Genomic DNA, 121,869 nt, shown 5'->3' with positions numbered 1-121,869 from the left:
TAATGTTTTGCATTACAATGCATATACTTGGGAAGTTACATTTACATTTACATTTAAGTCATTTAGCAGACGCTCTTATCCAGAGCGACTTACAAATTGGTGCATTCACCTTATGACATCCAGTGGAACAACCACTTTACAATAGTGCATCTAAATATTTTAAGGGGGGGAGGGGGGGTGAGAAGGATTACTTTATCCTATCCTAGGTATTCCTTAAAGAGGTGGGGTTTCAGGTGTCTCCGGAAGGTGGTGATTGACTCCGCTGTCCTGGCGTCGTGAGGGAGTTTGTTCCACCATTGGGGAGCCAGAGCAGCGAACAGTTTTGACTGAGCTGAGCGGGAACTGTACTTCCTCAGTGGTAGGGAGGCGAGCAGGCCAGAGGTGGATGAACGCAGTGCCCTTATTTGGGTGTAGGGCCTGATCAGAGCCTGGAGGTACTGAGGTGCCGTTCCCCTCACAGCTCCGTAGGCAAGCACCATGGTCTTGTAGCGGATGCGAGCTTCAACTGGAAGCCAGTGGAGAGAGCGGAGGAGCGGGGTGACGTGAGAGAACTTGGGAAGGTTGAACACTAGAGTTCCCAGATATGGTAGCCTAATAATAAATAACTGCATAGCAGATCATTTCTGTCTTCGATGACAGCATATTCCTTTGGATATTTTTCCTTGAGAACAGAAAGTGTATGTGTTGCTGTAAAAAGCTATCACAGACTTTTGCAGCCAATGCTAAGCACAAATTATACCAATTAAATGAGTCAGGAATCTGTGTGGTACTCTGCTTTAATAGCCACAAGATGATGCTGTTTTCCTTAGTAAACCACAGAATATGTTCTTCTGCAGACTAGGCCTACCTAAACTAGTTATACTATCTGACTGCTTTATTGTACTATCAACAAACCAAATTGTTCAACATAAGGACATTTTAGGGACATGTGCCAGGGTCTGTGTGTGACCTACCAGGTATCAAACCACGTTCCTTAGACATTATCTGTCATGTTGTATTAGATGCATATTTCACCTGATATTGTAAGTAGATTAAATTGTCTATACTGAAATGCAAAAAGTATATTTTGGTACTTGGGGTCTGCAAGTAGACCTTGGCCCATATGAATAGTGATTGCCCACTCAATTCTTGTTTTTCAATGTAACCTACCTATAGAGCAATGGAATTGCTTTTAAACTGAACAAGGGTGTTAGCTAGATATTTTGTCAGGTTGAAAAAAAGTGTGTACACTTTGTTTTAAACACGGTATCATGAAGAATTCATGATGGTCTCTTTGTAGGCTCAACGTTTGGTCGGTGGAACTACATTCCCCATACTGCGCTACTGCGCAGCGTCGTGTCGTGAGCTGTCACTCTGCCCGGAGAAATTGGTACAGCATCTCTGAGCAGTGGACTGCGTGACAGGGACCATAAAATGCGTTGAAATTGTCTCCCCTATTACTCTTGATTTGCGATGCGTTCCTTATGACTATGATGAAAAAGGATTGTTAAAAGGTGGGCTGTCTTGTAATTCTCGTTGGAGATCCGGACTGTTTTGTCAATGAGAAATGTGGAGTCGCTCTATCCATCGGTGTTAACGCAGAAAAATAGAAGATGAAGAAGCAATTCAATAGAATGCGACAGCTCGCCAACCAAACAGTGGGCAGGTAAGGGCACATTTATTAAGAGACCCATTTAGTTGTGCAATCTTGGACGTACTTCGATGAGGCAGAAAAGGCTGCCTATATATGCTCCATCCGACTTCTCGGTCGAAAATGATTGAATCTTACGTGAAGTTTGCATGTTCATATTGCAGGTGACATCTGTATGCACTACTGCTGGTTTTAGAAGTTTTCTTTATAAGGCCTTAATTGATGTATCAGTGGTCGCGCGGTTGACCATGGTTCGCACGCACAATCGGGGAGTGTGCGAATGTGACACGACGCGAATGCGAGGCATTCTCTGCTTGGGTACTAATTCCAAACTGATGTTGGACACCTGGACATCGCAAAAGCAAATTGTTCAATGCTTTACTGTAATGGGAATAGCATAATGCGTATGCAATTTAAAGGTAAAGTCCAAACAAAATCTCATATAGCCTATTCGCTAATCAAAGGAAGAGTCATTGATGTTGAAACTATGTTGTACTAGAATTCCTGGGTATTAACCACATTTATTCACTACAGTCAAGAGTGCTATCCAACAATAGAAAATACATGTCGAAATTGCATAGAATTTGAAAACACAAGGCTCACTGTAGAATGTAGACACGGGTTGCATGCCATTTGCCTGTTCTGTCTACTATGTCTTGACAGAAGGCCTGCAATATCAGATAGTCTGAACTGGTGTTTTCTCCTAATTTGAATATTTGTGGGGCAAGAATGTGCCCCCTATTCAGTGAAATGAAATCCATTATCTGTGTGTCTCTGTTACTACGGTAACAGCAGAGCCAAGAGCACTAGTGGTTTTTATGTCTCTGGGGTAGTGGTATTAGTGAGGCCAAATTGGGTTGTGACAGACAGGGATACAGTAAGAGAGAATGGGACCCACCCATACCTTATACGGTAACTACACTGCCCAAAAATATAAACACAACATGTAAGGTGTAGGTCCCATGTTTCATGATCTGAAATAAAAGATGCCAGAAATTTTACATGCACACAAAAAGCGTATTTCTCTAATATTTTGTGCACACATTTGTTTACATCCCTGTTAGTGAGCATTTCTCATTTGCCAAGATAATCCATCCACCTGACAAGTGTGGCATATCAAGAAGCTGATTAAACATCATAATCATTACACAGGTGCACCTTGTGCCAGGGCCAGTAAAGGCCACTCTAAAATGTGCAGTTTTGTCACACAACACAATGCCACAGATGTTTCAAGTTTTGAGGGAGCGTGCAATTTGCATGCTGACTGCAGGAATGTCCACCAAAGCTCTTATCAGATAACTGAATGGTCATTTCTACACCATAAGCCGCCTCGATCGTTGTTTTAGAGAATTTGGCAGTACGTCCAACCGGCCTCACAACCGCAAACCATGTGAATAGCGTTGTGTGGGCTAGTGGTTTGCTGATGTCAACGTTGTGAACGGAGCGCCCCCATGTTGGCGGAGGGAATAGGGTATTGGCAGGTATAAGCTACCGTCAATGAACACAATTGCATTTTATCGATGGCAATTTGAATGCACAGAAATACAGAGACGAGATCCTGAGGCCCATTGCCGTGCCATTCATCCGCCGCCATTACCTCATGTTTCAGCATGATAATGCACGGCCCCATGTTGCAAGGATCTGTACACAATTCCTGGAATCTGAAAATGTCCCAGTTCTTTCATGGTCTGCATACTCACCAGAAATGTCACTCATTGAGCATGTTTGGGGTGCTCTGGATTGACGTGTATGACAGCGTGTTCCAGTTCCTGCCAATATCCAGGAACTTCGCACAGCCATTGAAGAGAAGTGTGACAACAATCCACAGGCCAAAATCAACAGCCTGGTCAACTCTATGAGAAGGAGATGTGTCACACTGCATGAGGCAGATGGTGGTAACACCAGATACTGGCTGGTTTTCTGATCCATGCCCCTACCTTCTTTTTTAAGGTATCTGTGCTCAACAGATGTGAAATCCATCCAGTCATGTGAAATCCATAGATTAGGGCCTAATGAACTTATTTCAATTGACGGATTTCATTTTTGAACTGTAACTCAGTAAAATCTTTGAAATTGTTGCATGTTGTGTTTTATATTTTTGTTTAGTATAAAAGTCATGTCAACATTGTGTCTTTGTCGCATTACTGAGGAGCTTTTCTCTGTCACTGATGCATAACCCAATGCACAATCAATGTTGTGTTTGTTTCGACTCGACTCATTATTATTCAGGTAATCAAAATTGGCAAACAGGACCTGCTAGTCAGATTAAACACAAAGACAATGATGTATGCACCACAACCAGATTAACTCGTTTTCGTTCTCAGGTTAATGACTTCTGCATTGTCAGTGTTGACTCTAATACAGCCCTGCGGTGGTAAAAGTATGTTACAACCACTTTGTTTTTCTTGCCTGAGTCTGAGATAATGTTAACGGATGACGCTGGCACACCTACAGGATATTCTATGTCATAACATCCTTATAGCATAGCCTGCTGACTTGCTCTTTAAGGCTTCGCTGAGTCAGTTAGTCAGACACTGATACAGATGCTGATCAATGCAAAAGGTATAACCTCTCAACAGAGTGGACTTGGCAGGCAGAGGGAATAGGAAACTGTGATGGAAGCAGTTTAAGGGAAAATGGATACCTAGTCAGTTGCACAACTGAATGCATTCAACCGAAATGCATCTTCTGTGTGGGGGGCTGGCTTGATCAACATCATCGGCACCCGGGGAGTAGTTGTTGTTGTCATGCCCTTATCTGTTTCACCTGTCTTTGTGCTTGTCTCTACCCCCCTCCAGGTGTCGCCCATCTTCCCCATTATCCCCTGGGTACTTATACCTGTGTTTTCTGTCTGTCTGTGCGAGTTAGTTTTGTTCATTCAAACCTACCAACGGTTTACCTTCCTCCTGTCTGGTGTTCTGGTACCTTTCACCCCCTCGGGATTATTGACCCCTGCCTGCCTTGACCTATCGTTTGCCTGCCCCTACTTAATGAATAAACATTTGTTTCTTCAACACTGCCTGCACTTGGGTCATACCTTAAAACATGATAGTTGTTGGGGGTTAACTGCCTTGCTCAAGGGCAGAACAGCAGACTTTTCCACCTTGCCGGCTATAGGATTTGAACCCACAACGTTTTGGTTACTGGTCCAACGTGCTTAACTGCTAGACTACCTAGTTGTAGTACTGGAACGAAGGAGGAGTCTTAGACCATATTCTCCGATCACTATCATCTGGGCATTTAGAAAGGATGAGTCACTATTAAAAAGCCTTGGGAGGATTCCTTTGTGACCATTGAATGGAATCTGGAGCTACAGTACCAGTCAAAAGTTTGGACACACCTACTCATTCAATTGTTTTTCTTTATTTTGACTATTTTCTACATTGTAGAATAATAGTGAAGACATCAAAATGATTAAATAACACATATGGAATCATGTAGTAACCAACTAATATATTATATTTTAGATCCTTCAAAGTAGCCACCCTTTGCCTTGATGACAGCTTTACACACTCTTGGCATTCTCTCAACCAGCTTCACCTGGAATGCTTTTCCAACAGTCTTGAAGGAGTTCCCACATATGCTGAGCACTTGTTGGCTGCGTTTCCTGGTTGCTGCTTTCCCTTCACTTTACGGTCCAACTCATCCCAAACCATCTCAATTGGGTTGAGGTTGGGTGATTGTGGAGGCCAGGTCATCTGATGCAGCCCTTACACAGCCTGGAGGTGTTGAAAAACAATTGTTAGTGCCACTAAGCACAAACCAGATGGGATGACATATCGCAGCATAATGCTGTGCTAGCCATGCTGGTTAAGTGGCCTTTAATTCTAAATAAATAACAGACAGTGTCACCAGCAAAGCACCATCACACCTCCATGCTTTGCAGTGGGAACTACACATACAGAGATCATTCGTTCATCTACTCTGTGTCTCACAAAGACTCGGCGGTTGGAACCAAAAATCTCAAAGGACAGATTTCCACCGGCCTAATGTCTATTGGTCGTGTTTCTTGGCCCAAGCAAGTTTCTTCTTCTTATTGGTGTCCTTTAGTAGTGGTTTATTTGCAGCAATTCGATCATGAAGGCCTGATTCACACTGTCTCCTCTGAACAGTTGATGTTGAGATGTGTCTGTTACTTGAACTCTGAAGCATTTATTTGGGCTGCAATTTCTGCAGCAGAGGTAACTCTGGGTCTTCCTTTCCTGTGGCGGTCCTCATGAGAGCCAGTTTCATCATAGCTCTTGATGGTTTTTGCGACTGCACTTGAAGAAACTTTCAAAGTTATGGAAATTTACCAGATTGACTGACCTTCATGTCTTAAAGTAATGATGGACTGTCATTTCTCTTTGCTTATTTGAGCTGTTCTTGCCATAATATGGACTTGGCTTTTTTTTAACCAAATAGGGCTATCTTCTGTATACCACCCCTACCTTAACACAACACAACTGATTGGCTCAAATGCACTAAGAAGGAAAGAAATTCCACAAATTAACTTTTAACAAGGCACACCGGTTAATTGAAGTGTTGTGATCTCATTTACTATCTTTGTAAGAGAGTCAAAGCATACATGTACCTCTGCCCTGTGGGTGTAGCCAGGTGTGGTGTGTTAATATCACCACACTCTAGTGACCTCATCAGCATGTCGTCCCATCCAGCTGTGTGTGTGTGTGTGTGTGTGTGTGTGTGTGTGTGTGTGTGTGTGTGTGTGTGTGTGTGTGTGTGTGTGTGTGTGTGTGTGTGTGTGTGTGTGTGTGTGTGTGTGTGTGTGTGTGTGTGTGTGTGTGTGTGTGTGTCCATGCATGCACAAGTGTGCGTGTGTCCCTGTATACTTTGAGAGCTGAAGCTGATGCATGGAGCACTAGCCCACTGAGGCGTAACATCCCGGTACTGAGTTATAACCTGTACCCTAAGAAGCAGAACTGTAGGAGCAATTAGTCACATTTAGAGGGTGGAGGCACCAGCAGGGCTCCTGACTGCTGGGCATCCATGTAAATAGGGATGTCTCTGTGACCTTGGCAGCTGCCTGGCTTACACTGGCTCACTCAATAAGCTATGGGGAAGAAGATGCATTACCGCAAAGGCTTTTTCAATTATATGTTGTACTATTTTAGCGTGGTCCTGTGTAATGGTGTTGTATAAAAATTTGTCTGTGTGAAAATGTGTGACTGTCTGGGCTGTGGTGAGGAAGGCAACAGGCATCCCTAATTAAAGACAACTGCTTTAATTCCTCTGGCTGTTTTTTAAAATCTTCTCATTCACAGTTTTTGTGTTGATTGGACTTTCTGTGAGAGGTCAGGTCTTGATTGGGGGAAACTGTTATGTTAGCGGGAAGTGCCGGGATCTCTTTAGGAAAGGATGTTTTCATCTCAAAAACGTGAAAAAGAGATTTGTGTTTTGGAACTATTGGCCATGCTGCTGGGTCAGCAGCGGAAGTGAAAGAATGTGGGCACTGATAAAAGAGCAAAAGGAAATAGGGGAAACTGTTATGTTATCCCCATTCCCTGTTTTCCAGGAAATAAGGATGTCAGAAAATGGGTTCCTAATCCTCAGCAACAGTGAGAAATTGTCTTTAAAAAAAAAATACTTTATGATTTGTTTCGACTATCAGACCCAAGGGGCATTATTTGCCTTGCATTTCTGGCCTTACCATTACTGACTGACTGTCATTCTGCCCTGTTATTGCTGATGATTGAAGACATTGAAGACATTGGCGTAAATTGCATGTTATTCTCAGGGAAAAAAGCAGGCACGCCACTAATGTCTTCATTATTTTGGGGTATCCATCTTGTGCTTTTACTGTTATCCATTTCAAAACGAAGTTGGAATGATGTATAACCGTGCCTGGAACCATTATTTGATTGATGAACGGGTTTGTTCAATGGCAAACAACAAACTATGCTTGTAACTTAGGGCAACGTGTATGGCTTTTCTTTGGATCTTGGCTGTGAAGGTTTGAGTGCCATACTGGGGATGGTAAACCCTGTTCAAGGCCTTGTGTGAGGATAGGTGACATTACATACCCTGAGGTAGCAGGCAGTGCCAGTGTCCCATAAGACAGGGAAGAGAATGATGGGACATGGCTGCCAAACTTTGCATGTGGAATCCCAAGGATACCTGAAGTCTCATTGAAGACAAATCCAGAGTTTCTTTCTCTAGCTGCTGTATTTACAGTAAGCCAGGAGTCACCAACCCTTTTGATCGCTCGACAAGTCAATCTTGGAAGCATTCAAAGTCGATCGTGAGGAGTTTTCAAAATCATAGAAAAAAACCCATAAACGTCTAAATGTTTAAATGTATTAATTATTATTTATACATTTAATTTCAAATGAAAGGCTCCATGTGTGAGCTCTGTGTGTAGTGATGGGGTGGAGGGGCGGGCAGGGGTTATCTGGCCAATCAAATACCGTTTCTAGGTTTAACCTCTGACAAATTATGTCCCTGAATAGCTCAGGCACTTGTAACGCTCACGAGCTATCAAGCTAACGATACACAATCTAACGAAACGATGGCGGAGGCACAACAGAAAGAGCAAAAAATGTATCATGTCATGAAGAATGGGAACACGATTTTCTGTTCACCGTAGTTAAGGACAAAAGGATTTGCCTGATTTGTCACCAGGCTGTAGCCCTCGCAAAAAGGGGTAACGTGGAGCGGCACCACAAACACCATTCACCCCAAGTAAAATTTAAAAAACTACCCGCTAAAGAGCACACTTCGCTCAAAGAAAGTTGACGAGCTCAAGTCTGTATTGAAAGCACAGCAGTCGCTTTCTACCAAACCGACAGCTCATCCTGCGCACTTAAGGCGAAGGCCTACTTTGGATCAGCACATCGCTGTGAGATGGCCTTTTCATAGATAAAAAGAATCAAGTCAAATAACAGGTCTTGTCTAACTAATAGACATCTTACAGACAGTGTCAGACTTGCTGTGACAAACTATGAGCCAGACTATAGAGCACTTGCTGATAGTGTGCAATCACAGCCATCACATTGAATGTGTGTGTGTGTGGGGAGGTGATCTCATCCACAGCCATCAGAGTGAGTGAGTATTGCCAGTTTGAAATCTGTTTGTAGGCTATATTGTTTACAAAATGATATGATCTGTGTTGTATGTTGTTCAAAAGGGAAAGTGAAACAGTACTGTACATGATTGGCTTAGGCCTGTAATTGACTGATTATTGAGGTAATGAATGGTGGTAGGGCTGTGATTTGTGTGAACATATTTTTGAACAATTGAATGATGTGACTGTTGTCATAATATTTTGAATGCTAGTTGCACTTACTTGAGTATTGTCATTTTGTCATTCACCATATGAATGGTGAATGAGTAATAGACCTGAGGAAATATTGAAACATGTAATATGACTGTTATAAAATGTTGAATGACAGTTGCATTTCTGATTATACTATTTGTGTAATTAAATGAAAACGTTGTGTGTGACTGACAGGTAAAAAAATAAATAATGTCAAAGTGGAACTACGTTGTGGCCTTGTTTTGTCATCATTATTTGCAAGTGGTAGATCTTGGTTTTATGTTTGGACTTGGGATGTGATCTTTGGCTTGAAAAGGTTGGTGACTGCTGCAGTAAGCCTATGTATCTGTGACAATGCTCTGTGCATGTGCTATCTAACCAGTTAATGTCTCACCAGGGGCAACGATTGGGGTTCGTCTCGGAGTTTGAGTGTTTTCTTAGCTTTGTTTCAGCGTTTACTCTATGCTGATACAAGGGCAGGCATGTGGCACTTGTGTGTGTCCGTCAGGGTATAGAATCCATTCAGGGATTCGCTGTCAATCCCGGACTTCTTTAACCACTGCATGGATGTCCCCATGTGGCAAGCACTACTGTGTCTTATGAGAGGCATTGTTTTCTTGACCCTGTCAACCCTCAATACCATTAACCTGGTCTTGGTTTGAAGACCACCGCCACCCAACTGCTGGGTCTTAATGAGAGTGTCTTTCTACATGTTTTCGAGTTAGGACAAATTACTCCATAAGGGGGTGAACATAAATGACGTTCATCTGTTTTTCCTCCTCCCCGACTGCTGGAACGTTAAAAGTTAATGAACCCCATTTGTCAAACATTGTGCGAATACTCGACTTAATTCTGCAGTGCAGTGTATGTATGGTCATTTTCAGGGCTTATGAATTGATAGCCCTTTACTTGGAACGTAATCAATATTCTGTGGTGTCACAGATGCCTAATGCAATGACAAAATGTGTTTGTGCATGCCAAATTCAATCTTTTAGGTATGACAGACTGGGTTTAAACCCAGGTTGTTTGCACACTATTGTGTTAACACTCTGAGCTAAAGCCTAGCCATTAGCAGGGGGTTGTTAATGTGAGTTCTGAGGTCAAACAAGATGCAGTGAGTGGTGTATTGCTACAGAGGGTTCAGTAGTGGACCGGTTAATGGGAGGTGACAGAGGTGACATTACCTTTTATAGTGTGAAGTGTTGCACCTCACCGATGTGTTGAAAGGCACTGTCATCAGCTTCTTCACACACGATGAGTGTGTATGTGTACATCCTCGTTAATCATGGTGATAGGGCAGTAATAGATTCCTACAAGCAATCAGAGACGGGCCCCATCTCTGGGCTCCACTGTAATTATGAGAAAATGAAAGGTGCATGTCACGTTTATATTTTTTTCAGTGTAAATGCGTTTTTGTACAATTTTCTGTGGAAATTGTTGAAAGTTGTCCTTGTGCATAGAGTTTGTTAACTTTGCAATCAATGGTTTTTGTTTGGCATACATTTGAAGATGATAGATGTTTTAAGTCTCAGTGTCATTCTGTTACCATGGAATTGCCTCTCTCTTCATGTTCCTCTCTCTTCCTCATTCTCTCCATGTTTACATATCACTCTGACATCAGTCCTTTTCCCCTGCAGTCGACCCTTTTTGTGGATCCTGATTGCTTCACATAAAACAGGCCACAACCTTTCAGAGCTGTTACATGCATGCCGTGAAAGTGACAGAAATTAAGGAAGAGAAGATAGGGGGATGGTATTGCCTCTCGAGATATGGTTCAGAAATGTGCCTCTCAGAGAGATGGAATGATCTTGTTTTCTGTGCGCTCCCCTGATCATGATCAAACAGGACTTGCAACTTACAAGTGGTCCATAATGAGATCCTGTAGTCAGGGTTAGCGCCATGAGTTGTTCTTGGTCAGGTCACGTGGTCAGGGAAAACTCAGGGCCTTACCGGTAGCTATACTACTGAAATGGCATAGGGCAATTTTAGACGGTAGTTTCAGTAAAAAATAATCTGAGACAGTTCGATTGTAAGAGCTTCTGAGTGTGTTCCTGTGGGACGTCATCAGCCCTGTTCTCTCTGTAAACTGTAGAGGCTCTCGGTCAGAGACGTTGCTGTCTGCAGCTGAGCGTTGCTGCAACCACTGTACTGGGACGCTGGGAGACATGCAGGCGCTGCTAAGGGATATGAGTCGGAGCCCCTTAGGACCATGCAGACGCCACACCCGACCATTCTTTGCTCTTCCCGATGACAGCATCTTCTAAATCAGAGGATGGGAGGTGGACTGGAGGAAGCCAATGGTCTGGAACAGTGTGTTTCTCCTAGCTGTTTGACCTGTGTTTATCAACGACGACAGACAGCAATGATACCCTCAAAATGGCTGCCCTTTATGTCATTTTGGCTCATACTTTGATTAGATGCCATGTTTTTCTCCATGAAAGACCAAAGAAAGATAGAGCTTGTCATAATGATGCAGCAAATCCTTAAAGAGTGATCTATTATAGGAGCTGGAAGAAGGTGGGGGCAGGGAGGGAAAGGAACCAATGATGTGGAGTAAGTCAGAGAGATGGCCAATGGGCATTATAGCATGGTAAATTCTATGACATCCTTCCATCACCAGGGCAACCTGGGTGATTGAGTGAAGCTGAGCCAGGGATTCCTTACTGTGGCAGTGCCAGTGAGTGGCCTCACAACCCTCCACACCTTTCCTGCATGCCCGCTTCTCTCCACTGCCAAACTCTGGGATTTCAACATTACAAAACAGGACTTGACAATTTTACCCGCAGTGTGCCTAGAAAAAGTAAGGATTATAGCTTTAATATCTCAAATATTTTTAATTGTGCCCTAAAATGTATTTGTACGGGCCTACATTTTTCAACGTAGGCGCACACTTGTTCCTTGTAATTAAAAAAAAAGGTCAGCATAGAACTCTGCAAAAACTGATTGAAATCCCAACTTGCATGACTTTATCTCTGGACACACTCTTAAGTAAACATAAAACTTACTCTACACACAACGTCTTTTCATACATGTTGACGAAATACTAATGTTTCAGAGTCAGAGGGTTTTACAGCGCATTCGGAAAGTATTCAGACCCCTTGATTTTTTACACATTTTGTTATGTTACAGCCTTATTCTAAAATGTATTAAATATATTATTTCCTGATCAATCTACACACAGTACCCCATAATGACAAAGCAAAAACAGTTTTTTTAGAAATTTGTGCACATTTATAAAAACAATAAATGGAAATATCACATTTACATAAGTATTCACCCCCTTTACTCAGTACTTTGTTGAAGCAACTTTGGCAGCGATTACAGCCTCAAATCTTCTTGGGTATGACGCTACAAGCTTGGCACACATGTATTTAGTTACTTTCTCCCATTATTCTCTGCAGATCCTCTCAAGCTCTGTCAGGTTGGATGGGGAGCGACACTGCACAGCTATTTTCAGCTCTCTCCAGAGATGTTCGATCAGGTTTAAGTCTGGGCTCTAGCTGGGCCACTTAAGGACATTCAGAGACTTGTCCCGAAGCTACTCCTGTATTGTCTTGGTTTCATCAGACTAGAGAACTCCAAGCGGACTGTGATGTGCCTATTACTGAGGTGTGGCTTCCGTCTGGCCACTCTACCGCAAAGGCCTGATTGGTGCAGTGCTGCAGAGATGGTTGTCCTTCTGGAAGGTTCTCCCATCTCCACAGAGGAACTCTGGAGCTCCGTCAGAGTGACCATCGAATTCACAGATGAATGACCCTTCTCGCCTGATTTCTCAGTTTGGCCGGGCGGCCAGCTCTAGCAAGAGTCTTGGTGGTTCCAAACTTCTTCCATTTAAGAATGATGGAGGCCACGGTCTTCTTGTTGACCTTCAATGCTGCAGAAATGTTATATTATCCTTCCCCATATCTGTGCCTTGACACAATCTTGTCTCGGAGCTCTAGGGACAATTCCTTCGACTTCATGGCTTGGTTTTTGCTCTGACATGCACTGTCAACTGTGGGATCTTGTATAGACAGGTGTGTGCCTTTTCAAATCATGTCCAATCAATTAAGTTTACCACAGGTGGACTCCAATCAAGCACCTAAACTCAATTTTGAGTATGAATACTTAAATAAGCTATTTAAAAAATAACTTTTTTCCCAATGTCATTATGGGTTATTGTGTGTTGATTGATGAGGAAAAACATTTATTGAATCCATTTTAAGGCTGTAACGTAACAAAATGTGGAAAAAAGGCACGGTGTCTGAATACTTTCTGAATGCACTGTAAAACCCTGACAACTGAGGGCTAAATAAAGGGGGAATAATCAGGGTTGTGATGAAGTTCAGGTGTCTAATAATGGGGCGCAGGTATGTGTAATGATGATTGCTAGGTGTGCGTAATGATGGGTTGCCAGGATGTATAGTTAGTAAATCAAATCAAACTTTATTTGTCACATGCGTCGAATACAACAAGTGTAGATCTTACCGTGAAATGCTTACTTACAAGCCCTTAACCAACAGTGCAGTTCAAGAAGAGTTAAGAAAATATTTACCAAATAAACTAAAGTTTAAAAAAATAATAAAAGTAAACACAATAACATAACAATAATGAGGCTGTATACAGGTGGTACGGGTACTGAGTCAGTGTGCGGGTGTACAGGTTAGAGGTCATTTGTACATGTAGGTAGAGGGTGAAGTGACTATGCATAGATAATAAACAGCAAGTAGCAGCAGTGTATAACTCAAATGCGGGGAGGGGGAGCCTTTTTGTACTAGACTTGGTGCTCCTGTACCGCTTGCCGTGCGGTAGCAGAGAAAACAGTCTTTGACTTGGGTGACTGGAGTCTCTGACAATTTTATGGGCTTTCCTCTGACCACGCCTATTACTGTATTGCAGGAAGCTTGGCCCCAGTGATGTACTGGGTTATACGTACTACCCTCTGTAGCGCCTTACGGTCGGATGCCGAGCAGTTGCCATACCAGGCGGTAACGCAACCGATCAGGATGCTGTCGATGGTGCAGCTGTAGACATTTTTGAGGATCTGGGGGCCCATGACAAATCTTTTCAGTCTCCTGAGGGGGAAAAGGTTTGTTGTTAATGTGGGCCTGTTCGGCCCACCTGTAGTCCACGATCAGCTCCTTTGTCTTGCTCACATTGAGGGAGATGTTGTTGTCCTGGCACCACACTGCCATTCCTCTGATCTCCTCCCTATATGCTGTCTCATCTTTGTCGGTGATCAGGCCTACCACTGTTGTTATGTCAGCAAACTTAATGATGGAGTTGTGTTTGGTCACGCAGTCGTTGGTGAACAGGGAGTACTGGAGGTGACTAAGTACACACCCCTGATGGGCCCCAGTGTTGAGGATCAGCGTGGCAGACGTGTTGTTGCCTACCTTTACCACCTGGGGGGCGGCCCATCAGGAAGTCCAAGATCCAGTTGCAGAGGGAGGTGGTTAGTCCCAGGGTCCTTAGCTTAGTGATGAGCTTCGCGGGCACTATGGTGTTGAATGCTGAGCTATAGACCGGCGACATCGAGTGCCAGAGCGGGGGAGCGGGTGTAGACGTGACAGATGTGGTCCCATGACATCATGGGTTAAGTAACAAGCCCAGGGCTCCAGCTGTGAGTTTGGTGTTTGGCAATTCCATGGTAACAGAGGTGCCAGGACAGTAACCTTTTCACTCTGTGCCAAGCTAAAACCTTTGATTGCAAAGTTTAACAAACCATACACCTATATGCAGAAGTCTACTTTTAACAATTGCCTCCATACATTTTTACTGAAACACATTTAAGAATAGCGCAGATGCAAAGTTTGGTAACATATTAGAGGTCGACCGATTAATCGGAATGGCCGGTTAATTAGGGCCGATTTCAAGTCGGAAATCTGTATTTTTGGCCGCCGATTTGCCGATAAATGTTTTATATTTTTTACATATACCTTCATTTAACTAGGCAAGTCAGTTAAGAACACATTCTTATTTTCAATGACGGCCTAGGAACGGTGGGTTAACTGCCTTGTTCAGGGCCAGACCGACAGATTTTCACCTTATCAGCTCGGGGGATCCAATCTTGCAACCTTACAGTTAACTAGTCCAACGCAATAACGACCTGCCTCTGTCTCGTTGCACCCCACAAGGAGACTGCCTGTTACACGAATGCAGTAAGCCACAGTAAGTTGCTAGCTAGCATTAAACTTATCTTATAAAAAACAATTTATCATAAACACTAGTTAACTACACATGGTTGATGATATTACTAGATATTATCTAGCGTGTCCTGCATTGCATATAATCTGACTGAGCATACAAGCATACAAGTATCTAAGTATCTGACTGAGCGGTGGTAGGCAGAAGCAGGCATGTAAACATTAATTCAAACCGCACTTTCGTGCGTTTTGCCAGCAGCTCTTCGTTGTGCGTCAAGCATTGAGCTGTTTATGACTTCAAGCCTATTAACTCCCGAAATGAGGCTGGTGTAACCGAAGTGAAATGGCTAGCTAGTTAGCACGTGCTAATAGCGTTTCAAACGTCACTCGCTCTGAGCCTTCTAGTAGTTGTTCCCCTTGCTCTGCATGGGTAACGCTGCTTCGATGGTGGCTGTTGTCGCTGTGTTGCTGGTTCGAGCCCAGGGAGGAGCGAGGAGAGGGACGGAAGCTATACTGTTACACTGACAATACTAAAGTGCCTATAAGAACATCCAATAGTCAAAGGTTAATGAAATACAAATGGTATAGAGGGAAATAGTCCTATAATACCCTACATTATTCATCTCATATGAATACGCATATACTGCACTCTATATCATCTACTGCATCCTTATGTAATACATGCATCACTAGCCACTTTAACTATGCCACTTTGTTTACATACTCATCTCATATGTATATACTGCACTCAATACCATCTACTGTATCTTGCCTATGCCACTCTGTACCATCACTCATTCATATATCTTTATGTACTTATTCTTTATCCCCTTACACTTGTGTCTATAAGGTAGTAGTTTTGGAATTGTTAGCTAGATTACTTGTTGGTTATTACTGCATTGTCGGAACTAGAAGCACAAGCATTTCGCTACACTCGCATTAACATCTGCTAACCATGTGTATGTGACAAATAAAATTGGATTTGATTTGATATAATAACTACAACCTAAAACTTCTTACCTTGGAATATTGAAGACTCATGGTAAAAGGAACCACCAGCGTGGAAACATTAGCTTTCTTACATAGCACTTTTACTTTCTTCTCCAACACTTTGTTTTTGCATTATTTAAACCAAATTGAACATGTTTCATTATTTACTTGAGGCTAAATTGATTTTATTGATGTACTATATTAAGTTAAAATAAGTGTTCATTCAGTATTGTTGTAATGGTCATTATTACAAATAAATGTAAAAAATCGTCCGATTAATTAGTATCGGCTTTTTTGGTCCTCCAATAATCGGTATCGGCGTTGAAAAAATCATAATCGGTCGACCTCTATAACAGATGACAGTAAAATCTCCCTCAGTTTTTTATGTGACCACGATTTCCCAAAAAATCAGTTAAATATCTACTCCTAATTATGACTCAAAGATGTCTGCAGAAAAAAATGGGGTGTCACCATACAGTCATGGAAGCCAATAGTAAAAACAAGGTTTAACATGGCACTGACTGGTTGGCATTACTCACTCGGTCCCAGGAGTAGTCTATTGGCACAGTGGAAGGCTGCTCCTCCTTACAACATATACACAATCTATTTTGGTTGTTGAACTACAGTAAGTGAAGTGGCTCGACAGTATCAGAATGACGATAACAGAATGACATCATCGGTCCTTGATCTTTACTATGCATAATTATGAATGACATTCTCTTGTATCCTGAACAAGTACAAAAATATCAGTATCCTCCTTTGCATATTTGGATATTATTTTACACACATTCTAAGGAGCTCCACCCCAAACAGACCGGACCAAATCTATACCAATCATAGACATCTATGTTTCACAAGTTTGGACATCACATACAGTAGAGTACAGTACAGCACATTGCAGTACAGAAGAGCACAGTACAGTACAGTAAAGTAAAAAATAGTAAAGTATAGTTCAGTACAGTAAAGTAAAGTAAAGTAGATAAGAGTATAGTTCAGTACAGTAGGGCACAGTAGAGTACAATACAGTAAAGAAACACAGAGTAGAGTATAGTTCAGTAGAGTATAGTATAATATGTTGTACTGTACTCTATTTGCGTGTGCTGTATTAAACTCTACTCGACTTTACGGTAACCTACTCTATTGTGCTCTACAGTACTGTACTCTGCTCTATGGTACTGTACTCTATTGCGACTGTGGTTTTTGATAACTCTTTTTGATTACTCTTTCCACGGTAACATGTATTTACATTGTATATTTATATGTTTCATAAGACACTCGTTTTTTTATTTTAATTTAATTTTTTACAATTTTACCCCATTTTCTCCCCAATTTCGTGGTATCCAATTGTTTTAGTAGCTACTATCTGGTCACATCGCTACAACTCCCGTACGGGCTCGGGAGAGACGAAGGTTGAAAGTTATGCGTCCTCCGATACACAACCCAACCAAGCCGCACTGCTTCTCAACACAGCACGCATCCAACCCGGAAGCCAGCCGCACCAATGTGTTGGAGGAAACACCGTGCACCTGGCAACCTTGGTTAGCGCGCACTGTGCCCGGCCCGCCACAGGAGTCGCTGGTGCGTGATGAGACAAGGATATCCCTACCGGCCAACCCCTCCCTAACCCGGGCGACGCTAGGCCAATTGTGCGTCGCCCCACGGACCTCCCGGTCGCGGCCGGTTACGACAGAGCCTGGGCGCGAACTCAGGGTCTCTGGTGGCACAGCTGAAGACACTCGTTTTAAACACCTTGCTATGAAAGCAGCTTGCAACTTAGTTTCAACGTTTCATCATGCTATGTAAATGCATGTTACCGTGGAAACAGTATCAACTCCCAAGTTGAATGCCCGGTCTTGAGTCGGCTCAGCTGTCCTAGAACATAATATTCTATAACTGGCTAGTGTTGCCTTGTCTCCTCTCTCCTTATGTCCTCTGTTAGATTGCCCAGCAGGCAGAGTTCAATAAGTACAGGCAGATGTGAGATGCAGGAGGATGGCACACTTCTCACACCACTCTGTAGTCTACTGACCGAGTCAAAGCTTCCTCCAGGAAGTAGCTTTGCATCGGTCACTAGCCTACAGAGTAATATAAAAAAAGTGACGATAACAGTGATGCACCAATTGCCGAGCTTATGTAAAATAACAAAGTGCTTCGATCACTTTCAAATGTAACAGTTCCATGTAGAATGAACCAAACTTCACATAACACTGTAGAAGCAGTGTTCTGCTTATATACAGTAACAATGTGCAAATAAGACAGGAGTTCCTTGACCTGTTTTGACGAATACTCCTATATCCGACCCAGATCCTATATCACAGAGGGAGAGAGAGAAAGACTGTCACCATACAGTCATGGAAGCCAATAGTAAATGCACGGTTGAACATAGCTAATCAGAGATCCTGATTCGCAGCTAATTCACAAGGGACACATGCCAGCATGGCACTGACTGGTTGGCATTACTCACTCGGCCCCAGCAGTAATCTATTGGCACAGTGGAAGGAAGGGTGCACCTCCTTACAACATACAAGACTTTTACAGCCTTATTCTAAAATAAAATAAAATTTAAAAGAAGAAATCCTCAGCAATCTACACACACCCCATAATGACTAAGCGAAAACAGGTTTTTAGAAATGTTTGCACGTGTATAAAGATTCAAAACAGAAATACCTTATTTAGAATCGTATTAAGACCATTTGCTATGAGAATCGAAATTGAGCTCAGGTGCATCCTATTTCCATGGATCATCCTTGACATGTTTCTACAACTTGATTGGTTGGACATGATTTGGAAAGGCACACACCTGTCTATTTACATTTACATTACATTTAAGTCATTTAGCAGACGCTCTTATCCAGAGCGACTTACAAATTGGTGCATTCACCTTATGACATCCAGTGGAACAGCCACTTTACAATAGTGCATCTAAATATTTTAAGGGGGGTGAGAAGGATTACTTTATCCTATCCTAGGTATTCCTTAAAGAGGTGGGGTTTCAGGTGTCTCCGGAAGGTGGTGATTGACTCCGCTGTCCTGGCGTCGTGAGGGAGTTTGTTCCACCATTGGGGAGCCAGAGCAGCGAACAGTTTTGACTGGGCTGAGCGGGAACTGTACTTCCTCAGTGGTAGGGAGGCGAGCAGGCCAGAGGTGGATGAACGCAGTGCCCTTATTTGGGTGTAGGGCCTGATCAGAGCCTGGAGGTACTGAGGTGCCGTTCCCCTCACAGCTCCGTAGGCAAGCACCATGGTCTTGTAGCAGATGCGAGCTTCAACTGGAAGCCAGTGGAGAGAGCGGAGGAGCGGGGTGACGTGAGAGAACTTGGGAAGGTTGAACACTAGACGGGCTGCGGCGTTCTGGATGAGTTGTAGGGGTTTAATGGCACAGGCAGGGAGCCCAGCCAACAGCGAGTTGCAGTAATCCAGACGGGAGATGACAAGTGCCTGGATTAGGACCTGCGCCGCTTCCTGTGTGAGGCAGGGTCGTACTCTGCGGATGTTGTAGAGCATGAACCTACAAGAACGGGCCACCGCCTTGATGTTGGTTGAGAACGACAGGGTGTTGTCCAGGATCACGCCAAGGTTCTTAGCGCTCTGGGAGGAGGACACAATGGAGTTGTCAACCGTGATGGCGAGATCATGGAACGGGCAGTCCTTCCCCGGGAGGAAGAGCAGCTCCGTCTTGCCGAAGTTCAGCTTGAGGTGGTGATCCGTCATCCACACTGATATGTCTGCCAGACATGCAGAGATGCGATTCGCCACCTGGTCATCAGAAGGGGGAAAGGAGAAGATTAATTGTGTGTCGTCTGTATAGCAATGATAGGAGAGACCATGTGAGATTATGACAGAGCCAAGTGACGAGAATAGGAGAGGGCCTAGAACAGAGCCCTGGGGGACACCAGTGGTGAGAGCGCGTGGTGAGGAGACAGATTCTCGCCACGCCACCTGATAGGAGCGACCTGTCAGGTAGGACGCAATCCAAGCGTGGGCCGCGCCGGAGATGCCCAACTCGGAGAGGGTGGAGAGGAGGATCTGATGGTTCACAGTATCGAAGGCAGCCGATAGGTCTAGAAGGATGAGAGCAGAGGAGAGAGAGTTAGCTTTAGCGGTGCGGAGCGCCTCCGTGATACAGAGAAGAGCAGTCTCAGTTGAATGACTAGTCTTGAAACCTGACTGATTTGGATCAAGAAGGTCATTCTGAGAGAGATAGCGGGAGAGCTGACCAAGGACGGCACGTTCAAGAGTTTTGGAGAGAAAAGAAAGAAGGGATACTGGTCTGTAGTTGTTGACATCGGAGGGATCGAGTGTAGGTTTTTTCAGAAGGGGTGCAACTCTCGCTCTCTTGAAGACGGAAGGGACGTAGCCAGCGGTCAGGGATAAGTTGATGAGCGAGGTGAGGTAAGGGAGAAGGTCTCCGGAAATGGTCTGGAGAAGAGAGGAGGGGATAGGGTCGAGCGGGCAGGTTGTTGGGCGGCCGGCCGTCACAAGACGCGAGATTTCATCTGGAGAGAGAGGGGAGAAAGAGGTCAGAGCACAGGGTAGGGCAGTGTGAGCAGAACCAGCGGTGTCGTTTGACTTAGCAAACGAGGATCGGATGTCGTCGACCTTCTTTTCAAAATGGTTGACGAAGTCATCTGCAGAGAGGGAGGAGGGGGGGGAGGGGGAGGAGGATTCAGGAGGGAGGAGAAGGTGGCAAAGAGCTTCCTAAGGTTAGAGGCAGATGCTTGGAATTTAGAGTGGTAGAAAGTGGCTTTAGCAGCAGAGACATAGGAGGAAAATGTAGAGAGGAGGGAGTGAAAGGATGCCAGGTCCGCAGGGAGGCGAGTTTTCCTCCATTTCCGCTCGGCTGGCCGGAGCCCTGTTCTGTGAGCTCGCAATGAGTCGTCAAGCCACGGAGCGGGAGGGGGAGGACCGAGCCGGCCTGGAAGATAGGGGACATAGAGAGTCAAAGGATGCAGAAAGGGAGGAGAGGAGGGTTGAGGAGGCAGAATCAGGAGATAGGTTGGAGAAGGTTTGAGCAGAGGGAAGAGATGATAGGATGGAAGAGGAGAGAGTAGCGGGGGAGAGAGAACGAAGGTTGGGACGGCGCGATACCATCCGAGTAGGGGCAGTGTGGGAAGTGTTGGATGAGAGCGAGAGGGAAAAGGATACAAGGTAGTGATCGGAGACTTGGAGGGGATTTGCAATGAGGTTAGTGGAAGAACAGCATCTAGTAAAGATGAGGTCGAGCGTATTGCCTGCCTTGTGAGTAGGGGGGGAAGGTGAGAGGGTGAGGTCAAAAGAGGAGAGGAGTGGAAAGAAGGAGGCAGAGAGGAATGAGTCAAAAGTAGACGTGGGGAGGTTAAAGTCGCCCAGAACTGTGAGAGGTGAGCCGTCCTCAGGAAAGGAGCTTATCAAGGCATCAAGCTCATTGATGAACTCTCCGAGGGGACCTGGAGGGCGATAAATGATAAGGATGTTAAGCTTGAAAGGGCTGGTAACTGTGACAGCATGAAATTCAAAGGAGGCGATAGACAGATGGGTAAGGGGAGAAAGAGAGAATGACCACTTGGGAGAGATGAGGATCCCGATGCCACCACCCCGCTGACCAGAAGCTCTCGGGGTGTGCGAGAACACGTGGGCGGACGAAGAGAGAGCAGTAGGAGTAGCAGTGTTATCTGTGGTGATCCATGTTTCTGTCAGTGCCAAGAAGTCGAGGGACTGGAGGGAGGCATAGGCTGAGATGAACTCTGCCTTGTTGGCTGCAGATCGGCAGTTCCAGAGGCTACCGGAGACCTGGAACTCCACGTGGGTCGTGCGCGCTGGGACCACCAGATTAGGGTGGCAGCGGCCACGCGGTGTGGAGCGTTTGTATGGTCTGTGCAGAGAGGAGAGAACAGGGATAGACAGACACATAGTTGACAGGCTACAGAAGAAGCTACGCTAATGCAAGGAGATTGGAATGACAAGTGGACTACACGTCTCGAATGTTCAGAAAGTTAAGTTTACGTAGCAAGAATCTTATTGACTAAAATGATTTTAAGATATTTAAGGTCCCACAGTTAACAATGCATGTCAGAACAAAAACCAAGCCATGAGGTCGAAGGAATTGTCCATAGAGCTCCGAAACAGGATTGTGTCGAGGCACAGATATGTGGAAGGGTAACAAAACATTTCTGCAGCATTAAAGGTCCACAAGAACACAGTGGCCTTCATCATTCTTAAATGGAAGAAGCTTGGAACCACCAAGACTCTTCCCAGAGCTGGCCACCCGGCCAAGCTGAGCTATCGGAGGAGAAGGGCCTTAGTCAGGGAGGTGACCAATAACCTGACGGTCACTCTGACAGAGCTCTAGAGTTCCTCTGTGGAGATGGGAGAACCTTCCAGAAGGACAACCATCTCTGCAGCACTCCACCAATCGGGTCTTTATGGTAGAGTGGCCAGACGGAAGCCACTCCTCAGTAAAAGGCACATGACAGCCCACTTGGAGTTTGCCAAAAAACACTTAAAGACTCTCAGACCATGAAAAACAAGATTCTCTGGTCTGATGAAACCAAGATTGAACTCTTTGGCATGAATGCCAAGCGTCACATCTGGAGGAAACCTGGCACCATCCCTACGGTAAAGCATGGTGTTTGCAGAATCATGCTGTGGGGATGTTTTTCAGCGGCAGGGACTGGGAGGACTAGTCAGGATTGAGGCAAAGATGAATGGAGCAAAGAACAGAGAGATCCTTGATGAGAACCTGCTCCAGAGCTCTCAGGACCTCAGACTGGGGCGAAGATTCACCTTCCAACTGGACAACGACCCTAAGCACACATCCAAGACATTGCAGGAGTGGCTTCGGGAGAAGTCTCTGAATGTCCTTGAGTGGCCCAGCCAGAGCCCTGACTTAAACCTGACTTAAACCTGATCTAAAATCTTATGACTAAAATAGCTATGCAGCAACGATCCCCATCCAACCTGACAGAGCTTGAGAGGATCTGCAGAGAAGAATGGGAGAAACTCCCTAAATACAGATGTGCCAAGCTTTTAGAATCATACCCAGGAAGACTTGAGGTGATAATCGCTGCCAAAGGTGCTTCAACAAAGTACTGAGTAAATGGTCTGAATGCTTATGTTTTTTTATTTCTCATAAATTAGCAAAAGTAGTGGTTTGTTGAATTCCAGGACAGATAGTATTTTTTACCATCGACCAGATTAAATGTGACCAACCTGATTCAAGTGTCCTCCATTAATCTGAAGCGGGACTGGAGTCTGGCCACTGCCTCAGCCTCCTGTAACAGCTCCTGATATGGGGTTCCCACAACCCTGCTGAACAACAAATCCACCAGATGTTGTACGTAGCCTGTGAATGAAATAAAAGATAATTAAGTGATAATACGCTCGAAGCCGGGGTTTGGAGGATATATTGTCATGGGTGTTGTTAGGCCCGAGACGATGTACCAATATCATCCAAACACCGGTTTCAAGGGCATTATAACTTTCATACAGCAGGTTACCAACATATTAAAATAATGATTATTCATACTAAAATAATGCATCTCCAAGCTGGCTACATCCTATGATTATCTAACAAGCTAGTATCCAATTAATTGCCTGCTCTGTATTGAACCTAAATGCCATAGGTTGCAGTTAGCCTATTGGTAGCTAGCTAGCTAAAGTGCCATATGCACATTTTTCTCTGACATGCTACATCACATTACACGTTAGCTAGATGTCTTTCACTAGGTCCAGTATCATTCCCCTTTCATCAAATTGTATTGGTAACATACACATGGTTAGTAGATGTTATTGAGTGTAGCGAAATGTTTGTGCTTCTAGTTCCGACAGTGCAGCAATATCTAACAAGTAATATCTAACAATTCCACAACAAATACCTAATGGAATATGGAATGGAATAAATATAAATATATGGATGAGCAATGACAGAGTGGCATAGACTAAGATGCAATCGATAGTATAGAATACAGTATATACAAATGAGATGAGTAATGCAAGATATGTAAACATTATTAAAGTGCCATTATTAAAGTGACTAGTGTTCCATTTATTAAAGTGGCCAATCAATGATTTCAAGTCTGTATGTAGGCAGCAACCTCTCTGTGCCAGTGATGGCTGTTTAACTGTCTGATGGCCTTAAGATAGTAGCTGTTTTTCAGTCTCTCGGTCCCAGCTTTGATGCCCCTGTACTGACCTCGCCTTCTGGATGGTAGTGGGATGTACAGGCAGTGGCTCGGGTGGTTGTTGTCCTTGATGATCTTTTTGGCCTTCCTGTGATATTGGGTGCTGTAGGTGTCCTGGCGGGCAGGTAGTTTGCCCTGTGGTCCGTTGTGTAGACCGCACTACCCTCTGGAGAGCCCTGCGGTTGTAGGGCGGTGCAGTTGCCGTACAAGGCGGCGATACAGCCTGACAGGATGCTCTCAATTGTGCATCTGTAAACGTTTGTGAGGGTTTTAGGTGACAAGACAAATTTCTTCAGCTTCCTGAGGTTGAAGAGGCGTTGTTGCGCCTTCAGCATCCTGTCTGTGTGTGTGGACCATTTCAGTTTGTCAGTGATGTGTACGCCAAGGAACTTAACTTTCCACCTCATCAGTGGTATCATAGCTAACCTCGCTAGCATGATCAAATAATGTTGTACGTGTTGGATGTAATCCATTCCTGGTCATATTGTTGAATTGCATTGGAAGTTTTCACCAACTTTATGGATGCCCATTTTCACTCCTATTTGCAGAGCGAAATGTGTGTACGTTGCACCCATATGCAGACTTGGCAACAAATGTCCACATGGCAGCTGGGGGCGTGTTGTCTCTGGTCAATTTGGCATCATTGGCAAACATGGGCATGTAAGTAAACCATATGAGCTCACTAACAAAACTGAGTTTTGGACAAGACTGATTTTATAACCAAAGTTATCCTATTTACACGTTGTAGGCAATTTTGACACTCAAATTCATGTTTCTAACTCATATCAATGTCACTTACCTGTAGGCTGTTTTAAACCAGAGAAGTTGGTTCTGAGGGGCAGTTGACTTTTAAACCTACAGAAGGCAAGTCATTTATGCAAAACTAAATATAAATGTTGATATTATTTGGCAGGGGCCTTTACCTTTTAATACTTTTTCTAGTAGATGTTTTTTAAGACCCCCTTTCCATCTGTGTGACCAGAAATCAAAACCTTTGCTTATTCCAGGATGGAAAGGGGTAGGAAAAGGTATCCATGCCTTCATTTCCACAAAATATAGACTCTTAGCTTGCGTTTGACACCACATTAAAATATGCTCCTATAAACTTCACATATTGGTGCTCATGGGTCCTTTTTCATGGAAATGACCTGTTGTAAAAATAGACGCTAGGCTAATTGTTGCCTGTTGGGATTGGGAGTAAATATGAATCCCACTCTGTGACCACATGCTCTTTCCAGTACGTTGACATCTAACTCAGAGTTGTCACATACGCTATACTGGAGTTTCGACTGCTGCCAAAGCTGTCAGACAAAGTCCAGAAGAAAATACATCACATCATGGTCCTCCTGTCGTCATCACCTCATTCAAATGGGAACATAAACATTTCTAAAGCATTAATGGGATCTCTAGTTCCTAGTAGTGTTTTCACTCTCTTCTGTTATTAGAGTAGTCGAAGGTAACACTTTACATTATGTTCTTAATGTAATGCAGAACCATTGTTATTACTATGGTAATATGACATTGTTACAGAATATAGAAGGAGGGGTCTTTATTCAACTTTGTGTTATAACAAAAACAAATGAAACTCAATACAGTACAATTACAGAGCAATTACACTGATGAGGTTTTACAAGTAATCAACAGTGTCTGCTCCCTCTGTTCTTATCTCATTGCAGTTCAGAAACATCATAAAGCAATGGTGCTTGCATGGTCAAAAAAATCTCCTTCTCCCGTCCTCATCAATCCAGCAGTGTAACAGTGAGGAATAAGGGATGGAATTATAAATTAGACTGATGTCGGAAGAGAGAGGCCCTCCTCATTATATTCACATTAGCTTTATGCTCCTCTCAAATCATTCCCCAAATCATTCCCCACGTTCTAACGGGCAAGATTCTTCTTCTTTCATGCTCCTTTCCCTCCACATATCCATCCTCCAAGGTCGTTTTTTCATTCGCTGTAATGGTGGCCTTTGCCCAACACACTATACCCCCCCCCCGTGGAGTGACATTCACTGAGCCTAATCTTCTCGGAAACAGGGAAATTGTCCAGCGGAGCAGGCTGCCTGGGTAGATAGTCATTGGTTTATTTGTCCTTTTACAGGGCTTTTTATGAAGGCTGAGGCTACGGATCCGGAGGTAACCGCCCCTGACATTGATTCAGCTTTGATTTAACTTTATTAAACGAGGACCATTCTCCAGAGTAGCTAGTTCTCTGGGCAGCCAAATGAGTAGAGCAGAGAATCCCGCAAATGCGCAGAAGTTTCGGACCTCTAGCTGTTGGGAAGAGATGTCCTGGGGAGTCGGATCCGCATCCACTCCGCTTTGGAAAATGGGGACCATTGTGACTGTGACTGATTGTGACCATTGTGACTGTGACTGATTGTGCCTGTGACGGATTGTTTTGAGACTATTGCATACGAGGGGGTTACAGACATTTCTGGGGAGTCACAGATATCTATTGTACAATTGGGTCACCTGTATAAAGGATAAAGTAAGGCCTAGATTGAATCAGTCCGAGCGTTAACCCGCGATAGCCGACACAGTTCTTTGGCTGTGTCGGAGGTGTAACTGCATTAGAGCTGTCAAATCGGTGAGCGGATACTTTTGTGGTCATTGTCACGAAGCCACCCCTGTCCCACTCATGTTTCAGAACGAGAAAGTGTAGGCTAAATAGAAATAATGACACTCAAATTAAAAATCATTCAACTAAATAATGAGGATTTCTATCAGGGGTGGAAGGTGGTTAGAGCGTTGGGCCAGTAACCGAAAGGTTGCTACATCGAATCCCCAAGCTGACAAGGTACAAATCTGTCGTTCTGCCCCTGAACTAGGCAGTTAATCCACTGTTCCAAGGCCTTCGTTGTAAATAAGAATTTGTTCTTAACTGACTTGCCTATTTAAATAAAGGTTCAATTAAAAATCAGCCTAATTGAGGTGCAGGAGCGTGCACATATCTAACTGTATGTCTACGTGCGTCTAGATTTAGTACGTATTGTGTGTGTGTGTATTATAGATTGCTAAATAACCTCTAACACCATTCTTCCTACCTTTGACTGGAGTTTGCTTTATCAACTCCCCCAGGTCACTTGATCCATATGGGATCAGGATGCCAAACCTCCTCTCCTCACCCAGCTGTCAGAGGGTGTGGCCACAGCGACCATGTAACCTACACTACTATACCTGCCTGTTAAACTTTAATGGCAAGTCAAACCTCTGTGGCTCAGGTGTCACCCATGCCAGCCGCTGGGTGAGACAGGGGCCAGGGGTGAGCTGTGGGGTACTGGGTAGGTCTATGGAGGAGAGAGGAGGACTGGAGAAGGCACAGGACTAGCATAGGCCTAGAACTGACACAGCCTCTGAGGACCTGAACTCTAGTGTGACCCAGGTCAGCCATGAATGGTTGTGTAATACAATGAGTGGATGTGCGGCAGAATCCAAATGACTTTACTTAAATATAGCAATTATGCAGAGACAGTAGATTGCTATTACCAAACCATTATATGTCAACCTGTCTCTATTTGGTTGACATTCTATATTCACCTCTGCTGCTTTATCTCTGAGAACCCTGAGGTAGGTCTAAACACTGTCTGGTATTTGCAGTATTTTGGAAGTGGCTTCCTTTAGACCTTTTACTTATGGCTATCTCAGACCAGCATCACTCTTGAGTGTTAAATTGTTGCCAGTCAGTGACCCAGTGTAGAGTGCCTGAAAGGTAAGGGCTACTGAGCTGTTCCCTTGCGGCTGGAATGACTGTCTTGATAGTGGCCTGTAGAGAGAGAGAGAGGGAGAGGGAGAGAGAGAGAGATAGAGAGGCAAAGGAAGTTGGAGGGAGAGCGCGCGAGAGAGAGTAAAGATATCAGTGTGAAAAGTGGCATTCTGGGAAGGGGAGTCCACTACAAAAGGCTGGCTAAGGGGGATGAAGCCTTGGCTCTCTGGTGGGAGTTACACTATCACAACACTTTTATTTATTTTATTTGACCTTTATTTAACTAGGAAAGTCAGTTAAGAACAAATTCGTATTTACAATGATGCCACTAGTGATGGGCAATAGAGGAGAGCGCGATAGAGAGGGATGGGAAATAGAGAGAGAGAGAGAGGGATCGTCTGAGGATGCCTGAAGGGAAACAGCAGTGGGCTGAAAGAAATCCTCCCCTTCATTTCCTGCCTCCCTCTCTGGAGTGTATGTCTCCCCTCAGTGCAGCATTAATTAACCCCTTCAATGAGTCGCTAGGTTTTGCTGTCGTATATCACTTTAATAGGCCCCAGAACACTCGCTCTCATTTCCAGACAGGAATTCCATGGCAACAGTTGATTAATTCACATAGGAGGCCTCAGTAATGATGTAAAAATGTTGCATTCATGCGATATTTCGCATATTTTAACAACATTTACAACAGTATCACCTGGGGGAAATCATCATCCATGAGCATACTTCTGATTTTTTTATCATTTTTAGACAGCAGATGTTATCGTCTTTCCTACCACAACAGATTATGTTCCTTAATGTAGGATATAATTTGAACAACAAAGTGGTTATTGTCTCTGTGTGAAATAGGCTGTTATGGACCTTGGAATATCTCTATTTTATATTCCATAATTTAAATCAATGCAGAATTTGATTTAAATAATGCTGGAATTGCGTTGTGGGGAGCAATGTGCAGGACTGGACTGTGTCTTTCAGGCCTGCGAGTGACTGTGCTAGCTGTGTCTTGCTGTGCAGAGATAGAAAACATTGTTACGAGCTAGCTCTTCCTGAAATGAATCAGAGACTTACCTTCCCGGCAGGGGCTTCACACACCTCGTAAAGAACAGCATCATAGCTAATGCACTAACTGAGCTCAGTTCTGCAACACAAAGTACTTCTTCATAATTAACTAACATAGTTGGACAGCACTGAGCGAGCAGAGCTAAGTGCCCCTTTAAAAAAAAAATGCTAATCGACTCTTTTCTTTTTTATAATAATAATAATAATAATATATGCCATTTAGCAGACGCTTTTATCCAAAGCGACTTACAGTCATGTGTGCATACATTCTACGTATGGGTGGTCCCGGGGATCGAACCCACTACCCTGGTGTTACAAGCGCCATGCTCTACCAACTGAGCTACAGAAGGACCACAATTGTATTGTAATGCTATTAGATTGGACGCGGAGACACTGAAAACTAGGTCACCGACACCCTTTCAGACTCCACTGTCTCAGCTTTTCTTTTCTTTCTCTTCCCTCCACTTTTTAATAACACTGGGTTGAATACTAAAATAACTGCTCTTGTTTTGTCCTGTTTTTATACATCCTCATCAGCATTGTATATTGCCTCACACAGAGTGAACTTCCAATTAGTGTCTTTAAATCAACATGGTGGCTAACTCCACACTAAATCCTGCAGGATGATTAATTGTCCATATTATAGCAACACTTTAGGCCATTTCCTTCAGTCTTATGACCAATACGCCCTCTAGTGGCCTCATGGGTGGAATGTTATTAGTATTTTTCATAAATCTTTGTTTTTAAAACCCATAACCATGTGTGTGAGGTGTGTACATTTGTTTCAAAGTAGATTTGTTTAAGACTACCAAGAAGCACTTTGTGTGACCCTGATTTAGCCGACTGCAGTAAAAGGCTAAAGAACCTAAGGTACGTAATTGTCTGTGACACTGTGTGCACCATGTTAATGACTTTCCTCTGTAAGAAACTGCCACCTCCTGTATTGTATTGGAGGAACAATGCAGTGGGTGACACTGACAGCCAGACAGACAGTTCAGGAGTGGGCGTGGTACACACACACCTACACACCCGTGACAAGTGACGACACCCACATCCTCTTACACTATCACAAGTAAACAGGTGTGCTCTTACAGGTAACCAGAGAGAGCGACATGACTTGGCTAAACCCTCACAGCCACCCTCGGTGTTTGTGAATTGTTGATGTTCCCTGCACCAGCAAGGCGGTGGAACTTATTTTAGCCCATGGACTTCAGTTGCCCTCTTTCTCTCTCTCCAAAAGTTTGTCTGCGAGCATCGCACAGCACCAATCATCCCTGCAACTCAGAGATTAAAGTCTTTGATGAAACATAAAGATGTTGCTCATGAAGTGATATGACATGATATGTCTCTATAATGAGCCAGCGCACAACAGGAGCAATGTTAGCCCAGATTCGGGCTTCTTTCAAGCTCTAAAAGCTTTTTACAAGGAGTGTGGGTCTTTGTTGCCTCCCACTTTGTTGCCTCCCACTTTGTTGCCTCCCACTGCTGAACAGTTTCAGATCAGATAGAGGTAGATGCAGGTTGAAGGGGAGATTTAACTCTTGCACTAACAGAGCTATCTGTTACCGCTCTATGTGATAGACAGGGTCATGGGTTAAAGGATGTCTTTGCACCCTAGGTGAACAAACAGGAACATACCAGCAACAAAGCGTCAAATGAGACATATAGAGCGGCTCGAGTGAATGACGAACCTGGTGTGTGTGTGTGTGTGTGTGTGTGTGTGTGTGTGTGTGTGTGTGTGTGTGTGTGTGTGTGTGTGTGTGTGTGTGTGTGTGTGTGTGTGTGTGTGTGTGTGTGTGTGTGTGTGTGTGTGTGTGTGTGTGTGTGTGTGTGAATAACTAATTGCAGTGATGATCTCTGCCAGCTAAATCCCTGGTTCATTGATCTCTGCATAGCTAGCCGGTTGGAAATTGATACATGCCGTTTCCCCTGTGTCCACACTGGTTTTACAGTGGTGAATATCTTTGTCACAGAGTGATGATTTTAGCATGTACATCTTGGTGGGGCAAACTCCCCCAAAAATGTAGATGCATGCCAGCAAAGCCACTACACAACAACACTAAACAATACATTAATTGCACTATAACGCCGAAAGCGGTGCCCACAAACTGTTATGGCCTACATAAAGCTGTCCCAACAGCAGAGTATTCTTTTCAGCACAATGGAGTGAATCCTTACCACCACTACACCTGGTTATCAGCGGTGCCTGGCAGCGAAACTGTTCATTCAGCCTCATTTACTGCATTTTTTAAAAACGTAGCTGATATGGCTGACATGCTTAAACATAGGAAGGCACATGGGCTACTAACAGCTTACTACACAACATGCAATTAGTATTACTTTCTTAGCTACAGCATACATATCTCCCTGGCATATTACATAATTTATGCAGCAGCATATAATACATTCTTGGACTCACCTTGTTGTAATGTGCTCACTTGAACAGGAAGGTGGCACGGTGGTCCTTCGTGGGCAAATTATGTCATCAGAGAAAGATTTACAATTCCGAGTTGGATGACTGTTCAAAATGTATATTCCCAGTCTGAGCTTGTTTATTCCCGACTTTCCAGTTGCAATGCTTGCAGTTAGCCACTGTCACCGATTCCTTCCAAACCACTCATTGTTGAATTTGCGATTTCCAACTTGTTGTGTAATGTTTATATCCAATGGCCGATGAGCACCGATACATTTTATCTATAATTTATCTTCATTATTTCTCTTCATATGACAAGGATTAAAAAGTATTTGCCAGTAGATTGTCAACATGATTCATGATGAATCATCTGCTAAGATTTTGAAAGTAAGATGTTGTCATGATCCATCCAATCAAAGCTACTGTACATTTAACGTGATTTGACGTCATTGTATCTGTGGCTAATGACATTGAGCCTTCTTGGAAGGGCACTACTAAATGTAACTATATGGCAGGACCCAGAGAGGCCTAAAAAATGTTATGTCTACCCTTACTAAGAACTGGTGACGTAGTTTCCCCATGAGTGGCAGAAGACTGAGCCAATCACAGCGCAACTCCTATTTTCTGATTTGTTTAACACTTTTTGGGTTACTACATGGCTCCATATGTGTTATTTCATTGTTTTGATGTCTTCACTATTATTCTACAATGTAGAAAATAGTAAAAATTAAGAAAAGCCTTGACTGAGTAGGTGAGTCAAAACTTTTGACTATTACTGTATATGACACTGTCATAGATGTCCCAGTGTCTGTCAACAGGTATGCCGTGTGGTGTATATTTCTGCCTCAATATACAGTATTTGTGCAGCCTACATGTGTGCATAATGTGCCAAATCTTGATTTAGTGCATTATTATAAGGTATGTGTTAGAATAAGCCGCCTCAATATTTGTAGCAAAAGGTGATAATATCTCATAGGAACTGATCCGTCATCAGTATTGAGGATACCAGTGTTTGTCAACAGGTATCCTGTGTGGTGTGTCTCAATCTGTTGTAGGTACAATATTTAAGGGTATTTAAGGATAGGCCACTGAAGAAACCTGGGCCCAATTTCCCAAAAATATCTTAAGGCTAAGTTAATTGTTATAACCTTCATAAGAGCATTGTCAAACCTCCAACCTCTTTCCCAAAACCATCATTACTAAAGTTACACTTGAAAAATCTTGTTATTTAACGACAGCCTCAGACCACTCATAGAACAGTTACGTGCATCGTTAGATGCTTTTTTGCCCTACCATGTCACTTTATATACAGAAGATCTCCGCTAAACACAAACTCAAGATGCTTCTGTCTTTCTGTACTACCGATAACTTCATAATGAATCTGACAACAAATACAATGCCTTTGCAATTGTTACAAACAAGCGAAGGATATAAAGATGATTGTATTAAAGATAAATACAGTATAGGCTATATAGACCTACAGTTGAAGTCGGAAGTTTACATACACCTTAGCCGAATACATTTAAACTCCGTTTTTCACAATTCCTGACATAATAATTCCCTGTCTTAGGTCAGTTAGGAACACCACTTTATTTTAAGAATGTGAAATGTCAGAATAATAGTAGAGAGAAGGATTTATATCAGCTTTTATTTCTGTCATCACATTCCCAGTGGGTCAGAAGTTTACATACACTCAATTAGTATTGTTATGCAGGTGAATGAGGACCCAAAAGCGACTTAGCGAAAACAGAGTCTTTATTCCAGTATATGGCAAAAGTAATAATCCTGGAAAAATCAAGAAGAAAACAAAACAGGAAAAAACTTAAATCCACTCGTAGTAACGAGGACAGACTGGAGACTCGACCATTGACTGCAGGTTGCTTCGGGAAGGCACCGACCGTAGCAGACTAAGACACCTGCTCACACGCAGCATCTGAAGGAGACAAGACACGACAGGGCGAGACAAGGACACAGCACAGCGAACATCATACAAGGATCCGACAAGGACAGAAGCGGAAAACAAGGGGAGAAATAGGGACTCTAATCAGAGGGCAAAATAGGGGACAGGTGTGGAAAGACTAAATGAGTGAGTTAGGAGAATGAGGAACAGCTGGGAGCAGGAACGGAACGATAGAGAGAAGAGAGAGAGGGAGGGGGAGAGAGAGGGATAGAAAAAGGGAACGAACCTAATAAGACCAGCAGGGGGAAACGAACAGAAGGGAAAGCACAAGGACAAGACAATATATGACAAAACATGACAAGTATTTGGTAGCATTGCCTTAAAGTTCTTTAACTTGGGTCAATTTTTTGAGTAGCCTTCCACAAGCTTCCCACAATAAGTAGAGTGAATTTTTGGCCCATTCCTCCTGACAGAGTTAATGTAACTGAGTCAGGTTTGTAAGCCTCCTTACTCGCACATACTTTTTCAGTTCTGCCCACACATTTTCTATAGGATTGAGGTCAGGGCTTTATGATGACCACTCCAATTCCTTGACTTTGTTGTCCTTAAGCCATTTTGCCACAGCTTTGGAAGTATGCTTGGGGTCATTGTCCATTTGGAAGACCCATTTGTGACCAAGCTTTAACTTCCTGGCTGATGTCTTCAATATATCCACATCATTTTCCATCGTCATGACGCCATCTATTTTGTGAAGTGCACCAGTCCCTCCTGCAGCAAAGCACCCCCACAACATGATGCTGCCACACCCGTGCTTCACGGTTGTGATGGTGTTCTTCAGCTTGCAAGCCTCCCCCTTTTTCTTCCAAAAATAACGATGGTCATTATGGCTAAACAGTTCTATTTTTGTTTCATCAGACCAGAGGACATTTCTCCAATAAGTACAATCTTTGTCCCCATGTGCAGTTGCAAAACGTAGTCTGTTTTTCTATGGTGGTTTTCGAGCAGTGGCTTCTTCCTTGTGGAGTTATGTCGATATATGACTATGTTTTACTGTGGATATAGATACTTTTGTACCTGTTTCTTCCAGCATCTTCACAAGGTCCTTTGCTGTTGTTCTGGGATTGATTTGCACTTTTCGCACCAAAGTATGTTCATCTCTAGGAGATCGAACGCGTCTCCTTCTTGAGCGGTATGACGGCTGATCCGTGATCCCATGGTGTTTATACTTGCATACTATTGTTTGTACAGATGAACGTGGTACCTTCAGGCGTTTGAAAACCAGACTTGTGGAGGTCTACAATTTTCTTTCTGAGGTCTGAGGCTGATTTCTTTTGATTTTCCCATGATGTCAAGCAAAGAGGCACTGAGTTTGAAGGTAGGCCTTGAAATACATCCACAGGTACATCTCCAATTTACTCAAATTATGTCAATTAGCCTATCAAAAGCTTCTAAAGCCATGACATAATTTTCTGGAATTTTCTGGAATTTTCCAAGCTGCTTAAAGGCACAGTCTACTTAGTGTATTTTACATTCTGACCAATTGGAATAGTGATACAGTGAATTATAAGTGAAATAATCTGTCTGTCAACAATTGTTGGAAAAATTAAATTAAATTAATTGTGTCATGCACAAAGTAGATGTCCTAACCGACTTACCAAAACTAGTTTGCTAACAAGAAATTTGTGGAGTGGTTGAAAATTGAGTTTTAATTACTCCAACCTAAGTGTATGTAAACTGCCGACTTCAACTGTATATATTTCAATTATATTGTACATAATTGACACATCCATATATCCTGAGTTTACACCACCCCGTTCACCACGCTCCTACAGACAAGTGGCCGTGGCTTGCTAAATAAAGCAGCCAGAAAGGCATAGAGTTATTCAGTTAATGTTCAATTGAATGTTAGAATTGGCAAAATTAGTGACCTAAGAAACTTTGAGTGTGGTATGATTGTCGGTACCAATAGTGCAGTTCCAGTATCTGAGAAACGGCTGGCCTCCTGGGCTTTTCACGCACAACAGTGTCATGATGTTGCCCTCTTTGGGTACAGCGAGCTGCTGCCGTAAATTCCAGGAGGAGATTATCTCCTCATGGCCACAGTATAGAGAGTTTTCTTTGAGAGAACAAAGGAATTTCTTCCACCTCACAGAACTTGAGATCCGAACAACGTTTATGTTCTGGAGAAGGTATAAAAGATTGGTGAAGAAACCAGCTACAAACTGATCCGTTTGGTACAATTTTGTGAAACTCATGGGAGACAATACGGCCACATTACCATAACGCTGTTTATACAATAGCCTCAGATATGAGGCTTCCATCTAATTGTTATATAAGATGAATGAGTGAGGATGATACTGTTTGTGAAATTGTGTAATGTTTTGAGTAGATGGCTGAATCTTTTAACCATACCACGTGGTTAAACTCTTAGACTATCAATACCGACAGAATAAAAACAAGTCTTTGATATTAATTACTAGTCTGCAGCTAGGAATTCGGTATCATTGAACGCGAAGACCGACAACCACCGAAACATCTATCCTATAACGACATGAATGAATGTCACTCTGAACTATCCATTTTAACCAGGGCGGCCAGGGCGGACAGACTCTCCAACAGTAACTTTTCAATAGAGATCCTGACGACACACTGAACTTAAATATATACACTGCTCAAAAAAATAAAGGGAACACTTAACCAACACAATGTAACTCCAAGTCAATCACACTTCTGTGAAATCAAACTGTCCACTTAGGAAGCAACACTGATTGACAATAAATTTCACATGCTGTTGTGCAAATGGAATAGACAACAGGTGGAAAGTATAGGCAATTAGCAAGACACCCCCAATAAAGGAGTGGTTCTGCAGGTGGTGACCACAGACCACTTCTCAGTTCCTATGCTTCCTGGCTGATGTTTTGGTCACTTTTGAATGCTGGCTGTTCTTTCACTCTGTGGTAGCATGAGACGAAGTCTTACAACCCACACAAGTGGCTCAGGTAGTGCAGTTCATCCAGGATGGCACATCAATGCGAGCTGTGGCAAGAAGGTTTGCTGTGTATGTCAGCGTAGTGTCCAGAGCATGGAGGCGCTACATCAGGAGACGTGGAGGAGGCCGTAGGAGGGGAACAACCCAGCAGCAGGACCACTACCTCCGCCTTTGTGCAAGGAGGAGCAGGAGGAGCACTGCCAGAGACCTGCAAAATTACCTCCAGCAGGCCACAAATGTGCATGTGTCTGCTCAGACGGTCAGAAACAGACTCCATGAGGGTGGTATGAGGGTCCGACGTCCACAGGTGGGGGTTGTGCTTACAGCACAACACCATGCAGGAAGTTTGGCATTTGCCAGAGAATACCAAGATTGGCAAATTCGTCACTGGCGCCCTGTGCTCTTCACAGATGAAAGCAGGTTCACATTGAGCACATGTGACAGACGTGACAGTCTGGAGACGCCGTGGAGAACGTTCTACTGCCTGCAACATCCTCCAGCATGAACGGTTTGGCGGTGGGTCAGTCATGGTGTGGGGTGGCACTTCTTTGGGGGGCCGCACAGCCCTCCATGTGCTCACCAGAGGTAGCCTGACTACCATTAGGTACCGAGATGAGATCCTCAGACCCCTTGTGAGATCATATGCTGGTGCGGTTGGCCCTTGGTTCCTCCTAATGCAAGACAGTGCTAGACCTCATGTGGCGGGTGTTTATCAGCATTTCATGCAAGAGGAAGGCATTGATGCTATGGACCGCCCATTCCCCAGACCTGAATCCAATTGAGCACATCTGGGACATCATGTCTCGCTCCATCCACCAACGCCACGTTGCACCACAGACTGTCCAGGAGTTGGCGGATGCTTTAGTCCAGGTCTGGGAGGAGATCCCCCAGGAGACCATCCGCCACCTCATCAGGAGCATGCCCAGGCGTTGTAGGGAGGTCATACAGGCACATGGAGGCCACACACACTACTGAGCCTCATTTTGACTTGTTTTAAGGACATTACATCAACGTTGGATCAGCCTGTAGTGTGGTTTTCCACTTTAATTTTGTGTGACTCCAAATCCAGACCTCCATGGGTTGATAAATTTGATTTCCATTGATAATTTTTGTGTGATTTTGTTGTCAGCACATTCAACTATGTAAAGAAAAAAGGATTTAATAAGAATATTTAATTCGTTCAGATCTAGGATGTGTTATTTTAGTGTTCCCTTTATTTTTTTGAGTAGTGTATATTGATTGCAATTGTTCCCGAATGAGTGAGCGTTCATGTGCAAAGGAATAGCATTTCAATTGTTATAATTATCAACTTTGTAGTGTCTCATCTCAGTTGACCCCCACTTCCCTTTTTGTCCACCAAGCCGCAATACCGGTTTATACCGATAGTAGAATACATTTGGTCTGATGCCGAGATTTATGAAATCACTCTAAGAGCCTGGACCCTCTCTTCATATTTCAAGACTGCATTAAGATATTGACTCAGAGACAGACCAAGTCCCGCTCAGGTTATACCTCCCATCCTTTCTGAGCATTGTCATCTTACTGTTGTCTGTACTGGCAGCAGTGGTCATTCATATTCTATTCACCCAGCTCAATGTAACATCGAATGGTTTAGGCTACTCAAATTTTCCCTATACCAATAATTGAGAGAGCGTCTGGTCAGCGGGGTGGTGGCACCGGGGTGGTGGCACCGGGATCCTCATCTCTCCCAAGTGGTCATTCTCTCTTTCTCCCCTTACCCATCTGTCTATCGCCTCCTTTGAATTCCATGCTGTCACAGTTACTAGCCCTTTCAAGCTTAACATCCTTATCATTTATCGCCCTCCAGGTTCCCTCGGAGAGTTCATCAATGAGCTTGATGCCTTGATAAGCTCCTTTCCTGAGGACGGCTCACCTCTCACAGTTCTGGGCGACTTTAACCTCCCCACGTCTACCTTTGACTCTTTCCTCTCTGCCTCCTTCTTTCCACTCCTCTCCTCTTTTGACCTCACCCTCTCACCTTCCCCCCTACTCACAAGGCAGGCAATACGCTCGACCTCATCTTTACTAGATGCTGTTCTTCCACTAACCTCATTGCAACTCCCCTCCAAGTCTCCGACCACTGCCTTGTATCCTTTTCCCTCTCGCTCTCATCCAACACCTCCCACACTGCCCCTACTCGGATGGTATCGCGCCGTCCCAACCTTCGCTCTCTCTCCCCGCTACTCTCTCCTCTTCCATCCTATCATCTCTTCCCTCCGCTCAAACCTTCTCCCACCTATCTCCTGATTCTGCCTCCTCAACCCTCCTCTCCTCCCTCTCTGCATCCCTTGACTCTCTATGTCCCCTATCCTCCAGGCCGGCTCGGTCCTCCCCTCCCGCTCCGTGGCTCGATGACTCATTGCGAGCTCACAGAACAGGGCTCCGGGCAGCCGAGCGGAAATGGAGGAAAACTCGCCTCCCTGCGGACCTGGCATCCTTTCACTCCCTCCTCTCTACATTTTCCTCCTCTGTCTCTGCTGCTAAAGCCACTTTCTACCACGCTAAATTCCAAGCATCTGCCTCTAACCCTAGGAAGCTCTTTGCCACCTTCTCCTCCCTCCTGAATCCTCCGCCCCCTCCCCCCTCCTCCCTCTCTGCAGATGACTTCGTCAACCATTTTGAAAAGAAGGTCGACGACATCCGATCCTCGTTTGCTAAGTCAAACGACACCGCTGGTTCTGCTCACACTGCCCTACCCTGTGCTCTGACCTCTTTCTCCCCTCTCTCTCCAGATGAAATCTTGCGTCTTGTGACGGCCGGCCGCCCAACAACCTGCCCGCTTGACCCTATCCCCTCCTCTCTTCTCCAGACCATTTCCGGAGACCTTCTCCCTTACCTCACCTCGCTCATCAACTCATCCCTGACCGCTGGCTACGTCCCTTCCGTCTTCAAGAGAGCGAGAGTTGCACCCCTTCTGAAAAAACCTACACTCGATCCCTCCGATGTCAACAATTACAGACCAGTATCCCTTCTTTCTTTTCTCTCCAAAACTCTTGAACGTGCCGTCCTTGGCCAGCTCTCCCGCTATCTCTCTCTGAATGACCTTCTTGATCCAAATCAGTCAGGTTTCAAGACTAGTCATTCAACTGAGACTGCTCTCCTCTGTATCACGGAGGCGCTCCGCACTGCTAAAGCTAACTCTCTCTCCTCTGCTCTCATCCTTCTAGATCTATCGGCTGCCTTCGATACTGTGAACCATCAGATCCTCCTCTCCACCCTCTCCGAGTTGGGCATCTCCGGCGCGGCCCACGCTTGGATTGCGTCCTACCTGACAGGTCGCTCCTACCAGGTGGCGTGGCGAGAATCTGTCTCCTCACCACGCGCTCTCACCACTGGTGTCCCCCAGGGCTCTGTTCTTGGCCCTCTCCTATTCTCGCTATACACCAAGTCACTTGGCTCTGTCATAACCTCACATGGTCTCTCTTATCATTGCTATGCAGACGACACACAATTAATCTTCTCCTTTCCCCCTTCTGATGACCAGGTGGCGAATCGCATCTCTGCATGTCTGGCAGACATATTAGTGTGGATGACGGATCACCACCTCAAGCTGAACCTCGGCAAGACGGAGCTGCTCTTCCTCCCGGGGAAGGACTGCCCGTTCCATGATCTCGCCATCACGGTTGACAACTCCATTGTGTCCTCCTCACAGAGCGCCAAGAACCTTGGCGTGATCCTGGACAACACCCTGTCGTTCTCAACCAACATCAAGGCGGTGGCCCGTTCCTGTAGGTTCATGCTCTACAACATCCGCAGAGTACGACCCTGCCTCACACAGGAAGCGGCGCAGGTCCTAATCCAGGCACTTGTCATCTCCCGTCTGGATTACTGCAACTCGCTGTTGGCTGGGCTCCCTGCCTGTGCCATTAAACCCCTTCAACTCATCCAGAACGCCGCAGCCCGTCTGGTGTTCAACCTTCCCAAGTTCTCTCACGTCACCCCGCTCCTCCGTTCTCTCCACTGGCTTCCAGTTGAAGCTCGCATCCGCTACAAGACCATGGTGCTTGCCTACGGAGCTGTGAGGGGAACGGCACCTCAGTACCTCCAGGCTCTGATCAGGCCCTACACCCAAACAAGGGCACTGCGTTCATCCACCTCTGGCCTGCTCGCCTCCCTACCACTGAGGAAGTACAGCTCCCGCTCAGCCCAGTCAAAACTGTTCGCTGCCCTGGCCCCCAATGGTGGAACAAACTCCCTCACGACGCCAGGACAGCGGAGTCAATCACCACCTTCTGGAGACACCTGAAACCCCACCTCTTTAAGGAATACCTAGGATAGGATAAGTAATCCCTCTCACCCCCCCTAAGTTTTAGATGCACTATTGTTAAGTGACTGTCCCACTGGATGTCATAAGGTGAATGCACCAATTTGTAAGTCGCTCTGGATAAGAGCGTCTGCTAAATGACTTAAATGTAAATGTAAATGTAATTGGAGGCTCCTCAGAGGAGGAAGGGGAAGGCCATCCTCTTCAGTGAATTTCATAAAAATAAAAATGGTAAAACATTTAAAAAGTTATCCTTTTTAGATGAAACTATTGTAAATATATTCACGTCACCAAATAATATGGTGTAGCTGGAGGACAGCTAGCTTCCATCCACCTCTGGGTAAATTGACTTCAATACAAAACCTAGGAGGCTCATGGTTCTCACCCGTGCCATAGGCTTTACACAGTAATTATGACAACTTCCGGAGGATGTCTTCCAACCTATCAGAGCTCTTGCAGCATGAACTGACATGTTGCCCACCCAATCAAAGGATCAAATAATGAATCTAGTACTGAAAGCATGAGCTACAGCTAGCTAGCACTACAGTGCATAAAATGTGTTGAGTAGACAATAGTTGAACAGTTTTTAACAAATACATTTCTTCAACAATGAAGGAGAAGCAAATGAGAGACAAAGAGTTTGTCTTTTTTTTCCACATTCAGTTTCACTTAGCTAGCAAAGGCAGCCTTTAGCTTACTCAAACATCCTGCTCAAAGAGAGGGATGCTATAGTAGCTAGCTGGCTATGACTATCCAACACAACACTGGAACTCTTCCAAGTCAAGGTAAGCTTTTGGTTTTACAAATCTATTGCCACCTGGGCCCGCCGTTGTAACTGCTAAACTGCTTACTGACTATACACAATACACTGTAACGTTACTGCATGAATGTAGCGGGTTTGCTAACGCGTTAGTTCTATTGGCTATATTGACTAGGTTATAACGTTACTTTAGCTAATATGGTGATAACGATGTAGGATGTGTGTAGCATTTATGATATCGTTTGGCTTGGAAAGTTTGCCTACCCGGCGCAAAGAGCAGCTGAATTGGCTGCACCTACCACCAACAGTTCGAGACTAATAAAAAAAATAGGAACACAAGCCTTTATCGTTGTTTTTTTACAGAAATGTTTGGCGATCGACTAGAAATTCCTTGGAGGTCGACAAGTTGATCGCGATCAAGCGGTTGGTGACCACTGGTCTAGGGTGACCACTGGTCTAGGTACGGTAGAGGTGATATGATTCTTAACTAGCCTCTCAAAGCATGATGACAGAAGTAAGTGCTGATAGTCATTTGCATTCTTGGGTACAGGAACAATGGTGGACATCTTGAAGCAAGTGGAGACAGCAGACTGGGATAGGGAGAGATTGAATATGTCCGTAAACACTTCAGCCAGCTGGTCTGCGCATGCTCTGAGGATGCGGCTAGGGATGCCGTCTGGGCCGGAAGCCTTACAAGGGATAACACTCTTAAATGTCGGCCACGGAGAAAGAGAGCCCACAGTCCTTAGGAGCGGGCCGTGTCGGTGGCACTGTGTTATTCTCAAAGCGGGCGAAAAAGGTGTTTAGCTTGTCCGGGAGCAAGACGTCGATGTCCGCGACTCTGCCACATATAGTACCAGTACCTCTGTCCAGTGTCTGTGTTCTTATGCCCGTCTTAATATTTAATTTTTATTGGCCAGTCTGAGATATGGGTTTTTCTTTCCAACTCTACCTAGAAGGCCAGCGTCCTGGAGTCGCCTCTTCCCTGTTGACGTTGAGTGTTTTGCGGGTACTATAACTGGTGTTTTGCGGGTACTATTTAATGAAGCTTCCAGTTAAGGACTTGTGAGGTGTCTGTTTCTCAAACTAGACACTCTAATATACTTGTACTTTTGCTCAGTTGTGCACCGGGGCCTCCCACTCCTCTTTCTATTCTGGTTAGAGCCAGTTTGTGCTGTTCTGTGAAGGAGTAGTACACAGCGTTGTACGAGATCTTTAGCCTTCATTTCTCAGAACAAGAGTAGACTGACGAGTTTCAGAAAAAAGTTATTTGTTTCTGGCCATTTTGAGCCTGTAATCGAACCCACAAATGCTGATGCTCCAGATACTCAACTAGTCTAAAGAAGATCAGTTTTATTGATTCTTTAATCAGAACAACAGTTTTCAGCTGTGCTAACATAATTGCAAAAGGGTTTTCTAATGATCAATTAGTCTTTTAAAATGATCAACTTGGATTAGCCAATACAACGTGCCATTGGAACACAGGAGTGATGGTTGCTGATAATGGGCCTCTGTACGCCTATGTAGATACAATAGTCATTTACAACATTAACAATGTATACACTGTATTTCTGATCAATTTAATGTTATTCTAATGGCCTTTCTTTCAAAAACAAGTTCATTTCTAAGTGACTTTTGAATGGTAGTGTATATGTATATTTTGTGTATATTTGTGTGGTATTGTACAGGGCGCATTTGAAAAATAGACCTTGGTCTCAATATGTCTTCCCTAGTAAAATAAAAATATAAACAGTGGGGCAAAAAAGTATTTAGTCAGTCACCAATTGTGCAAGTTCTCCCACTTAAAAAGATGAGAGAGGCCTGTAATTTTCATCATAGGTACACTTCAACTATGACAGACAAAATTAGGAAAAAAAATCCAGAAAATCACATTGTAGGATTTTTTAATGAATTTATTTGCAAATTATGGTGGAAAATAAGTATTTGGTCACCTACAAACAAGCAAGATTTCTGGCTCTCACAGACCTGTAACTTCTTCTTTAAGAGGCTCCTCTGTCCTCCACTCGTTACCTGTATTAATGGCACCTGTTTGAAGTTGTTATCAGTATAAAAGACACCTGTCCACAACCTCAAACAGTCACACTCCAAACTCCACTATGGCCAAGACCAAAGAGCTGTCAAAGTACACCAGAAACAAAATTGTAGACCTGCACCAGGCTGGGAAGACTGAATCTGCAATAGGTAAGCAGCTTGGTTTGAAGAAATCAACTGTAGGAGCAATTATTAGGAAATGGAAGACATAAAAGACCACTGATAATCTCCCTCGTTCTGGGGCTCCACGCAAGAGCACAATTGGTGGCTGACTAAATACTTTTTTGCCCCACTGTATGTATATATATATTGAGGCTTTCACCCAATCCCTCTACTGGCTCGGTGTTTATGTGGCTGAATGATATCCCAAGGTGTAATTGGAAAAGATCAATCGTGGCATGAAGCCATTGTCATTCCTTTGCTGAGCTGGCTGACCTTTCCAGATTGTAAATGGCATATTGTGGCGCTCTGGAAGAGGGAATGACAAGGAACAACATCTATGAAGTCACATATTAATTAAAGGACCCCTATAGGAACTCTAAGAGAGGGTCATTGTAAAAGATGACTCCTACACACACGATTACTTCTGCGTGTTTACTGTTGATGTTTTGGTACATTGGTGACCTTTCCCAAGACAAGATGCAGGAGTATTATTTTTTACAATGGTGGAGGAAGAGTGACACTTGGCTAGTCTATAGTTATCAAGACCCTTCCTCACTCAGTTCCATCACACAAAGCAAGGATATGATGAGAGAACCAGGAATTCACTGTGATCTGATCCGATAAAGACACAGTGTGTCCAAAATGGCACCCTATTCCCTATAAAGTGCACTATGTTTGACAAGAACATTATAGAACCATATATAGGGAATGGGGTGCCATTTCAAACACAACCACAGTAACAATGCACACTGCTTTCCCATGCTATTGTGGAGGCAGAAAGGAATCATGATCAGCAGTGATACAATGAATATTTCAGCGTGATAGGATGGAATGTGGGTCGGAATGAGGTAGAGGCCTTGCAGGCAGCCAGAGCAGTGCAGCAGAGACTGTGTGCCATAAATATCCCTACTGTTTAACTGGTTCTGCTGTGCTTCATTAGAACTGTGTGTCTGCAGGGCTTGTGGTATAACGGGTACAAGTAAACCCAGAGGACCTCCACATTGCCTGGAGGGACCTTCTCTCTCTTCATCTGCAGTCTGTGCAGCAGCAACAAGGAATTCCTCTATGCCTGTATATTCCTCTACTTCAGGCTTTGTGGGTTGCTGACTGATAAAGGAATATGTGTGCAGAGGAAGGGTGCGTGTGTGTGCGTGTGTGCGTGTGCGCGTGTGTGTGTGTGTGTGTGTGTGTGTGTGTGTGTGTGTGTGTGTGTGTGTGTGTGTGTGTGTGTGTGTGTGTGTGTGTGTGTGTGTGTGTGTGTGTGTGTGTGTGTGCGTGTGTGTGTGTGTGTGTGTGAATGTACAGAAAGAGTGTTCTTTGTACATAATGGCACATTTCGCCGCACTTTGTGGTTTGTGTGTGTCAGTCTCCTGCTCTAGTATATGCATGATGAGGCAATGTGCTTTTTTCAGTGTGAGTAATGTAGGTATGTGTTGTATCCATATGTGGGATTATGGGATAACAGCTCTCTGTTTGTGACCCATGTGGGTGGTGTGTTATACCAACACCTGTATCAGGGGAGTAACAGTAATGCTGGTCCCTGCAGACTGTGATATGAGAGAGGGAAAAAAAGCTATGCACAAAATATTATAGATCTGCACACAAGAAGATGTAGCAAAGATATTTGTCACTGGACAGGAGTTGGCTTACACAGACATTTTGGCTTAGCTGAACACACGTATTTTTAAAGTCTCAATACATCCCATTTATGTGTCTTACCTGTGTTAGTGGCCATTGTCTTGGCTGTCATGTACGACGGCAGCTATTATAACTCTCTGCCGGCTGTATTATCACAGAATGTAAGGCTGGATTCCCTTCGTGAGAATGTTGCCTGGTTGTTTCTCTGGAGGGCTTTCACAATGTTGTCCCTTTTTTTAAAGGAATGCATGTAGAAAAGTTCCTTTGGTAACCAGACACACCTATAGTGAAGAGTACAACAAGTTATTGCTACTTTATTGTGACCTTGATGCTGGTTGGTTCTCGTGTCACTTAACATTCACTGTTCGGCTCGGTCACTCACTTCATACAGTATATGCTTGTATACTCTATGTGTGTGGTTTTGTCTATGTTATATGGTATTGTACATCTATCGTCAAAGACCCATAGTACCATAGTAAAGACAGCTGACGTTTTGTCCCAGTGCTTTTTCTATGACTATTTTACAATCGGAGTGCACATTCCTCTGAACCCCCCAGTTCGTCCGGCTGTGTCGTTCCTCCTTGAGGTGTTCCCCCCCACCTCAATGAGGATCCAAGCTGTGTCTGATAGGAAGACCGGAGCCATTCCTGGACTACACACACACACACACACACACACACACACACACACACACACACACACACACACACACACACACACACACACACACACACACACACACACACACACACACACACACACACACACACACACACACACACACACACACACACACACACACACACACACAAACTCTTGCTGAGTCAGGATAGAGAAACTCCCAGGATAGCCAGCTGTACACCATTATCCATCTGATCCCGTATTCTGAACATATTATATACAGCCCTCCTAGAGATCTGTTAAAATGCAGGTTGTGTGTTTTTGTGTGCAGCCTGGCCACATAAAACAGACGTTTGCTATTTTACGTAAATTGTTCTACCTGCATTTAGTATGATTTGTTATGTTACGTTATAAATGGAATAATGGTCTGGTTCCTTAAGACCGACATGAAAGTAGGGTGTTGGTCGGGGGAGATGGGTGGCATATACCACAACCGTCTAGTAATTTAGCGAACCCTTTTCCTAATTATCCTAACCTTTTACTTAAATTCTCTTAACCTTTGTCGTTAGTTCTCTTAACCGGCAATGTAAATTGTCCTAACCTTTGTCATTATGATGCACAAGCAGCCTGGTCTCAGAAAATATACTATACGTCCTCCATGCTGCATGATAAGTTACATCATCCAATTTGTATGATGTTGTCAAATCAAAATGTTAACATTTTGTTACTTTATCACAGAATGTAAGGCTGTATTACTTATTCTGAAATGTGTTAAATAGTTTTTTCAATTGTTTTTGTAGCTACTATCTTGTCTCATCGCTACAACTCCCGTACGGCCTCGGGAGAGACGAGGGTTGAAGGTCATGCGTCCTCCGATACACAACCCAACCAAGCCGCACTGCTTCTTAACACAGTGCGCATCCAACCCGGAAGCCAGCCGCACCAATGTGTCGGAGGAAACACCGTGCACCTGGCAACCTTGGTTAGCGTGCAATTGTGCGTCGCCCCACGGACCTCCCGGTCGCAGCCGGTTACGACAGAGCCTGGGCACGAACCCAGAGTCTCTGATGGCACAGCTGGCGTTGCAGTACAGCACCCTTAACCACTGCGCCACCCGGGAGGCCCAAAAACTGTTTGACATAAGTATTCAGTACTTTACTCAGTACTTTGTTGAAACACCTTTAGCAGTGATTACAGCCTCTAGTCTTTTTTGGTATGACGCTAAAAGCTTGGCACACCTGTATTTGGGGAGTTTCTCTCATTGTTCTCTGTAGGTCCTCAAGCTCTGTCAGTTTGGATGGGGAGTGTCGCTGCACAGCTATTTTCAGGTCTCTCCAGAGATGTTCGATCGGGTTCAAGTCCGGGCTCTGACTGGGCCACTCAAGGACATTCAAAGACTTGTCCCGAAGCCACTCCAGTGTTGTCTTGGCTGTGTGCTAAGGGTCGTTGTCCTGTTGGAAGGTGAACCTTCACCCCAGGCTGAGGTCCTGTCTGAGGTCCTAAGCGCAGGTTTCCTCAAGGATCTCTCTGTACTTTGCTCTGTTCAGCTTTCCCTTGATCCTGACTAGTCTCCCAGTCCCTGCCACCAAAAAACATCCCCACAGCATGATGCTGCTACCACCATGCTTCACCGTAGGGATGGTGCCAGGTTTCCTCCAGACATTCAGGCCAATCTTGGTTTCATCAGACCAGAGAATATTGTTTCTCATGGTCAGAGTCCTTTAGGTGCCTTTTGGCAAACTCCATGTCAAATGCCTTTTACTGAGGAGTTGTTTCCGTCTGGCCACTCTACCATAAAGGCCTGATTGGTGGAGTGCTGGTTGAGAGAATGCCAAGAGTGTGTAGAGCTGTCATCAAGGCAAAAGGTGGCTATTTGAAGAACCTCAAATATAAAATAAGACTAAAAGAATGGAATTAAGAAATATATAAATAGTAGGACGACCAATTTCAGAGTGGCATTTACTAAAATACAGTAGAATAGGATACAGTATATACATGTGTAATGAGTAAAGCAGTATGTAAACATTATTAAAGTGACCAGCGATTCCATGGCTACGTATGTACAGTCGTGGCCAAAAGTTTTGAGAATGACACAAATATTAATTTCCACAAAGTTTGCTGCTTTAGTCTTTAGTTATTTTTGTCAGGTGTTACTATGGAATTCTGAAGTATAATTACAAGCATTTCATGAGTGTCAAAGGCTTTTATTGACAATTACATGAAGTTGCAAAGAGTCAATATTTTCAGTGTTGACCCTTCTTTTTCAAGACCTCTGGAATTTGCCCTGGCATGCTGTCAATTAACTTCTGGGCGGGCAACATCCTGACTGATGGCAGCCCATTCTTGCATAATCAATGCTTGGCGTTTGTCAGAATTTGTGGGTGTTTGTTTATCCACCCTGGCCATGGACCCAAAATATCGATGTTTTGTTCCCCGAGCCACTTAGTTATCACTTTTGCCTTATGGCAAGGTTCTCCATCATGCTGGAAAAGGCATTGTTCGTCACCAAACTGTTCCTGGATGGTTGGAAGAAGTTGCTCTCTGAGGATGTGTTGGTACCATTCTTTATTCCTGGCTGTGTTCTTAGGCAAAATTGTGAGTGAGCCCACTCCCTTGGCTGAGAAGCAACCCCACACATGAATGGTCTCAGGATGCTTTACTGTTGGCATGACACAGGACTGATGGTAGCGCTCACCTTGTCTTCTCCGGACAAGCTTTTTTCCGGATGCCCCAAATAATCGGAAAGGGGATTAATCAGAGAAAATGACTTTACCCCAGTCCTCAGGAGTCCAATCCGTGTACCTTTTGCAGAATATCAGACTGACGGCTCAGGACAGACTAGCAGCTCTGGCAGCTCAGGACAGACTGGCGGCTCTGGCAGCTCAGGACAGGAGGGAGACTCTGGCAGCTCAGGACAGGAGACTCTGGCAGCTCAGAACAGACAGGAGACTCTGGCAGCTCAGGACAGACAGGAGACTCTGGCAGCTCAGGACAGACGGGAGACTCTGGCAGCTCAGGACAGACGGGAGACTCTGGCAGCGCTGGAGAGGATGAAGGCTCTGACAGCACTGGACAGGCGGGAGCACCTGTAGGGAGAAGACGGAGAGACAGCCTGGTGCGGGGGGCTGCCACCGGAGGGCTGGTACGTGGAGGTGGCACCGGATAGACCGGACCGTGAAGGCGCACTGGAGCTCTTGAGCACCGAGCCTGCCCAACCTTACCTGGTTGAATGCTCTCCGTAGCCAGGCCGGTGAGGCAAGGTGGAATAGCCCGCACTGGGCTGTGCTGGCGAACCGGGGACACCATGCGTAAGGCTGGTACCATGTACACCGGCCCGAGGAGACGCACTGGAGACTAGAGCCGGCTTCATGGCACTTGGCTCGATGCCCACTCTAGCCCGGCCAATACGAGGAGCTGGAATGTACCGCACCGGGCTATGCACACGCACCGGAGACACCTTTCTTTAACAAGCCATACAAAGCTGGTTACAATTTCAGTTTTGTCCTCCAGAAAGATAATATTACAGCAAATGTTATGGTTGAACTCAAATATATTGATTATTTAAAAACAATTCTTTATGGAAAAAATGTTAATTTTTTTAATTATATTTATTAATGATATTATGACTAGAAATGGAGGAGTTATGTCACATATGCAATTATCGAAAATATATGGGAATATCTGCTCAATCCAAATTTACAACCAAAAAATATAGGCGGCAGGTGGAAAAGGGATAAGGTAGGGAACTTGTTTGCCTGCCATATATTAAAGACACAAATTGGCTGAAAGGAACAGGCATAGTTTCATCTGAGGACAAAAATGTTGACAGCTGCGCCATACAGGTTGCAAAATAGATGCGAGGAGATTTTCGATGTACCAATTCCATGGCACATGGTTTATGAACTGGTACAAAAAACTACACTTGATTCAACAGTTTTTCAAGTTAAATTATGATATAGAATTCTATATATATATGGGGCATACAACAATCTCAGCTCTGTAGATTTTATTGCGAAGAGACAGAATTAATAGATAATTTATTCTGGTATTGTACCTTTGTAGCTTGTTTCTGGTCACAGGTTCAGGAATGGTTAAAAAAAATCACAACATGCAGTTAAAATTAACCTTACAAATAGCAGTGTTGGGTGATTTGGAAAGCCATAGTCAGTCAATAAATAATATAATAATACTCGTAGGAAAGGTTTTCATCTTTAGTTCACAATCTGTGGATAATATTCAAGCTATTCTGAAGGCTGTATGGATTACAGTGGGATTGTAACATTCCATCAGCTAGTTTCCCAACCACCTCTCTGTGTAGTCTGTTATATATATATATATACATAATATGTTTTTTTTTTGTATTTTATTATGATCCCCATTAGCTGTGGCAAAAGCAGCAGCTACTCTTCCTGGGGTCCACACAAAACATGAAACATAATACAGATTGACATAATACAGAACATCAATAGACAAGAACAGGACAGAACTACATACATTTATTTTAAAGGCACACGTAGCCTACATTTCAATGCATACACACAAACTATCTAGGTCAAATAGGGGAGAGGCGTTGTGCCGCGAGGTGTTGCTTTATCTGTTTTTTGAAACCAGGTTTGCTGTTTATTTGAGCAATATGAGACGGAAAGAAGTTCCATGCAATATGGGCTCTATATAATACTGTATGTTTTCTTGAATTATTTATGGATTTGGGGACTATGAATATACCCCTGTTGGCATGTCTGGTGGGATAAGTGTGTCAGAGCTGTGTTTAAGTTGACGATGCAAACCATTTGGGATTTTCAACACATTAACGTTTCTTATAAAAATAAGAAATTGTCTACCTCTAACCTAATCTCTCGTGGACAACGCACGTAACATAAATAGTGATGTCGACAGACTGGGCATCAGGAATCTCGGAAAGACCCAGGTGCAGACTGTCGCGGTAACAATGTTTATTGTAGCAACAGGGGCAGGCAAAGACAGGTCAAGGCGGGCAGGGGTCGAAGATCCAGGGTAAGATACAGGACGGCAGGCGGACTCAGGGTCAGGGACAGGCAGAGTTCAGTAATCCAGAGGTGGAACAACGGTACAGGACGGCAGGCGGACTCAGGGTCAGGGACAGGCAGAGTTCAGTAATCCAGAGGTGGAACAACGGTACAGGACGGCAGGCGGACTCAGGGTCAGGGACAGGCAGAGTTCAGTAATCCAGAGGTGGAACAACGGTACAGGACGGCAGGCGGACTCAGGGTCAGGAACAGGCAGAGTTCAGTAATCCAGAGGTGGAACAACGGTACAGGACGGCAGGCGGACTCAGGGTCAGGGACAGGCAGAGGTCAAAAACCAGGACGCTCAAAGCGAGGCTGGGAAACGAGAGGAGCTGACAGGAAAACGCTGGTTAGCTTGAACGAAAAAGACGAACTGGCAACAAACAGACAGAGAACACAGGTATAAATAGACAGGGTATAATTGGGAAGAGGTGCGACACCTGGAGGAAGGTGGAGACAAGCACAAGGATAGGTGAAGCAGATCAGGGCGTGACAGTCGGATGTGACAACAAATTAGGAACATTTTTTGTCACTGATCATTTGGACAAATCAGGATTTCGCAGGTGCTTGCATCCTTTGGGACATTTGGCCCATAGACTTGCCCGAAACTGGCTGAGAAGTTTCATTTAGAGTGGTGGAGACTTCGCTAGTCTCGTTAGTGTCTTTTCTTATGGGTGTCCGAGATTACCTGTAGCCTAGTCCCGTTTGTGCTCCCGTTTCTTGTCAACTCCTAATGGACATTGTCACGCCAATTTGGTTTTTAACTAGGTTAAACTAGGTTTGTTTCCCTCTACCTAGCCAACCGTACTCATGGGTCGCACCTCCGTCACTCGGTCGCGTCACAACATTGTTATGAACGTTCTCAAGCCGCTCTCCACGATTCTAATGCGATTCTAATGATGATTTGAAAAAAGTTCCTTGAAAGGCATGAGCTCTGCTTTGGTTTTTTTTGCGCAGGCTCCACACACTTCTTCAGTCTCTCATTCACAATTTCACATGCACTTGATAATGCCTCGAATTTCCCGGTGGCATTCCCTTTGTGTGGCCATAATGCCACCTAAAAAAATCCATACCTTTTACGTTCAGTGGCCGCTGTGCCCTTGGGCTGAATATAATAATTCTAATTATCTTCTCTCGGCTGCTCGCTCAGAAGCACCTCTCACTCACATGACTCTCTCAGATAGCTCAATTCTTATTTGCCAATGCCCGTCACATGATCGGGTCTATCTCACAGGCTACAAGTGAAGACAGACACATCGGGGACACAACTGCGCACATATTGAAATGTTTTATTTGGCATACCCCGACGGTATGTGTGAAATTCGATTTGATTTAAAATGGAACATTGTCATGCACCTGTCTTGAAACATGGGCAGAAGAGAAAAATACACTGCTGCTACTCCCTGTTTGTTTGTTATCTATGCATAGTCACTTCTCCCCCACCTACATGTACAGATTACCTCAACTAGCCTGTACCCCCGCACACTGACTCGGTACCAGTACCCCCTGTATATAGCCTCGTTATTTTTATTGTGTTACTTTTTATTATTACTTTTTATTTTAGTCTACTTGGTAAATCGTTTCTTCTTATTGAACTGCACTGTTGGTTAAGGACTTGTAAGTAAGCATTTCACAGTAAATTCTACACTTGTTGTAATCTGCGCATGTGACAAATAAAGTTTGATTTGATTTTTTCCGTGGTTCATTTTCATAGCAGTCAGGTAGGCTATACTCCTGTTGTAAAGAGAAGCAATGTGCTTAATATTAGGAATGTTGAGAAATAAATATAGTAGACCTAGTCTATAGAAAGCTGAGCACATGGGCTCTCATGAAGTGTTTGATTAGATTTTCCATTACATTTTGCATTGATGTCAGAGTGATTAGTGGGACAATAGTGCTGAGTACTAGGCAGTTTGGTTGGCTACTAATGACCAACAACAGAATCAGAACTTGGAGAAGCCTAATTACTGTGGCTAAATGGTCACGGGGAATTTGACTGCCGTCATGACTCGTGACTGCCGGTGTGGCAGTAATACCGTCAACGTAACAGCCCTAGTCTCCCCTCAATCTTAGCTAGCTAATGTTATGCTGCATCTAAAGTCAATCATGCAATATCACAATGATGACAAAAGGTGTTCGCAACTAATTATTTACCTTATTTAGAAATGTCATTGTATTTCCAATCCACTGTAATGCACTTTTGATGAAATCATCTTCAGCGACAAATGGCAATGCATTGATGCATCTCACGTCAGTCCTAAAACAAAAGTTCATAACATTATTGTGATGAAACGTGCAACCCATAAATAGGCTAGTGTTGGTTAGAATATATTACAAAAGCAATATGTTTTTAAACGTAAGATTGTCATTCACTAGCAGTATGAGTATTCATCCAGGAATGTGAGCTGTGTTGTTTGTTTGAGTAACAGTCTGGGGCCCAGAACTGACTCTCCAGCCTCAGATATTTAGAGAAACAACAAATGTCGGTATATACACTGCTCAAAAAAATAAAGGGAACACTAAAATAACACATCCTAGATCTGAATGAATGAAATATTCTTATTAAATACTTTTTCTTTACATAGTTGAATGTGCTGACAACAAAATCACACAAAAATTATCAATGGAAATCAAATGTATCAACCCATGGAGGTCTGGATTTGGAGTCACACTCAAAATTAAAGTGGAAAACCACACTACAGGCTGATCCAACGTTGATGTAATATCAAAAGTCAAAAGTGTACCTATGTGTACCTATGATGAAAATTACAGGCCTCTCTCATCTTTTTAAGTGGGAGAACTTGCACAATTGGTGGCTGACTAAAATACTTTTTTGCCCCACTGTATCGGCTGAAAGCTTAAATTCTTGTTAATATAACTGTACTGTCCAATTTACAGTATCTATTACTGCGAAAAAAAATGCCATGCTATTGTTTGAGGAGAGCTCCTAACAACAAAACACTTTTTTCACCCCGATAGGTTTGATAAATTCATCTCTGAAGATGAAATGTGTACTTACATTCTGAAATCTCGCTCTGATTTATCATCCAAAGGGTCCCAGAGATAACATGAAGTGTTGTGTTGTTAAATAAAATCCTTTTTCATATCCTAAAAAGATCCATATAGCATGCACGATCAATTTTGTATTTCCACTCGTTCAACTTGCAAAGAAAGAAATCTGTGAAAATGTCAACCTAAACATTGTTTCAACCAGTCAAATCGCATTCCTCAGAGATCCTAGAACGTAACAAGACTTCACTATATCATTAGGGGTGTAGTATATCCTATAGGACACCATATTTGATCAGAGAGCAATGTCTTCATGGCACGCCGATGATGCGGGTGGTCTTCATTTGATCGGCTGTATCTTTGTCAAATAAGCACCAATCAGGGTCAAACAAAGCTAGCTAGGGCTTTATGGGAGTGAACCCTGTGTCTGTCACAAATTGTAGGTGTTAAAGTGGCAAAGAGGAGGGACTTGTCCTGATTGACATATTTCAGATGTGTTATACTCCCACACCTCCCTCTTCCTCCATGTTCTCTCCCAGAGTGTGTAAGGTATCACCATGTATGGGAGTTAGGCTAGGTTAAGAGTTTTTGTGAGAGACAGAGACTGTACTGGTCTTTGTTCAGTGTTGGTCTATAGCTTCTGGATCCTAGCACAATGTGCTAACCACAGAGCACTGGTAGTGTGGGATCTACCCCTGCAGCCATAGCACCCAACTCACTTGAGCTGCAGGTGGGTGAGTGACAGCCAACAGCCTGGCAGGTTATAGAAGCCTGCTGGGGCAGAGCACCATACAAATGCATCACTGTAAACCTGTCAGTAGTATGTCATACAAATCAGAGAACAGATGCCTGCAGCATTGAAGGTCCACAAGAACACAGTGGCCTCCATCATTATTGAATGGAAGAAGTTTGGAACCACCAAGACTCTTCCTAGAGTTGGCCGCCCGGCCAAACCGAGCAATCGGGGGAGAAGGGCCTTGGTCAGGGAGGTGACCAAGAACTTGATGGTCACTCTGACAGAGCTCTAGAGTTCCTCTGTGGAGATGGGAGAACCTTCCAGAAGGACAACCATCTCTGCAGCACTCCACCAATCAGGCCTTTATGGTAGAGTGGCCAGACTTAAGCCACTCCTCAGTAAAAGGACCAAGAACTGTCTGCACATGACAGCCCACTTGATGTTTGCCAGAATCACCTAAAGACTCTCAGGCCATGAGAAACAATCATCTCTGGTCTGATGAAATTAAGATTGAACTCTTTGGCCTGAATGCCAAGCGTAACAACTGGAGGAAACCTGACACCATCCGTACGGTGAAGCATGGTGGTGGTGGCAGCATCATGCTGTGGGGATGTTTTTCAGCAGCAGGGACTGTGAGACTAGTCATGATCGAGGGACAGAGCAAAGTACAGAGGGATCCTTGTTGAAAACATGCTTCAGAGCGCTCATGACCTCCGACTGGGGCTAAGGTTCACCTTCCAACAGGACAATGACCCTAAGCAGACAGCCAAGACAAAGCAGGAATGGCTTCGGGACAAGTCTCTGAATGTCCTTGAGTGGCCCAGCCAGATCCCGGACTTAAACTCAATCAAACATCTCTGGAGAGACCTGAAAATACCTGTGCAGCGACACTTCCCAACCAACCTGACAGAACTTGAGAGGATCTGCAGAGAAGAATGGGAGAAACTTCCCAAATACAGGTGTGCCAAGCTTGTAGCATCATACCCAAGAAGACTCAGGGCTGTAATTACTGCCAAAGGTGCTTCAACAAAGTACTGTGTAAAGGGTGTGAATACTTATGTAAATGTGATATTTCAGTTTTTTATTTATAATAAATTAGCAAAAATGTCTAACAACCTGTTTTTGCTTCATCATGATGGGGTATTGTATGTAGATTGATACATTTTTTATTTTTAATACATTTTAGAATAAGGCTGTAACGTAACAAAATGTGGATAAAGTCAAGGGGTCTGAATACTTTCTGAAGGCATTGTATACTGTGATCAGTGTCCCGACCTTCCAGTGGCCTGCAACATTGTCTCTGTCCCCCTTATCGTTCTCAGGAGCACAACAAACAAGAACCCTCCCTTAGAAACAGCACAAGTTGATACATTTTCCGTCATTTCAATCCTTTCTGCATAATTGTTTGCTCTGACCTATCCAATTTCATTACTATGCACTGAAATATGTCCATGTAGATTTGAAGACGCTTTTGTGCCGCATTCTCAGTCTGCACTGTAGTGAACTCTTGTAACTTGGGATGGGTTTTTAGGGTGTTCATCTCCTCTTACTTTCCTCCTCTTCCTCCCGGCACAGCTATTAGTCATTCTTTCTGCTCAGTCTCTTGTTCAGTATGAGAACTTGGCAGTATCTGAGCCTCCCCATGCTCCTGCTGTGAAGAGTCCAAATAACTGTCCCCACACAGGGTGCCAGAGTTCCTCTCTCTGTCAACAAAACACAACACTGGGGGGAGAGTTGGAGAAACAGGGGATGAGAAAGAAAGAGACAAGAAATGGAGAGAAAAGAGAGGGAGTGTGAGAGAAAGATAGAGTGACGTAGGATAGAGTAGAGCGAGAAACAAAGGGAAAGAGTATAGGTCCATTTGCCAAATGTGTGATTCTCCAGAATAACACCATTGGCTCTGGTTCAGGCCTGATTGGGGAGTGAGAATTGAGTCGTAGCGAATCTGTAAAAACTCTCCAATGAACCATTGGTGTTGTTGGATGCAAAACAGTCCTCTGACCAGACGTTCACTACTCTGGGGAAGCATTCCCTGTTTTTATACTCCTTGTACCATATTGACATATGATAGTTAATAGCAGTCACGTCCTTACACTCTGCTCTCCATCACAACTACACAGTACCACACATACCCACCAATACGCTACTGTGGGCCTCTGCTATGTTTTATCAGTGTTGAAATATTGATGCTACAAGAGCATGAAGCATTAATGTTTCAGCGACACTCATCTTGTAGCAGCATAGCAATGCTACTTCCTGAGACCTCTGTTGCCCGTCTGTCTCATCATGGTTCTGGGCTAACCTTTGAACCATAATTGTGAGTTACTGTAGGTAAACCACTTTCATTGTTTTGAGTAGCTCTCTGTAAAATGGCGACCCCCTTGGAGAGCGAAGTATGCTAGTAGACTTTTCAGATGTTGCTCATCTTTCGGGTTAACACAACTGGCTTTAAGTTTGGCTTGGCTATGAGTGCCGCTTGTGTTTGTCAAGCTTTTTGAAAACTTGAAGTCTCTAGTCTTGTGTGTCCCTTATACTGAGTTTTCTGTTTCCTATGCAGCATGTGTATTTGGCTCTGAGGTTATTCCCAGACCGGACCGTGTGTTGTCCAGTACATTATTGTGATATACAGTTGGAAGTCGGAAGTTTACATACACTTAGGTTGGCGTCATTAAAACTTGTTTTTCAACCACTCCACAAATTTCTTGTTAACAAACTATAGGACATCTGCTTTGTGCAAGATAAGTAATTTTTCCAACAATTTTTTACAGACATGTTATATCTCTTATATTTCACTGTATCACAATTTCAATGGGTCAGAAGTTTACACACACTAAGTTGTCTGTGTCACAACCTGACCTTAGTTCCTTTTTTATGTCTCTATTTTGGTTTGGTCGGGGCGTGAGTTGGGGTGGGCATTCTATGTTGTGTTTCTATGTTTTCTGTTCTATGTGTTTGGCCTGGTATGGTTCCCAATCAGAGGCAGCTGTCTATCGTTGTCTCTGATTGAGAACCGTACTTAGGTAGCCTTTTCCCACCTGGTGTTTGTGGGTAGTTTGTGTTTTCACCTTTCAGGACTGTTTCGATTTTCATTTCTTACATTCACTTTGTTATTTTGAATTTTCGTGTTCTGTTATAATAAATAATCATGGACACTTACCACGCTGCTTTTTGGTCCGATCCTTCCTACTCCTCATCCGATGAAGACGAAGATCGTTACAGCCTGTGCCTTTACACAGCTTGGAAAATTCCATGAAATGATCTCGTGGCTTTAGAAGCTTCTGATAGGCTAATTGACATCATTTAAGTCAATTGGAGGTTTACCTGTGGATGTATTTCAAGGCCTACCTTCAAACTCGGTGCCTCTATGCTTGACATCATGGGAAAATCAAAAGAAATCAGCCAAGACAATAGAAAAATAATTGTAGACCTCCACAAGTCATAACCTGAATGGCCACTCAGCAAGGAAGAAGCCAATGCTCCAAAACCTCCAATAAAAAGCGAGACTTCGGTTTGCAACTGCACATGGGGACAAATGTCCTCTGGTCTGATGAAACAAAAATAGAACTGTTTGGCCATAATGACTATCGTTATGTTTGGAGGAAAAAGGGTGAGGCTTGCAATCCGAAGAACACCATCCCAACCCTGAAGCATGGGAGTGGCAGCATCATGTTGTGGGGGCTTTGCTGCAGGAGGGACTGGTGCATTTCACAAAATAGATGGTATCATGAGGAAAAATTTATGTGGATATATTGAAGCAACATCTCAAGATATCAGTCAGGACGTTATAAAGCTTGGTCGCAAATGGGTCTTCCAAATGGACAATGACCCCAAGCATACTTCCAAAGTTCTGGCTAAATGGCTTAAGGACAACAAAGTCAAGGTATTGGAGTGGCTATCTCAAAGACCTGACCTCAATCCCATAGAAAATTTGTGGGCAGAACTGAAAAAGCGTGTGCGAGCAAGGAGGCCTACAAACCTGACTCAGTTACATCAGCTCTGTCAGGAGGAATGGGCCAAAATTCACCCAATTTATTGTGGGAAGCTTGTGGAAGGCTACCTGAAACGTTTGACCCAAGTCAAACAATTTTAAGGCAATGCTACCAAATACTAATTGAGTATATGTAAACTTCTGACCACTGGGAATGTGGTCATTCTCTCTACTATTATTCTGACATTTCACATTCTTCAAATGAAGTGGTGATCCTAACTGACCTAAAACAGGGAATTTTTACAAGGATTAAATGTCAGGAATTGTGAAACTGAGACTAAATGTATTTGGCTAAGGTGTATCTAAACTTCCGACTTCAACTGTAGTTGTTGGAATGAAGGTTTTGTTTGCAAAGCTTATCCCACAAATTTGAGGACAGCAAGTGACTTTTTCCAGCCAAGCGACCCATGCTATTATCAAAGGATTTTCAGTGACTCAGACTACTTTAGAAGACATCTGCTAGTGACAGCCTGCAGTTTATGTATCTGATTATTTATCCAGTCGTGTGTTTGTTGAAATAGAAAGTACAGCCAGGCCCAAAGGACATCTACTGAGATTAACACTAACACACGCTGCAGCATACACACACAGACTTACATATACTTAGATTTCAGCATACAAAGACAGATATTACAAGTATTAAGACTCAATTAAGATTGTTTTATTCCTCCCACTCACACACATTGCAGCACATGACCTTGAAGTTAGTGAAGAGATGTATTTTGTATTTTATTGTGGATACTGATTAGCTTCCTGGGGTCCAATCACGATTACGCAGTTACATACAATAAAACAGTACATAACAAAACATATTATTACACTACCATAAAATATCTACAATACAAAATTAATAAAGCCAAATAACAATTTTAAAATGTATGTGTATGTAGACTGCGTGTGTTAGCATGCTCGTGCGCATATGCGTGTCTGTGTGCCTGTGTGTGTGTGCCCCTTCACAGTCCATGCTGTTCCATAACGTGTCATTTTATTTGTTTTTTAAAATCTGATTTTACTGCTTGAATGAGTTACATGATGTGGAATAGAGTTCCATGTAGTCATGGCTCTATGTAGTACTGTGCTTTTCCCGTAGTCTGTTCTGGACTCTTGGACTGTGAAGAGACCTCTGGTGGCATGTCTTGTGGGGTATGGTATGCATGAGTGTCTGAGCTGTGCGCTAGTCGCTTAAACAGACAGCTCAGGGATTTCAACATGTCAATACCTCTCACAAAGACAAGCAGTGACGCAGTCAATCTCTCCTCTACTTTGAGCCATGCATATTATTAATATTGGCTCTCCGTGTATATTTAAGGGCCAGCTGTACTGCTCTGTTTTGGGCCAATTTTATTTTGTCTGTACTTTTTAGGGGAGGGGGGGATTTCTAGCTGCACTATATTTTCCCACTGTGCTATAAAAGATCAGAATATTTATATTCTCAAATTCTTTACAGATTGTAAATAGAGACCGACCAGCTCGATTCGGTCATGTCACGCCCATATTATTCTCTGTTTGGTTAGTCAGGGTGTGACTCAGGTGGGAAATTCTATGTTTTTCTGTTTCTTTGTTTTTGGCCGAGTGTGGTTCCCAATCAGAGGCAGCTGTCTATCGTTGTCTCAGCCCTTTGTCCCACCATTAGGTTGTGGGATCTTGTTTTCTGTTTAGTTACTGTTGCCTGACAGAACTGAGCGTTTTCGATTTTGTTATTTTGTTTGAGTGTTTTTTGAATTATGAACACTTTCCACGCTGCGCTTTGTTCTACTCTTTCTACCACCAACGAGAGCCGTTACAGGTCTTATGTATCAAAAATTGAAATTGTACTTTTTATATTAGATAAAAGTAGTGCTGGGCGATATGGCCAAAATATCATATCACGGTTGTAACGGTTTTCTGTAGGCAAAAGAGAGTCGGACCAAAATGCGGCGTGGCTGTTGCTATTCATGTTTAATGAGACAAAGTAAACACGAATCAAATACAAAAACAATAAATGTAATACGAAAACCGAAACAGCCTAACACTGGTGCTAAGTAACACACGACAGAAAAAGGACATAAGGACAATCACCCACAAAACCCAACACCAAACAGGCTACCTAAATATGGTTCCCAATCAGAGACAATGACTAACACCTGCCTCTGAGAACCATATCAGGCCAAACATAGAACTAGACAAACTAGACATGTAACATAGAATGCCCACTCAGCTCACACCCTGACCAACCAAAACATAGAAACATACAAAGCAAACTATGGTCAGGGTGTGACGGAACCCCCACCCCCAAGGTGCGGACTCCGGCCGCAAAACCTGAACCTAATGTGGAGGGTCTGGGTGGGCATCTGTCTGCGGTGGTGGCTCTGGTGTTGGACGTGGTCCCCACTTCACCATAGTTTTAGTCCCCCACCTTGTCCTCTTCCGTGGCCTCCGAACCACGGCGACCCTACTTAATGACCCCACTGGACTGAGGGGCAGCTGCTCGGGACAGAGGGGCAGCTGCTCGGGACAGAGGGGCAGCTGCTCGGGGCAGAGGGGGTCTGGCGCCTCTGGGAAGAGGGGGTCTGGCGACTCTGGGCAGAGGGGGTCTGGCGCCTCTGGGCAGAGGGGGTCTGGCGCCTCTGGGCAGAGGGGGTCTGGCGCCTCTGGGCAGAAGGGCTCTGGCGCCTCTGGGCAGAAGGGCTCTGGCGCCTCTGGGCAGAAGGGCTCTGGCGCCTCTGGGCAGAAGGGCTCTGGCGCCTCTGGGCAGAAGGGCTCTGGCGCCTCTGGGCTGAAGGGCTCTGGCGCCTCTGGGCAGAAGGGCTCTGGCGCCTCTGGGCAGAGGGGCTCTGGCGCCTCTGGGCAGAAGGGCTCTGGCGCCTCTGGGCAGAAGGGCTCTGGCGCCTCTGGGCAGAAGGGCTCTGGCGCCTCTGGGCAGAAGGGCTCTGGCGCCTCTGGGCTGAAGGGCTCTGGCGCCTCTGGGCTGAAGGGCTCTGGGCTGAAGGGCTGAAGGGCTCCGGCAGCTCTGGGCAGAGGGGCTCCGGCAGCTCTGGGCAGGCGGCAGACTCCGGCAGCGCTGGAGGGGAGGAAGGCTCCGGCAGCGCTGGACAGGCGGGAGCACCTGTACGGATGAGCCGGAGAGACAGCCTGGTGCGGGGGGCTGCCACCGGAGGGCTGGTGCGTGGAGGTGGTGACGTATAGACCGGACCGTGCAGGCGCATTGGAGCTCTTGAGCACCGAGCCTGCCCAACCTTACCCGGTTGAATGGTCCCGGTCGCCCTGCCAGTGCGGCGAGGTGGAATAGCCCGCACTGGGTTATGCAGGCGAACCGGGGACACCATGCGCAAGGCTGGTGCCATGTAAGCCGGCCCAAGGAGACGCACTGGAGACCAGATGCGTAGAGCCAGCTTCATGGCACTTGGCTCGATGCCCACTCTAGTCCGGCCGATACGCGGAGCTGGAATGTATAGCACGGGGCTATGCACCCGCACTGGGGACACCGTGCGCTTAACAGCATAACACGGTGCCTGCCCGGTCTCTCTAGCCCCCCGGTAACCACAGGAAGTTGACGCAGGTCTCCTACCTGGCTTCGCCATACTTCCTGTGAGTCCCCCCCCCCCCAAGACATTTTTGGGGCTGACTCTCGGGCTTCCATCCACGCCGCCGTGCTGCCTCCACATACCAGCGCCTCTCCGCCTTCGTCGCCTCCAGCTCTTCTTTGGGGCGGCGATATTCTCCAGGCTGTGCCCAGGGTCCTTTTCCTTCCAATTCCTCCTCCCATGTCCAGAAGTCTCTCTCGCGCTGCTCCTGCTGCTGCCTGTTACCACGCCGCTTGGTCCTGTTGTGGTGGGTGATTCTGTAACGGTTTTCTGTAGGCAAAAGAGAGTCGGACCAAAATGCGGCGTGGCTGTTGCGATCCATGTTTAATGAGACAAAGTAAACACGAATCAAATACAAAAACAAACGTAATATGAAAACAGCCTAACACTGTTGCTAAGTAACACACGACAGAAAAAGGACATAATGACAATCACCCACAAAACCCAACACCAAACAGGCTACCTAAATATGGTTCCCAATCAGAGACATTGACTAACACTTGCCTCTGATTGAGACCCATATCAGGCCAAACATAGAAATAGACAAATTATAATGTAACATAGAATGCCCACTCAGCTCACACTCTGACCAACCAAAACATAGAAACATACAAAGCAAACTATGGTCAGGGTGTGACAACGGTATTTAAATTTAAAAAATCACGGTATGACGGTATTTGACAGTATTTTATGTTTTTAAATTATAACATTTCTAAATTTGCTTTAGAAATAGTGCATGACTTCAGGGTGGCAACACATACATTCTAAATGATTTCAATGGGCCTTTTTCCATTCGGATTGTTTTATTCTATTCAATTCAACTTCAACCCCAAAATATTTTTTTGCATTTTCTTAAATTTCTGCATTTCCTGCACTCATTTGAGATAATGTCCACACTGCCATGCAGGGCTGCACGATATGGGCAAACAATCTTAACCTTATTTTGAACCAAATGTTCCAATAGCGATTAGACTTATGATTTAGAGCAAAACACTTGGGGGAAATGTTGGAATCATGGAAATAGAATGATTATTCTACAGTTATAGTATGATAGTGGGCACTTCGAATAGTGTTGTTTCACATGAAAACAAATGTAAATTCCAGGGAGGAGTTATTGTGATAGGGTAGGAACCAAAGTGTTGATAATTGTTTCCTAGGAGACCCTATAATCTTTGGCTACATTGTCTGTTTTCTCTTAGCTACATCATGTACATCATGCTTCTTGTATTCCTCTTTGATTTAAGGTTAGGTATTGTTGCACAAACAACATGCTGATTTAGGCCTACCCCATCACTGGAATTATGGTCAATGCAGCACATGCATTGATCATAACAGGCTGTATAACTATGTTTGCTCTGACTCTGTACATTTATTAGCGATTAGCATTATCGGCTAACAAGATTTAGGCCCAACTTGCTCAGAAAAGACAAACTAGCTGTTTGCGGATGTAAGCAACACAAACTAATAGTGTAATTATAGAACACTACTGGATTTATATGAAGAAGCAAAGTGAAAACAGCATTGTTATCATCAACATTGTTGCATGTGCTGCATTGACCATGCAGACTGAACACACACACACACAACCACAAGCTCATATGTTCAACGTTTGTTCCATCCCCGAGCCCAACTCAGGAGAAGACTTGATATGTGAATGCGTATACGGTTTGGCTGTTTAAGAAGGAATGCGAAATTGAGCAGAAATGGGAAGATTTGATTGACCAATATCTAGTACGAGCTGAGTGACCTCAGATACCCCCCTCACCCACACAGGTTGGCCCCCCATTAAGGCCAATCTTCCGAAGCACCTCTGTGAAGTCAGACCATTTAATAATTCTGTGACTCCCTCCCCATGGGTTACTGCAGCCAGTGTTGCCAGCACTGTTGCGCCCTGAGTAGGGGTACTCCACCTGTATTCCCACCGGCTAGGTACGAGGTCGTCAAGGTTCTCATTAGCAGCTTTGAGAAAATCCTTGTATATTATGCTTACCCATCCGGGGGCTATGGCTTTTGGACCTAGCCTGCCAGGCAGGCTCAAACTCTTGAGGGGGCGGTGCTGCTTTAGTGGGTCTCTAACCACGTTCACCTTTCTGTCATGGCTGTGTAGGCTACTTGCCTATAACGGATAAGGACTTCTCCTTTCTGGGTGGGTCGCTCAGGTCGGTGTCTAGGATATAGGGTTTGTTCTGTTCCATCATGATAGGACAAAAATAAACAAACTTTTCATTTTAAAATGTATATCTTTATCCGTCTTTGTGCTACTTGACCATATGACTGGGCAGTAGTCCAGGTGTGACAAAACTAGGGTCTGTAGCACTTGTTTTGTTGATAGCGATCTCAAGAAAGCAGAGGGGCACTTTATTATGGACAGACCTTTCCCGATCTTAGCTACCGTTGCATAAATATGTTTTGACCATGACAGTTTACAATCCAGGGTTACACCAAGCAGTTTAGTCTCCTCAACTTGCTCAATTTCCATATTATTCAATACAATATTTAGTTGAGGTTTAGGGTTTAGTGAATGATTTCTCCCAAGTACAATGCTTTTAGTTTGTGAAATATTTAGAACTATCTTATTTCTTGCCACCCATTCTGAAACTGACTGCAGCTCTTTGTTAAGTGTTGCAGTGATTTCACTTGCTGTGGTAGCTGACGTGTACAGTGTTGAGTCATCAGCATACATAGACACACAGGCTTTACTCAGTGCCAGGTCATTAGTAAAGATTGAAAAAGTAAGGGGCCTGGACAGCTGCCCTTGGGAATGCTTATGTTGGAGAGGCTTCCATTAAAGAAAACCCTCTGTGTTCTGTCAGACAGGTAACTCTCGATCCACTATATAGCAGGGGATGTAAAGCCATAACACATACGTTTTTCCAGCAATAATGTCAAAAGCTGCACTGAAGTCAAAACAGCTCCCACAATGTTATTATCAATTTCTCTCAGCCGATCATCAGTCATTTGTGTAAGTGCCATAAATGTTGAATGCAATTCCCTATAAGCGTGCTGTAAGTCTGTTGTTAATTTGTTTACTGTGAAATAGCATTTTATCTGGTCAAAGTTTACTAAGGGTTGGTAACAGGTGGATTGGTTGGCTGTTTGAGCCAGCAAAGGTTGTTTTTCTTTTCATGGGGAGTGGAATGACTTTTGCTTCCCTTCACGCCTGAGGGCGCATGCTTTCCTGTTGGCCTATATTTAAGAGATGGCAAATAGGAGTGGCAATATAGTCCGATATCTTCCTCAGTAATTTTCCACCCAAGTTGTCAGACCCAGGTGTGTGTTCTGTATGTGTGTGTGTGTGTTTGTGTGACAGATCTCAGCTCAGTAGGTGTTGACAAATGAATGCTTGGCCTCCATCTAGTGCTACCACCACCGTGTTCCCCCAACAGAGAGACCACTCTTGTTAACTTTAAAACTGCATTCATCATCAGATGACATCTACACATTACAGTTTTATCCACCCCGACCGTTGTGGAACATTCTGCTACCATGGCAACCCATCCCGCACACCCCATCTCCATTGCTGCAGAGTGAAGCATGCTGGGTAATCTAAATTCACCTGGAAGAACTCTCTTGGGGTAAGCTTCAGTCCTTGAACCAATGGCCCTCCTTCTCAATAGACCGTACTTTATTTTAAGAAGCAGAGTTACAAGGGGAAACACAAATCTACTAGCGTGAATAACAGTTTAGCTAACATTTCACTCCTTTACTCCGAGTGGAATGTTGGCTAAACAGCCTGGTACACGGCTACAAATCTACAGCGTGATGACATTTACAGTTACGTTTGCCAGTGTGGGGTATGAACAAATGTATGACTATCTGTCTCTTATATCAGTCTTTAGGCCTAGCAGAGTCACTGATTTTGTCATTGCCTGCTGCTTGTTCAAGCCACAGGGAGCACACATGACATGATTACTGCTTTATTGAGTGTTGTGTGCCTGTGGCCGGCAGGTGGGGGAAATCCAGTGTGTAAATGAATGGTGTTATGAAGAGCCATTTTATTTGGCCCAATGTGACTCTTCTCAAACAGGGCTTTTATTGGTTGAGTCATTTTCATGATGTCATGAAGCAAAAGGGCGGTGGCTTGTGATATCAGACCATGCAGTTCGTTCATGAATCCAGAGAAAGAAAGTTGTTTTTGGAGCCTGCTAATACTATCCTCCCATTTTGATTTTCATTTTGATAGGAAAATCACTCCATAAACTGTTGTAAACTGTCTCTCAATTTGTTATTGTGATGTGGCAGCCTGAGTTGCTCTTGGAATTGTGCTGTTATGTCAAATTGTGTAACTCTTCAGCTTTCGACCAACCAGGTTGTTAATGTAAAAGTGTCTGTTACCAGTGACTTAAAGTTGAAGTCAGAAGTTTACATGCACTTAACTCGTTTTTCAACCACTCCGCAAATGTCTTGTTAACAAACTATAGTTTTGACAAGTTGGTTAGAACATCTACTTTGTGCATGACACAAGTCATTTTTCCAACAATTGGTTACAGACAGATTATTTCACTTATAATTCACTGTATCACAATTCCAGTGGGTCAGAAGTTTACATACACTAAGTTGACTGTGCCTTTAAACAGCTTGGAAAATTCCAGGAAAGGATGTCATGGCTTTAGAAGCTTCTGATAGGCTAATTTAGATCATTTGAGTAAATTGGAGGGGTACCTGTGGATGTATTTCAAGGCCTACCTCCAAACTCCGTGCCTCTTTGCTTGACATCATGGGAAAATCTAAAGAAATCATCGTAGACCTCTGAAAAAAATTCATCCTTGGGAGCAATTTCCAAACGCCTGAAGGTACTACGTTCATCTGTACAAACAATAGCACGCAAGTATAAACACCATGGGACCACACAGCCATCCTACCGCTCAGGAAGGAGACTCGTTCTGTCTCCTAGAGATGAATGTACTTTGGTGCGAAAAGTGCAAATCAAACCCAGAACAACAGCAAAGGACCGTGTGAAGATTCTGGAGAAAACAGGTACAAAAGTATCTATATCCTCAGTAAAACGAGTCCCATATTTACATAACCTGAAAGGCCCTTCAGCAAGGAAGAAGCCACTGCTCCAAAACCGCCAGAGAAAAAGGCAGACTACGGTTTGCAACTGCATATGGGGACAAAGATCGTGCTTTTTGGAGAAATGTCCTCTGGTCTGATGAAACAAAAATAGAACTGTTTGGCCATAATGACCATCGTTATGTTTGGAGGAAAAAGGGCGAGGCTTGCAAGCCGAAGAACACCATCCCAACGGTGAAGCACACAAGTGGCAGCATTATGTTGTTGGGGTGCTTTGCTGCAGGAGGGACTGGTGCACTTCACAAAATAGATGGCATCACCAGGATGGAAAATTGTAGATCTGTTGAAGCAACATCTCAAAACATCAGTTAAGTTAAAGCTTGGTCGCAAATGGGTCTTCCAAATGGACAATGACCCCAAGCATACTTCCAAAGTTGTGGCAAAATGGCTTAAGGACAACAAAGTCAAGGTATTGGAGTGGTCATCACAAAGCCCTGAGCTCAATCCTATAGAAAATGTGAGAGTAAGAGCAAAGAGGCCTTACAAACCTGGCTCAGTTACACCAACCTTGTCAGGAGGAATGGGCCAAAATTCACCCAATTTATTGTTGAAAGCTTGTGGAAGGCTACCTGAAACGTTTGACCCAAGTTAAACAATTTAAAGGCAATGCTACCAAATACTAATTGAGTGTATGTAAACTTCTGACCCACTGGGAATGTGATGAAAGAAATAAAGCTGAAATAAATCATTCTCTCTACTATTATTCTGACATTTCACATTCTTCAAATGAAGTGGTGATCCTAACTGACCTAAGACAGGGCATTGTTACTGGGATTAAATGTCAGGAATTGTGAAAAACTGAGTTTACATCTATTTGACTAAGGTGTATGTAAACTTCCGACTTCAACTGCAGCTGGCTAAATAAAGGTTAAATCAATGTGTTTCTCAGTGGGCTCTGTCACACTCCTTACCCTGTTCTGTCCATTAGGCATTCGGTTAGAGGAGTGCCTGTGAGCGTACCACAGAGGCTAACCAGGGACCAGAGAGGAAATGGAATTATGGGAGCCCTGGCTGGGCTGACTTGGCCTTGGGCCTTATCCGGTACCTACTGTACCCACTGTATCCTACACACACACACACACACACACACACACACACACACACACACACACACACACACACACACACACACACACACACACACACACACACACACACACACACACACACACACACACACACACACACACACACACACACACACTCACGCACACATACCCCTCTTGAGGTAAGCAGTACCTTAAATCCCGCCATAGTGCTTATCTGCTTTAAAAAAAAATTGCAATAAAGAATCAGGATTGATCACACACACACCATACTGCTGTAGGGGTCCCGGCGCTTAACAACGTCAGTAACGGATTTATCTCCCATTCATAGCTGACCTGTCCCTATTTAATGCTGAGGAAAGCCATTAACTAGTGATTTGATGTGATCCTGACAGCACACTAGCAAGCTTCAGTTAATTCATTAAGAGCTGCTACTTAGCTTTTAGCATCCTCCCATAGGCATGCACTGCACAAAGGGCTAACTAACATCACCATCCACCATCAGTAGCCTTTAGCTACTGTAGCCAATGATAGGACATCCCTTGGTCCTTGAGGCTGATTGAGATGAAGTACTTGGCAGATTAATGAATATTTGATGAGGGTAGTCATCTTCTGTGTGTGAAGTGTTTAAAGGGCCATTTAAGGTGGCTGGTCCACCGCCTGAACGAGAGATGGAGGAGCAGGGACCCATGTAGGGTTGAATGGCGGGAACCCAGTTACCAAGACTTCCCGGGATTTGCCGCCCAAAACCACTCCCTTTTGCCGGGATAAATAACTGAGAGAAACTGGTTAATTACAATCAATTATTTATATGAACAGCATGGCGTGAAATGGAACTGTTAAATTATATGCAATGTCTAAATCTGGCTTCTCTATGGCCTCTGCATGATGAATTGACGCTCAGGGTGGTGACAGACAGCCCATCTCAGTATGGAGTGCATATCACAATGCATGTAGACCTATCATCTCATAATGATAATTTGTTTTTCTTTGACAGGTAGGCCTACATTTGCTGTAGAATATCCTATGCTACTGTAGCCTAATATAAAGACTTAATGTGTTTCTAATGTACCCATCTCCATCTGGCTTTCAGGGGTCACCTTGTTTTTAACTGTAAAGATAATTTAATATTTTATTGCAGCTGCAGAGTTTTAAAACAGCTTATCTGTAACGCACTGGGCGTAGTGGGTGCGGAGTCAGAAGGTACAGAATAGCGCTTTATTACGCACAGGAAAAATAGTACTCGCCAAGATACTGGGCGCACATACACAAATGCCCAAAACCAAGACCTAACCAGTCCGGAGGGAAAACCCAAAAAACAACACGCACTACCACAAAATAACACAGTGGGAAAGAAATAAGCCTGCACAAAGAGCAGGCGGGCCTACCGGCTTAAATAACCCAACTAAAACCTAAACCAGAAACAGGTGTTACTAATCAGACATAAACAACAGAAAAGGGACAAGGGATCGGTGGCAACTAGTAGGCCGGTGACGACGACCACCGAGCACCACCCGAACAGGAAGAGGAGCCACCTTCGTTAGGAGTCGTGACACTATCACTCTAATATTATTACTTTAAATCTGTGCACGCATGAGCAGTCTCTCGCAGTCTTTCTCTCTCTCCATCAACTCCATTCAAATTGCATCCAAAATAGATCATCCTGTTCTAGATTGATATGCCCTATATGGTCGCCTCGCTTCGAGTCTTTGGCAAACTATGAAGTATTTTGTTTTTTTTATGTATTATTTCTTACGTTGTTACCCCAGGAAATCTTAAGTCTTATTACATACAGCCGGGACAAATTATTGGATATAACATTACAACCAGGAATATGATTTTCCCGAAGTGGATCCTCTGTTTGGACCACCACTCAGGACAATGGATCTAATCCCAGAAGCCGACCCAATACAACGGTGCCGCAGAAAGGGCAGACGGAGCGGCCTCCTGGTCAGGCTCCGTAGACGTGCACATCGCCCACCGCTCCAGAGTATACTACTCGCCAATATCCAGTCTCTTGACCACAAGGTAGACGAAATTCGAGCAAGGGTCGCCTTCCATAGAGACATCAGAGATTGTAACATCTGTCTCACGGAAACACGGCTCTCTCGGGTTATGTTGTCGGAATCGGTTCAGCCACCTTTCCTTCTCCATGCATCGCGCCGACAGAAATAAACACCTCTCTGGGAAGAGGAAGGGTGGGGATGTATGCTTCATGATTAATGACTCGTGTTGTAAACATAACAAGATGCAGGAACTCAAGTCCTTCTGCTCACCCAACCTAGAATTCCTTACAATCAAATGCCGACAATATTACCTTCCAAGAGAATTCTTATCAGTTATCTTTACAGCTGTGTACATTCCCCCTCAAGCAGACGCCCTCAAGGAACTTCAATGGATGTACCAGTGACTAGAACCATTCAACCAATGCTGGTCTGATCAATCGGAATCCACGCTTCAAGATTGTTTTGATCACGTGAACTGGGATATGTTCTGATCAGCCTCCGAGAACAACACCGATCTATACACTGACTCGGTGATGGAGTTTATAAGGAAGTGCATTGGAGATGTATCCTCTGACTATTAACACCTACCCTAACCAGAAACCGTGGATGGATGGCGGCATTTGTGCAAAACTGAAAGCGCGAACCACCGCATTTAACCATGGACAGAGGTCTGGGAATATGGCTGAATATAATCAGTGTAGTTATTCCCTCCGCAAGGCAATCAAACAAGCGAAATGCCGGTACAGGGACAAAGTGGAGTCGCAACGGCTCAAACACGAGACATATGTAGCAGGGTCTACAGGAAATCATGGACTACAATACAAAACCAGCCACGTCATGGACACCGACGTCATAATACAGTGCACCCCCCCCCTCCCTTCTCCATGGCCGACATGAGTAGAACATTTAAACGTGTTAACCCTGTCTGGGCTGCAGGCCCAGACGGCATCCCTATCCGCATCCTCAGAGCAGAGCACCCAGGCTAGTGTGTTTACGGACATATTCAATCGCTCCCTATCCCAGTCTGCTGTCCTCACATGCTTCAAGATGGCCACCATTGTTCCTGTACCCAAGAATGCAAAGATAACTGAACTAAATGACTAACGGGGCATAGCACTCACTTCTGTCATCATCAAGTGCTTTGAGAGACTAGTCAAGGATCATATCACCTCCACCTTACCGGCCACCTTAGACCCACTCCAGTTAGACCCACTCCAACTCAATCATCAAGTTTGTAGATGACACGACAGTAGTGGGATATTACTGGACTGTCGGAACTAGAAGCACAAGCATTTTGCTGCACTTACATTAACATCTGCTACCCATTTGTATGTGACCAATACAATTGGATTTGATTTATCTGTTTTACAATAGTTATATTTTGCTTGTTTTTACTCATATCCTTCCGCTACCCTCAACCCCTCCCATCTGTTTCTAAAGACCATTCTATTTGCCATATATTTTTAACTGTGCTGTTTCAGAAAAGTTATATAAAATATATATATTTTTTAAATCAATTAGTATATTTGAGTTTAACACAATATATATTGTATTATTTGTTCTGTATTTTCTGCTGGATTACACCGAAATTGCAACCAAATTTCTATAGCTTGTTTTAAAAATAGCGATATTTCATTTTTAAATAACGGAAAGTGAGAGGTTGTAATCTGAATAGAGTGGAAAATGCCAGTTTTGAACATTCTATAACAGTTCTCAGACCCATAAACATTCAATCTTCGTGATGAGAAGGGAATGCGTTATTCAAGGATGTCATTAGAGTGATTGAGATATAGTCAACGAAACGCATTTAATTTAACTGTTGAAACCAAGGAAGGAATGAATCAACAATAGAGAGAGAAAGAGGAGGTGGGCTAATAACATTAGTGGAAATATTATGAAAGGTATATATGCATCCGCCTACTAATTATACAAATAGGCCCTATTATATTTCTATATTAAAATCAAATTCGCTATCCTTACTTGTAATTTTGTAGGCCGCATGTGCTGCACCAGAATCACATGTTCTCTTCTGCTTTATCATGGTTTGAACGATGTGTGTAATTCCAGTCCATATAATACTGTAATGACCTGACTAGATCATAAATGAACAATTGTCCAGACAGAGGCTTGAGTTTGCGAATTGACGGTTTATTAAACCAACTTTACACAGGCTACTGTTTGGGCCGTAGCACACGCCAAATAGATGACAGATAACCCACAAGCCAATCGTGACCTTCTCTTGTGAAGCCCAGACGTAAGAGAGAGAGAACAAAGGCTGAACCTGGTCTTAACTTCCAATGCTGCACCCCCCTGCCCAACCCCCCTCCACGCCACTCCGCCAACAACCAGGATGCCCGGCATCAGAACATTCCAGGCATTCCCGTGATTGGCAGATAGCAGGTTGATTGACATGTCGGACTCCGCGAACACCGGGTACTGGTCAGTACAACACAACCACCTCCTAGCCTAACACATAACACACAGCTGTCTGTGCGGGTCGCTACACAGCCCACCCACCACAAAGTCCCTCGTCCCCGAGGGAACAAACAAAGTCTCTGAAGCGACCCGGAGGTCTCCTTTGCCTGCGTGGCCGTGATGGTCGCAGAGTGCCCCTCTGGGAACCAGGGGATGAAGGCAGGGATATGGGGGACAAGGAAGCGGGAACGGGTAATACAGTCCGTGGCTCTGGGGAACCACGCGGTGACACAGGGGGGGAGACCGGGGGAGTGGGCTGTCTGGAGCCTTGTCTGCGGCACCTGAGGGTGGTTGCCTGGAGAATGTCATTGCCAGAGAGGGGAATTTTGGGGGTTCCTGGGGTTTGGGGAGAAGAGGCCCCTCTGTATGGGGCTAACCTGTCCCGGTGCAGTGCCACCTTTCTCCCCCTGGGAGGAAGCTGCACCCGGTACACAACCTTCCCTACCCTCTCCAGGACACTGCAGGGTCCCACCCAGTGACTGTCCAACTTGGGGCATCTGCCTTTTTTCCTTAGGGGGCTGTAGACCCAGACCGGCTCCCCAGCCACAAAGTGCCTTCCCCGGGTGTGCACGTCATAGTTCCTTTTCTGCCTCACACCTGCATTCACCAGCTGCTCTCTGGCGAAGGTGTGGGCTGTCTCCAGGCGGTCCTGGAGTCTCCGGGCATACTCCAACCCCGGAGGAACATGAGGGCTATCCAGGGGCCGACCAAACGCCATCTCCGCAGGGGTGCGGATCTCTCTCCCCAGCATGAGGAGGGCAGGCGTGCAGGAGGTGGAGTCTTGGACAGTGGAGCGGCATGCCATGAGGACCATAGGCAGGTGCTTGTCCCAGTCACGCTGGTGTTTGGAAGAGACGATGGCCAGCTGCTGTCCAAGCGTTTTGTTGAAGCGCTCCACAAGGCCATCACTTTGAGGATGGAGAGGAGTAGTGCGGGTCTTGTGCATACCCAGCCTCTCACACATGGTGGCGAACACACGGGACTCAAAGTTTCTGCCTTGGTCGCTGTGGATGGACTCTGCAGCTCCAAACCTGCTGAACATCCCCGCTGTCAGGGCGTCGACGATGGTCTCTGCCTCCTGGTCAGGCAGAGCATAGGCCTTGGGCCATTTTGTGAAATAGTCCATGGCCGTGAGCACCCAGCGGTTTCCACTGTCTGTGGTGGGGAACGGCCCAACTACATCCACTCCCACCCTCTCCATGGGAGCCCCCACTGGGAACTGTTGGAGCTGAGCATGAGAGCGGCCTGGGGGGCCCTTTCTCGCTGTGCAGTTGTCACAGCGGCGACAAAAGTCCTCCACATCCCTCTTGTGCTGCCCCCAGTAGAAGCCCTGACGGAGAAGGCGCAGTGTTTTTGTGACCCCAAAGTGTCCAGTCCCCACCCCCATGAGTACTCTGGAGCACAGCCTCCCGCAATGCTTTTGGGACCACCACCTGCCACCTCTCCTCTCCCGTAGCTGACTCCTTCCATGCCCGCTGTAGCACGCCCTCAGCCAGCCGCAGTCTCTCAAACTTCGACCACAACCCTTTGGTCGCGAGTGAGAGCGCTGTCACCTCTTCCCATGGTGGCCTCACCTGCGCCTCTACCCACTGTAGCACTGGCTGTAGGTCTGTGTCCCGTCCCTGCTGCTGCCGCCATTCAGCCACGTCGACAGTCTGCAGCTCACAGCAGACAGGCCCGCTCGCCCGACACACTGTGGCACAGACACACTCCTCTGCCCGCAGCTCTCTCTCCCGTCCCTCTCTCCGTTCACAGTGGTGGCAGCCGTCTGCAGTACAGGGCCGAGGGGACATGGCGTCGGCGTTGGAGTGGCGTGCCCCTGCCCTGTGCACCACCGTGAAGTCATACGGCTGAAGCTCCTCCAACCAGCGTGCCACCTGCCCCTCTGGCTCTATGAAAGACATGAGCCACTGGAGAGCAGAGTGATCAGTCCTTACAGTAAAGGGCAGACCACCCAGGTAGTACTTGAAGTGTTTGACGGAAGCCACAACAGCCAAGAGCTCCCGCCGGGTGACACAGTAGCGGTGCTCATGTTTGTCAAATGTTTTGCTGAAGTACGCCACCACTCTCTCCCCCTCTGGCCCCACCTGGGCCAGCACCCCACCCATGCCCACATTGCTCGCGTCTGTGTCCAGGATAAAGGGCAAGGTGAGGTCAGGGGGGGGCGAGCACGGGGGCCTCGATCAGTGCACGTTTGAGGGTGTTGAACGCCTCCTCACACTCCACTGTCTAAGTGAAAGTCTTGTCCTTCGGCAGCAGGCGATTCAGTGGAGCAGCAACGCTTGAGAAGCCCCTTTCAAACCTCCTGTAGTACGAGGCCAGGCCCAGGAAGCTCTTCAGCTGACGCTGGTCGGTGGGGGTGGGCCAGTCTCTGACAGCCCCTACCTTGGTGCTGATCCCTGATCCCCTCCTTCCCCACTCGGTGGCCCAAGAAGGACACCTCTCTCCTCATGAAGTGGCACTTCTCGGGGTGGAGCTTCAGACCTGCGGAAGCCACCCTCTCCAGCACACGCCGTAGCGCCCCCAGGGCTGACTGGAAGGAGCTGCCATGGGCCAGGATGTCATCGAGGTATACCAGACACTGCTGTCGGGGGATGCCATCCAGCACCCTGTCCATCAAACGCTCAAAAGTAGCTGGAGCGTTGCACAGGCCAAAGCACAGGACCTTGAACTGCCAGTGTCCTCTGTTAGTGGAGAACGCAGTTTTGTCTCTGGCCTCTGGGGAGAGGGGCACCTGCCAGTAGCCACTGCGGAGGTCTAGTGAGGAGAACCAGGAGGACCCCCTAACCAGGTCCAGCGACTCATCGATACGTGGTATGGGGTATGAGTCCTTCCTGGTTACCTCATTCAGCCGCCTGTAGTCCGCACAGAACCTCAGCTTGCCCCCCTTCTTCGGAACCATGACGACTGGCGCCGCCCAGGGGCTGTCTGAGGGCTCAATGAAGTCTGCCCGCTGCATCTCCAACACAGCCTTGTCTGCCGCCTCCTGGCGTGCCAGCGGGATACGGCGGGGACGCATCTTGATGGGTCGAGCATCACCTGTGTCGATCTCATGCTGCACCAGATGAGTCTGACCCACCTCTTCCTCACTCAACGCAAAGCTGTCTCTGAATTCAAACAGCAACTGCCACAACTGTTCCTGCTGCTCGGGGTCAAGACCAACACAGTTCCTCCCCCATATCTCCCTCACTGCAGACAGTGTCCTCTCCTCTCCCATCTGGGGTAGCTGGGCTGGGGGGGGGTGCGGCCCGGGCTCACAGAGGGCTGTGTCATGGAGGTAGCTGGGGGAATGTAACACACCGCCGTAGGTGACAGGGGGACTGGGGAAAAGTCACACACAGCTGTGGGGGAGGGGGGCGCAGCCATGAGTCTCTGCTGCTTTAACTGTTGGAGTAAAGGATTTGTTGGGTTGAGTGAATGTGACATTAGGGGGGGCCATGGTGACTTCCGTCCCTCCCTGGAAGCTCAGTGTGCCCCTATTTAGGTCTAACTGGCAGCCTGTGCTCCTAAGAAAGTCCAACCCCAGGATACAAGGGTCCTGCACAGCCGCCACCCACACAGGATGACGCACAGTCCCGCCCCCTACTGTCAGAGTCATTATTCCCTTCCCTTTCATGGGTGCCAGCTCACCTGTGACTGTGCGGAGCTGCACAGTTGTAGGCTCACACTGAGTCCAACCTGGCACAATATCTGGCCTCACCAGGGTTACTGTGGACCCAGTGTCCACCAGGGCGGAGCAGGGCACCCCCTCCACAGTGACAGGGACATGACAAAAGTCCCCAACACAGGTCCGGCCCACCACAACAACAGGCTCCATCCGCTTGCCCTCGTCTGCTTCTGGGGGAAGTGGAGCCTTGCTTCCCCGTCTGTGCCGGTGGGCTCCTCCTGAAGATGATGGTGGTTGGGATAGAAAGCCAGGGTTCCGCACTACCCGGTCTATGCGGACCCCGAGCCGTTTCCCCGAGCTCTGGGGGACATGGGGCAATCTCGGCGCAGATGGCCTGGCTGGCCACAACCCCAGCAGACCCTGGGACCAGGGCGTGTGTTTCGTGCCGCCTGTAGCGACACAGCACGAATGAGGTTTGTCATTTCGGCCACCCAAGCAGGCTTTTCCGGCTCCGGGCTGCTCTGCCCCCCAGCTCGCACAGAGGGTGTGTCTCCCTGCACCCCCACCAAAGCCCCAGCTGAAGCCCCAGCCCACACCAGCTCCCTCTCCAAAGCCATCTCCAAGGCTGTCTGCAATGACTCAGGATGAGCCAGCTGGGTCTGTATGCGCAGCTCCGTAGGAGAGAGCGCCTGTATGAACTGGTCCCGTGCTAGCTCGCTCTGCACGGAGGGGGGCATGTGAGCATATGCCCGCCGAGAGAGGCTCTCAATGTCATTAGCTAGCACCCGTAGAGGCTCTCCAGGCTGTCGGACCCCGCGAACACCGGGTACTGGTCAGTACAACAACCACCTCCAACCACCTCCTAGCCTAACACATAACACACAGCTGTCTGTGCGGGTCGCTACAATACAGTATAATTCAGTACAGTACAGCAATACAGTTAACATTCAAAAGGATTAACCTACTGGAGCTGGTTTAATTTATTCACCCTAGAGAACATATAGCTAGCTACATCCCCGTTTTTGGTGGCCTGTCCCCGGCTGGATCTGTCCCTGGAAATGTCCCCATTTTTAACTGTGAGTTAAAAACAGACTGCAAAGTGAAATAATATTATACGTGGCAAGACCGGGCAGCAGAGCCTACCGGTTGATGTCTCAATCGTATCTTGCTTGTTTTGTCCAGCAGAGGGGGCTGTTCGCTATATCAGCTTCATTCACTCTTCTTCTTCTAACTACTTTGCTCGCGCTAGTTTTAAAGATAACTGCTGTGGAAAACTTGTCCAGAAGCTAGCAAGTGGCAAGTGAATCCACAACATCACCACAAACAAACAAACTTACACTTGTTTGAGATACTAGCTAATGATGTTATAATGTCACAATTTATTATATAGATAGATAGATTTTTTTCTTTTGGAAATGTTTTATTGACACAATTCCTTTAAAAACAGCTCATACATTTTTTACATCATTTACACACATAAAAACGGCAACAAAGCATAAAACACAGCATTTGACAGTTACATTTAAATTTGTTAAAGTACATGTTGTTAAAATCAATGAAAACAACCATAAATAAAAGTACTTTCTTTGTAAAAACATCAAATCTGTAAAAGCCATTTAAAATGTGTGCTGATGATCTAACAAAGGTAAAACATTTTTAAGGCATGAAAAACATGTTAAAAAGTCACTTTGTTAAAAGGCTGTCTTCAATCACTTGTACAGGAGCGGGGTGAGTCCTTATCAAACTCGCCTCATCCTGCTCTCCCGAATAGACCATCGTCCCGTCCTTCGGGGCCCAGAGGAGATCCCTCCCCTAGGCGCATCGCCCTAGGCGCCGCAGCGCTGTCAGGCCGTGGCCGCCGGGACCTAGGGTGTTGTGGGGGACCCTTCGCCTGGGGTCGAGGCCCCCTTCCGTTCGTACCACCCCAGGGCTTCCGTGGCTACCATGGCCACTGCCTGGGGGGTGGTCTCTACGCTTTTGCTACCAGCAGGTTACGGGAGGACCACAGTGCTTCCTTCAGGCACGTGAGGGTGGGCCAGAGCTTGGTGAAGGCCTTCGGTGGAATGGGCCTTCGGCCCACCCCGTACAGCACGAGCTGAGGTGTTAGGTCCTCCCCTGCTGGTAGACACGATGTAATCAGGGGGCCTGCTTCCTTCCACAGGTCCCTGGCGGCTCTGCACTCCCAGAGCATGTGCCTCACCGACTCATCTTGGCCGCAGCCCGGTCGGGGGCACGCGGATGTCCTCGCCATGCCCCGTGAGTGCATAACGGCCCTGACCGGGAGGATCTCGTGGGCGACCATCCAGGACAGATCCCGATGCCGATTCAGGAGTGCAGGATGGGCCACGTTGCGCCAGACCGTTGTGGGCTCGCCTATAGCGAGCCCGCGCACTGGACACACTGGTTCCCGTTCCTGCACAAGAGACAGAAGAGAGCGGTGTTTAGTTAAAACCGTGACTGCTTCCTTTTCCAGTTTGAAATGTCTTAAAAATTTCTGGAGCTGGACGTAGTGGGTGGGGAGCAGGAAAGAGACTGGGGCTCGCAGGTCGACTGGGATCAGCCTCAGAGTCCTGAGGTAAGATCCCAGCCAGAACCGTGCGAGGGCCTGTGTCTTGTTATTGACCGGGGAGGTGGCCAGAGTCAGATGTAACGCTGTGTAGCGGCTGCCCAGGAACAAGTAGAGGTCAGGCAAACCTTTCCCCCCCTTGGACCTGGGCCTCTTGACCACCTCCCTCCTCAGCCTCTCCCACTTGCCTCCCCACAGAAAGTAGAACAGCATCCGCTCCAGGGCTAAAATACTCCTTCGGGGGGGGGGATAAAAACAGAACTGATTAATAAAAGCACAGGTAAAATCACAGCTTTTATGATTAAAACCTTGCCCTCAAAAGTCAGCTGTCGTAGTCCCCAAAAACCCAGTCTCTGTCTTACTGTCCCCAGGATCCCACTCCAGTTCCCACTCCCTCCTCCCTCCTGGTCAAACTTTACCCCCAGTACCCTTATGTCCGTCAGTTTAACTGTCAAAGGTAGTCTGGTCAAGTCTGGGTCTGCCCACGGTCCGAAGAATTGGGCCTCTGTCTTGTCTCTGTTCAGTCTCGCCCCAGAGGCTCGTCCGTACCAGTCAGTCCTGTCCAGAGTCCTGTCGACGGATAAAAGGTCAGTGCATAAAATGTTGACGTCGTCCATGTAAAATACGCACTTGGCGGTCATCCCCCCACTCCCGGGATACCCACCCCACTGATCCGTTGGTCCCTTCTCAAGACCTGTGCCAGTGGTTCAATGCAGGCCACGAACAGAAGAGGAGATAAAGGACAGCCCTGACGGACGCCGCAGTGTACTCCCACTGCTTTTGATAAATGCCCGTTTACAAGAATTTTGCTGGTGATGTCCCCGTACAGCAGTCCCACCCAAGCTAAGAACCTGTCCGGGAAACCCATTTTTTGCAGTACCTTAAAGAGGTACTGGTGCGAGACCCGATCAAAGGCTTTTTCAAAATCTAAATTTAGGACTACAAGCCGCATATTTCTGTCTCTCGCATAACAGATGGCATCTCGGATCAGTATCAGGCTGTCCGTGATCTTCCTTCCGGGCACGGCACAGGTTTGGTCCGGGTGGATCACCTCCCCTAAAACAGAAGACATTCTGAGTGTTAAAACTTTGGTAAAAAGTTTACAATCAAAATTTAAAAGGGTAATCGGTCTCCAGTTTTTCAAGTCAGTCCTGTCGTTTTTCTTGTATAAAAGAGTCACGATCCCCACTCTAAAACTGTCGGGTAGTCTGTCGAGGTGTTCGAAGTCGGTAAAAACAGTCAGAAGTTCGTCGGCTAAAACATCCCAAAAGGTCAGATAAAACTCCAAAGGGAGGCCGTCCTCCCCCGGTGATTTACCCCTCTTAAAACGTTTCAGTCCTTGGTCGATTTCTGTCCTCGTCAGGTCTTTTTTCAGGTCGTCCGTGTTGGGTAAGGTCTTGTCAAGATACGTTAAAAGGTCCCCCATTGTTCCCTCGCACACATCTTTTTCCCCAAACAGTTCCCCATAAAAGTCCTCGACCACTTCCTTTATTCCCTCTGTGTCTGTTTTTAAAACCCCGTCCTTGTTTTTCAATCCTGTCATTGTCCTACCCTGGCTAACTATTTTCTTAAAAAAGTACCTAGTGCACTTCTCCCCCTCTTCTAATTCCCTTTCCTTACTTCTTAAAATAACCCCCTTACTTCTCTGTTCTGCTAAAAGTACCATAGATAGATGCTCTGCTTTATAAGGTTTTAAATAGGTTATGCTAGCTAATATTAGCTATTGTCGACTAAGTTATCTAGCTAGGTTAGCCAGCTACTGTCATGGTAGCTAGGTTAAAAAACATTCACATGTAAACATGCAGTGGGTGGGCTATTTTGAAAATATGATTATATGCACAATTAATTATGAGAATATTTATTTGTAGATTACACTTTTAATGGTTTGGCATTATAAGTAGTGTGAAAATATATTGACATTTTCATGGATAACATTAGCATAATGAAGAGTGAAAGAGATAGAGGAGGAAAGGTAAAGATATGATTACAGAGCCTGCCAATTTAGATTTTTTTTGTTGATAAAATACAAAAATGAGGCAAACAATGGAAACTGTTAACCAAAGTATTTAATCTAATAGTGTCCTATTTATTATTAAAGATTGGAGAAGGAGAAAAAAAATAAGGGAGTAAAAAGAGTGAAGCGAGGAGAGTGGAAGAGTGAGGTGGAAAGGTAAAGAGAAGGAAAGGAAGAAAGAGCAGGAAGATGAGTGGAGAAAGATTGGAGGAGAAGAAAAAGTTAAGAGAGTAAGAAGAGTGACACAAGGAGAGTGAAGAAGAGCAGAGAGAGGAGGTACAATGGCTCTTTCCAAGAAACGGAAATGCCATTTTAATGACAAAGTGATGAGAGAATTTCCATTTATACGCTCAGGTCAAGACTATAGAATGGTTAACTGCACCCTTTGTAATTCCTCTTTTTTCAATTGGCAGTGGGGGAAGAACGGCAGTGGTAGAACATCAACAGACAAAAAAGCATAAAGCCTCTCTGATTGACCGTGTTGGTATGGCCTCTGTCACCACATTCTTCAAGAAGGTAGAGCCTTCCCAAGAAGAATATGATTTAGGTGTGCAGTCTTTGTATACCACACTATGCGACACAATCATAGTTACAGATCTGTGGACTGCACAGCTTTACATGTGCTAGGACACACTGTGAAGCCATAGTGTCATGTTCTGTCATAGATTGTCATGTCTTGTCCCTGTGCTTCCTCTTCTATTCGTTTCCCCCTGCTGGTCTTATTAGGTTCTTTCCCTCTTTCTATCCCTCTCTCTCCCCCTCCCTCTCTCTCTCTCTCATTCCGTTCCTGCTCCCAGCTGTTCCTCATTCTCCTAACTACCTCATTTACTCTTTCACACCTGTTCCCTATTTTGCCCTCTGATTAAGTCCCTATTTCTCTCTCTGTTTTCGCTTCTGTCCTTGTCGGATCCTTGTTTGCTGTACTGTGTCCTTGTTCCGTCCTGTCGTGTTTTTGCCTTCTTCAGATGCTGCGTGTGAGCAGGTGTCTATATCAGCTACGGCCTGCGCCTTCCCGAAGCGACCTGCAGTCTGTGGTCGCATCTCCTGTTGTTCCCCTCTACTGACTAGAGGGTTTCAGTTTTCCTGTTTGGACTTTACCTGTGATAGTATCCAGGATTATCGTTTTTGTTAAAGACTGGAATAAACTCTGTTTCTGTTAAGTCGCTTTTGGGTCCTCATTCACCTGCATAACACATAGTGAGTAACGTGTTAGCACCATGGGAAACTACTTTGGTAACACAGGACCAAGACCAGGTTGAATTTGTGTCCCTGTCCATTGATGCGTCCAATCATGGACATTTAAAGCTGCTGCCAGTAGTAGTCAGATATTGTAAGATACAGTATATGGTGTCAACACATCTGTGGAAACAATACTGCATGAATTTGTTGAATTGAAAGGAGAAACAGCAGAGGAGATTGTAGCTGAGGTCCTGGTGGTCATCCAAAAATGTAACCTGCAAAACAAAGTCATGACATTCTCTGCCGAAAACACAAATACCAACTTTGGAGGACTGAATATGCTGGGGGGGGGGGTCAATGTCCATACCAAAGTTAAAAATGCTCTGCAGCGGGAGGTGATTGGCTTAGGTTGTCCTGACCACATCATTCATAACACGGCCAGAACAGCTTTGGATATGATTCCCCTTGATGTTGAGTACCTGCTCACAAAGATATTTTCATATTTTCACCGTCAGAATAGAAGACTGAAGAGCTTTTGTGAGTTTGTTGGCCAGAAGTACCATAACATTTTAGGACACAGCAATGTTTGCTGGCTGTCCATGCTCCCTGCTCTAGAAAGAGTGCTGAAAAGGTATGTGCCATTGAAATCCTTTGTTATTTCTGAAGATAAATGCCCTGTTGTCCTGTGAGCAATGTTCAAAGATCCACTGACTGAACTTTGGCTGGACTTTGTCCATGGAAACTTGACCATATTCAGTGACACGAGCAAGATGCTTGAATGCCAGGACCGCTGTGCTGTGGAATCAGCTGCAATTCTGAGAAACATTGAAGCAAAATTGACTGCAATTCTGAGAAACATTGAAGCAAAATTGACTGCAAGATGTGATGACAACTTCATTCCAGTTTTAGTCAGAGGACTTCTGAGAGAGCTAGAGGAAATGGAGCATTGTCTAAAGGGAGCTTTCTCAAAACATCCCAATCATTCTTCACTACGGCTGTGAACTACTTGCAAGCATGGGGAAAGCACACAGATAATCTAAAATATTTACATTGACTCCTTTTAAAAAGGCAACCTCTCTCTCTCTCTCTCTCTCTCATAAGGAATTCCAGCAGTGATGTCAGAAACTGCTGCAGTGTTCAGTGTTTGATGCTAGTCCCTGACTGCTGTAATGGAACCTATGCAGATCTAGCTGACTGACGCCCTGATGCAGCACTTTAATTGTACAGCATTCCATTTTTTTTAAACACCTGTAATTGCCAATTCCTGCAATCTAAGGCAAATGCCTTATATAATAACAAAAAGTTATATATAGTGCGGAAAGTATTCAGACTCCTTGACTTTTTTCACATTGTGTTACGTCATAAAATTTAGGGGGGGGGGAATCCTCCGCGGGTCGAGAATTTCAAGTTCCTTGGTGTCCACATCACCAACAAACTATCATGGTCCAAACACACCATGTGTAGTTCCAACCGTGAAGTGTGGAGGAGGCGGTGCGATGGTGTGGGGGTGCTTTGCTGGTGACACTGTCTGTGATTTATTTAGAATTCAAGGCACACTTAATCAGCATGGCTACCACAGCATTCTGCAGCGATATGCCATCCCATCTGGTTTGCGTTTAGTTGGACTATCATTTGTTTTCAACAGGACAATGACCCAACACACCTCCAGGCTGTGTAAGAGCTATTTGACCAAGAAGGAGAGTGATGTAGTGCTGCATCAAATGACCTGGCCTCCACAATCATCCGACCTCAACCCAATTGAGATGGTTTGGGATGAGTTGGCCCCCATAGTGAAGAAAAAGCAGCCAACAAGTGCTCAGCATATGTGGGAACTCCTTCAAGACTGTTGGAAAAGCATTCCAGGTGAGGCTGGTTGAGAGAATGCCAAGACTGTGCAAAGCTGTCATCCAAGCAAAGGGTGGCTACTTTGTAGAAAATAAAGAATAACCCCTGAAGGTGTGTCCAAATTCTTGACTGGTACTGCATATATCATTTTTTTTAAATTATTATAATTTTTATTGTGGCGCAACCAATCCACAAGGTGGCCCAGCTCCTCTCTTACATTCTTTAGCGAGAACCCTGGTATTAACTAACAGATAAAAAGGACTAGTACAAAAGCCTATATGGCCAAGACCGGAGTCATATAACCTGAGTTTACAAAACATTTAGGAACACTTTCCTAATATTGAGTTGCACCCCTTTTTTTTGTCCTCAGAACAGCCTCAATTCGTCTGGGCATGGACTCTACAAGTTGTTGACAGTGTTCCCCAGGGTGGCCCATGTTGACTCCAATGCTTTCCATTGGTGGATAATTCTTGATACACACAGGATACTGTTGTGTGTGAAAAACACAGCAGCGTTGCAGTTCTTGACACACTCAAACCAGTGCGCCTGATACCTACTACCATACCCCGTTCAAAGACGCTTAAATATTTAGTCTTGCCCATTCACCCTCTGACTGGCACACATACACAATCCATGTCTCAATTGTCTTAAGGCTTAAAAATCCTTCTTTAACGTGTCTCCTCCCCTACATCTACACTGATTGAAGTGGATTTAACAAGTGACATCACTAATGGATCATAGCTTTCACCTGGATTCACCTGGTCAGTCTGTCATTGAAAGATGTTTCGTATACTCAGTGTGTACAGGGCCAATGCAATTTCTGTCTGATCGCTCCGAGAGCGCTACTTTCTCCTCCGTAGCCGTTGCTAAGTGAAAATCAACACTGTTTATTTCGGATAGTTTTCAGATAGTTTTCAAAACTTATGATGATACCACGAGAAAGCAGATATGCAATTTGTTGACACCACAACACAGTACATACATGGATACACATATATCCATAATGACAATCAATAAAAATGTCTGTTAAATTCGCTGTGTTGTTTTGCTTGTTTTACAGCGGGACATTTCATAGTGAATTGTCGGAGGCTCTCTCGTATTGTTACATCACCAACATTTTGAGGATAAGGCGCTAACATGGTAGCCATTCTAAAACCTGGCCAAACTCTCTCTATGGCTCTAGTCAAGACTAGGCTGACTCTCTTTTTCTTTTTGATAAACTCTATAGTATACAGTCTTTATATTTGTACAACTGGAATAGTTCTATTAGTTACTGGCTACTTCCAAATGTAATCGAACCACCTTCTGTCTCCACCTGAAATGGTCAGAGCTGGCAGTCTCTGTAGCAAAAGTGTTGGTACTGTAACAATAATTGATGAAAAAGTAAATTGAGGTTTCCATAGAGAAGCCTACATGTTCCTCCCCAGCCTCAGCTGTGATCCCCATACTACACTAACTATAAGGGCCAAGTCCCCATAAAACCAACGTCAGCAAAATAGACACCCGATATTCTGCTTTCTCTACTCCATCCTGTCTCTATATTCCCTTCTCTCTCAGCCCTCTCTCTATTCTTTCTCCTTCCTTCCTCGTTCAACTCCACCTGGAACCACCTGACTGGTGTTTTTTTCAATGATGACCATCCTCTTTGCACATCTGTAGTGTGTGTGTGTGTGTGTGTGTGTGTGTGTGTGTGTGTGTGTGTGTGTGTGTGTGTGTGTGTGTGTGTGTGTGTGTGTGTGTGTGTGTGTGTGTGTGTGTGTGTGTGTGTGTGTGTGTGTGTGTGTGTGTGTGTGTGTTGGCTGGCTGGCTGGCTAAATATGTGCTAGGGAATGAAAAACATGTCTTCAGAGAGAACTAGAGCTCAGACGATAACAAAGCAGCAGCCATGTGGAATCTGTTGCTCTGAGGAGGCGATGTTGGATTTCTCAGCCTCTATCCCTCTGTGTCATGTATGTGTAGGCCATGTATGTGTACAGTAGTATTTCAAGTAGTTTTTGGCCTACAGATGGACATTTTGGCCCCGTTTTATTTTCTCTGTAAGTCTTTGTGTGCCTGTTGCATGATCCCACAGGGCTCACACTGGTTGAATCAACGTTGTTTCAGTGTAATTTATCAACATATTGTGATGTGGAATCAACTTGGAAAATACATAGGATTTTTTTTAGAGTCATCAACCAGTACTGTTTTCATCTAATTTCAAGCAGCATTGTAAACATTGAAATTAGGGGTAAAACTTCAACTTATATACTGTACATTGACTTGACATGATTAACAGGTTGTTACATCAATCTAATTTCAAAATAATCATCAGAACTATGTATACATTAAAATTGCATTCGATAGTATACAGTGCCTTCAGAAAGTTCACACCCCTTGACTTTTTCCACATTTTATTGTGTTACAGCCCAAATGTAATATATATATATATTTTTGTCACTGGCCTACAACCAATCCTGCCTAATGTAAAAGTGAAATTATGTTTTTTGACATATTTACCAATTAATAAAAAATGAAAAGCTGAAATGTCTTGAGTCAACAAGTATTCAACCGCTATGTTATGGCAAGCCTAAATAAGCTCAGGAGTAAACATTTGCTTAACAAGTCACATAAAAAACTCAAAAAAAGAAACTTCCCTTTTTCAGGACCCTGTCTTTCAAAGATAATTCGTAAAAATCAAAATATCTTCACAGATCTTCATTTTAAAGGGTTTCCCAACACTGTTTCCCATGCTTGTTCAACGAACCATAAACAATTAATGAACATGCACCTGTGGAACGGTCATTAAGACACTAACAGCTTACAGACGGTAGGCAATTAAGGTCACAGTTATGAAAACTTAGGACACTAAAGAGGCCTTTCTACTGACTCTGAAAAACACCAAAATAAAGATGCCCAGGACCCCTGCTCATCTGCATGAATGTGCCTTAGGCATGCTGCAAGGAGGCATGAGGACACCTAAGACGGCACTACAGGGAAACAGGACGAAAAGCTGATCATCCTGGCAGTGGCAGACTACGTGTAACAACACCTGCACAGGATCGGTACATCCGAACATCACACCTGCAGGACAGGTACAGGATGGCAACAACAACTGCCCGAGTTACACCAGGAATGCACAATCCCTCCATCAGTGCTCAGACTGTCTGCAATAGGCGGAGAGAGGCTGGACTGAGGGCTTGGAGGCCTGTTGTAAGGCAGATCCTCACCAGACATCAAAGGCAACAACGTCGCCTATGGGCACAAACCCATCGTTACTGGACCAGGCAGGACTGGCAAAAAGTGCTCTTCACTGACGAGTCGCGGTTTTGTCTCACCGGGGGTGATGGTCGCATTCATGTTTATTGTCGAAGGAATGAGCGTTACACTGAGGCCTGTTCTCTGGAGTGGGATCGATTTGGAGGTGGAGGGTCGGTCATGGTCTGGAGCGGTGTGTCACAGCATCATCGGACTGAGCTTGTTGTCATTGCAGGCAATCTCAATGCTGTGCGTTACAGGGAAGACATCCTCCTCCCTCATGTGGTACCCTTCCTGTAGGCTCATCCTGACGTGACCCTCCAGCATGACAATGCCACCAGCCATACTGCTCGTTCTGTCCGTGATTTCCTGCAAGACAGGAATGTCAGTGTTCTGCCATGGCCAGCGAAGATCTCAATCCCACTGAGCACGCCTGGGACTTGTTGGATCGGAGGGTGAGGGCTAGGGCCATTCCCCCCAGAAATGACCGGGAACTTGCAGGTGCCTTGGTGGAAGAGTGGGGTAACATCTCACAGCAAGAACGGGCAATTCTGGTGCAGTCCACAAGGAGGAGATGCACTAAAGTACTTAATGCAGCTGGTGGCCACATCAGATACTGACACACCCCTTTGTTCAGGGACACATTATTCAATTTCTGTTAGTCACATGTCTGTGGAACTTGTTCAGTTTATGTCTCAGTTGTTGAATCTTGTTATGTTCACTATTTACACATGTTAAGTTTGCTGAAAATAAACGCAGTTGACAGTGAGAGGTCGTTTCTTTTTTTTGCTGAGTTTAGGTTCAATGGACTCACTCTTGCATGGACTCACATAATTGTTGAATGACTACCTCATCTCTGTACCCCACACATACAAATGTCAGTAAGGTCCATCAGTCGAGCAGTGAATTTCAAACACTGATTCAACCACAAAACCAGGGTTTTCCAATGCCTTGCAAAAAAAGGGCAGCTATTGGTAGAAGCAAACATTGAATATCCCTTTGAGCATAGTGAAGTTAGTAATTATACTTTGGATGGTGTATCAATACGCCCAGTCACAAAAATATAAAAGAGTCTTTCCTAACGCTGTTGCCAGAGAGGAAGGAAACCGCACAGGGATTTTACCGTGAGGCCAATGTTGACTTTAAAAAAGTTACAGGATTTAAAGGCTGTGATAGGAGAAAACTGAGGATGAGTCATCAACATCGTAGTTACTCCATAATACTAACCTAATTGACAGAGTGAAAAGAAGGAAGTCTGTATAGCAGGGGTGTGGAACTCATTCCACGGAGGGCCTAGTGCAGGATTTGTTTTTTTCTGAGCTAATAGTCGGTGGGCCAGAACATAATTAGTATATAATATAGCACAATGAATTGGCCTACACTACAAATTAAACATGTTTTTAACACATCTGATTAGTACATAATAAACTCAGTGACAATAACATAAAATGACCATGTCTCAATTATTATTTTTGTCTATTTCTATGTGCATTGATCGGTGGGGAAAAACAGGTCTACGTAGCTTACTGTAGCCTACACTATTGTTTTTAACATCAACATTCGTTCAGAACAATTAGCCTGATAGCAAGAGAAAATGTAGTATCAAAAGAAAGGTGGATAATGAAAATCAAAGTTTCAGGGAAGAATATACAGAGAGGTGTGTGTTCATCTTACCATCTTTTCCCAATGCCAAGCCAGTGTGTCTTATGACTCTAAGCATGGAACTTTCAAAGTGGACTTCCTGCCCCAGAGAGGCCAGACACAGAAACATTGAAGCGTTAGCTGCAAGCTACACACACAGTTTTTTGGCTGACAGATTCTGTCACTTAAACCGGTTAAATTTGCAGTTACAATGAAGAAGGAAAACAGTCGTGGACATGGTGAAAAACTTGAGGCCTTTACTAGGAAGCTTGAGTTGTTTGGTTTGGACTTGTCATCTGGAAGGCTACTGCACACTGAAGAACGACAGGCAGAGGGATCAGACAACTTCTCCACCAGATCTGAATACTACAGCATGCCCAAGGATATCATTCTGTTTGTACATGATCCTCTCACAGTCCACCCAGGTGAAGAATTATCCTCCCTTGCCAAGAAAACAATACCGTTGCTAGATTCGGCTGCAAATGGGTGTCTAGCAATGATCAGCAACCAATTTGACAGAGCTTGAAGAATTTTGAAAAGAATATTGGGCAAATGTTGCACAATCCAGGTGCGGAAAAAATAATATTTAATACATTTTGAATTCAGACTGTAACACAACAACATTTGGATACAGTGGAGGCTGCTGAGGGGACGACGGCTCATAATAATGGCTAGAATGGCGTTAATGGAATGGTATCAAACACATCAAAGATGTGGTTTCCATGTGGTTGGTAGCACTCCATGGACTCCATTCCAGCCATTATTATGAGCCGTCCTCCCACCAGCAACCTCCTTTTCAAAGAATATCTTTGAGTAAATATCCCACTCCTAGCTACTTTACTGAGGAAGAATGTACTTACTATGCCTGTGATACAGTATGTGGTTGTCCCACCTAGCTATCTTAAGATGAATGCACTAACTGTAAGTCTCTCTGGAAAAGAGCATCTGTTAAATTACTAAAATGTAAAATGTATGAATAATTTCTGAATGAACTGTATATACTGTAGCTTATATTATGAATAACATATACATGTATAAAAGACAATATCCAAAGGTAAAAGTTTATTATAAATATCATGAATTTTGCATCCTATTTATATGGGGAATGGTAACTACTGCTCAACTTCCAAAGGTCCAATCAACCATAGACAAATGATAGTATACCTAGCTTCACGTTGAAATGATGTCCTTCACATATCAGCTTGTGTAAGAGAAGTTAAGAGTTACTTTCAACTATTCAATGTTATTTAGGGGTCCTACGTAAATGAGTGTGGAAGCTGATCAATGTCTAAATGTGTTCACATGACACCTCAGCTGAAAACAAACACAGCTTGTTTCCAAAGTTAAGGAGGGGTACATAGAGGTAGGCATCTGGACGGTAGACTTGTTCTCATTGAAGTGTATTACCCCTAATACCCCAGTAGGAGTCACTGTTCAAGCAGGAATCATTGGACTGTGGCTTCACATTTTTTTAAATATACCTCTTATTTCAGGTTGATAGCATGGCGTTGAAACAATGACGTTGATTCAGACCATTTTCATATAAACATTGGAACAAGGTCAAATAAAATATATCTAATCAAATATGAAATTCAACATAATTTCAACCACCCAGTAAATATTGAATATAGGATGAAATTAGATTGATGTAAAAGCCTAGTCTGGTTAAGTTTAATTAAGTTTTACCCTAATTTCCATGTTTACCATGCTAGAAATGAGATGAAAACAGTACTGGATGGTGACTTTTTTCAAATCCAATGTTCTTTCCATGTTGATTCCAGAGAGGGGCACATCTGTCAGGATAACTCAACTCCTATTTCTCTTATGCAGTGGTTCGCCTGTAGACTGAAAGGACTCTACCTGACACCAAATTATTCAAAGTGTCCTCTTATGTGGACAGCCGAAGAACCCTTTGAATAAACCTTTTTGGTTCCAGGTAGAGGATCAAATCAAATCAAATGTATTTGTCACATACACATGGTTAGCAGATGTTAATGTGAGTGTAGTGAAATGCTTGTGCTTCTAGTTCCGACAATGCAGTAATAACGAACGAGTAATCTAACTAACAATCCCAAAACTACTACCTTATACACACAAGTGTAAGGGATAAAGAATATGTACATAAAGATATATGAATGAGTGATTGTACAGAGCGGCATAGGCAAGATGCAGTAGATGGTATCGAGCACAGCATATACATATGAGATGAGTAATGTAGGGTATGTAAACAAAGTGGCATAGTTTAAAGTGGCTAGTGATACATGTATTATATACATATGCAGTAGATGATATAGAGTACAGTATATACGTATGAGATGAGTAATGTAGGGTATGTAAACATTATATTAAGTAGCATTGTTTAAAGTGGCTAGTGATATATTTTACATCAATTCCCATCAATTCCCATTATTAAAGTGGCTGGAGTTGAGTCAGTGTGTTGGCAGCAGCCACTCAATGTTAGTGGTGGCTGTTTAACATTCTGATGGCCTTGAGATAGAAGCTGTTTTTCAGTCTCTGTCCCAGCTTTGATGTACCTGGACTGACCTCGCCTTCTGGATGATAGCGGGGTGAACAGGCAGTGATTGTTGTCCATGATGATCTTTATGGCCTTCCTGTGACATCAGGTGGTGTAGGTGTCCTGGAGGACAGGTAGTTTGCCCCCGATGATGCGTTGTGCAGACCTCACTACCCTCTGGAGAGCCTTACGGTTGAGGGCGGAGCAGTTGCCCTACCAGGCGGTGATACAGCCCGACAGGATGCTCTCGATTGTGCATCAGTAGAAGTTTGTGAGTGCTTTTGGTTGCTGCGCCTTCTTCACGATGCTGTCTGTGTGAGTGGACCAATTCAGTTTGTCTGTGATGTGTACGCCGAGGAACTTAAAACTTACTACCCTCTCCACTACTGTCCCATCGATGTGGATAGGGGGGTGTTCCCTCTGCTGTTTCCTGAAGTCCACAATCTCCTTAGTTTTGTTGACGTTGAGTGTGAGGTTATTTTCCTGACACCACACTCAGAGGGCCCTCACCTCCTCCCTGTAGGCCGTCTCGTCATTGTTGGTGATCAAGCCTACCACTGTTGTGTTGTCCGCAAACTTGATGATTGAGTTGGAGGCGTGCATGGCCTCGCAGTCGTGGGTGAACAGAGAGTACAGGAGAGGGCTCAGAACGCACCCTTGTGGGGCCCCAGTGTTGAGGATCAGCGGGGTGGAGATGTTGTTACCTACCCTCACCACCTGGGGGCGGCCCGTCAGGAAGTCCAGTACCCAGTTGCACAGGGCGGGCTCGAGACCCAGGGTCTCGAGCTTGATGACGAGTTTGGAGGGTACTATGGTGTTAAATGCTGAGCTGTAGTCGATGAACAACATTCTCACATCTTTTCCAGATGGGTTAGGGCAGTGTACAGTGTGGTTGAGATTGCATCGTCTGGGCGGTAAGCAAATTGGAGTGGGTCTAGGGTGTCAGGTAGGGTGGAGGTGATATGGTCCTTGACTAGTCTCTCAAATCACTTAATGATGACGGAAGTGAGTGCTACGGGGCGGTAGTCGTTTAGCTCAGTTACCTTAGCTTTCTTGGGAACAGGAACAATGGTGGCCCTCTTGAAGCATGTGGGAACAGCAGACTGGGATAAGGATTGATTGAATATGTTCGTAAACACATCAGCCAGCTGGTCTGCGCATGCTCTGAGGGTCAAACTGATGTCATTTGGACATTTTGCACAGAAAATCTCCCATTCTTTCAGAGGTAGGCTATTAAATTTTCTCCCCGGTCCCTAGAAGTCTTGGCTCCGCAAAAGATGCAGAGATGACGGAGAAAACTTTTACCAATGTCAACTAGAGTGAAGCATCCATTCGATTTATGACATTACTCTGGTGAGCAAGGGTTCATTTAGTCTTCCAGGGAAACATCACGACAGAAGAGAAGCTGCATGTATCTAATTATAGACAAGTTGACTAACAAATAGCCTACCAAGATCTTGGAAATTCTGAGCAAACGTATCTAAATCAGGCCAAAATAAATCCTGCACCCCCTGTCAAAAAGTCGTTCCTCCGTCTGACTGTAGCCTACTGTGCATTTTCTATTCGAGTATTTAGAGCAGCCTCAGACCCTACCTGGAAAATGACTGTCAGTGTGTGTAACTGTGTGAGCAAAAGAGAGAGAGTTCCAATGTTGGCCGTCACAACAATTGACTTATTTGTAATGCACTCATTTGTATGAGGGAGTCATTAACTCACGGTTTAATTCATACGCTGGAGTAAATCTCATTCAAAGTCCCGTCCATCTAATGGCTCAGGGATTGAATCCAAGAATAGAGGGACCCCCCCAAATCCATATATATACCGTTCTGGTACCCACTGATATGCCCTCAGGTTTACATCCAAGAAGAAGTACAGAAATGATTGATGATTGTTTATAAATGGAGTTACATTGAAACTGTACTATAATGTACTCTTCACGCACACGCACCCACTCACCCCACCCCTACACACCTTCACCCACTAACACACAGCTTTATTTGCTAAGTGTTGAAGTGTGTACTGCAGAAGACCTAAGCAGAAGACATAGGGAGCTACACGCTGCTAAAACAAGTCATTGTTTTACAAGTCACAAGTAAGTCTCAAGTCTTAACACTCAAGTCTCAAGTCAAGACCGTCAAGTATCAAGTCAGAGTTTCGAGTCCTAATCAAATCATAATGTGCTTTTCACCAAATGTAATACAATTTCATATTTTTATATTGTTAGTATATTACATTTATGCAAATCATGAATGCTTTAAAAAATATCTATATATTTATTACTTTCCAAATAAATGTTATATTTCCATGAAAATACATGGGTAGCCATGAGAAAGACCCCCCCCCAATAGTGATCGACTATCGAGGATCGCTATGGGGCGCACTGTGTGTGTGTTTACAGTAGGCTAACATATGTCAATGGCTTTAGGAACAGCAGTGACATCAGGCAGGATTTAGGCTACCAACTGCCTAGCCAGATGTAACTCAATCTTGGGTCCAATGATCACGTTCCCGCATTGACTGACTGTGTGGAGGCTCATTAATTTAATGTTACGTTAGCCTACATGCTACACTGGTAAAGTTATAAATTATATAGCTGTCGGCTATATTAGCCACGACTTACCATTCTTTGTGCAGCTTCAAATGTTGAACAAAGTTGGAAATTGTTGCGCCTTTGCAAGTTGCAATCTGTCTTCTGTTGATACAGCATCGTCTTTATATCCGAAAATAATAATTTGGGGTAATGTCTTTCCAAGGGCTCCATCTGAATTCACCCACCGACGTTCCTCTGCACTGACACTTTCTCTCAGCTGGCACAATTTGATTGGCTGCTGTTCGATTCATACTGTAATCCGTTTAAAAAAGAGTTGATGCGCTGCACACTTTTTTAAATGACATAATGTTTAATATTTGGGCTTGGTGAGGGTATCTGGTGAGGGTATCAAGTAAGGTTAAGTCAAAAGGCTCAAGTCCAAGTCAAGTCATGAGTCATTGGTGTTAAAGTCGAGTTGCAAGTCATCATATTTGTGACTCGAGTCTGACTCGAGTCCAAGCTATGTGACTCGAGTCCACACCTCTGCTCTTAGCACAGAAAGGCTGTTGTAGATGGAATAAAGACCAAGTCTCTGCTCCAGCCTCTCCTGTTATTCATCACCTAGATCAGTGTTTCCAAAATCCAGTCCTCAAGTACCCCCAACAGTACGCATTGTTGTTTTAGCCCCGGACAAGCACATCTGATTCAACTTGTCAACTAATCATCAAGCCCTCAATTAGTTCAATCAGGTGAGTTTGTCTGAGGCTACAACAAAAATGTGTGCTGTTGGGGCTACTCGAGAACTGGAGTTGGGAAACACTGATCAAGATCAATACCCAGGGCCTGGCGAGCTAAGAATAGAAACAGCCTAAGTTATAGAACCGCTGCCATAGGAGTTGAACAATATAAATGGGCACTGGCTAGGAGCCTGAGCAGTAGTCCCATCCATCAGATCTAGATCTATGCTTGGCCCCTCATCACCCTCATTGTGAGTTGCAGCTGATCCCTCTGCAGAAATACAAGGCCATTCTGTTTTTCTCTGCCTGTTCTCTCCTATTATGTTCTATTCCTGTCAGGGCACGGATACAGTGAGCCAGAGAGAGGAGCTGTTAGAGGGGGTGGAAGTGAGGGAATAGGTGAGAGAGTGAAAGGAACTGACAGTCAGGTCTCATTCCTGTCCCCCCCCTTCCTTCTGACTCTCTCGCTCTATCTTTCCCAATCTCTGTCTCGTTTCTGTCATTGCCCGAAACCAGTCAGTGTGCTCATGTTTCCTTGTGGAAGAAAAGGCTGCAGGTATCTAGGAGCAGGGCTTCACGCAGGAAATGCAATTCTCAGTAAGTTTCTATAGCCACTGACATTCAAGGGTTAGGATGGAGTGCTTTCTCAATTGCTTGTTGGAGAAGGTAGGGGTTGATAGTGACATAGTTAACATGATCTGTGTGGTTTGGAGTGAACTAGAGTTAACTGTGATTTTGTATTAGTTAGCCTTTGCGCGAATTATATCTGTGAGACCAATACATCACTTGTATTGATAGTAATAAAAATGTATTTGTAAAGTGCGTACATTACACATAATGTATACACTGTGTCCATTTTGGGCAAATAATACCTCAGTGCTTTACCCTAACTGCCATGTTACTAGTGTTTACTTTCACATTAAGTACGACTCTGCTGTTAAACCGTTTTGGACAAGAGTAGGCAGGGGTCAAGCTCCTATCTCCATCCATTCTATTGTTTTTTGAGTCTCTCCCTTTTCACACATGTATTTGGGTTTCCGTGTCCAAACCCATGCAGCGTGATAAATGCAAAATATTTGGTCATGTGTCAAGTGGATGTAGATGGGAGGGGTATTATATGCCAGCTGAGCCTAAATGCTGCAATTGTGGTGGTGAACAAGCACCCGAATCTCTGGAGTGTCCTGTTAGGGTGAAGGAGACGGAGGTGGTAAGAATAAGGGGTGTCCAGTATGTCTCCTATACGGAGGTGGTGAGAAGAGTGGCAGAAAGGAGTGAAGTTGAAAAAGAATGGCAGTAGGGCGTATAGACACCAGATGATATTCCTTGTCAATAGAGGGATCCTGACATTTTGCATGTAAAGAAGGCGGACTTTGTAGTGTTTACTGTATTGGTTATCAACTGCACAGCACAAACGGAGAATCAGCACAAACAAGGAATCCTGTCGATGAATGTGTCATGTTTTGTCATATATTGTCATGTCTTGTCCCTGTGCTTTCTCTTCTATTCGTTTCCCCCTGCTGGTCTTATTAGGTTCTTTCCCTCTCTCTATCCCTCTCTCTCTCTATCGTTCCGTTCCTGCTCCCAGCTGTTCCTCATTCGTCCTAACTACCTCGTTTACTCTTTCACACCTGTCCCCTATTTTGCCCTCTGATTAAGTCCCTATTTCTCTCTCTGTTTCTGCTTCTGTCCTTGTCGGATCCTTGTTTGATGTTTGCTGTTCGCCTGTGTACTTGTTCCGTCCTGTCGTGTTTTTGCCTTCATCAGATGCTGCGTGTGAGCAGGTGTCTCTATCAGCGACGGCCTGCGCCTACCCGAAGCGACCTGCAGGCTGTGGCCGCTTCTCCTGTTATTCCCCTCTACAGACTAGAGGATTTCTGTTATTCCCCGTTTGGACATTTCCTGTTAAGAACTCAGGATTAGTCGTTTTCTGTTTGGACTGGAATAAACTCTGTTTCTGTTAAGTCGCTTTTGGGTCCTCATTCACCTGCATAACAGAATGCCCTGTCCTCACAGGCATCTTAGCCTGTTCAGGAATGTAATTTGAACTCTGAGTGACTGAAGGAGTGGGATGGTTTTCACATTTGTTTTGTATGATATCCCCCCCCTGGAAATGAATATTTTTTGTTTCAATACCTCGTACAGTAATACACCAATAGCTGTAGTCTGTCATAAAACCTTAAAGAAGAAGACATATGCAGAGTTTATGTCGTTGCGGTGAACATTCCTGGTGAACATTCCTGGTATATGGTTAGCTCAGCGCATGAAAATGAAAATGCCATATGTTTGTGATTTTTATTTTATTTATTACTCTACCTTCAGTGGGTTATTTTGTTTATAAGTAACTGACAAAATGGCAACGTAGCTAAAGTAAACAAAGGAACTATGTTTTGTGGTACAGTATTGAGCAATATTCTGTGACCGTGAGTGATGAGGGAGTGGGTGACGTAATATGTCAGACTTCTATTCACTACACACCATAAATGTCCCAAATGGAGCTTGGCCTAGTTTGTTCTATAAGGCTACCAAATGGCTGCTACTCAGAAGAATGTTACATTTTTTTATTTAGCACACTGTCTAGTAAAGTTATCCTTCCTGTTATATGGTCAGGTCAAGGGATTATCAGGGAAATTAATTATCCAAATTAAAATGCTCTCTAATTACGTTGATTCATCGGTACGTGCATACATTTACCAATTCCCATGATAACTTGTAATATAATGTCTACCCAAATTCCCCATTCCACCCTAATCGTCTCTGTTTCTTCATCTACATTGCAGAGCTGAAAAAACAGAAGTATTAGGCGAAGACCTTCTACAAGTAAGAAATTAGTAAAAATGTAATTTTGTGTGTGTGCATTTATGTGTGTGTTTGTGTGCTTATAAAGGCCTAATATACAGTACCTGTCAAAAGTTTGGACACCTACTCATTCAATGGTTTTTCTTTATTTGTACTATTTTCTACATTGTAGAATAATAGTGAAGACATCAAAACTATGACATAACACATATGGAATCATGTAGTAACCAAAAAATTGTTAAACAAATGTTATATTTATATATTTTATATTTGAGATTCTTCAAAGTAGCCACCCTTTGCCTTGGTGACAGCTTTGCACAGTCTTTGCATTCTCTAAACAAACTTCACCTGGAATGCTTTTCCAACGGTCTTGAAGGAGTTCCCACATATGCTGAGCACTTGTTGGCTGCTTTTCCTTCACTCTGCCGTCCAACTCATCCCAAACCATCTCAATTGGGTTGAGGTTGGGTGATTGTGGAGGCAGATCATCTGATGCAGCACTCCATCACTCTCCTTCTTGGTCAAATAGCGGAGATCATCGCATCACCTACTCTGCGTCTCTACAACGTAGAAATAGTAAAAATAAAGACAAGTCTTGAATTAGTAGGTTTGTCCAAACATTTGCTGATACTGTAGGTCTAGGACGTGTGTGTGTGTGTCTGTGTGTGTGTGTGTCTGTGTGTCTGTGTGTCTGTGTCTGTGTCTCTGTGTCTCTGTGTGTCTGTGTGTTTGTGTGTCTGCGTGCCTGTGTGTGTGTGTCTGTGTGTGTGAACTGCAAGTAGGTCATACCTCTATCCTGAATGTGAAACTCTATCCCTAAGAGTATACTATGTGTGAAATGAGTGTCGAATTCCCCAAGGCAAAATTCATCAGCAATGGGAGACAAAGTCTGAACATCCCCTCTGATTTACTGAGGGAGCCTGGTTGCCGTCTCTGTTCAGCTATTTCATTCTAGTTCTTGCCACTCCTGTCATTTGGCAAACGGCAGGATTGGAATGTTATGTTAGCTAAAAAGGCTGGTGCCCAGACTAGGCTACTGGCTATAATTGCTACAGATAAATGAAGTTGTCAAGGGATGTGACATCGGTTCCACTGGATGGATTTCGGATGAGTGTAGCTGTGTAGGGAACACTTAAGTCTCAAAGAGCACACTTACTTGGCACACTTCAGATTACCTGTGTGTGTGTGTGTGTGTGTGTGTGTGTGTGTGTGTGTGTGTGTGTGTGTGTGTGTGTGTGTGTGTGTGTGTGTGTGTGTGTGTGTGTGTGTGTGTGTGTGTGTGTGTGTGTGTGTGTGTGTGTGTGTGTGTGTGTGTGTGTGTGTGTGTCTGTAGAGAGATGCCCAGCTTACTGAGCCCTGTCCTACTGTCTGTCCATCAGGTGGAGAAGCGGCTGGAGCTGGTCAAGCAGGTGTCCCACAGCACCCACAAGAAGCTGACCGCCTGTCTGCAGGGCCAACAGGGGGTGGATGTGGAGAAGAGATCTGTCAGATCGCCCTCGGTGAGTCTGCCTGTATTTTTCCTTCTTGTAATGCTGACATTGATATGACAGTAGAGTGTGGTACATGTTCTCCTGTTCTATTTTCTGTGTAGAAAAAGCTACCCCTCACAACACTAGCACAATGTCTGGTGGAGGGAGCAGCAGTGTTGGGCGACGACTCGCTACTGGGGTGAGTGCACACACAAACAGACACAAATACACTAACACACATACATTAATCTCCTTAATTACAGAATGATCATCTGCCACATCCGTCATGGGATTTTTTAAAGTGTGCTGACATGGAAAACGTGGAAGTGTCACCCAGTGAACCAGGCCCGATTCATGATCATGACACATGATCAACAGCAGAGCGATTATTACGGTCATTGCTAGTGAAGACTGTGCTCTTTATTGTATTGCATCAGCAAATTTTAACAGCATATAACACTTTTATCCATTATTGTGAAGGTGTGGACTTTGCCATAGTGATAGCACATACAATAATACCACACAATTTCTAGTGAAATGAGGTCTGGTCTCGTTTTGTGTTCTAATTGGCTATGTGCTATTTTCTCTGGCCTCTCATTGGCCGGTTGCAGGAAGATGCTGAAGCTGTGTGGTGAGACACAGGAGAAGATGGCTCTGGAGCTCATCCTGTTTGAGTTCACCATTGAGAGAGACGTGGTGGAACCTTTATACGAACTGGCAGAGGTACTTACTGTAGACCATAACAACCATCATCTGTACCATGGTCATGAACGTCACCACTGCAAATGTATCTCACCTACAAAGCTACACAAGCTGTGAGAACATGATTCCTATGACAATTGCCCGTGTGTCTCTATCCAATCTCTCACACTACAGAACAAATCAGAGTAAAGTGTCTTTGTTTTATGATGTGATTTCACTCAGGTGGAAATTCCCAACATCCAGAAACAAAGGAAACATTTAGCAAAACTGGTTTTGGACATGGACTCGGCACGCACAAGGTACGAGCTGCTGACTGACAGTGTGTGTGGGTGTCTGTGTCAGTATGTGTGTGAGAGGTGAACGGGCCTCTTTGCAGCGTTCCACATGAACGTCACTGTTTGATCGCCCATATTTTACAGTGAGGATCTAGGCGTGGCCACATTCTCCACCCCTCAAATACTCACCTCATCATACCCCTTCACCTTATTAATATACACCTCACATTGGCTCTCCACCTCACCTTGGCTCTCCTCCTCACCTTGGCTCTCCATGGATCTTCTTTCCTTTACCAGGATTTCCTTTTACAGTCATGCTTCCAGCATAACTCAGTATCTCTCCAATGCCCTTCCCGTATTCAGGACTGTGGCTCAGGGATAGACTGCAACCACAGCCTCTACCTCTGTGCTGAGTCTGACCCATACATATTACACACACATTAGGGGCCAAGACATTGGGGAAATGTAATGCATTTTCCTCACAGAGCTCCTGCAGTTTCTTCTGCTGACCCAAATGTGTGTAACGTTTTTTCCCCATCACCCTGCTGTGTGCATTGAGCTCCCCTGGCAGCAGTGGACATTATCTCTGCTCTGTGACTCAAACCTTTCAGACACATACAAATAAATCAGAGAGAGAGGGGGAGAGATACTATGGACAAGTGGGTAGGATAGAGAGGAGAGAGAGGAAGGCAGACAGAAGGACAGGCAGGCAGACAGATAGACAGACACAGACACAGACAGACTGGGAAGTGAACAAGTGCACACTTAGGGCATAACAATAGAGAATTGGGAAGCAGCAGATGTCTATATGTTTGCATAGGATGTGTAACCCCCCCTCTTTCTTCCCTCCACCCCTCAGGTTCCACCAGTCCTCCAAGTCTGGTATGTCCAGCAACGTGCAGCCAGGGGCCAAGGGCGAGCACCTCAGGGAAGAGATGGAAGAGGCAGCCAATCGAATGGAGATCTGTCGAGTCAGTCTACATCTCCTTTTCCTCGCTCTCGTTCTCTTTCTAACGCTCCTCAATATGTTTTCTCTGAAATTGCTGTTTATTTTCTGAAGTTATCCTTTTGTATTTTTCCAGGATCAATTATCAGCAGACATGTACAATTTTGTGGCCAAAGAAATTGACTATGCAAGCTACTTTCAGACAGTAAGGACTGAACGGTCTCTTTCTAATAGCACTCACTATGTCTTCACTGAGGTACAAACAGGGACATAGAAAATACACTAATCTCTCTCTCTCTCTCTCTCTCTCTCTCTCTCTCTCTCTCTCTCTCTCTCTCTCTCTCTCTCTCTCTCTCTCTCTCTCTCTCTCTCTCTCTCTCTCTCTCTCTCTCTCTCTCTCTCTCTCTCTCTCTCTCTCTCTCTCTCTCTCTCTCTCTCTGTAGTTGATAGAGGTGCAGGCAGAGTACCACAGGAAGTCGTTAGAGCTCCTTCAGAATATTCTGCCTCAGATCAAAGCCCACCAGGGTGAGTCTGTCTGCCCAGTGCCCACCCGGCCCTCACTCATTATTACACACACATTATGCCATCTCTGTCCTCATTCAACCCTGCAGTAGGAGCACTGGTGCACATCCTCTCTATTCATCATGGTTGGTCAATTCCATTTAAATTTAGTCAGTTCTGGAGATGAATAGAAATTAAATTTGTGAATTTAAATTTGAAAAGGGCCATTTAGTTTTTTTTAATGAAGACGTTTCAATTCATGAATGGAATTTCAATTAACTCACTGAATTTCTGTAGTTTAAATACAACTGAACCCAACCCTGATATTCACACAATGCACCCATATCTGTGCAGTATGCTTTTCGTTAACTTTTTATGTATAATTTAAAGTCAATAGGGACTGCTCAGAAGCTATATATATATATATATATATATATATATATATATATGAGGCAACCTTAATAATAATCCGATTAACCTGCTGTGTAACCTTGGTGCTGTGTGTGTTGGGGTTGACAGAGACCTGGGTGGAGAAGCCGTGCTATGGGAAACCCTTAGAGGAGCACCTTGCCCTCAGTGGGCGGGACATTGCCTTCCCCGTCGAAGCCTGTGTCACCATGCTGCTGGAGTGTGGCATGCAGGAAGAGGTCAGTGTGTATTCCACACTATCAGTATGTCTTCCCATTACCAAGTGACAACATACTGATTAGCCTAATCTCCTGTGTCCCTGTCCCATTCCAGGGCCTGTTCAGAGTAGCGCCCTCGGCCTCCAAACTGAAGAAGCTCAAGGCGTCTCTAGACTGTGGGGTGATGGACGTGCAGGAGTACTCTGCAGACCCTCACGCCATCGCAGGTGAGTTGGCAACCCAACACCCCCAAATACCTCACTTCATTTCACTCTGCACTGTATTATCATGGCAGCTGACATTGTCACGGAGATCGTTCCGAATCCTGCCCCTAGTCCGTTCGGGTTATCAAGGGCTCCCTGTCAACCTAAGAACTTCAACTTAGGTCTTGTCTTATACACAGCCTTCTTATGATCCTGGCTGTGTGAGTACCTGTGAATACACAGACCCTGAGTTAGCCTTGAAAAGAACTCTCTGAATCCTTTTCCATGTTCATTTCTATTGATTCCATGTCAACCAGGTTGATACACAGAACCAGCACCAAAAGGAAAGCCCATTTGCAACCCTCTCCTGAGGGGAGAGTAGTACCAAGGCGGATTCATGTCCCACGTCACCCAGTTTAAACACAGCAGAATCAAGTCAACAGCATAGTGCTTTCTAACAAAGTGAATAACATTTTGTAAATGTTTTATTGTCACATACACCGGATAGGTGCAGTGACATCTATTGTTTTACAGGGTCAGCAATAGTAAAGATGCTCCCTGGAGGGATTCAAACTGCTTTGCATTTAATGTGTTTATCGAGTGCAGATAGACACACACTGCCATGCCTACACATACAGTTGAAGTCGGAAGTTTTACATACACTTAGTCATTAAAACCTGTTTTTCAACCACTCCACAAATTTCCTGTTAACAAACTATAGTTTTGGCAAGTTGGTTAGGACATCTACTTTGTGCATGACACAAGTAATTTTTCCAACAATTGTTTACAGACAGATTATTTCACTTATAATTCACTGTATCACAATTCCAGTGGGTCTGAAGTTTATATACACTAAGTTGACTGTGCCTTTAAACAGCTTGGAAAATTCCAGAAAATGATGTCATGGCTTTAGAAGCTTCTGATTGCTCAAATGATGTCAATTAGCCTAATTGGAGGTGTACCTGTGGATGTATTTCAAGGCCTACCTTCAAACTCAGTGCCTCTTTGCTTGCCATCATGGGAAAATCAAAAGAAATCAGCCAAGACCTCAGAAAAAAATGGTAGACCTCCACAAGTCTGGTTCATCCTTGTGAGCAATTTCCAAACGCCTGAAGGTACCACGTTGATCTGTACAAAGAATAGTGTAAGTCGCTCTGGATAAGAGCGTCTGCTAAATGACTTAAATGTAATGTAATGTAATGCAAGTATAAACACCATGGGACCACGCAGCCGTCATACCGCTCAGGAAGGAGACTGTTCTGTCTCCTAGAGATGAACATACTTTGGTGTGAAAAGTGCAAATCAATCCCAGAACAATAGCAAAAGACCTTGAGACGATGCTGGAGGAAACAGGTTCAAAAGTATCTATATCCACAGTAAAACAAGTCCTATATCGACAAAACCTGAAAGGCCGCACTCAACAAGGAAAAAGCCACTGCTCCAAAACCGCCATAAAAAAAGCCAGACTACGGTTTGCAACTACACATGGGGACAACAATCATACTTTTTGGAGAAATGCCTTCTGGTCTGATGAAACAAAAATCAAACTGTTTGGCCATAATGACCATCGTTATGTTTGGAGGAAAAAGGGGGAGGCTTGCAAGCAGAGGAACACCATCCTAACTGTGAAGCATGGGGGTGGCAGCATCATGTTGTGGGGGTGCTTTGCTGCAGGAGGGACTGGTGCACTTCACAAAATAGATGGCATCATGAGGATGAAAAATGATGTGGCTATATTGAAGCAACATCTCAAGACATCATTCAGGAAGTTAAAGCTTGGTTGCAAATGGGTCTTCCAAATTGGACAATGATCCCAAGCATACTTCCAAAGTTGTGGCAAAATAGCTTAAGGACAACAAAGTCAAATCAAATCACATTTTATTTGTCACATACACATGGTTAGCAGATGTTAATGCGAGTGTAGCGAAATGCTTGTGCTTCTAGTTCCGACAATGCAGTGATAACCAACAAGTAATCTAACTAACAATAAGGGGATAAAGAATATGTACATAAGGATATATGAATGGTACAGGGCAGCATACAGTAGATGGTATCGAGTACAGTATATACATATGAGATGAGTATGTAGACAAAGTAAACAAAGTGACATAGTTAAAGTGGCTAGTGATACATGTATTACATAAGGATGCAGTCGATGATATAGAGTACAGTATATACTTATGCATATGAGATGAATAATGTAGGGTAAGTAACATTATATAAGGTAGCATTGTTTAAAGTGGCTAGTGATATATTTACATAATTTCCCATCAATTCCCATTATTAAAGTGGCTGGAGTTGGGTCAGTGTCAATGACAGTGTGTTGGCAGCAGCCACTCAATGTTAGTGGTGGCTGTTTAACAGTCTGATGGCCTTGAGATAGAAGCTGTTTTTCAGTCTTTCGGTCCCAGCTTTGATGCACCTGTACTGACCTCGCCTTCTGGATGATAGTGGGGTGAACAGGCAGTGGCTCGGGTGGTTGATGTCCTTGATGATCTTTATGGCCTTCCTGTAACATCGGGTGGTGTAGGTGTCCTGGAGGGCAGGTAGTTTGCCCCCGGTGATGCGTTGTGCAGACCTCACTAACCTCTGGAGAGCCTTACGGTTGAGGGCGGAGCAGTTGCCGTACCAGGCGGTGATACAGCCCGCCAGGATGCTCTCGATTGTGCATCTGTAGAAGTTTGTGAGTGCTTTTGGTGACAAGCCGGATTTCTTCAGCCTCCTGAGGTTGAAGAGGCGCTGCTGCGCCTTCTTCACGACGCTGTCAGTGTGAGTGGACCAATTCAGTTTGTCTGTGATGTGTATGCCGAGGAACTTAAAACTTGCTACCCTCTCCACTACTGTTCCATCGATGTGGATAGGGGGGTGTTCCCTCTGCTGTTTTCTGAAGTCCACAATCATCTCCTTAGTTTTGTTGACGTTGAGTGTGAGGTTATTTTCCTGACACCACACTCAGAGGGCCCTCACCTCCTCCCTGTAGGCCGTCTCGTCATTGTTGGTAATCAAGCCTACCACTGTTGTGTCGTCCGCAAACTTGATGATTGAGTTGGAGGCGTGCGTGGCCACGCAGTCGTGGGTGAACAGGGAGTACAGGAGAGGGCTCAGAACGCACCCTTGTGGGGCCCCCGTGTTGAGGATCAGCGGGGAGGAGATGTTGTTGCCTACCCTCACCACCTGGGGGCGGCCCGTCAGGAAGTCCAGTACCCAGTTGCACAGGGTGGGGTCGAGACTTGATGACGAGCTTGGAGGGTACTATGGTGTTGAATGCCGAGCTGTAGTCGATGAACAGCATTCTCACATAGGTATTCCTCTTGTCCAGTTGGGTTAGGGCAGTGTGCAGTGTGGTTGAGATTGTATCGTCTGTGGACCTATTTGGGCGGTAAGCAAATTGGAGTGGGTCTAGGGTGTCAGGTAGGGTGGAGGTGATATGGTCCTTGACTAGTCTCTCAAAGCACTTCATGTTGACGGAAGTGAGTGCTACGGGGCGGTAGTCGTTTAGCTCAGTCAAGGTATTGGAGTGGCCATCACAAAACCCTGACCTCAAGCCTATATACAATTTGTGGACAGAACTGAAAATGCGTGTGCGAGCAAGGAGGCCTACAAACCTGACTCAGTTACACCAGCTCTGTCAGGAGGATTGGGCCAAAATTCACCTAATTTATTGTTGAAAGCTTGTGGAAGGCTACCTGAAATGTTTGACCCAAGTTAAACAATTTTAAGGCAATGCTACCAAATACTAATTGAGTGTATGTAAACTTCTGACCCACTGGGAATGTGATGAAAGAAGTAAAAGCTGAAATAAATCATTATCTCTACTATTACTGGTCCTTCTGTAGCTCAGTTGGTAGAGCATGGCGCTTGTAACGCCAGGGTAGTGGGTTCAATCCCCGGGACCACCCATACGTAGAATGTATGTACACATGACTGTAAGTCGCTTTGGATAAAAGCGTCTGCTAAATGGCATATATTATTATTATTATATATTATTATTATTCTGACATTTCACATTCTTCAAATAAAGTGGTGATCTAACTGACCACCACTGAACTGACACCACCACTGACACCACTGAACTGGCCACCACTGAACTGACACAACATTTTTACTATGATTAAATGTCAGGAATTGTGAAAAACTGAGTTTAAATGTATTTGGCAAAGGTGTATATAGTCTTCTGACTTCAACTGTTCACTCTACAGACAGAATGGTGGCACAGCTGTTGTGGTTTCCTCTGTACCGTCAGAATGCAAGGGACATCCTGAAGTCCTGGCCCATCCTTCACATAAAATACATCCCCAGGAGAAAAAGTTGCATTAGAGACCTACAACCCCCCCCCACTTTTCCATCTTTCTGTGTCTGTGTGTTTTATGACGTGTTTCATCCTTTGGCACTGACGTCTTTAGGCCCATTTTACAATTTCTTACTCTCTTACTTCAAGCTCTCCCTCTCATTTTCAAAACACACACCACTCTCATCCTCTCTGTTTATCCATCTAACTTTCACTCACCCTCCTATTGTTTCATCCCAACAGGTGCTTTGAAATCCTACCTACGGGAACTCCCTGAGCCACTGATGACCTTTGAACTTTATGATGAATGGATCCAAGCTTCTAAGTCCGTATCAGTTTGTGATGGTGCCGCCATTAGTTGATGTTTATTCATTGTGTTTGATTCCTACTCTATGCTGCTGATTCTTTATTTACTTGAAAAGTATGAGATCATTGGATGTGGGGTTTCTCTTTCACGCTAAGCTGTTATTTTATGGTTTGTCTGGCAGCATTCAAGACCAGGACAAGAGACTCCAAGCCCTCCTCACAGCCTGCGAGAAGCTACCCCTGGCCAATGGCAACAACTTCAAGTGAGTCGCCCTTATCTGTGTTTCGCTTTTTCTCTGTCCCGCACCCATTTCACTCTCTGGTCTTTCTTGGCACTTGCCTGACCATTAAATTATTTCAGTTTCAATCACCTTTCACTGTTTCTATCCTTCGCTACTCATTTCACATCAGCAGTTGCACTGAACTGGTGAAGAGTTCATCATAGCCTTCAAGCAGCCAGAACTGGGTGTGCTTTCTGTGTTTTTCTGTGTTGGCTGCTTGATCAAGGATAGCATCATGGAATATTGGTTGCAGGAGCTTGACGTATGATCAAAAGGAGTGGGAGTAGAGGGTGTACGGGTGAAACAGAAATCCAAAGGCTGACAGACTCCGGTGCCTGTCAGTGTCATCGTTGAATCTCACTTAATGGGCTTATTTTTTAGGTTGTCTTCTTTTGCGAACACCTGTCAAACCTGCCCTTGTCATAGCCCAATTAAAATGAGCTGCCTGGGGTTCTGTCTGAACAATCAGTTCATCTTAGATGAGCCAGAAAACAACAATCTGTAGGATTCAGAGATTTGTCAGCCAATGCAGTATACAGTACATGAATGATCATGATCGGACAAAAACATAAACGTATTGTTAGTTTAATTGTTTCTTTTTCAGGTATTTAATCAAATTCCTCGCCAAGTTAGATGACTACCAGGATGACAATAAAATGACTCCTGGGAATATTGCAATAGTCTTGGGTCCCAACCTGCTGTGGACAACGCAGGAAGGGTAGGACCTCACCTATCTTTAACACACTATTTAGTCATACCATAGAGACTATACATCAAGTACCTTTTTAAAAATAATTTCCTGGCCATTGATAGTGACTTAAAGAGATAAAACGGTCCAAATGAAATACTACTCATATCTCCAAGGTTCAAGTTAATAATTGCCAGTGCTGAACAATTGCATTGAATTCACTGCCTGGCAATCGCTCTTCGTTAGATTAAACTAACTCCTCCATATCTCTTCCTCTCCATCCATCCAGGAACATTACAGAGATGATGACCACTGTGTCCCTGCAGATTGTAGGCATCATTGAGCCCATCATCCAGCACGCTGACTGGTTCTTCCCTGGAGGTGAGAGAGGACACAGTGTCTGTTCAGCCTCTGTAAACCAGAACTGCCTATCTCATCCATTAGAATGTAATGTCCCTGTATCACCCTCTGTATGTGGGTAAATGGAAACCGGCACCTGCTCGTACATATACAGTATGACAGTCAGTCATCTTAAGGGGCCGTAGGAGACCTATTCACAATTTTAAGAATCAGTTCTTATGACGGGATACATGTTTATTGTCACAAAAGTAATTGCCTCACCTATCGCTTTCCTCTCTCTCAGAGATTGAGTTTAATGTCACAGGAAACTATGGCAGCCCGGTCCACACCAACCACAATGCCAACTACAGCTCCATGCCCTCTCCGGATATGGACCATTCCGATCGCAAGCACAATGACCAGAGCCGACGTCCGCTCAGTGTGGCCACTGACAATATGATGCTAGAGTTCTATAAGAAGGATGGGTAAGAAGATCCGACTCGTGTTGTACCTGTCTTGCCCTACCTTTTCCATCTCTCTTAAATCCCTCTTTCCGAAGTCAACTACCTAAACGCCTGTCTTCCCTTAATGTTCTTGCTGAACATTCTTAACTGGAACATGAACCATTGGACAACAAGGATTACTAGTGGTATTGGTTATTGCTGTAGAGTTCAGAATTAAGGATAGTTGTGTTGACATGTTAATGGGGACAATGGGCCTTTTGAGGTATGGATGAGCTGCTGAAAGCTGATGGCTTGATCGACTAGTGAGAGGTTTGAGTGTTTTGTGAAAGCTATATGCCTTTAGATATAGCATCATGCCACCTTTCCATGTCAATAGTTTTTGTTTCTATAATAATATAACTCTGTACACCCAGTGAAAAGGAGAGCTTAGTAAAGAGTTCAGTCTGGGTGTGAGAGGGGTGGAGAGAATGTCACTAAATTATTCTTCATCTTGGGTGAGAGCGACAGATAGAAATGCACTAAGACAGACAGACAGAACAGGGAGCTCAGAGAAATATGTTGGTCTATGGTGGTGCAGTAAGCAGTCTTGTACTGTACGGAGGATTTGTTTCAAGTCAATCATGTTTTCTCTCTCTCTTTTCAAATGACCTCCCTGTTCAGCAGACGTCTGAGTCCCTCAGCTCATGGGCCACGTAAACCCAGCTAATTAAACTTGGCGAGGACTGTGTTGGGACCAATCAATAGAGCGCTGCTCTCATTAGAAACACACGCCCCTCCAGATAGAGCAGGAAGATCAGGACAAGGAGCATTCGGCCCCCTAGTACAAACTGAGACCAATGAGGAAGTAGCATTCACAGATTTGATGTCCAAATTCAAATCCATACCTCTGTTATGGTTTTATTCATTCTGTGCCTTTCTCTGAAGCACTATGGGAGATGTCATGCCATGTCCTTGACTGATTCTTTGCTTGGTGTGTGAGATTGTCATTGATTCCAAAAATATCTGAATATTACCTAGCCTTTAACCATCAATGGTCGTACATTGTTTTTTAAAGTAAACAAGCACATTGACCACTGCTGCAAGTAACTTCCTGTATGTTGGTGTTATTTTGGGGTATTTATTACATCGGTGGGGAAACGTTGCCCTATTTGGTTAACTGGCTCACTGGTAGGACATGCTTGGAGCTCATTTGGGAAGGAATATCTTCACCCCTCAAATCCCTCACCTCATACTCTCAGCATGACTTCCATCCCGCATAACGTCCTGCAATCCACGCCTGAAGGCTCGACCTGGTGATCCTCCATCTTGGGATCCGAACCCTGACCCGACTGCTCCCCCAGTTGCTTTGAGATACACTACATGTCGTGATGCTTTGAATCAATTAACAGAGGTTCTCATGATCCTTACCTTTTATTGTGATGTTTTTGTCCTTACCAAGCAGCGTTAGGAAAATTCAAAGGTACTGTTACTTACTCTGTTCTTCTCTCTGTTTACTCTTGTCTGAACTGCCTGTGGAAAGAAAGCCTCTCTCTGTCGTCATGTGTCTGTCAGTATTCCAGTATTCCAGTCATGATTATTCTATCGTCCAAATGACACACTTGTAATCCTATAGTTCAGCGTTCCCTACAGAGTGCTGTGTGTACAATGTTATCACACTGTGCGGTTTATTTACTTAAAATGCATCTTTGCAATTGCTGGCATTAGATGTACTCGTCTGATTTGCTTTGACAAGTACTAATGGCAATAACAGGTGCCAACAGTTGTTTGTCACACAGCGACCAACCATACATACACCCACACTGTGACACATTATTACAAATGTCTCCTTTCCCTAGTGCTTCTATGCATATTGTTCGGTAAGGAGTGTCCTGACGATTGTGAGTACTACAGGATGAGTCTCCCTGGGCTTGGCTGACCTCTGACCACTGTATTTGATTGACTGTGTGTCTCTGTCCCACTGCAGCATGGGGGTCAGGGTGATGGACACTTCTTGGGTGTCGCGCAGGGGCTCGTCGTCAGTGCGTAAAACCTCCTCCACACCCCCGAGTATGCAACCCCCCCTCCCTCCCTCAGACGCTCTCATACCTGAGCAGGGGGAAATCTCTGCGTCCCCCTCACCAACACCTCCTCCCGCTGGCAGCGACCGTGCCAGGTAAGGCTGTTGTGCCCCCCCTCTCCAATTTACCCCAATCCTCGCGTCCTGAAACTGACATCGACACGGCGTACATTTTCTGTTTACGTCTTCTAATTCTCTTTCCCATGCATCGTCTTCACCTTTCTGTGAACCAACGCCCAGTTTCATCTCAAACTTGGTTTGACCTTGTGTGATGTTGTTTTCATTGTGGTTGATTGTCCTTGTGTTTGATCTTCAGAGTTTCTAGAGTCCTTTGAAGAAACTTTTGTGCTTGTTTAGTTTCATATACAGGTTGTACCAGAGGGTTGTTTTTCGTTAGAAGGACATAAAGTATTCGTTTTTTAGTTTTTCAGATAGCACTTTTTTTATCCATTACTCATAAAATTGTAACAATGTGAGCAAAGAAAAGGGTCACCTCATCACAGAGGTAGCTTGCCATGTACATGTTTTTCCTTTCTATCTATCAGAACAGTTTTCATTAACACTGATCATGGACTAAAGGAGCCTAACGTTACTCCTTATAGTCCAAGGGCAATTACACTTTTTGCTTAAAGACGATTTGTCTCTGGAAGCCAAAACAGCCAAATACTCCATCTGAACTCGAATCGATTCTCAATTGCGGAACGGTCTTAGAAACATAAATCCCTCTACTTTCATGTCAAATCAAAATAATTTCACAAACGCTAAATACATACTTACTGTTTTAACTGGTTTTAACACAGTTGCAGCTGACAGTATTTTTCAGTGACAACACGTTTGTGGCTTCAGTCTTCCATTTACACACAAGTGTTCGGAGATGCAGATAGCTTATTAGCACACCCCTCTGTCTTTCGTCTGTTTTCCGTAAACAAGCGATGTCACATGGCAAAATATGGCCGTGTGGGAACTCTAAACCTATAAAGGTGTAATTTAACCTTTTGTTTTTTGAAAAACATTTCTTGCTGATATGAAAGATACGTCCTTATGTTTCCTGAACCGTACCACGAGTGATGCGTGTCAACGTTTAGAGCAACCATTGGGGACTCGTAACAAAAATTCCCTGGTCCCAGGTGGCGCAGAAGTCTAAGGCACTTGTGCTTGTGGCGTCACTACAGACCCTAGTTCAATCCCAGGCTGTGTCACACCCGGCCGAGACCGGGAGACCCATGAGGCGGTGCACAATAGGCCCAGCGTCGTCCGGGTTAGGGGAGGGTTTGGCCGGGCCGAGATTTCCTTGTCCCATCGTGCTCTAGCGACTCCTTGTGGCGGGCCGGGCGCCTGCAAGCTGACTTCGTTCGCCAGCTGTATGGTGCTTCCTCCGACACATTGGTGCGGTTGGCTTCTGGGTTAAGCGAGCAGTGTTTCAAGAAGCAGTGCGGCTTGACAGAGTAGTGTTTCGGAGGATGCATTGCTCTCGATCTTCACCTCTCCTGAGTCCATAGGGGAGTTGCAGCGATGGGACAATTGGATTACACAAAATTGTGGAGAAAAAGGGGTAAAAGTATATATAATAATAAAAAATATATATAATAGTAATAATTCCTGTTCAGAAGATACGATCGTCAATAGAAGATACGATCGTCAATAGGCGCTAAGGCAGTTAGCGTCTATGAATGGGGTATGCTCATGTAAGATGAGGGGGGGGGGAATTATTGCATTTGTCAAGCAGTTTTGGGATTTGTGCTGAATGAATATACTGTATGGCATGGCCTGTATTAATGTTTTTCCTTTGCTCTTTTTTTCTTTTCAATTTTTCAATATCCTTAGACCTCTCTCCTCAACCTCTTAATATGTCTCTGTTCAACGTTGGTTGACTAATTCCTTCCCTGATATAAAAACCCGCACTTGTTCTCCTTCACACTTAACTGCACTGGTTATTGAGTGTTCACGAACATGCCAGAATGGCCCACTGGACTTCCTCACATACAGTATAATTTTTTATACAATGCTTTTCGTTCCACAACAAGAACGTGCCAATATTGGCCTCTTCCTGACTCAATTCAATTCCCTGTGAAATCATTTACATTTTTATCATTGCAGCTCCGATGATGCGTCATCCACTTGGTCGGACTCCTGTTATGCCTACCCCTCTCCGGAGGAGGAGAGGCCCCCTCCCCCCTTACCCCTCTTCTTCCTCTTCTTCCTATTGCTACCCACCTCCTCACCATTTCTTCCCCCGAGCACCGCAGTGCGCGCGCCCTGTCGCCCCCGGTCCCGAGTCCGTGCCCCCCGGGCCGTCTCCCCCACCTCCCCCACGCTGGTCTAACTACAGCCCTCACCCACTGCCCCCCTCCTCGTGCCCCTCTCCCTCTCCCTCCCCACAGCAGCTTGATATTAACTCTAACCCCAAGCCCAGCTCCCTGCACCTGCCCAAACAGAATTCCCTGGCCGAAGCTCTGCATGCGTCCCCACCGTCAGAAACTAACGTCTCCCCCCTCTACATCAAAACCCCCCCTCGTGCTAACCCGACACGACCCGTCCCTCGTTCCCCAGACCCCTAACTTTCCCCTGTCCACACCTCTACCGTGGGCCGCCTGTGCCTGTAGCCGAGAGAGAGGAGCCAAGCTGACTGGGTAAATACTATGCCACATCGTCCGGCCACTCCTAGAACCTGGACACAAACTCAGTCTTCGTAACACACACAGGCCTGAGTGGCTCATAATGACAAGATGAGAGAGGGATATTGGGAGACAAACGGGAGAGTGAGAGAGAGGGAGCTGCCTCCAATATGCCAACATCCTGTTTTATACATTTTGTTAATTTTCTCATTCTGTTCTATTGGAGCGTTTTTAGTACCTTATTTTATAGGAGGATGTTGCCAAGCAACAAACGATATTCAAAGCTCTCAGCGATAGCAGAATATAGTGGGTGTTAATGAGTCATTTTAGTGGGCCCAGTTGGCCTTGGATGGTAGTTGGCTAGTTTTGTTTTTGAATAGGAATTGGATTTAGAGTGACTAAGTGAAAAATATGGATGGGCTGGGCATGATTCCTAACCAATCATTGGCTTTACATCAATAAGGAATGCCTCATTGGATAGCTCCACCCCAACTCCAAATTCCTCCAGTCCCGATCACCCATCCTCATCTGCTGTCAATAGGAGGGGGAATTTAGGGCTGGGAGAGCTGTCACTCCCATCCTATTATAAACGGGTTAGGTTTTTTCCTTCAAGCTCTGTACCCATTGGCATTCTGGCTGCATAGTTCCATAAAAGGCAACAAAAATCTATTAAGCCTACAGGCTTGGGCTTGGATTTTTTGGGGTTTATGCTCCACTGCAATATAGCTGGTAGTGCGTATACTTGCAGTAGTGAAAGTGGTCACTCAGATTATTTGACGTTGAACTACAGTGATTTTCATTCCTATGGATGTCATGACATGTGCAGGAATAAGGTCAATATATTCATCCTGAATGGCAATTGTTAGCTACATGGCGTTCACTGCTTACTGACAGGCAGTGAACACGGACACACACAGTCTCACACACACACACACACACACACACACACACACACACACACACACACACACACACACACACACACACACACACACACACACACACACACACACACACACACACACACACACACACACACACACACACACACACACACACACACACACACACACACACACACACACACACACACACACACACACACACACACACACACACACACACACACACACTACCTGAAGGAGATGCTATGAAAAAATGACATATTGTTGTTCATATATCCTTTTCGCCTCCCCAGTATTCTGATGAACAAAGAGCTCTCTCCAGTGATTGGACAGAAGGGCTTCCAGGGAACAGCACCCTCTGGTGGGCCATCACAGCCCTCTTCTGAACATAGCCCTCACACCCTGAGAAGAGGTACCAGTGGAAGGTTGTGTGTGTGTGTCTGTTTGTGCGTGCGGGCGTGCGTATGCATGTTGAGAGAGACTGTGCTATGTACAAAGCAGCCAGAGTGTTTTGTCTTGGCTTGTCACCTCTCAATTACAATCTGTGTTGCTTTTCTCTCACACTTGGCATTCTGTCTGGTCTCTCCACAGCTAAAAAGCTGGCCCCCATTCCACCTAAGTACTACTCTCAGTCTGGGGGAATGTCTGACCAGTCCACGGGTCAGCCCTCTCCAGTCAGCCTGTCCCCCACCCCTCCTAGTACCCCTTCCCCGTATGGCTTTGGATACCCTCAGGGCTACGCCACCATCGGCTCTCCGGGACAGGCCCAGACCGCCACCCTCTCCTCCCCTCCCTCGCTAGCCGGCACCCTCACCAAGGCCAGGCCCACTCCCAAGCCTCCCAGGCAGAGGCCCAGCTTGCCCCCACCGCAGCCCCCCAGCACCCCTGGCTCCAGCCCCCAGCCCCTGGAACACAGTGGTGTCCTGCTGGATGGATTGTCTCCTGGGGAGAGCATGTCCACAGGTAAATGCTTCAATGCAGTTTCTACACACTCGGAGTCCGCTTATACACGCTCATCTCTGGTAAAGGTGGAGCGTCTCACTCTCCAGTGTGCCTGACAGCATTTTAATCATAGAATTAATTTAATAGGATCTCTGTGGTTTTAATGTGGTTTTAATGTGAACTCTTTTCTGTCATTTTTTAAATGACTGATACTTTTTGTGTAAAACTGCTGGGAACAGGTTCAAAGATTCTAATCAATATCTCTTGTTCTTCCATATTTTTCATTATTTTGTCTACTATTATCGTCTGCCCACAGCGGTATGAAGCGAATGGTTCAATATGGGCTAAATGTGAAAGGGCCTTTTAGGGTAAGCAGGAATTCCAGTACTGTACTCACCCTCCCGCCCCTCCAACCAACAAACCGTCCGCCATCCTGGCTCACTGTGGAGCTGCATGGCTCCAGCTCTCTGTATATGCCTGTATACATGACGTCTCATATGTATATATCTATATATCTCTGAATTGTCCAGTCCACCACTAACCAATTTCGTTGCCCTTTGCATGGTGGCTGAGACTGGCGCGATGCATGGCTTGTGGATATGTCTGAAAGACCGTCCACTGACTCCACTTCACACAGAAGATTGACGTCATTTTACTATCCCAAGTAGCTTTCTTTACTGTTCTTCCCCCGAAACCATGCCACATCCCACCGCTGACCCCTTGCTTACACTCTGCAAAGTCACCCCCCCCCCACACACACTTCCTGTTGTCCACTCACTGGTTGTTGTCCATTTCAAGTGTTACACAATGGATGTCATCATTCTCACATGACTGTGAGATAAAAGATAAAGTATTAATGTTTGTGGTGACTGCACTGGACACTGTTGGGGAATTGTTGTTATCCACACCTCGAACAAGTGTTCTTTCTTCACATGAAATTTGCAGTATTACAAACCTACCCCGAGCACCTCCCTGCTGTGTGTAATGCATCATTCAGCATTGACTTAATCATGTCTGGTAACAGACTTATTCTAAGCAACCCTTATTTTCTCTATCTCTTATTTTCTTTCCTCTTCTCATGTTGATCTTTGACCACTCAGACTCTTTCTGCAACCTGGATATCCCCATCATCAACGTGGAACTGGATGGCATCTTCGATGAGCCTAAGATGGTCCCCTACAGGAACTCAGTGGCGGTGGTCCAGCCTACCCCCAAGACAGAGTCAGAGGAAGAGTCTGAGAGCACGATACTATGACATCACGAATTTCCACCCCCAGCCCTACTATTCCAGCCTGTTCCCAGGACCCGTTCTCTGACCTTTGACCCAATGGGACTCACTCCAGACCTCACCTCCACTCATAGAGACCAAACACCGGGTTCAGCCCTGTAAAACAAAGTTAATCTTATAACCTGAAATATATATGAATACAGAAAATACATACAGTATATCCACATCCAGAGAGTTTCTCTCTGAGACTGTGGGGGGAGGAACTTTTGATACACAGAATCGGACACAATGCTTTGTTTTTATGTTGACTGGATTCCTTTGATTCTGTCTGTGGTGCATTCAATTTTAAAAAATTTCTTTTTCAACAATAGTTTATTTTTCTTTCCTTTTGGCTTATTTGAGTCATTTGCAATATTGCCTCTAACTTCACATACAAGACATGAAAACGATTTGCTCGGTGGAATGGATTCTACTCTTGTGAGTGTAGTAGTAAAGGAAAGGGACAGTAGATTTCTGATTTCCTCTCCCTGTCACCAAGTCTATAGCATTCCTTTTGATGCCATCCTAAACCATTCCTCGTACTTTGAGATCACTGGCAACCCCTTGTTTCTTCCTGGCTGAATGTGTGTTTGTGAATTGTGTGATGTGTTTGGAAATGTGCTGCATCATTAAGTGGCGAGTTCTGCCATAGAAAATATATATGGTACTGCAAGACCAGTTTGAGTTTGAATCCCCAATCACACTCTTCAAAGGGAGATTAAGATTGCATTTGGCTGTTAGACGGGAAGTTAAATCTGGGTAATATAGTATTTACTATTTAAAATGACTGTTTATACTGTACATTTCAGAGTATATTATATTAACAGTGATACAAGCGATATTATATGTGTCATATAATATAAGAATACAATCATAGGTATACAGATATAGAATTATAAATACATTATACAGATATTCTATGGTATAGCATGTACTTAATTGTACATTATCATAGGATAGGCTGTAGAGGGAATGGGACATAGAAACATAACAAACAGAATAATTCTATATAAAAGGAATGGAATGCTGAAAAGTGAGTATGAGTGGAATGTGCAGGGTGGGACTATACCTCCTCTCTGCACTCAGCCTCAGCTTCTTTAACGAGCGCCCTGAGAGCCTTATCTGGCAAGAGCCTGTCACTGGGGAGCCTGCTCAGCTGTTTGAAAGCCAATATTGAAAACTTTTTTGTTAAAGCAAGTGTGTATATGAGTCCGGTCCTGTATGTGTGGGTGTTATCCGGAATATAGATACATTTCTTCTGGTGCTAGAATGTGTGTTTATATTCTATCACACAGGGAATAAGAATAGTGTATTCATTGAAAATATATGGCGGTTACTGTTTCAGTCCCCTATACCCCCATCTTTAGTAAGAGGAATCCACCATATAAAGGATTTGATGATGAGGAATGTGATACTTTGTGCTGAAAGTATTTATACCGATGATTACGGTGCAGAGGAGTATGATTGACATCCACAACACATAATAGCAATGTTCCAATCTGATGATCCAGTGATGAGGTTCAAAGATGAGGGACCCGTCCATGACCAACAAAAACCTATGGTCTCCTTAGAAACAAAGGTGAGGGGCCCATCCATGACCAACACAAACCTATGGTCTCCTTAGAAACAAAGGTGAGGGACCCGTCCATGACCAACACAAACCTATGGTCTCCTTAGAAACAAAGGTGAGGGGCCCGTCCATGACCAACACAAACCTATGGTCTCCTTAGAAACAAAGATGAGGGACCCGTCCATGACCAACACAAACCTATGGTCTCCTTAGAAACAAAGGTGAGGGACCCGTCCATGACCAACACAAACCTATGGTCTCCTTAGAAACAAAGATGAGGGACCCGTCCATGACCAACACAAACCTATGGTCTCCTTAGAAACAAAGATGAGGGACCCGTCCATGACCAACACAAACCTATGGTCTCCTTAGAAACAAAGGTGAGGGGCCCGTCCATGACCAACACAAACCTATGGTCTCCTTAGAAACAAAGATGAGGGACCCGTCCATGACCAACACAAACCTATGGTCTCCTTAGAAACAAAGGTGAGGGGCCCGTCCATGACCAACACAAACCTATGGTCTCCTTAGAAACAAAGGTGAGGGGCCCGTCCATGACCAACACAAACCTATGGTCTCCTTAGAAACAATGGTGAGGGACCCGTCCATGACCAACACAAACCTATGGTCTCCTTAGAAACAAAGATGAGGGACCCGTCCAAGACCAACACAAACCTATGGTCTCCTTAGAAACAAAGGTGAGGGGCCCGTCCATGACCAACACAAACCTATGGTCTCCTTAGAAACAAAGGTGAGGGACCCGTCCATGACCAACACAAACCTATGGTCTCCTTAGAAACAAAGATGAGGGGCCCGTCCATGACCAACACAAACCTATGGTCTCCTTAGAAACAAAGGTGAGGGGCCCGTCCATGACCAACACAAACCTATGGTATCAAATCAAATCAAATCACATTTATTTATATAGCCCTTCGTACATCAGCTGATATCTCAAAGTGCTGTACAGAAACCCAGCCTAAAACCCCAAACAGCAAACAATGCAGGTGTAAAAGCACGGTGGCTAGGAAAAACTCCCTAGAAAGGCCAAAACCTAGGAAGAAACCTAGAGAGGAACCGGGCTATGTGGGGTGGCCAGTCCTCTTCTGGCTGTGCCGGGTAGAGATTATAACAGAACATGACCAAGATGTTCAAATGTTCATAAATGACCAGCATGGTCAAATAATAATAAGGCAGAACAGTTGAAACTGGAGCAGCAGCACAGTCAGGTGGACTGGGGACAGCAAGGAGCCATCATGTCAGGTAGTCCTGGGGCACGGTCCTAGGGCTCAGGTCCTCCGAGAGAGAGAAAGAAAGAGAGAATTAGAGAGAGCATATGTGGGGTGGCCAGTCCTCTTCTGGCTGTGCCGGGTGGAGATTATAACAGAACGTGGCCAAGATGTTCAAATGTTCATAAATGACCAGCATGGTTGAATAATAGTAAGGCAGAACAGTTGAAACTGGAGCAGGAGCATGGCCAGGTGGACTGGGGACAGCAAGGAGTCCTCATGTCAGGTAGTCCTGGGACATGGTCCTAGGGCCCAGGCCAGTTGAAACTGGAGCAGCAGCATGGCCAGGTGGACTGGGGACAGCAAGGAGTCATCATGTCAGGTAGTCCTGGGGCATGGTCCTAGGGCTCAGGTCCTCCGAGAGAGAGAAAGAAAGAGAGAAGGAGAGAATTAGAGAACGCACACTTAGATTACACACAGGACACCTGAATAGGACAGGAGAAGTACTCCAGATAAACAAACTGACCCTAGCCCCCCGACACATAAACTACTGCAGCATAAATACTGGAGGCTGAGACAGGAGGGGTCAGGAGACACTGTGGCCCCATCCGAGGACACCCCCGGACAGGGCCAAACAGGAAGGATATAACCCCACCCACTCCTTAGAAACATTCCATCCATAACACTGATTAGTGTTAGGAAGCCACAACAAACGCTGCTCTTTCATGCACTTACGTTCAAGTGCTATATATTTTATCCATCACAACACTATTGTAAATACTGAAGCCTCTGTGTATGTGTGTATATAAAAAGGTGAGAGGATGAAATATATACAGTACCATGTAAACGTTTGGACAAATCTACTCATTCAAGGGCTTTTCTTTATTTGGACTATTTTCTACATTGTAGAATAATAGTGAAGACCTCAAAACTATGAAATAGCACATATGGAATCATGTAGTAACCAAAAAAGTGTTAAACAAATCAAAGTATTCTCCCTTTGCATTGATGACAGCTTTGCACACTCTTGGAAAGAATGTAAAATCTAAAATGTATTTTGATTTGTTTAACACTTTATTGGTTACTACATGATTCCAAAGTAGGTAGTAGGAGTAGGTGTGCCCAAACCTTTGACTGGTACTGTATATATTTCATCCTCTCGCCTTTTTATATACACACATGTATACATACAGTTGAAGTCGGAAGTTTACATACATTTAAACTCAGTTTTTCACAACCTGACAATTAATCCTAGTGAAAATTGCCTGTCTTAGGTCAGTTAGGATCACCACTTTATTTTAAGAATGTGAAATGTCAGAATAATAGTAGAGAATGATTTATTTCAGCTTTTATTTCTTTCATCACATTCCCAGTGGGTCAGAAGTTTACATACACTCAATTAGTATTTGGTAGCGTTGCCTTTAAATTGTTTAACTTGGGTCAAACGTTTCAGGTAGCCTTCCACAAGCTTCCCACAATAGTTTGGCAGAGCTGGTGTAACGGAGTCAGGTTTGTTGGCCTCCTTGCTAGCACACACTTTTTCAGTTCTGCCCACAAATTGTACTGTATATAGGCTTGAGGTCAGGGCTTTGTGATGGCCACTCCAATACCTTGACTTTGTTGTCCTTAAGCCATTTTGCCGCAACTTTGGAAGTATGCTTGCGGTCATTGTCCATTTGGAATTCCCATTTGCGACCAAGCTTTAACTTCCTGACTGATGTCTTGAGATGTTGCTTCAATATATCCACATAATTTTCTACCTCATGATGCCATCTATTTTGTGAAGTGCACCAGTCCCTCCTGCAGCAAAGCACCCCCACAACATGATGCTGCCACCCTGTGCTTCATGGTTGGGATGGTGTTCTTCGGCTTGCAAGCCTCCCCCTTTTTCCTCTTTTGTACCTGTTTCCTCCAGCATCGTCACAAGGTCCTTTGCTGTTGTTTTGGGATTGATTTGTACTTTTCACACCAAAATAAATTAATCTCTAGGAGACAAAACTTTTCTCCTTCCTGAGCGGTATGACGGCTGCGTGGTCCTATGGGGTTTATACTTGCGTACTAATGTTTGTACAGATGAACGTGGTATCTTCAGGCATTTGGAAATTGCTCCCAAGGATGAATCAGACTTGTGGAGGTCAATTAGCCTATCAGAAGCTTCTATAGTTATGACTTAATTTTCTTGAATTTTCCAAGCTGTTTAAAGGCACAGTCAACTTAGTGTATGTAAAGTTCTGACCCACTGGAATTGTGATACAGTGTATTATAATTGAAATTATCTGTCTGTAAACAATTGTTGGAAAAATCACTTGTGTCATGCACAAAGTAGATGTCCTAACCGACTTGCCAAAACTATAGTTTGTTAACAAGAAATTTGTGGAGTGGTTGAAAAATGAGTTTTAATGACTTTTAACAACCTAAGTCTATGTAAACTTCTGACTTCAACTGTATATATGAAGATATGAAAAATATAAATATTGATTTAAAGTGTGTGTATACAGTGGGGCAAAAAAGTATTTAGTCAGCCAACAATTGTGCAAGTTCTACCACTTACAAAGATGAGAGAGGCCTGTAATTGTCATCATAGGTACACTTCAACTATGACAGACAAAATGAGAAAAAGAAATCCAGAAAATCACATTGTAGGATTTCTTATGAATTTATTTGCAAATTATGGTGGAAAATAAGTATTTGGTCACCTACAAACAAGCAAGATTTCTGGCTCTCACAGACCTGTAACTTCTTCTTTAAGAGGCTGCTCTGTCCTCCACTCGTTACCTGTATTAATGGCACCTGTTTGAACTTGTTATTAGTATAAAAGACACCTGTCCACAATCTCAAACAGTCACACTCCAAACT

The 121,869-nt window shown here is 44.6% G+C and overlaps 1 protein-coding gene across 4 annotated transcripts; it reads left to right on the top strand.

Moving 5' to 3' along the window:
• Positions 1-1,379: 1,379 nt before the first annotated feature.
• Positions 1,380-118,789, top strand: LOC124039863 (rho GTPase-activating protein 44-like). 4 transcript variants are annotated; one of them, XM_046356350.1, is made up of 20 exons: positions 1,380-1,645; positions 97,326-97,365; positions 98,724-98,843; positions 98,936-99,012; positions 99,425-99,536; positions 99,738-99,814; positions 100,650-100,761; positions 100,873-100,941; positions 101,180-101,261; positions 101,757-101,884; positions 101,979-102,090; positions 106,598-106,679; positions 106,843-106,923; positions 107,546-107,659; positions 107,919-108,010; positions 108,273-108,453; positions 110,396-110,584; positions 114,302-114,420; positions 114,600-114,971; positions 116,051-118,789. In XM_046356350.1, the coding sequence occupies exons 1-20, from the start codon at positions 1,593-1,595 to the stop codon at positions 116,203-116,205; spliced, it is 2,367 nt and encodes a 788-aa protein (XP_046212306.1). In that variant the 5' UTR covers positions 1,380-1,592; the 3' UTR covers positions 116,206-118,789. The 4 variants fall into 4 exon arrangements, with proteins under 4 accessions (XP_046212306.1, XP_046212304.1, XP_046212303.1 ...); XM_046356348.1 differs by lacking the exon at positions 110,396-110,584 and adding an exon at positions 115,267-115,318 and having other exon boundaries at positions 116,051-116,183; XM_046356347.1 differs by lacking the exon at positions 110,396-110,584.
• The last annotated feature ends 3,080 nt before the right edge of the window (positions 118,790-121,869 follow it).

This window comes from Oncorhynchus gorbuscha, linkage group LG07 (assembly GCF_021184085.1).
Source record: "Oncorhynchus gorbuscha isolate QuinsamMale2020 ecotype Even-year linkage group LG07, OgorEven_v1.0, whole genome shotgun sequence".
In the NCBI taxonomy this organism is placed as follows: domain Eukaryota; kingdom Metazoa; phylum Chordata; class Actinopteri; order Salmoniformes; family Salmonidae; genus Oncorhynchus; species Oncorhynchus gorbuscha.
Note: the sequence above shows the minus strand (reverse complement) of the source record. Positions and strands in the feature narration are given on the sequence as shown.

Bases quoted from the DNA above. Each gene is read 5' to 3' on its own strand.
- LOC124039863 (XM_046356350.1), top strand. From the start codon at position 1,593: ATGAAGAAGCAATTCAATAGAATGCGACAGCTCGCCAACCAAACAGTG. The intron at 1,646-97,325 runs GTAAGGGCACAT...TCTACATTGCAG, and splicing joins GCCAACCAAACAGTGGGCAG to AGCTGAAAAAACAGAAGTAT. The intron at 98,844-98,935 runs GTGAGTCTGCCT...TTTTCTGTGTAG, and splicing joins GATCTGTCAGATCGCCCTCG to AAAAAGCTACCCCTCACAAC.